Consider the following 144,179-nt stretch of genomic DNA (forward strand, 5'->3'; position numbering starts at 1 on the left):
GGTGATGACGGCGTAGGAAAGCTTGTTGGATAGCCGCCTCCAGGAGGGCAAGGTTATCGAAGGTGGAACGAAACCTCCTGAAACCACACTGATAGCGACTAAGTAGTTGCCGGGATTCTAACATCCAGACAAGGCGGCGGTTGACCATCCGCTCCAAGGTCTTCCCTATGCAACTAGTGAGGGCAATACTACGGTAGCTACTTGGGCTCGAGCGGTCTTTCCCAGGTTTTAAAAAAGGGATTAAAACTGCCTCACGCCACGCGTCAGGAAAGTGACCCGACGCCCAAATGGCATTAAAAAGTGCGAGGAGGATTTCTTTGTTGCGCATTGTGAGGTGCCATAGCATACTGTAAAGGATCCTGTCGTGACCAGGGGAAGTGTCACGAGCTCCAGACAATGCAGAATCCAGCTCCCACATAGAAAAAGGGCAGTTGTAAACTTCATGAGAGGTGGGCTGGAAGTTCAGACTACACCTCTCAGCAACCGCTCTATGGCGCTGGAAACCTGGATCCTGACTGGTTGTGGCAGTAACTGTCGCAAAATATGCTGCCATAGTCTGGGCAATGTCTCGCGGACCTGTGTGGAGAGTGCCGTTATTCATTACAGCAGCTATGGGGCACCTCCCTCCTCTGCCAGAAATTCTCCTAATGGTCTCCCACACAATGGAACTTTTGGTGGAACGATTAATGGTGTTCAGGAACTTTTGCCACGACCTCTTCTTGCTCTCACGAATAATGCGGCGACATCTCGCCCTCGCCACCCGAAAGGCTGCAAGATTCTCAGCAGTCGGCCGACACTTGAACCGCCGCAGAGCCGCACGCCTGGTCCTGATTGCAGAGCGGCATTCGTCACTCCACCAAGGCACAGGTGGCCTTTTCCGGTGGCCTGTGGACTGTGGAATGGATGCCGCAGCGGCATGGTGGACCGTTTTGGTAATATGATCCACCCACACCTCAACATTCGCACAGTGTTCGAATTGGGCCAACTGGATATAAAGTGTCCAGTCAGCTCCACTGAGTACCCATCGTGGTGGTCTCCTTTCGGGGCCCACGCCATCTGGCAGGTGAATCCAGATTGGGAAATGATCACTGCCGTGCAAGTCAGCGACCACTTCCCAGTGAGCACTAGCGGCAAGAGCTGGAGAGCAAAGCGAGAGATCAATGGCAGAGAACGACCCAGTCGCCGTGCAGAAATGAGTACTCTGTCCTCCATTGAGCAAGTAGGCACAGGATGACAGGAGAAGCCTCTCAATTGCTCTACCCCTGGGACAGGTAATTGCAGAGCCCCAAAGCACATTGTGGGCATTAAAATCACCACAAATAATGAATGGCTGGGGGAGCTGTGTAAGAAGGTCGGTGAGGGCCGCTTCATCAAGAGCATCATGTGGGGGCAAGTAAAGTGAACATACAGTCAATGGATGACGCACGTGCACGGACACAGCGACGGCCTGTAGAGTCGTCGTAAGTGAGAGAGGCGAGGAATGGTAGTCCGTCCTGACGAAAATACCTACGCCTCCTCTAGCTCTCTCTCCACGCAGGTCGTCCTTTTTGTGGAGTGTATAGCCTCGTATCTCAGGGGAGTATGATGGATGGAAATACGTCTCCTGGAGACAGAGACACAGTGGTCTACCCTGAGAAAGTAGACGAAGTTCCTCCACATGCGTCCTGAACCCTTGCAAGTTCCACTGGAGTATGGGAGCCATCTATGTTGGGGGTAGCACCTTCATCCTGTCTCTCCGACGGGGTGGGGAGACCGCAGCAGGTGGAGGGGCAGGCGTGGGACGAGATGATTGCCCCACACATACATCGTACTCCATCAACTCTGGGGAAGAGTCAGATGAAGCCTCGCGTAAAACAACATCCGCATGGTCAGATGGTTTACCACGGGATTTGACCCGCTGTTGCTGCTGCACAGTAGCTTTCTGTGGCTTGGTGGACTTTGGGGGAGCGGATGTGGGAGTGGTAAGTGGCGCACTGGGCTTGGGGACAACCTCAGCTGTTGGAGGTGCGAGGGGATGGACCAAATCCGCCACTGTACTTTTGTCTGCCGTTCGAGTAGGGGCTACTGGCTCTGGAACACTGGCTGCGTTGCAAGTGCACTGACAGCTACAGGTGTTAGTGCCAACACTCACCACCTCAGTCTGCGTTGAGGCAGCGACTTTTGGAGTAGGCTTCTGTACCAGGGATGCAAAAGATGTAGCAAATGTGGGAGGTTGCATCGACTTATAAATCTTCTTGGCCTCACCATAGGGGATACGCTTGGTTGTTTTTATTTCCTGGACCTTGCGTTCCTCTAAAAATATGCGGCAGTCCCTACTCCAAACAGGGTGGTTCCCAGAGCAATTAAGACATTTAGCCGGAGACGAGCAACCAACTCCTTCATGAGCAGCCTGACCACAGTTTCCACAAGTCGCATCGCCTTTACAGCCTAAGGTGGTATGCCCAAAACGCTGGCATTTGAAACAGCGCATTGGGGCCGGGAAATAAGGCCTCACACTAAGGCGAAGGAAGCCAGCTTTAACATGTTCAGGAAGTGTTGTGCTACTGAAGGTCAGAATAAAGGAGTCGGATTTGACAAGAGTGCCATCAACCCTCTTCATGATGTGTTGGACATCAACGATACCTTCCGGAGCCCACTCACGTTGCAGTTCTTCCTTGGGAATATCAGCTAGATCCCGGCATGTCACAACACCTTTGCTATAGTTCAAGGTGCTGTGCAGTTCGGTGTCTATGGCATACTCTCCAAGGCATTTAGCAGATTGGAGGTTAGTTGCTTGCTGGGAAGTGGAAGTTTCCACTAGCAAGGTCCCATTACGTAAGCGCTTCACCGATTTTAAGGAGCCACAGATTCCCTCCAATCCCTTTTGTATATAGAAGGGCGAAACCTTCTCGAAACTACCCTCCTTCCGTTTCACAATGAGAAACACATTCAGATTACCAGAATGCATTCTGTTACCTAAGACAGGACTTTTCAAAGAAGCGCCGGAGTCAGGGGGACTGACTGCACGGGCCCTCTTAAGAGACTGGGTGTTAGAACCTTCCAGCGGCCCACCCTTTCCGCTGGGAGGAAGAAAAGAGAATTTCGAAGGATCCATCTCGGTCCCACGAGCAGCTAGGGAACTAGAAGTCCACCTAGACAGAGCCCCGCGTGCCTAGGTAAGCCTTATACAACTGAGGTGCGGCAGGTTCCCCAGAGGTTGCCCGCTATCGACTGTTCCACCTCAACAGCCATGCATCTCATCAGCGCGCAGCACACCTTGAGATTGAGGGTTTTTTTATAGAGGTTTATTCCATCCTCGCGATCCGGGCGGTCAAGCCAAGATCCCCATTCCCTGAGACACACAACATTCCACCGCCGCGACGCACGGTGGTCGTTGAAGTATGCTTAGAGGTTACGGTGACAGGGGACTGGCGGCGCTTACCAGTCCCCAGCTCAGGAACCCCGGGATCGCCAAGCCCGTACCCAGCAAACGAATGCTAAGCCCCTGGGGGCGACAGATGTAGTAGTGACTTTAGATGTGCCTCAGGGAAATGTGCTGGACCCTTGCAGTTCATGTTATTTATTAATGGTCTTGCAGTTAATAGTGGTGGTAACCTCAGACTTTTTGCGTTCTTAATGAAGTACTGTCAAAAAGAAGCTGCATAAATATTCAGTCAGATCTTGACAATATTTCAAAGTGATGCAAAAATTGGGAACTTACTTTAAATGTGCTATCACAAAACTGTGATATTAATGAGTCACAGTTGGAATCGTTTAACTCATACAACTACCTGGCTGTAACACTTTGTAGGGATATGAACGGAAATGAGCACATAGGCTCAACCATGGGTAAAGCATGTGGTAGACTTCAGTTTAGTGATAGAATACTGGAGAGATGCAATAAATCTTCAAAGGAGATTGCTTACAAATCATTTGAAAGACCCATCCTAGAATACTGCTCAGATTTATGGTACCTCTACCAAGTGGGACTAACAGAGGATATTGAACATATACAGAAAAGGGTAGCATGAAATGGTTAGGGGTTTATTTGATCTGTGGCAGAGAGTCACAGAAATGCTGAAGAAACTGAACTGACACACCCTTGAGGTGGCGTAAACTATCTTGGGAAAACCTACTAACAAAGTCTCATGAACCAGAGTTAAATGTTGACTACTAGTATAGGAATATACTTCAGTCACTTACATATCGTCTTTATACGGATTGTGAGGACAGGATTAGATTAATTACAGCACGCACGGAGGTATTTAAACAATTACGTGAATATCACGGGAAGAAAACACGAATATCGGTTTCTCTGGGACATACTCTCTGCGACGTACTTCACAGTGGTTTGCAGAATATAGCTGCAGATGTAGACGTAAAAGGTGCTGTAGAAGGACTTCACACATTAAGTGGACATATGGAGTACTGGTCAAAGAGGTACTAAAAAGAAAGTGGGACGAAAGAAGTCCATGATAAATCATTTTCATATGAAGTGGAAAATAGTTAAGGCACCTGCAGAGGCGTTTTAACATGGCACTGGAGAGAGAAAAAGTAGTAGTACCTTATTATTGGCCACGAGACACCATCTGGGGCAGTGCAGGTGTAGTAGACAAATATTATTTGGGAAAGTGGCTGGAGTAGATATTGTATTGTAGGCCTATTACAGATCAAAGAAAAGAGTGCACAATATGAAAATCTGAGGGACTGTGTCAAATACGTCGAAAAATGAAAAATTATTTAGCAGTTACTCATCACTTTAATCGCCAAATGATAGTCAAAAAACTTTTAGAGTCACCGGATTACTCAGTGCAGTCCATGGTGATACTCTCCGTGTGTGTTCGTTACAGAGCATATTTGGCCCAATGCGCCATAGTTTCAAGCTGGAGGCAGCCGATGGCAGGATGGTGTCGGGTAGCCGATTACAAACTACATCGGAACACGTCAATATGATGGAAAATAGAAACTGCTCGTATTGTGTGGAGGGCCCTTCATTTTCTTCTGCATTTGCTTCAGATCGTCTTGGTTGTTAGTGATATGTAGTACCTGTAGTACTTTTGCACCATTCTTATGTACTAAAAAGTATCAATGATTTCGCCTGAACTACTGAATGTTGGTTGTGTTAAGAAACTGATTTGTTCGTATCTGAGGACTACGATACATAGATGTTCACAGTTTTATCTGCCCCCAGTGATATTAACAGATCTATACCCAATATAGATGGCTAGAATTACAACGGCTAAAGTTAACTAATGGCCGTCAAAGCGCTGTATTAACTAATTGCATGTATGTCAATTTGCCCCAGCAGGTGAGATTTATCCGCACTAACACAATTTATTTGAATTCTGAATGTTAACATTTCAGGTTTGTCGTCACACTAGAATTTAATAATTACTTTAATTGCTATTGAAAGAAAGTATATCATCATTCCGTCATTAATCACTCCATCTTCATAATTCTCTCAATCGCTCGCTACAGACTTGACCAGCATTTACTTCAATGTAAGTTTGCAGTCTCTTACCCACTTAAGGAGCGTATCACATTACCGTTAGGCCGCCTACTGGTATTAGTGTTCGCCTAGAATATTGTTTTGGCATAATGTTCGGTAATTTTTTGGAAATTTGTGTTAGTTCCTATGGGGCCAAACTGTTGAGGTCATCGGCCCCTAGGCTTACACACTACTTAATGTAACTTAAACTAACTTACGCTAAGGACAGCACACACACCTTTCCTATGCCACTGTAGCAGTATGTGGAGGTCGTGGTAAACACCGAGTTTCTTAATTATGCAAACACGAAACGCTGTGGTTGATCACTGGTCCTGCGTTGAAATTTTGGAGTTCTGACTGACTTTTCACAACTTATTTTTATGCTGACTTACCTTACCGCGTGGCGAAATTTCCACTTGTACTGCCGTACTGCACCAGCAGAACACAAGTCTGTATGAATGGACGTAGTTTAGAAAAACATTTTCTTACTGCACAGCAGCATTTGGATTGGAAAGGCCTACTAATAAGCTTTCCATATACGACAAACCACCCACTGTAAATGAAGATTGTGTATCCAGCTGTGTGTCTTCCTGTAGTACAAGCAATTTGCCATGGCATTTTACTTGATCGACGTCACTGAGTGCAGATTGGAAGATAATCTGAACACACTCTTGGCAGTATTGTACAGCTATAGCTCCTGGTGGTCTTTCATTTGCAACTATGTGTATATACTTTATGATATCTGTTGAGGTCAGTACGAGTAACAACATAACCGAGATTTCATTCAGCATTCGCAGCGTCTGTCATATATGCAGTTCTCTCAATTCCGATTGCTACCCCAATGATATTTTGAACCTTATGATGGTCTCAGAAACACAGATGAAATAGTCTGATATTCGGAAAACACGGGGAATATCATTATGGCAACAAGATTAACCGAAATTCAAACTAAATTATTACAGCATGAAAACTCTTCGAATTTTATAATTATCATATTAGATTAAATTTTTTCTGCTTTGCAAATGATGACTCCAATGATCTCATTTCGAATGATGATTTCTTTCCACATATCTTTCCTTGTGCAAGCTGGTAGATCTACGTTGCTTGGAAAAGTTTTTCAGGTTTGAAATAAACGAAATCAACTTTATGAAACTTAGCGCACTCATATGGCAACTTTAAAACACTTAAAATACGTGTTTGTGATACTTTTTATTAGAATTATTTACAAAACAGAATCCACACACTTTAATTATTTTAGTTACATTATTTTATAGTTTATAGACAAATGTGAACACTTTCTCTTAATTTTATTTTCAGTAAGTCCTTATTAGAAGCATATTTTTAATGAGTGAGGGTATTATTGTTGTAAATTATATTTGATCATTACATTAGAAAATTTGGTTATATAATAAAATGACGTAACGAAGTTGATGGGGTATTGAAACAGGTGGATTGTATTGTTCGTGTTTTTCGAATAAAAACAGATGTTCACGAAATTGAATTACGATGCGTGTTTGAACTATGGTTCACTAAAAGGAGTGAGATGTTCTTTCACAAATGTTGAGTAATTAACGAACAACTAAGTTTGTTGTGATAGTGATCACTGTTAGCTTTATTTGTTGTGTGTTAAAAACTCACTTTTGTTCAAATGCTCATAACAGTTCAAGCAGTTATTGCTTTACTATAAAACAGTATGATCATAACAACGGAATCTCCAACAAAACCTAGTATTCTTTTTAAAATATTCTCTTAAAATCTTAATATATGCATGTATATATATATATATATATATATATATAGTTATCATACAATACATCTTCGAGGTATATGGGAGGACTTTTACCCATATGTACTGGGGATCTAGGTTTTATTTAATAACGCTGTCTCTTGAGCAAACGGGATTCAAACAAGAGCGCCCTTGTTTCGCAAAGAATCGAAACGGAGCACTAACTGAAATGTTTCAATGAACACTTTATGACATCAGGACGACAGTTCTGGAGTAGAATTTAAGAAATGGACAGCCAGGAGACAAATGATGAAATAAACACAATGTTCCACAAAGTAACTTCAACACACAACTTGAAGAAATACTTTCTGATACATCTCATTAGGCATCATCTGCAATACAAATACATAAACCAATATTACAATGAGAAACATGAACAACATATCTGCACCAGTTGAAAGTACGTATAATATCATAATCAGCAATGTGTAACAAGACACTTTAATCATTTTGCTAGAATCAACAAGAATAGTACAACCAAATAAACCGTTTATTAACTTTGAATGTTATAATCGTCATTGCATATGGTTTTACAGTACATGGGAATATAGTTGTGGCTTTGTTACGGTTCCACACAATCTCTTATACACTTATTATGGAATCACTTCATAATATCGCAGTACTAATTCTATAACTATCTTAACTCGTACCAACACAGTTTTTTACAACCTATACATTTTTTACTGTTCATACGTATAGTCATCATAACTTCGACCATCACATACGATTTAATCACTAATCAAATATTTCTTTGTTATATTGTTTCTGTGTATTGTTACAGTCAGTGTATAGAAGGGGTTTTACAAGGACGCGTCTTTTATTGCTGTCGCGTTAATATCAATTTACGCTGTAGTCGAAATTTTTAAAATGTTTTTGGAAATGAAGATATATTTTCAGTTAAATGAGTCTCGCTATTTATTATGCATTTTATTTGTAAACATTGCAATCTGACTTTTTAAAGTGATTATGTATCCTTGTTTCTGATTATAAACAGCTTTGCGTTAGAATTCTAACTTACAACGAGCTAATGAATTTGCATGTAAAGAATATTGTTTTCTATTTCTGAAATACAAAAATAACAGGACTAACATGTTTTCTGGTTCTTAACGTAAATGCTTCTGTGAGAACTGAATTTCTAAGAGAAATACTAAGAACCTTATTTATAACTTCGTAGACATCTTTTAGCAGGTTTAAGGAAACTCTCAATTGCGGAAACAGAAAGAATGTTGTGAGGTATTTTCGAAAAAATGATCATAGTTTGATTTACACAGAATTTCTCTTGTGTGTCTGCAGAAAAAAGCTGATGTCTTTGTTTTGCTGAACTGTGTTACGATCTCGATACTCATTGTCTTCGACAGTGACTCCTATGAGAAAAAGCGTTTTATACCCGTGACAGACTTCAGGAAGTACTAAAACTTAATGCTGGCAACAGGTCGGGAGAGTATTAACATCCCATTCTCAGTTTTGAATAGTTTCTCTAGTGAATTAACGAAACTTGAGGGAAGGAAAGAATCAAAATGTAAGAAGTGAATTCCGCATTTTGATTGGCTGTAACGCAAATGGTGATCTCACAGCCAGAAAATAAAGGACCGATGCCGAAGAAAGAAAGCTGCCTGCTTCCTAAAGTAAACGTATGTCGTTAGGTGTGAATTTCCGTCTGTCGTAGAGAGAGAAGGAGAAGAAGACAATGACATCTGTACTTAACTAGTTTTTGGGTTTTCGTATCAAGGCCATCCTGTGCTAATATAGCATCTGAAGGAAATATAAATATAACAAAAGTACATCAGTAAATTTTTAGATGTGTAATCGCTCCAAGCTAAACATAAATTAGCAACCAATGTTTTTACTGTTGTCGCAGGCAGCTTTCGCCGTATGTTTAGCTACGTGCAATTGTAGCCATATATATGCCACTGAGTTCCCCATCCATCCAGCTGTCACGTGGCATCACGTATAGGCCGTTCGTGTGATGACTGAATGATAAGAATCAGGAGAAGCAAAGTACTGTTCTTTTTAAGTACTACATGACAGGTTTCAGCTTAGTGACAAACGCGGGCTGTTCTACGAAACAAACGCGTAGCAGAGCACAGACTTTGCTTATAGCCCTGTAAAACTGACAAATCAGCTTTATTAGAACACCCAGATGAAAGCTGCAGGCCCACACATTCTAGAGAGACTAGTTTCACGCTAAGGAGCGACTTATCACAACGAGAAAGCTTAGAGAGGGTGCTGTATACGCCAAGCGGGCTCCCAGTAAAAACCTCGAGAACGGCTATAGCATCGCTGACCAGGTTGCCAGCGACCGCAAATCGAACGTCGCTGTGAACGGAAAAATACTGCCCGATTCCAAACGACACTAGGAAACGATTACGAAAGCGATTCGTCATTGCAGAAGCTTTCATATGATTTGCTATTGAAAACCGATTTAATTGCGAAAACAAGTACCCCAGCAGTAAAATATTTGCTCTCCGGCTTTCCATTTGTATAATCTGATTTTTTAGACTGATCGATATTGTTATTTGACTATTGGTGGAGAAGCTGTCCAGTTGTAAATATACAACTATCACTGCATTTTATGCCATGACACTGTTACGCGCCAAAAGTACTTCACCGACTCGGACTCTAGGTCGCAAAAGCTTACCCTGTATGACAAGTGTTTTGTTGCAGATATTGCAGACTACTTACAACGCTTGTAATCCGCATATCCGAGAGTTAAAATGTGTCGTGTGTAAATGTGACGTCGTTCTCCGAGTGTACATTTTGTGTAATACGCAACGACACTAGTTGCAGTTTGGTCCTCAGATCTACCTAGGAATGTTTCCTGCTCACGTAAAGTTGAGAGAAGCGAATTTGTCAAGGCTGAGGTTTAGCGTCTCGACCGCTAGTCCCTCTACTCTGCAGGCAAAGAGCAATGTTCGCCGGTGGCTACACGGGGGTAGTCCTACGCAGAGTGTCGAACCCGAAGTCCCCTCTAGGCCGCAGCGCCGACACGGTAGTTTGCTGCTGCTCGTCGACCATGACTCGCTGCGGCGCCGGCTGCAGTTGCGGCTGCGTGTCGTCCAAGTCGAACGTGACGAATTCGTGTTGCAGCGACGGCGAGTACTCGTCATCGTCGTCGTCGTCGGTGGAGACGCCATTGGGCCCGGCGGCAGTGCACACCACCCCGGGTGTCCCACTGCCTTCTGCGTCGTCTTCGTCGCCGGCGCAGGAGTTGATGTCCGCAGTCGTCGACACCGTGTTCGTAGTCGCGTCACGCGGGAAGAAGGACGACGAACGGCTACAAAGAGACAGATAGGAAGTTTTATTTCCTGCAGTGGCACTTGGTTCAACATCAATACCACACCAACGCTTATTAACGAAAGAACGATCATATATGATATCAAACGAAACTGGTGATTGGCTTAAGAATTTCTTGACTGAGAGAATGCAGCATGTTATATTATGTGGAGAGTCATCGACAGATGTAGAAGTAACTTCAGGCGTGCCCCAGAGAAATGTGTTAGGACCCTTGCTGTTTATGTTATACACGGGTTGGAACTTTAATAATGGCAACTATTTATTTACAGCTCGTACAAAACAGATACGTGTTTCGAAGTTTTACTGACCTTCAGAGTAGTCGCCAGCATTCTGTATAACCCGTTGCCAGCGATGTGGAAGTCCTAGGATTCTCTTAGCAGTGCCAGTTGTGTTGACAGTTCGAACGGCGCGGTCTCTTGCCCGACGAATTTGTAGCAATTCTGAAGTGAATGCCGTGAAGTGTTTCCTCCAGTTTAGAAATCGAGTTGAACTTACGAGGGCTTAAGTCAGGGGAGTGCAGTAGGTGGTATAGCATTTAGCAGCCCCATCAGTCAAACAAATCAGTAACAGCTTGTACTGTACGTGCTTGAGCATTGTCCGGCACAATGATGGTCAGGTCCTGCGGAAAGTGTCATCACTTCTGTCTCTATGCTGTTCATTTTTGGAACACAGCCTACGACCAGCTGAGAGACAGAAGTGATGACACTTTCTGCAGGACCTGACCATCATTTTGCAGGACAATGCTCAAGCACGTAGAGTGCAAGCTGTTACCGATTTGTTTGAATGATGGGGCTGCTAAGTGCTATACCACCCACTGCACTGCCCTGACATAAACCCTCGTGAGTTCAACACGATTTCTAAACTGAGGGAAACACTTCACGGCATTTTCTTCAGAACTGCTATAAATTCGTCGGGCACCAGGCCGCGCCGCTCGAACTGTCAACACAACTGGCATTGCTAAGAGTATCCTACGACTTCCACATCACTGGCAACGGGTTACACAGAATGCTGGTGACTATTTTGAAGATCAGTAAAACTGTGAAACACGTATATATTTTGTACGAGCTGTAATTAAATAGTTGCCACTATTAAAGTTTCAACCCTCGTACATTTATGACCTGACAGACAATATTAACACATAGTAGCCTTTAGTAAGCTCAGTCTTCTCACAGATGATACAGTTAAAGTACTATCGAAAAAAGTGACATATTCATTCAGATCTTGACAGCATTTCAAAGAGGTGCAAATATTGGCAACTTTCTTTAAGGGCGCAGAAATGTAGAATTATGCACCCCATAAAACTAATGCAAGTATCTGGATGTAACAGTCTGTAGGGATGTGAAATGGAATTATCAAACACACACAGCTCTAGATAAATGAGGTGGCAGACTTCGGCTCATATCACATAAATTGAAGGTGGAGGGGGAAGAAAGGAAGGGAAAGGGAAGAAGCTAATGAAATCAGCTGCTTTGGGATTTTATGTCGAGTCAGCAGCAACGAGTGAAAATGTCTGCTGGACGTGACTGGAAGCCAAGCTCTCCTTCTTGTTAGGCAGCTGCGTTAACCACTGCATATCCCAGAGACAGTGTTTATCGCAGCTGGGCAGACTGTCTCGGCAGCTCCTCAGCCGACTCACATTCCCACCTAACGCCACCTACCCGCAGTCCCCGTGCATGTCCTTCATGCTCGTTAATTTTAGATTCCCTCTGGAGATCGAACGTAAATGCGCATCCACACTGAAGGTTGTGGAATTCAATGCCCATTGAGGTGAAGTTATATGAATGCGAGATGCCTGTTCATTCAGACAAATCGTTCGACCTCCAGCGGGAATCTAAAATCGACAAGAGTGGAGGACATGGACGGCGACTGCGGATATGTGGCACTAGATGGAAATGTGAGTCGGCCGGGGCGCGTGCCGAGATAGTCTGTGCAATGGCATAAGCACTGTGTCCGGGTGGCTCAGTCGTTAATGCAATTGCCTAGTAAGCAGCAGACCTCGGGTTGGAGCCCCAGTCCGGCAAACATTTTCACTCGACGCCACTGACTTTGTACAAAGCCCCGATGCAACTTATACCATTAGCTCCTTCAACTCCCTTTCCTTTATCCCCCTCCCCCCTCCCCCCCCCCCCAACACCACTTACAATTTATATAATACACTACTGGCCATTAAAATTGCTACACCAAGAATAAATGCAGATGATAAACGGGTATTCATTGGACAAATATATTATACTAGAACTGACATGTGATTACATTTTCACGCAATTAGGGTGCATAGATCCTGAGAAATCAGTACCCAGCACAACCACCTCTGGCCGTAATAACGGCCTTGATACGCCTGGGCATTGAGTCAAACAGGGCTTTGATGGCCTGTACAGGTACCGCTGCCCACGTAGCTTCAACACGATACAGCAGTTCATCAAGAGTAGCGACTGGTGTATTGTGACGAGCCAGACGTTTTCAATTCGTGAGAGATCTGGAGAATGTGCTGGCCAGGGCAGCAGACGAACATTTTCTGTATCCAGAAAGGCCCGTGCAGGACCTGCAAGTGTGGTCGTGCATTATCTTGCTGAATGTAGGGTTTCGCAGGGATCGAATGAAGGGTAGAGCCACGGGTCGGAACACATCTAAATATAACGTCCACTGTTCAAAGTGCCGTCAATGCGAACAAGAGGTGACCGAGACGTGTAACCAATGGAACCCCATACCATCACACTGGGTGATACGCTAGTATGGCGATGACGAATACACGCTTCCAACGTACGTTCACTGCGATATCGCCAAACACGGATGCGACCATCATGACGCTGTAAACAGAACCTGGATTCATCCGAAAAAAGACGTTTTGCGATTCGTACACCCAGGTTCGTCGTCGAGTACACCATCGCAGGCGCTCCTGTCTGTGATGCAGCGTCAAGGGTAACCGCAGCCATGGTCTCCGAGCTGATAGTCCATGCTGCTGCAAACGTCGTCGAACTGTTCGTGCAGATGATTGTTGTCTTGCAAACGTCCCCGTCTGTTGACTCAGGGATCGAGACGCGGCTGCACGATCCGTTACAGCCATGCGGATAAGATGCCTGTCATCTCGACCGCTAGTTATACGAGGCCCTTGGGATCCACAACGGCGTTCCGTATTACCCTCCTGAAACCACCGATTCCATATTCTGTTAACAGTCACTGGATTTCGACCAACGTGAGCAGCAATGTCACGACACGATAAACCGCAATCGCGATAGGCTATAATCCGACCTTTATCAAAGTCGGAAACGTGATGGTATGCATTTCTCCTCCTTACACGAGGCATCACAACAACGTTTCACCAGGCAACGCCGGTCAGCTGCTGCTTGTGTTTGAGAAATCGGTTGGAAACTTTACTCATGTCAGCACGTTGTAGGTGTCGCCACCGGCGCCAACCTTGTGTGAATGGTCTGAAAAGCTAATCATTTGCATATCACAGCGTCTTCTTCCAGTCGGTTAAATTTCGCGTCTGTAGAACGTCATCTTTGTAGTGCAGCAATTTTAATAGCCAGTAGTGTATGTCACACAGTTGTGGATTCCACATGGTATCTATTCTTTCGGACATGTCCAAAAGAACAGACACAAGACATTCACGTAAGACTTCAGTTCATTGGAAGAATGCCGGGAAAACGCTGTCACTCTACAAAAGAGATTGCTAGTAAAATACCCGTGCCAACCACCTTGAATGCTGTTCTGGTGCATGGCACCTATATCAGTGGGTCGAATGGGAAATACTGAATTACAAAAAGAAGAGCAGCGCAAATGATCGCAGATTTGTTTGACTCACGGTAGAGTGTCACAGACATACGAGACATCTGAATCGGCAGACGCCAGTTATCCTGCGAAAGTCTTTTTACAAAGATGCAATAACCAGTATTAACTGAAGAATCTAGAGGTATACTTCAGCCCCCTACGTATCGCTCCCATAGGGACTTCGAAGACAGGATTAGACTAATTACAGTGTGCAACGCGGCACTGTACCAATCATTCTACTTGCGCTCAATATGCCGACAGAATGGGAGTAAATGGTAAAATGAGAAGTATGCAGTGCCAAGCATTTCACAGGTACAGGTGTTGATGTAGAAAACTACAGAGGCTGCATCACACCATTTGTACCAGCAAAACACCTCTGAAAAAGTTTACAGTAAACAGTAAAATAGGTGTCCTTCACAACAGGGAGTATAGTACTCAGTGCCCTTACAGTAGTTACACAGCTTCATGAAACAGGATACACCAGGCCAGACGGAATCATTACACACAGAAGGCGACGTCTATCATCGGCCACTCGAAGAATACTAGTAGGGAGATAAACATACAGGGCCAAAAGACGTTACTTTTCACGCGATGGCATATTGTTAGAGATTTCAATAAGGATCCAATTCGGAGGATTTCGCTGTCTGTCAATATAAGTTATTGCCCTGGAACTTTTCTCATGCCGAGCAGTGAATATAAGCCCACTGGGTGCAATCATTTTAATCATCATCTTGGATGACATGGTTTGATATTCTACCTTCCTGCTTTAAGATTGCAACATAGGAGTGATACACGGCCGGTGTGGCCGTGCGCTTCTAGGTGCTTCAGTCTGGAACCGCGTGACCACTACGGTCGCAGGTTCGAATCCTGCCTCGGGCATGGATGTGTGTGATGTCCTTAGGTTAGTTAGGGGACTGATGACCACAGATGTTAAGTCCCATAGTGCTCAGAGCCATTATTTTTAAGAGTGATACCTAGTTATTCAATTCGATCCAGCAGTCCAGAGATGAGGATGCTTCTGTACAGTAACCATTTGATGCAGAAGTAAAACATCACAGAATCTTCAATGGTTTTCTCAAAAATGGTTCAAATGGCTGTGAGCACTATGGGACTTAACTTATGAGGTCATCAGTCCCCTAGAACTTAGAACTACTTAAACCTAGGACATGACACACATCCATGCCCGGGGCAGGATTCGAACCTGCGAACGTAGCGGTCGCGCGGTTCCAGACTGTAGCGCCTGAAACCGCTCGGTCACCCCGGCCGGCTGTGATTTTCTCCACCACTTGTACAGTCATTAGGAAGACTTGTTGGTGTCCAGTGGGCATAATGCGGCACCTAATTCACATATAGAGAGGAAAGTGATCCATCAGACTACGCACGTATGCAGTCCTCCACAGTTCACTAGGGATGGGATCTCTTGAAAAAATGGTTCAAATGGCTCTGAGCACTATGGGACTTAACAGCTATGGTCATCAGTCCCCTAGAACTTAGAACTACTTAAACCTAACTAACCTAAGGACATCACACACATCCATGCCCGAGCTAGGATTCGAACCTGCGACCGTAGCAGTCACGCGGTTCCGGACTGCGCGCCTAGAACCGCTAGACCACCGCTGCCGGCAAGGACTCATTTAAGATCATGATCATAGATACTAGTACCCCGAATTTTCCGCTGCCTGTTTCCTTCAGAGAAGGGAGATACAACACGAAAATGAATACAACTCTGAGAGCAAATGTCCTGAGCTTTATTAACAGAGCAGCTTTTCCATGTACCTGATGTCGATACTTAATTACTCAATACCTTGTGTAATTTAAAGCACCATTACTTTTTTCTTTTGACTTATTTTAGTTTTCTTAGCTTTCTGAAGCCTATTAAAGCAAGTAACGAAAATTTTTTTAGCTTTGTGAAGCTTATTAAAGGAAGTAACGTAACGAGCATCATCTCTGTCCTCCATAAAATTATATCAATTCGTATTTTCCTGCCTCTAAATTCTCTAGTGCAACTAGAATTACTAATTTAAACTGTATTAAAGAACTTTTATTATGCTCATTAACAGATTTAAAAAATAAGGATAAGTTAAGAAGAGTCATTTTAGAATAAATCGAAAGTATTCCCAACTACTAAAATCCGTGATTGCGACGTGTATAATCTAGCGAAAAACTCATTCAGTTCATAACAACCAGATACAAAGCTTTTGCATTCCTATCAGCGTAGTGACGTGTTCATTTTAGGTGACTGTCACGTTTCCAAATAAAGGACGCCCATAAAAGAATGTACCAGTCGTAAATTGTAGTGGTATCAACTGTAAGCGTTGTAGAATCTTGGTTCAAAGGGTTTTGCATAAGCACAACTGAGAGTAATGCCTTGTTATTTTCACACTCGCAGTAGCACACACTCAAAATGGCGACACCTGAGTGTAAAGCGTTTTGTGTTCTGCAGTTTCCCAAGAGTGAACCTTTAATTTCAGCTCAACGTGCATTTGATTTAAAGTTTAATTGTGCCTCTCCCCTCGTGGCAAAGATATTTGTCGATGGTGTAGTCAGTTCGAAACGACCACATGTGTGTGTGTGTGTGTGTGTGTGTGTGTGTGTGTGTGTGTGTGTGTGAAGGGATGAACATGGGACGACCAAAAAGTGTCTGAAGAGGATGTCGGGGAACGACCAAAAAGTGTCTGAAGAGAATGTCGGCCGTATTCGTAGCACTGAAGAGTGTATTCTGAAAGAAAGTTTTCAACTTTAATTGCCAAAGATAACAGTGTGGAAAGTTTTAAGGTAACATTTATGTATGTGTCTATACCAGCTACAGTTGGTACATGATTTAAAGCCAGGTGCCTACGGTGTACTTTATAACTTTGCAAGAGAATTTTTGCCGCGGGGAGATGACTTTCTTGGTCGTGTGATGTTCAGTGATGAGATACCCACAATGTTCGTAAGTAGAGATCAGAACATTCTAATGAACTTGTAATTTGTCAAAGAGATTCCCCAAAAAACATTTTCTGCACTATGCCCTGACATCAAGAGTACGGAGCATTATTATTATTATTATTATTTATTTTTTTTCGTTTAAGCTATCGTCGTAGGAATGGCTATATCTCCAGTTAGGAAAACAAGGAAATTTTATTTGGCTACAAGATGGAGACCCTCCTCATTAGCATCTCTTTGTACGAGGGTGTTGAGCGTCGAAGTCCCTGACCAGTGGATTGGTCGTAATGGTCAATTTCCCGGTTTCTACCTCACGCCATGTGATTTTTCCACTGGGACTTTGCAAAAGACCGTGTCTGCATGTTCGCTGCTACATAATGATTTGCCAGAGTTGAGACACGCAATTGAATTGCTTCCATTACGCTGAACTTGTTAACCAAACTGTGGGAGGAATTGGATTTAAGGTTGGATGTGTGCCACATAACTACAGATGCTATTGAACATTTGTAAGGAAAACTAAGTAAGTTTACCTTTAATTTGATGTACGATTTCTTGCAAATATTCTAACTTAAAATGCTGTAATACGCCATTGGAACTGGGACATTCTTTTATGGTCACCCTGTAATATTAACGCTGCTCGAGCGCATTTCCTGTTCAGCTCATCCAACCTTACACTCTAGAGAAGTTACGGGAGTGCGATTCGTCTTCCCATTTCTGTGGTTCATTGCTGGTTACTAATTGCCGATCGTTAACTTCGTTGGCAAGAGTAATTAAGAACCCCTTGAACATGGTTCTGCTTCTGATGTTCATGCAACGACGTTCTGGAGAATTCTTGCCTTGCTGTTACAAGGCACGTAATACACCAGCTGTCGCATTCAGTTATTACCAGCTTTCGATCACATATAAGTTGTTAGTTCTCTGTAGACCAGAGTTTCATTTATAAATCTTAATATGGTAACTAGTGTCGACTTACAAATTCTGTGACTATCTTAGATGATTATCATTGGAGCACCAGAATGCAATAACAGCATTTATGCCTTTACCTTGTATCCTCTTTGTACCCCATATTACATACTGCGAACGAGACAGGCGCCTCCATAGCCACACTGGAACATAACAAGCCTCCAGTCTCTATTCAACACTTCCCACATGACTTACAGGTACCTGAAATTATTATTATCTCTGTGACTTTTTATTTTAATTTCACGAGATTATCACAATAAAGAGAAAGAGACAGGGACGTCATTGGAACGCGAAGCACACTAGTCGTACGCTGGTTCTCGCTCGGTCTAAGGGCACACAAAATCGTGGTCGTTAGTGTCCAAATAGACTATGTAATATATTACCGAACTAAATTAAAATTCATTAAAAAAGAGACATAGGAAATGATAAATGAGCGAAAATAGTACACACAAAGGTCCACAAAATGTTCTAATCAACTATGAAGATCCTCAAATGTTGGGTGGGCGAAAATACCTTTATCAAGCTGAGTTTTGCTTCCCAATAAATTGCTATGATATATTACTTAGGTTGTTGTCACGTAAATCAGATGGTTCGTCCGTAGCTCCCGAATTCACATAACCTGTGAAATATTTCAGCAATTGTTATTTAGGAAGATCATAGATGTAAACCATTGAACAGCCATGTTTATCCTTTCCATCAAAATCTGGAATACTAGTTCTGCGAGGTATGGAAGAGAGTTTCCGTGAACTTTCGAAAATAGAAGTGCTGACAAAATTGAAGCTATGAAGATCGATCGTGATTAGTGCTGCGATAGCTTAGATGTTTTTAATCAGCCACAAGGGCAAAACATACTTGTGCGCTGTACATTCGTATTCGTTTTAAGTCAATAGTTGGCAGAAGCTGTAATTTTCCAGCAGAAATATTTTTCACACTAACAGTTCGATTAAATGTTTTAAGTGCGACTTAACAATCTCTCTGAAATGTCAAAGAGCTTGAAACACGTATGTATTCAGTATATTCATTAACAGCGATGGCGAGGCATGACAGAATCTCTGACCAGAGAGTTATTTATCGTTGCTAGTCTGCGCTTGACCGCGCGAGTTGTAGTTGAGTTGGACTCAGAGCAGTTGCGTGTAGCGAGTCGGCAGGAACAGTAGTTGTGTGTGAGGAGTCGGCGGGCGTCGACATGGGTCTCTGGTCACAGTTCTGGACGAGGTATATTGTTATCGAAGGTAATGAAGCAGCATTGCGCTCAGCTAATAACATATGTTAATTGTAATTAATTTGTTCAAGAATTGCCCCAATAATAATTTTTCTACAAAGTAACCTTTTTAAAGAAACAGATTTATTTCAAGTTAAATAATATTTCCTATGCATTCCCTCCGAGAATTAAAATTAAATACGTGCCAGCATTGCACGGAGCTGTGTCGAAAAATAAGAGCAGATATAGATGCAGTTTACTGAGGTAAGAATTTTGGTTTTTTGTGTTCAGGTTTAATTATTGCACACTGTCGAAGGTCAGCGCAGCTGCCCTTATAAACTTTGTCAGGTTCATCTTAACTTTAATTTTGTGGGGACTTAACATTTTTGCACATTTTTATTATCATTGAGTTTTATTACTGTGGGAAGCTAACATTTGGCACTATTTGCATTATCATTCAATTCTTTTCATTTTTTAAAATTATTACGGGGAGGTTACACTTGGCGACATCCAGTCCAGGATCGTATTTCTTTGAGAATCTTCTGATAAGTAGTCAGATATTTGCTCTTATTTACGAAAATATAATTAGCATTTGGCGCAATGCTTTTACTAATTTTTGTGACTTTCTCCTACAGGTCATCGGCAATTTGTTGCTCTTTGTTGTATTTTTGTTTGTTGCATTTTGTATTGTCTTTTTTTCATTGTCGAATAATTGTGACTTGTGTAAAAATGCCACGAAAAACTATTGATAGTACATCGCAAAGTATAATGAGTGAAATAACGGAATTAAACAACTTGACCGATAGTAATTGTGACACGCAATGTAATGATGACAACCCTCCATTTAGTGACAATCAGTACATACCGACCACTAACGTTGATTTTGATCTTAGTGATGAACATACAAATTCAATGGTGTCGTCTGTTAACTTAACGACAATTGATGACGCGGGGCGTTCTGTTGCAATGAGCGCTGCCCAGCTCAACACAACCGGTTTGCAAAATTCACGTGACGAACAGACGAATTTTCCCAATGAAAATGAACATGATACTCAAAGTAGGACAGATTTATTTAATTCCGATTTAGTGACCAACAGTGTACATCCGATTAGCAAACATCTTCAGGAATCACAGAATGTCCAAATGGATACACAAAACGTGACAATTGAAGACACACCATCACACAGTACAGAGAATAGAGATGTTCATTTTAGATTTGATCAAATTATGGCAATATTGCTAGAACAGAAAGGAGAATCCAAACAACTTAGGGAAGATTTCAAACAATAGAGTGAAAAACAAGACAACAATCACAAACAACTTATTCATGAAATTAATGAAAAATTAGACAACAATTCCAGACAGTTAAATGAAAAATTAGACAACAATTCCAGACAGCTTAGTGAACAGATTAGAGCCGTTGCTGCGCAGTGTCATGACACTAAGGAACAATTACGTGTGGAAATTGAGGCTTGTGCTAGGAAAAGTAGCGAAGAAATTAGATCTGTTGCGCAGGAATTAAGCAATATGCAAAAAACAGCCACAACAGAAACACTTAGAGACGAAATTAGTACAGTCCGTAAACAATGCTCTGAAAAAGCTACACAATTACGCGACGAGTTTAAACTAATGACAGCAGAACTTTCGCGCACAATGGATGCAAAGATAGACGCGAAATTCGAACAACAGAACCCTCAAATTGACGAACGTTTTAATCTTCACCTACAAAACAGTGATACGCGTTTCCGCAAATTTATACAGAATCAAAATAAAGTAAAACGTCAAGTCATGGAAACAATCACTGCACAGAGACAAGAAGATAAACGTAAGATGTTTGCGAAGGCAAAAACATACTTAGACAACAATATTGCTACAGTATCGGACAAAATTAATACCATCGAACAGTTGAACACCGAATTACGTGATGAAGTTTCTGATCTTAAATCAAAAACAGATACACACACAGTAGATATTCAAACAGTGACCGACAGACTCGAACAATTAGAACTAACACAGGATTCCGATGACATCAAAGCTGACGTTAAAAAACTGAACGAAACCACACGTAAAATGCAAAAACAGATTAATGCCTCTGACACCAAAACCGATGATCAGGTGAAAATACTGACTGAAAAATGTGATGAATTGGCCAGTCGTATTGATATTATTGAAAGTAATAATAACAGCAAATCAGACGATACTGCACCGATTTTGTTTAACCAAACTCCTGAATTCCAAAATTTTCAGCAGACAATCAATGAGATCGATTCGTCTAATAACACATTGCGTAGAAAATTGTCAAGTTTACAGCAAGAGGTAACAGAGATAAAAAATATTTCAGTTAATAACACATCACAGCAGACGCCACTTTGCGAACATTTGTCAGACTCACGCAGCGTGTATAATTTAGGTAATCTACAGAGAGTACGTGAGTTAGATTCAGAACAGTTACAATCAAACAGACTCACATACAATGCTGAACCTGTTCCGACATACAGAGACGACAATTTTGATTACAAACATTTTCTGTCAGTGAGAAAATTTAAAGTATTTAAAAATGACAGAACACAGATTCATCCACTGGATTGGATACAACAATTCAGCTTTGCTTTTCCACCGACTTGGCCCGTAACACATAAACTTGAATTTATTTGCAGTTTTTTGGAAGGCGAACCGGCAACTCGTATGAGACCGATCGCGTGACAATGTTATTCAGTAGAAGAATTTCAGAATGCTTTTCTGTCAGCGTATTGGTCGAAGACGACACAGCGTGGAATTAAAGATCAACTAATTAGTTTACCAAATTATGAGAACACAAATTTTCCCAGTGTCACGCAATTTTTGAGCATATGGTCCAACAAAACCAGTACTTAAGTGAACCATATAGTGAATCTGCACTCATTCAATTATGTATTTCTAAATTGCCACAATCATTAAGAGTGTCACTTTTAACGGTCCAGCAAAAGAAAATATTTCGGCATTCAGGGATCTGTTGCAGCTTTTAGAAGTGCAGCAATCAGATTATTCCTTCATAAACAAAAATTTTTCATGTAACAACCAAGGCCAACAAACTTACAGTAATTACGATCAACCACGCAATTTCAATAGCAAAGCTAATAGACGCTTTAGGAACGACAACCACCAGAACTTTAATAACAGACACAGTTTTAATAATCAATATCGACAAAATTATCAGCAACAGGAACCACATTTTGGTAACAATAGACGTTTTTCACCACAATAGCATGAAAGTCAGTCGGTTAGCATGCCTAGCCAACAATGCAGTCTACAAGGTCAACCAAACTTTAATGTTTCGTCACGTGCACATATAGTCCCAGCTACAACAAATAGTAACGCACGCCAGCAAGGAAATAACTACGTGCAGAAAACACAGTACTTCAATTCCTATCGCAATGCACCGTATAAAAATGACTATTACGACAGACGTAAAAAAACGAGCACAATTTTCAGCGTATATCTAATAACAGTCGGTCTTACCAACAGCAAAATCATCCGCAAGAACATATACTCGTGAATGAACCAAACAGTAGGTATCATCCAGAGCGTAATACGTCTGGAAGAAATAGCAGAACAGTTCAAATAGTCGAAATACCACAACATCCTGCAGAAAATAATAACACATCAGATAGAATCTGACTAGATACTGTACAGGTCGCATCTTCCAGTAACACAAGCTCTACCTTTGACACGCAGAATGTTGTTCACGAAAATGTTATTACTTTTGACGACATCAGAGACACTCTTTTGCAGGTAAGACCAGTTGTTCAGAAAACCATTTCACATCCTGTCATCGAAATTAAAATTGGTTCATCGAAATTTTCAGCAGTAATCGATTCCGGATCACCTATGTCAGTAATAAATGAAGAAACTTTCAACGAGTGTAACATTACCATTAGGCAAAACAAAAGTGAAAGGAGCAGTATCGAGTAAAGGAGTAGATGTAAAATTACAGACGCATTTATCATTTTGTATTGCAGGTCATACTTTTCACTCAGATTTTTGGATTGTTCCTTTATTGACAACAGACGTTATTTTAGGTACTAATTTTCTGGTACAACACGACGCAGTTATTGATTTTCAAAATTCCTATTTAATGCTAAAGGATGAAAATGTACAATTGGCTTTAGAATTTCAGCACTCTTTATCTGCGGAAGAACAAACAATTAATTGTACAGAGGTCATTTCCGTATCACGTGGCATAGACTGTAATTCCACATTGTTCACGGATACGTACGTACATAACTATAATACTCCAGACGAAGCTGACTACGACGTAATGCAGATGATTTCTGATAAAGTTAAACAAAGCAGTGCAAATACAGACGACGAACGCACGCAGCTACACAAAATTCTTTTACAGCAAGCTCCAGTTTTCGACAACATTCCTGGTACTATGTCCGGTTTTATGTATGAATTTCAAGTCAAACAGCATGATACATTTAAAGCCAAGCATTATCCCATTCCATATATCCACTGAGAACAAGTTAAGAAAGAATTGCAGGATATGCTTGACCAAGGAATTATTGAACCGGCAGTTAGTCCGTACATAAACCCGCTACATATTGTTAAGAAAAAAGATGGTTCACTTCGCCTCATACCTGATTCACGTCACATCAATGACATAATTATTAATGAAACAGATTGACCACAGACACTAGAAGAACTTCTACAGAAATTTCATGGTACTGCTATTTATTCCACGTTAGATTTGAAATCGGGATTTTGGCAAATTCAGCTCCATCCGAACTGCAGAAAGTACACAGCATTTCTCTGTTTTGGCGACTGTTATCAATTTTGCAACTTACCATTCGGTTTAACTATTTCTTCTGCATCTTTTATTCGCGGTTTGAATACAATACTTCCGACAGAACTTAAAGACAGAATCACGACGTACGTAGACGAAATTCTTATCGCAGAAGCTAACTGGTCTGAACACAATCTGATTCTTGAACAACTGTTGCAAACTTTTCGTGCACAAGGAGTCACAGTTTATCTCAGTAAATCGCATTTTGGTAAAACTTCTGTAAAATTTCTTGGACACGTAATTTCAGCAGAAGGCATTGCGCCTGATCCGGAAAAACTTCAAGCTTTACGTGACATTACTGTTCCTACGACAAAAAAACCATTACGCAGCTTTTTGGGATTAATTAACTTTTTTCGTAAATTTATTCATCACTATGCTTTAGACACACCTAGATTATGCCAATTGACAGGTAAAAACACTATTTGGTCCTGGGATAAGTAAGCACATTCTGAATTTATGAACCTGAAACATGCTTTGTTGAATGCTCCACTTTTATCGCACCCATATCTTACCAAAAATTTTTCCATTGCCACCTACAGTTCCAACACCGCTTTACGCGTACATATTTTTCAGGAAATTGAAGAAGATGGCTCTACAATAATTAAAAACATCGCATTTGCAAGTCGCAATCTGACACCTGCTGAACGAAATTATTCCGTTACTGAACTTGAAACGTTCTGTGTTGTATGGGCTTTTACGAGATTTAGGCACTTTCTTTATGGCAGACATACCACCGTATACACAGACCACAGAGCGATACAATTTTTAATTTCAGCTAAATTTTCACACGACAGATTAAGCAGATAGAAGCTTTATTTACAGGAATTTAATTTCACAATTGTTCACATTCCCGGCACACAAAATGTTATAGCAGACGCACTATCTCGTTCTCTCAGCAACAATCAGCAAGACATCGCAACCGACTTCTGCAAAGCAAATTTCAGCGTCATGTATATTCAACAAGTGGCATTTGAAAATTTCATTTCGTCGTCATTACAAGACATATCACAAGAGCAAAATAAAGACAACGTGTGGAAAGAGATTAAACACCTCTGACAAGATAGGAATAATGTTACGATTAGAAACCATTACACTGTACGCAAAGACATTCTATTTCGCCGTTCTCATCCTGACAGCAACAACTGGTTATTATGCATTCCTGACGAGCTTGTTAACAAATTAATCTGGTATACTCATTTAAGTTACGCATATTACGGAGCCAGAAAATGTTTTCTTATACTGAGACAGAACTGTTATTTTGCCAACATGGAGAAACGTATACGACGAGTTTTAGCGTCATGTAAAATTTGCCAAAAAGCCAAGTCAGACACAACTTCACACATTCCTCCATTATATCCCATTGTACCTGTTAAATTGAGACATATGGCCGCTGTAGACATTTTTGGTCCGATTCCCAGAACTAATAGAGGTTTTTGCTACATCTTTGTCGCTGTTGAACTCACTTCAAAATTTGTTACCTTCACTCCGTTAAGCAAAGCTACAGCTAAAACTGTTTCGAAAGCATTTGTAAAACATTTTCTATTTCATGTAGGGCATGTGATGAAAGTAATTTCCGACAATGGATCGCAATTTCGTTCTGCTATATGGACACGTATGTTACGAGCTAGAAACATTTCTCCGATCTATATATCTAGGTACCATGCTTCTTCGAACCCTTGTGAACGCTTAATGAAAAAAATTGGTAAACTGTGTAGAATATACTGCCCTAAAAAAAAAATTGATTGGGACACACACATACTCTCATTCCAGGATGTAATTAATTCCATACCAAATGAATCTACTATGCTATCTCCGTTTGTTATATTGAAAAATGTTGAACCACCTAACAAAATTAGAGAATTAGTAACATTTCATACATCTCGTCGACTACGACACCATGAAATAATTGACATTGCGCCGAAGAACATCAAACGTGCCGCAGAGTACCGGAGAAGACAGCAAAAACGGGTTTGTATACGCCGTGACTTTCACATTGGACAGAAGATATTAGTACGTATACACCATTTATCTAATAAAGGAAAAGGTAGGTGCAGTAAATTTGAACTTCTGTACGCAGGACCATATCGGATTCGCAGCATTCCTCACCCCAATGTTGTACACGTCGTAACTTTGAGAACCAGAAAATCGAAGGGAAACCACCACTGGTCAAACATCAAAGCTTTTATTGAATGAGGATACTTTATGATTTAACATGCTATAATGCCATTTGCTAATTTTATGATCACTTATGCAATTATATTCACATGACTACTTACTGATGATTGTCGTATTTTTTCTTGGCAAGTGCCCGGCAAGGTAAGGTTAGCAGGTCGCTTTTCTTGTCGTTACACATCAGACCGTGTATATTTTTCCTGATGAATTTACACACTTTATGACCATTTATGCAATTATATTTGTGTGATTACTTACTGATGACTGTCGTATTTTTTTCTTGGCAAGTGCCCGGCAAGGTAAGGTTAGCAGGTCGCTCTTCTTGTCGTTACATATCAGACTGTGCACGTTTTTCCAGATAAAATTACGTATGCTATGAATAATTATGCAATTTTATCTAGTGACATTTTCATTTTACACATTTCTTGTCGTCATTTTTTTATGTATGTACGATTGTTTTCATATTTTGTTTGTATGCACTGAGAAATAATTAAGATATAGCAAACACCAGTTGACTTTGACATTTTGCCTTATGATATCTCAACATCATGACTATTTTGCTGCTGCATTGTGATATTCTGTGTACATTTTTGCATTTGAACACTGTCTATTTTTTTGACATATTACGTTTTCTGTCATGTTATGCTGTATGCTTAATTATGTTACCATATAACCAATCATTATTTAGTGAGTATATGATGTAAATGCAAGACATTAATCTTTGTTCATCAATTTCAGAAAGAAATGATGCGCAAAAAAAATAAATTAAACAGAAATGGGAATTTCACCTTCGGAATGGTCGAAAGAAGATGCAAACCTTGTGAGGAAGAGTAAATGGATCATAATTAACAAGCATTAACAAGAATATACTATACACATCGTAGAATAGCAGTTTTAACTAATTTTTTCTTTCAGGAGACGAGGCGATTGATGCAGGCTGTCTGACAGAACTACACATCTTAGTTTTAGTGATGAAATATGGTAGAAATAAGGAATAGTTGTATAATGAATAATGAAGTGATTTTTTGCAGATGATAATGAATACTGATGAATGATGATGAAGAATATGCTACTATGGATAATGAAGTTTTTCTTTACAGGTGATGATAATAATGGAGTTATGATAATATGGATAATGAAGTGATGGATACTGAAGTTTTTTTCTTTACAGATGAGGATAATGTTGAAGTTATGTATTTATGCTATGTAGTTATTTAAGTATTTGTTGCAGTTCGTTTTGACAGTATGTGTTATATTGCATAGTAGGATGACTGAAGGTTTTTGAAGGGACAGCTATGGAACACATTTTTATATACATTTCACTGCCTGTTAATTCGAGGTCACTACTTTTCACCATAAAATGCGTTTCTTCCTTCAGATTAATAATCCATTTTTTCTATATTTTTGCAGGAGAAATTATTTATGAAATTAATATGCTATAAGCAGTTGTTAATTAAGTCTATGTCATTTATGAATGTGATCACATATACTCTACTTGTTTCATAACCTTGCTACAGCTGACTCATGACAAATGACGTTACACATCTTCATTTGCAGCAATAAGTCAAATGCAAATATTATTATCCCCCAGCAATTACTTATCGATCTCAACGCAATGCATTGCTAGCAAATAATAAAAAATATAATAATACTTTGTAATTAGGAAATGAGTACCAATGTTCTCTGTAAAACACCACATGAATATAATGACTTCAGATGATTTGTAATTAGGAAATGAGTACCAATGTTCTCTGTAAAACACCACATGTATATAACGACTTCTGATGATTTACAATTAGGCAATGAGTGCCAATGTTCTGTGTAAAACGCCAATTTATGAACATTATTCTAGGAAATGAGTGCCAATGTTCTCTGTAAATCATTATATGAATATTATGACTTCTGATGATTTGTAATTAGGAATGAGTACCAGTGTTCTCTGTAAAACACCATATGAATATTATGACTTCTGATGTTTTGTAATTAGGAAATGACTACCAATGTTCTCTGTAAAGCACCACATGAATATAATGACTTCTGATGATTTGTAATTAGGAAATGAGTACCAATGTTCTCTGTAAAACACCATATGAATATTTTGACTTCTGATGATTTATAATTAGGCAATGAGTGCCAATGTTCTGTGTAAAACGCCAATTTATGAACATTATTCTGTAATACTACATACATGGTACAGAAATGTTCAATAACTGGGCAATGAATGCCGCAAACTACTAATGTAATTCTCAGTGAAGACTAGTATGTGACTTAATGTCCTTCACCTTCTGGTCTGACTACCCTGAATTACTCCAATATCCGTTTATCCTGTATATCCTCTTGATCATGGAGCACTATATTTGGTTTTTGCACTAATTCTACGTTGGTGTACCTTACAAGAACGTGGTGTTGACACGACATGCTGTCCACCACCTTGAGCGATGGAGATGTTATTATGGTCCCACTGTTTGGTGTACCTAATGTACTGCTAAAAGGATAACATGGAATATTACTACGACATTTCAGTGTCTTGGCTACGCTGATAAATACTTCTGGGAAAAGAACTTCAGATTGTTCCACTAGGTGTTGTGCTACAGTAGAAAGATATGGACTTTCAGTGCAGCTGCGTGCAACCTAAAGTGCTACAACCATGATGCAATCCTTCCCTTTCCTATCCTAATTCTTGTAACATAGTGAAAATCATTTTTTGCTAATATCATTTATATTAATGACCAATAGATTTTTTTTTGATTTGCTGATATATTCTGAATTACAGTGTGTGTGCACTTTTGTCATTTTTCTAACATGATTTCTACTCATTGTATGTACATTTTTTTCATTTGCTGATATGTTCTGAACTACAGTGCATGTGCACTTATGTCATTTGTTAATATGTTTTGTGCTGAACGTCAGTAAGTGTGCACTTTTGTCATTTATCAACATGATTTGTATATACATTTTTCTGATTTGCTGATATGTTCTGTACTCATTGTATATATCTTTTTTTCATTGTCTGATATGTTTTGTACTCGGTGCATGTGCACCATATTTACTTCATGTTCTACATCTGTTCGTAAAGTTAATCAGTTAAGAAAAAATTTGTTGCTCATGGCAAGTCCAAATGACTCACCATCGCTGCCAAATTTTTGCACCCCAGTGGAGGGTTATGAAACACGTATGTATTCAGTATATTCATTAACAGCGATGGCGAGGCATGACAGAATCTCTGACCAGAGAGTTATTTATCGTTGCTAGTCTGCGCTTGACCGCGCGAGTTGTAGTTGTGAGTTGGACTCAGAGCAGTTGCGTGTAGCGAGTCGGCAGGAACAGTAGTTGTGTGTGAGGAGTCGGCGGGCGTCGACATGGGTCTCTGGTCACAGTTCTGGACGAGGTATATTGTTATCGAAGGTAATGAAGCAGCATTGCGCTCAGCTAATAACATATGTTAATTGTAATTAATTTGTTCAAGAATTGCCCCAATAGTAATTTTTCTACAAAGTAACCTTTTTAAAGAAACAGATTCATTTCAAGTTAAATAATATTTCCTATGCATTCCCTCCGAGAATTAAAATTAAATACGGGCCAGCATTGCACGGAGCTGTGTCGAAAAATAAGAGCAGATATAGATGCAGTTTACTGAGGTAAGAATTTTGGTTTTTTGTGTTCAGGTTTAATTATTGCACACTGCCGAAGGTCAGCGCAGCTGCCCTTATAAAATTTGTCAGGTTCATCTTAACGTTAATTTTGTGGGGACTTAACATTTTTGCACATTTTTATTATCATTGAGTTTTATTACTGTGGGAAGCTAACATTTGGCACTATTTACATTATCATTCAATTATTGTCATCATATTCTTGCTGGGAGGTTACGAATTCACTAATATTGACTTTTAAAATTATTACGGGGGGGTTACAAGCTCGACCCCGTTAATCGGAAATTGTTTATGAATTTTTTCCGCAGTCTAGTTGGAACTAGAAGTTCTTGGATACCTTAAGCGCTAATTGATTCTCGATGGGTCCATAAGCACACTTATTGTTAGCATTTTATTTTTAGGCTGTCGGGACGAGTGAGAAGAAACGTCAGTGTGGACTCTAGCCTTCATTTATCTTCGTTGGACTTACACATTTTAACCCTTAACTAACAAGGTGACTTTTCTGCAACGTTTAGTACGAGGTGGTATCTGTGGGACCCCCACGTTTAACGGAGATTTGGGGCGCAAATCATTCGAAATTTAATTTAAATTACATGAAATTTATTTTTGTAATTGTGTGTGTGTTGTTTAAATACTTATTGTTGATTCTATTTACTAAATAGAGCGTAGAGTACATACTTTTGTGCCTTTTTCAGATAGTAGACATAAAAAACTGTTACAGACCTAAATTTTAAATTCTGGACAATTATGTAGCAAGTAACTGTTCATGTAAAACTAAATCCCCGGGTTGAAACTTGCGCATAAAAAGTTCTCTCCATCAGCACAAGAAGAAAGTCTAAGAAACTAACAATAAATGCTAGGACCTACATTTTTTTACTATCACTCAGAATATATTTGACTTTAATTAACAGTTTACATATTTTACTGGAGAAACAAAGGTCCTCATCACAACTAGCCTGAAGTTCTTCCTTTGAATGATCCTTCGCTAGAAGAGCTGTGATCATTGGCTATTGTAAAAGCGTCGTCTTTTCGTGTATTTCTTGATCTGTATTGCTGCCATTTTACTCCATTCACGGACCAACAATTTCATGAAATTTAGGGCAGTAAACACTGACACAATCCTGCGAACACATTTTGTGCTATAGTGGAGAAAACAGGTTCGTAGTTCACGATTCGCGGTCTAGGAGACCCAAAAAGTGTCAACACGTGTCAGCAACAAAAAAGAAGGCGATAATGCTTCCGACAGTAAGACATTGCAGGATGGGCGGAGGAGTTACTGAAGCTTTCTGCCAGAAGTGACATTGGAGAGTGAGTTCGAAAATTTTTGCTCGGTCTGAGACACACCTCGCGAGTTAAGGGTTAAACCGGAATTCTTTATCATAACTCGTAGTTCAGAATTACCCTTGTCTCACGAAAACCTTGGCACTTAATTATTTACACAAGCCCTCGAACGAGCAACTAAATGTGTATGTTTGAATCTTCAGGACAGCATTTTTTTAGAGTAGTATTTGACAAATGATGAAGTAGTTGCTGTTCACTTTCATAACATATGTGTGTTCAGCAGAGTAACTATACAGGGTGAAAAGTATTTAAACCGACAAACTCTGGGAGGTTGTAGGGGACATAAAAGCAACTATTTTTCCCTAATGTCATTTTTTCCTATGAGGAGTATTTAAACCAGTAGAGGAAGATTTCTACGGCGGCAAATTAATTAAACCAACAAACACTTTTCCATTTTATGACCAAGAGACAACACATTAACACAACCCAATTTCAGTTACAGTAGATTTTCAAAAATGCCTCCATTGACACGTAAACAAAGGTTACACCATCGAATCATGTTCCGTCTGACATGGGCAAAAACCCCAAGAGTGTCCTGATTTGTTCCTGCTGCTGCTGCTAGTATCCGGGCAACCAGATCCTCTTCTGATGCAACAGGAGTTGTGTAAATAGGGTTGCGCATCTCTTCTCACACAAAAGGTCCAGAGGGGACATATCTGGGGTTCGAGCAGGCAATGGTACAGGACAACCTCTGCCAATCCACATTCCTGGGAACCGTCGGTCCAGGAATCGCCGCACACGACGACTGAAATGTGCCGGCGCCCCGTCATGTTAAAACCATATGCGTTGTCTTGTAGGGAGCGGGACGTCTTCCAGCAGTTCTGGGAATGCTCTGGCGAGAAAATTGTAATATTGCCTGCCATTTAATGGCCTAGGTAGCCGATACGGCCCAATTAAACAGTCCCCAACAACGCCGACCCACACATTAACGAAGAAGCGCACTTGATGAGCGCTAGTAACATTGGCATGTGGGTTACCCTCACTCCAAACATGCGAGTTGTGCATTTTGAAGACTCCATCACGCCCGAAAGTTACTTCATCGGTAAACAACACAGAGGATGGAAATGTAGGATGCATTTCACACTGTTCCAGGTACCACTGCGAAAACTGTGCTCTGGCTGAATAATCAACTGGGCCCAGGTTGTGGACACGCTGTAAGTGCAATGGACGTAACAATTGCTCTCGAAGGACTGTTCTTACATTCGTCTGATTTGTCCCCACGTTACGTGCAATTGCACGAGTGCTGATTGAAGGATCCCGCTCCACATGCTGCCAGACAGCTTCCTCAAATTGCAGCGTTCTTACCGTGCGACGGCGTCCCTGTCCAGGTAATCCGCTAAATGACCTGGTCTCACCCAGACGTTGGCACACAGCAGCAAAGGTTGTATGATGCGGGATACGGCGATTAGGATATTGTTGTTGATAAACCATCCGTGCAGCTCGTCCGTTGTAGTGTGCTACATAGTACGCACCAACCATATGAGTGTACTCACTCCAGGTGTATCGCTCCATTAGTAAACAGAGACAATGCACTACTACACTGGTGGACAGCAGTTGCCTGCAAGTGAAGAGCGTAATACGCCCTCTAAGAACTGAAGATCGTACTACGGCCTCTAATAACTGAAGAGCGTAATACGGCCTCCACCGGTTTAAATAATCCTCATAGGAAAAAATGACATTTGGGAAAAATATTTGTTTTGATGTCCCCTACAACCTCCCAGAGTTTGTCGGTTTAAACACTTTTCACCCTGTAGAACGTCCTCCGTAGGCTTTTGTTATGAGAATGTGATACTTGTGGAATATAAACCTTGAAGTTGAAAGCTCTCGCTGGTGATGATGGTGGTGATGGTGGTGGTGGTGGCCGTGGTGGTGCAACGTCGGAGGCGGAGGGGGCGTGGGACCGCAGTCGTCGTCTACGTGCGCGTGGTAGCGGTGGTAGTGCGGCGGCGGCGGAGGCAGCGTGTGGTGGTGGTAGAGGTGGCGGTGGTAGGGCGGCGCGGGGGCGGGCACGGGCGCGTGGAAGCAGCCGCCCGCGGAGCGCAGGTCCTGGTGCGACCGGCTCAGGCACGGCGGCGGCGGCGGCGGCGACCGGCAGTGATCTTCCGGGGGCGGCAGCCGCGACGTGCTGCCCCCGCCGAGCCCGCGGCCGGACTCCAGCATGTAGCGCCGGTGCGGGATAACCTGCACACGTCACGCTGATGTCAGTGTCAAGCCTTAATACGCTCGTAGAAAATTCTTACCCAGGAGCAGATTAACGGATCAAAGGAGGCGTGGGGGTGAGATATCATGACTCAGCCCTCCAAAAACTTTTTAATAAAAGCTTTTGTATTTGAGTATATATAAATTACCAAATTTCTCAGCCATCTTTCGAATAATTCCTTAAAATAAAATAATTTTTTAATGCAACACGTTTTTATATCGACCATAAAATATAAAATAATTTCTCCTATCCCATACAGATCACCAACACCGTACGGACAGTTCAGAAAATTTATAAGAAGAATTTTTAATATCTATCAAAATACTTGTAAGATTTATAACGAAAGGCATGGGGCACACGAAACAGATAATTTATTCATGAATCTCTTGCATGTGCCCCATGTTTTTCGTTATAAATATTTTATATACTTTCACTGCTATTAAAAATTCACTATCACAAATGTTCAGAACCGTCTGTAAGGCGTAAGGTATATGTGTGGGGATAGGAAACATCACTTTATTCGTTTTAGTCCAACTTAAAAACGTGTTAAATTAAAAATTTATTTTACTTCAAATCATTATTTTACGCTTTATAGTCATGTGTGTGTGAAATTTTTGTATTGTTGCAGTTTATTGTGACCAGAATCTGACAAGGACCTGAAACAGCTCAAAAATCAGCAGAGACCGGCCGACTGGCCAGGGGTGAAAAGGACAACAACGAGGAGAAAATGTATGACACGGACAACATAGCAGAGTAACGAAGTTCAAAGAGCGGAATCATAAGGTGTACCGAAATTTCAGATTAAACCAACGGAATATAATGAGAACAATATGAAAGGGCAGCGAATACACACTGAAGGGAGAGCCATGGGGCGAATAGTTTCATAGTGCAGCTTGCGGCGCCGTGAGGCCAGCACTATAGAGATGATACTAGCATAGCAAATGTGGCAATGACGCCCAGCAGCCGTCATCGAGTTCGACGTATGCTGCATGGAACGCATTATGACACTACACACACAATACGCAATCCCTGCAGGGCAGCCGAGACGTCGAGTATTACAACAGCCGGCCGCGCGGAGTAGCCTCGTGGTCTATGGCGCCTTGCCACGGTTCGCGATCCCCCCTCCCTCGGAGGCTCGAGTCCTCCCTGGGGGATGAGTGTGTGTGTGTGTTTTGTCCTTACCGTAAGATAGATTAAGTTGGATTAAGTAGTGTGTAAGCCTCGGCACTGATGACCTCAGCAGTTTGGTCCCATAGGAACGTACCAGAAATTTCCAAAATCATTACCAACCCTTTTTACCCTACCCCCACCCTGGATCATACAGCCAAGAAAGTGAGTTAATATTGCATTGTCACTCAGTTCTGAGTTATGTTTAGAATTTCAAGTCACTAGCTCATGGGGAAGTTAGTTTGAAACCAACTGCAATATTTGTAATGGTCAGAAAGACAATAAAGAAAGCGACCTAATAGAAAACGGCTAAAATGCAGTAGACTGATGACTGAGAGTCTCAAAAATGCAAGGAATTCTTGAAATTTGCAGCTACGTTTATCATAGAATGGTTTTCAATTGCTTGCGAGAGGGTCTGCCCACATGAGAGGGCCTGCAGTCCAGACAATGAAAGGCATATATTCAAAGGTATCAGCTATCAACGACAAATTCGAAAAAGTTCATGAGTCAACAGGTAGAACTGGCAAATCATCGGAAGCTGAGTAAGGCAAGTCAGGAAGAAAAACATCATTCACTACCCAAAAAATCACCGAAAGGATGACTTGCCCAATGGTAGGCGAAAAAGAATGAAGGAAACAGCTTTCATACTATTCACACACTCGCGCAGCTTGGATACCTGCGTTCGCAATCGTACTACTAAAGGACGTAGTGATAATGGTGAATGCGCACGATTATTTTACAGTGTGTAAATTACGACATTGTCGAAATTATGCAAATCCGTTTCTCTTATAATTCTTAAAGTAATTGCATAGCAAACGTATTTCGGAAGACTGCTTTTCAAATGTTGTATTTCTCTGAATTTCAGTGTCTTGGAAGTTACGATGTACTAAGAACTGATGAAAAGAAATATTATTCTTACACATTTTGTAGTAATTAAACAATTTATCATTGTTATATAAAAAGTTTTTACCATTATTACTAAAATCGTAGGCATCTGTGGCACAAGTAGGGCTGGTGGCAAGTTCTACACTACTTGCCATTAAAATTGCCACACCACGAAGATGACGTGCTACAGACGCGAAATTTAACCGACTGGAAGAAGATGCTGTGATATGCAAATGATTAGCTTTTCAGACCATTCACACGAGGTTGGCGCCGGTGGCGACACCTACAACGTGCTGACATGAGGAAAGTTTCCAACCGATTTCTCATACACAAACAGCAGCTGACCGGCGTTGCCTGGTGAAACATTGTTGTGATGCCTCGTGTAAGGAGGAGAAATGCGTACCATCACGTTTCCGACTTTGATAAAGGTCGGGTTGTAGCCTATCGCGTTTGCGGTTTATCGTATCGTGACAATGTTGCTCGCGTTGGTCGACATCCAATGACTGTTAGCAGAATATGGAATCGATGGGTTCAGGAGGGTAATACGGAACGCCGTGCTGGATCCCAACGGCCTCGTGTCACTAACAGTCGAGATGAAAGGCATCTTATCCGCATGGCTGTAACGGATCGTGCAGCCACGTCTCGATTCCTGAGTCAACAGATGGGGAAGTTTGCAAGACAACAACCATCTGCACGAACAGTTCGACGACGTTTGCAGCAGCATGGACTATCAGCTCGGAGACCATACCTGCGGTTACCCTTCACGCTGCATCAGAGACAGGAGCGCCTGCGATGGTGTACTCGACGACGAACCTGGGTGCAGGGGTGGCAAAACGTCATTTTTTCGGATGAATCCAGGTTCTGTTTACAGCATCATGATGGTCGCATCCGTGTTTGGCGGCATCGCGGTGAACGCACATTGGAAGCGTGTATTCGTCATCGCCATACTGGCGTATCACCCAGTGTGATGGTATGGGGTGCCATTGGTTACACGTCTCGGTCACCTCTTGTTCGCATTGACAGCACTTTGAACAGTGGACGTTACATTTCTGATGTGTTACGACCCGTGGCTCTACCCTTCATTCGATCCCTGCGAAACCCTACATTTCAGCAGAATAGTGCACGACCGCATGTTGCAGGTCCGGTACAGGCCTTTCTGGATACAGAAAATGTTCGACTGCTGCCCTGGCCAGCACATTCTCCAGATCTCTCACCAATTGAAAACGTCTGGTCTATGGTGGCCGAGCAACTGGCTCGTCACAATACGCCAGTCACAACTCTTGATGAACTGTGGTATCGTGTTGAACCTGCATGGGCAGCTGTACCTGTACACGCTGTCCAAGCTCTGTTTGACTCAATCCCCAGGCGGACCAAGGCCGTTATTACGGCCAGAAGTGGTTGTTCTGGGTACTGATTTCTCAGGATATATGCACCCAAATTGCGTCAAAATGTAATCACATGTCAGCTCTAATATAATATATTTGTCCAATGAACACCCGTTTATCATCTGCATTTCTTCTTGGTGTAGCAATTTTAATGGCCAGTAGTGTATTTGTGTTTCGGGGAGGGGGGGGGGGGAGTGGAGGGAGAGGGAGAGAGAGAGAGAGCACAAGAAACTGAGGTCCTCTGACCAGAACGCTGGACTCGTGTGTGCTATGTGCTCTTACATCGTAAGCCTAAACATAAATAAATAAATGTAATGTAATGCGATGGAACAAATTAGATGAAAAGATGCAATTTCTTTTCATAACACAATCTGGCGATCAGTCATTGGGATAATTCACAATCATCGATTACCTCGAAGTACCGGTACGTGTATGGAGCGGTTGAATGTGAAATAGTTGCAAAAATCTGTCTGCAGTGGTGATGCACATGTCACTATGATATTAGACAAAGAATATTAAGAAAGAGTTACTCACCGACGACAGAGGTCATTTATGGAACCGCCTTTTGATAAGTCCTTGAGTATTGTTTATCCGTCTGAAAGTCTTACCAAGCTGGATTAGCGGAAGAGATAGCTAAGTTTCAAAGAACAATTGCCCGATTCGGGTTGGAAACCAGAACGAGAGGGAGAATGAGAGCCCAGTTATCTGTCGTGGCAGACGCTCTATCGAGTCAAGAGACACATAACTTTCTCTAGTGTCGTTGAGGCGATAAAAGTAAAAGGATTCGAGCTTCTACAGACAGTTCCTGATAACTATTCTTCTTACATACCACACGCGAACGTAACAAGAAGCGAGGAAAATAATCTTGGAATACAGCGTGTCCTCTATCACAGATTGTACAGTGAAGATAGATAAAGAGGACCAAAGTTGTTCGCTTCAAATACTTTCGGAAGATTTTGAGGTGTCGTAAAGACAGTTCCCAGTAAATGACATATAGTTTCGTGTCATAGCGAAGTTAATATAGAAGTATTAATATCAACATTTTTTCAGTGGAGCTTTAGAAATTCAGCGCCTTAGCTATGAAAGTGATAAATTCAACGGAGTATAATTATCCAAGATTAAGGTACAACGTGCAGAGACAGAGTATAACCTCGAAATGGAAGCAGGCTGGGGAAGGCCTATGTCATTTTCAAAGGAACCATCCCGGTATTAGTTTAGCCACTTTAAGGAAAACTTGAAACCGGGTGGTCTGACGGTAGTTTGAAACTCCGCCTCTGAATTGCAGATCTATTAAGCCAAACACTGCGCCACATCGATAGGTTCATTTTTCTAAATTCAGTAAGTAATGTCAGAGAAAGTATCGTTTTTACCACTAGCTATTAGAATTTCTCTGTTTAAACATGAACTGGTCGTTGTTTTTTGCGCAAGTTCGTGGCTAAGCACCGACTCTAAATGGCGGATTAACAATTGATTAAAAACTGATACTTATTATACTTGGCTACATCAGATTGGGCCTATAATTCGCTGAAAGATAAATGACATGGTTAGAAATTAGGGATGGTTCACCAAGTTACTAGGGTAATAGTTCTACTTTTTTTTTCCAGAGCCTTGAAAGAAAGATGGTCACATATTGAATGGATATGGAGAACAATAAATTTAGCTATTAAGATGTCTCATTCATTTAACGCACGTGGAGTAGCAGCACAGAGAAAATACTAAGTTTTAATTTTTTACCGTTTTCATTTTTTGCACTAATGTACAAATCCGAGCACTTTAGATCCGATCCATTATACAAATAGATTATTTTCAGTCACATTCCAACAAGCTGGGAGTAGAGCAGAGGGACGCCTGAATCAGAATGTATTGAAGCAGGTTTGACGTTCCAAAATTTGTATTACAGTCAAGGGCGACCACCCAGTACCTTGATCGGGACAGGAGGATTGGAGCTATTTTTATTTGTTTCTGGGAGAATACGTCTGTGTCAAAAATAAGGAAGTCTAATGTTTATATATATATATGTGTGTGTGTGTGTGTGTGTGTAAGAATGAAAAGACGATACACAGAGCAGTGTAGGCCTGTGTGTGTTTGTTTGTGTGTGTGTGTGTGTGTGTGTGTGTGTGTGTGTGTGTGTGTGTATGTTTGTGTGTAAGAATGCAAAGACGATACACAGAGCAGTGTAGGCCTGCTTGTGCTGTTGTACTGCTGAAGCTGTATGTATGCTGGCGTCGTTCCAATGGAGCAATTCGTTTCCATCTTATCCGACGCGGCGTATTTCTTTTCTTTACGTATGAAATCACATACTTACGAACAAGACATAGTTTGATATTGAAAACATATAAATTCTGAATACGGTTAATCTCTGCGAAATTACAAGTGGAGAATGAAACATCAGTGAATTCATCTCTTTCACTACCAAATTTCGAAGGCCATATGGAATGCTTTGAAGTTACGTAGAATACTTAATAAAAACTTGGAGATTTCGAGTCAGTCCATGAGACGTCTATAGTGGCTTAATATGAAGTTAAAAGTTCATGAAAGACAGGTTTACGGGGTGGAATTTTAGTTCGACAGTTTTAAGCTGTTTCCTTTATTGGGCGAAAAATTACTTATACAAGGTAATTCCGTGATGATGGTACAAATTTTCGGTCATGAGAGAAAAGGGTAAATTAATGAATTTGAGGTAAGGGGCCCTGGTCCGGAAATAGCCGAGTTGAAAGCCATGAGTTAAAGTTGTTCTGATACCTCTGACAGTGAAATACATGTATCGGTACTGTTGCTGCAAAAATTGTAGGGTAGGCAATTTTCTGAGTTGTAGTGTGGGCCAAAACAAAAAAAAGTCTTGTATACATGAGCTCTATAACTCCTTCGTTAGGGTGAAACATATCTACTACAAGGTCTTTGGTGTCAGTATTTTTCGAGGAAGTAATATGGAGCGAGACAAGAAGAAATGACTAGTAAATTTGAGTTCTAAAATGCATACCTTAAGAGTTATGGACATTTTTTCAGTAGAAAAGATGTGTTTCACTGTAGCGAAGATGAAAAAGTGCTCATAGCTCTTAAGGAATGCGTTTTACAGCCTATATTTACTGGACACTGTTTTCTTGTTTTTGTCCATACCATCTCCTGGAAAAACATGGAAACCCAACAGGTGTGATTCACAGTATCGAAGATGAATAAGTGCTCATAACTCTTAAGGTATGCGTTTTAAAGCTTATATTTACTGGACACTGTTTTCTTGTTTTTGTGCATACCATCTCCTCGAAAAACATGGAAACCAATGTGATGTGTTTCACAGTATCGAAAATGAACAAGTGCTCATATCTCTTAAGATACGAATTTTGGCCCTTATTTATCTTCTCTGTCTATTCTACCACCTATGAAAGTTGCCTACTCTACAGTCGTAGCAACAACATTGACGATACATGTATTCCACTGTTAGCGGTATCAGAACGACATTCGCTTATGGCTTTCGACTTGGACGTTTCCGGACCACGGCCCCTCAAACTGATATATTTACCGTTCTCCATTATCTCTAAAATTTTGTAACATCGTGACGGTATCACCTCGTATGTAGAGATACGGGCTTAGGATCTGTCGTTGTAGAGTGAACATTCAGAGAAACTGTTACGTTATATATTTATTGTGTTTATAAAGAAAATACGCCTACCACGTACGAAGAGGAGAACGTAACGGCAAAGAATTCTTGCGATCACTCGCATAGCTAGAACAATTGCATTGCAGAATCGCGTGGGATGGAATAGTCATTAAGCCCCTCGACCCGCACTAGAGAGGAACAGGATCTAAATTGTCGTCGAGCCATCCAAATTTAGGTTGCCCTCGTTTCGCTAATAGAAGCTTTGGGACTGGAGATATTTGGACGCAATGCCGAATATCAAAACCCGAACATTGCTCGGTTCTTGGACAGCTGAAGCTAAGAACGGAACTCATTTAAAGTGAAAGTTCCTCTTAAATCAGAAACAAACTGCACTTGATTAAACTGTCACTCATAGATATTTGTGCATCTCAAGCACCACATTCCACTGTTACTGTTATGATTAAAAGCAATGCAGTCAACGACAGTGACCTGCGGTCGCTTTTATCGCAACATCGTAACCTAATACAGGATCATGTAATAAGTAATTTCTTTATTCGTGTGTACTATCATTTAGTCAGTTATTACGACTGTAAGTTGTATCAGTGTGTGTTTTTCGTGCATATTTTCCGAAACAATATTCTTTGAGATATTCCATTTTGCTTACAAGACAGGGATGCTTGGAGCTAGCGATACGGAATCAACAATTTCTTTGTGAATATGACTCTGGCGTGGAATCGTATGCATATTTAGCCTCCACAGAGACGACCAGCTATCATCAGTCGGCCAGTTCGCTAGTGACGTTACGTGAAATAGTGATACTGTGATCATCATAACAGGATAAAGCACAAATGAGATAAGCACAAGAACTCATTTGATGCAGTAAAACAAAAGTAGTTACGAGGGAGGGCAAGGAAACAAATTACTAGATTGGAGGCTTAGTCAGGAAAGCCCTAACTCCGCAGCTCTTCTGAGAAGAAGGCCATCCTGTTAATTTACTGCTGCGAGTAGCAGGCAGACCCCACGTGTATATGCGCTCACCAAAAGATACAGCAAAAAAAAAAAAAAAAAAAAAAAAAAAAATCAAATGCGTATGAAATCTTATGGGACTCAACTGCCAAGGTCATCAGTCCCTAAGCTTACACACTACTGAACCTAAATTATACTAAGGACAGACACACACCGATGCCCGAGGGAAGACTCGAACCCCCGCCGGGACCAGCCGCACAGTCCATGACTACAGCGCCCTAGACCGCTTTTTTTTCTTTTCTTTTTTTTAATCTCATTTTGTTCGTTTTTGTTCGTTGCATCGGCTCGGGGCGGACGTCGTAAGGCATCCGTTTATGTTCGTTGTTGATCGATTAACTAAGTTTTTTTTTTTATTACAGAGGGCTGCTAACCCTCTGACCGAACACGCTGCGCTACCGTGCCGGCATGAGATGGAGCCAACAGCACCCGGTGTTCCCAGGCAGTCACCCATCTAAGCACTAACCGGGCCCGATGTTGCTTAACTTCGGTGATCGGACGAGAACCGGTGTGTTCAACATGGTATGGCCGTTGGCTCGATTTTATATATTGAATCAAACCGCTCGGCTAATCCCGCGCGGCAAAAGATACAGCAGCTTGCAAGCGTCCTAGCTAACGCCGACGCTACAATCTGAACTACTGACGTAATAAGTGGAGAGGTGATGATTGTCCATAGCTCTTCCCTATTCGTGTTGCGTATGCGCACAGCTCACTGTCCCACCGAGTCTCTAGCGCCTCTGACTGTGGACATCTCACGCTGCAACCATAGTACTCGACCTGTTATTATCATCCCGGCATCTTTCCTGGATTTTACTTACAAGGGGAGGCCGCCAATTGTGAAATTCAGATTCGATTCATACTGCGCATAATAAAAGCTCATGGCCAGAGGTGTAATGTGGCAAAGCACCAAGATGCACTTCTCAGCCGTGGTCGAGAAAATCGACAGTTAAAAGAAACCGTTGCGGTGAAATACTCTCTACGATTAATGGTTTTCTACAGCGTCGTGGCGCAGCGGTAAGCGCTCAGGTTTCTAATCCGAAAGTCGCCGGATCGAATCTCGCGTTTTGCAATATTTTTTATTATTAGTTTTTTGTACTTCATATATATGAATTGCTTATGCTTGTTGGTGAAGGCGGATCGCTCTCCAATTGTACCGCTTCCATTTTTCCGTTTGTTTAACAGGCTGTACCAAAGCTCCCACGTCCGCACTGATTTTTAACGATGTTATAAGTTGCGCTAGGGACCGCATCTACCTTCTTTCGAAGTTAGCACGTTACTACGCTGTTATGCGGCAGCTCGTTTCGGCCCATTCAACATCTGTCCTTCAAGTGTAACGAGCGAATAACGGAGTTTATATTTCATACCTGCCACAGCAAATTTGTGTTCGTGGGGTCTCTATTCCAATTCGAACGTTTGACTTACGCTATACGTATTCGTTTCGGAATATCGTTTCTACGTCTTCCGTTAACTATACGTGGTTAACATTGTGAAGAAAATTAGTAACATTTGTGAAATACAACTTTGTTTGCGGAAAACATAATGATGTTCGAAGTCGCCAGTTTTTCCACGACAAACGACTTTCAACTATTTATTATATGCATAATTGTTGAAACTGATTGCCGGGAATTATATATATATATATATATATATATATATATATATATATATATATATATATCTGTGTGTTTGTGTGTGTGTGTATATACACATTTGAATTACAAAAAACAAACACTAAAAAAAGAAAGTTGCATTGCGCGAGATTCGATCCGGCGACCTTCGGATTACGAACCCGAGCGCTTACCGCTGCGCCACGACGCTGTAGAAAAACCATTAATCGTAGAGAGTATTTCACCGAAACGGTTTCTTTTAACTGTCGATTTTCTCAACAACGGCTGAGAAGTGCATCTTGGTGCTTTGCCACATTACACCTCTGGCCATGAGCTCCTACACTCCTGGAAATTGAAATAAGAACACCGTGAATTCATTGTCCCAGGAAGGGGAAACTTTATTGACACATTCCTGGGGTCAGATACATCACATGATCACACTGACAGAACCACAGGCACATAGACACAGGCAACAGAGCATGCACAATGTCGGCACTAGTACAGTGTATACCCACCTTTCGCAGCAATGCAGGCTGCTATTCTCCCATGGAGACGATCGTAGAGATGCTGGATGTAGTCCTGTGGAACGGCTCGCCATGCCATTTCCACCTGGCGCCTCAGTTGGACCAGCGTTCGTGCTGGACGTGCAGACCGCGTGAGACGACGCTTCATCCAGTCTCAAACATGCTCAATGGGGGACAGATCCGGAGATCTTGCTGGCCAGGGTAGTTGACTTACACCTTCTAGAGCACGTTGGGTGGCACGGGATACATGCGGACGTGCATTGTCCTGCTGGAACAGCAAGTTCCCTTGCCGGTCTAGGAATGGTAGAACGATGGGTTCGATGACGGTTTGGATGTACCGTGCACTATTCAGTGTCCCCTCGACGATCACCAGTGGTTGGTGTACGGCCAGTGTAGGAGATCGCTCCCCACACCATGATGCCGGGTGTTGGCCCTGTGTGCCTCGGTCGTATGCAGTCCTGATTGTGGCGCTCACCTGCACGGCGCCAAACACGCATACGACCATCATTGGCACCAAGGCAGAAGCGACTCTCATCGCTGAAGACGACACGTCTCCATTCGTCCCTCCATTCACGCCTGTCGCGACACCACTGGAGGCGGGCTGCACGATGTTGGGGCGTGAGCGGAAGACGGCCTAACGGTGTGCGGGACCGTAGCCCAGCTTCATGGAGACGGTTGCGAATGGTCCTCGCCGATACCCCAGGAGCAACAGTGTCCCTAATTTGCTGGGAAGTGGCGGTGCGGTCCCCTACGGCACTGCGTAGGATCCTACGGTCTTGGCGTGCATCCGTGCGTCGCTGCGGTCCGGTCCCAGGTCGACGGGCACGTGCACCTTCCGCCGACCACTGGCGACAACATCGATGTACTGTGGAGACCTCACGCCCCACGTGTTGAGCAATTCGGCGGTACGTCCACCCGGCCTCCCGCATGCCCACTATACGCCCTCGCTCAAAGTCCGTCAACTGCACATACGGTTCACGTCCACGCTGTCGCGGCATGCTACCAGTGTTAAAGACTGCGATGGAGCTCCGTATGCCACGGCAAACTGGCTGACACTGACGGCGGCGGTGCACAAATGCTGCGCAGCTAGCGCCATTCGACGACCAACACCGCGGTTCCTGGTGTGTCCGCTGTGCCGTGCGTGTGATCATTGCTTGTACAGCCCTCTCGCAGTGTCCGGAGCAAGTATGGTGGGTCTGACACACCGGTGTCAATGTGTTCTTTTTTCCATTTCCAGGAGTGTATTATGCGCAGTATGAATCGAATCTGAATTTCACAATTGGCGGCCTCCCCTTGTTAGACTCTTCCCGCTTGCATAGTTGATGGTAAATGGTCACGGACTCAGAATCTCAGTGGCTTTTTTCTAATTTTTTTGGTCAATTTAATCACGGCGTCGGAATAAGACCAGGGTATTCTTTTTTCCCATCTGTCTATATTCGTGTTTTGCAATTAGCTTTCGTCGAGGATCTGCCTAAACAAAGGTGGAGAACAGGAAAAATCTGATTCGATTGGCTGAAGAGGATCGCCGGTATGGTTCGAAGACTACCTGAGAATGGAGGAAGATTGAGGTGAATGAGTTGCAGTGAAAACTTGGGACAAAGTAGCGTCACGACATTTAGGGTTGAGCACCACGATTGATCGCCGTCGTACATCTCGTTTAGCCTGATAGTTGCACTGAAGTCCCAGAGTACTCACCGGGGGCGGCGGAGGCAAGTGGTGTCTGCGGCAGGCGGGCGGTGGCGGCGACAGCAGCGCCGAGGAGGCGGACAGCTTCCGGTGCAGGTCGTGGCGCTTGCGGCCCCACTCCAGCTGGTGCCAGAAGATGTAGAGGAAGACGGCGCACGTGCCCGCCGTCTCAGACGCCATGAAGCCCGACACCACCAGCAGGAAGCTGAAGCCGTAGCGGTACGTGAACAGCGGCGGCTGCAGCTGCGACCGCGGCCGCAGCTTGCTGCCGATCTCCGCCTTGAAGATCGAGATGTACATCACCAGCCCGATCAGCATCAGCAGACCTGCGGGCACGGGAAGCCGACGCTCGTCACCGGTTACCAAATTTTCCACCTGCCTCTAACACGTCTTGCTGTTCAGGTGAGTAATAGATGTCTGCGCCTTTATATAATCACTGAAGATTGTAAGCTCACCGCACAAAATATAGGGTGCGGCGCTTAAGCCTAGAGAAATAAAACTTTTTAAAGCAAATTTATTGAAACAAAATAGACATGAAGATGAAAATCATTTTTCACATAAGTAGCAGTATCATTTAAGAGTAACACTACTCGATGTAACCTCTTCACCCGTAATGACCGCCTCGAATCTTGTCCTGCAACGATCGCAAGCACTCTTTAAAACAGCGCTGTCCGTATTCGTGAATCCTGCTTCGGGTAGCGGTGCACAGAGGTACGACATTACGGTGCTTCGTCTTATTGGTAAGTTTTTCGACTACGCTCCTAAGATAGTAGTCGAGAGGTTCAAATCCCGGTTATTCAGGGACCAGAACTCCTTTGACCAGAACACGTCAACGTTATCCGAGGGCCAATTTGGACTAATGGGCTAGTATGAGGTCCTCCTTTGGCATCTGACGCATTTTTTGCTTGCTGACATTCAATACTGACTACAATTTCTCAGTGACTGCCCCGGGTCGTCCGAAATCAGCGCCCGAGCCTTTTGGATGAGTGCCGCAATTTTTTACCTGCTTTTCCTCGAATGAAGTCTCCTCGACAGGTTAGTGGAACCTCCTCCAGACTTTTCCGAAGCATTATACTTGGCCATGATATCGCAGACAGTTGATCTCGGGTACTTCAAAGGATCTAACTATTTCAGTGGCCGAACGCCCAGCTCGAAGACTTTCGATAATCGCGGCTCTTCGGTTGTACTTCGCACTTGTCCGTAACATCTCGGCTATTTTGAGATTCTGACTGTTAACGAAATAGCTATGGTTTTCAAGAACACCATTCGCAACCTCCAGTGGAACTACAATGTGGCGAGAAATTCAAATTGAAATTTATACGGATTTAGGCGCCGCACCCTGTATAGACACCCAGTTAAAAAGCACACTCACCACTTGGAGCAATGTAACTGATAAACACTCAGGCTCATAAATTAAGGATATGCCGATACATGGTGAAGCAACGCTCGGGTGGGCGGTTTGCGTGTTTACACCACCTCAGTATATGACCATGCGGTGCATTTGACGTGCGGTCGTCGCACGGTGGCGCTGGCAGCAGTCCACACACGCAGAGGTGTATTGGTGCAGGTCAGAGTGCGATGCAGCGAGTAAGTATGCAGACGTTTTAAGTCGTACTAATGGTGACTGTGTGTTGAAAATGGCTCAAAGAACACATATTGATGACGTTACGAGGGGTAGAATACTAGGGTGACTGGAGGCTGGTCAAACACAGCAGGTCGTAGCACGGGCCCTCCGTGTACCACAAAGTGTGATCTCAAGATTATGGCAACGATTCTAGTAGACAGGAAACGTGATGATGATGATGATTAGTGTTTTAGGGCGCACAACAGACAGGAAACGTGTCCAGGTGCTACAGTACGGGAGGTCCACAGTGTACAACACCACAAGAAGGCCGATATCTCACCACCAGTGCCCGCAAACGGCCACGGAGTACTGCAGGTAGCCTTGCTCGTGACCTTACTGCAGCCAGTGGAAGTTGTCTCCAGACACACAGTCTACAGACGACTGAACATACATGGTTTATTCGCCCGGAGACCCGCAAGGTGCTTTCCACTGACCCCTGGTCACAGGAGAGCCCGTAAAGCCTGGTGTCAAGAACACAGTACATGGTCACTGGAACAGTGGTCCCAGGTTATGTTCACGGACGAGTCCATGTATAGTCGGGTTTTCATCTGGCGTGAACCAGGAATCAGATACCAACCCCTTAATGTCCTTGAAAGGGACCTGTATGGAGGTCGTGGTTTGATGGTGTGGGTTGGGATAATGATTGGTGCACGTACACTGCAGCATGTCTTTGACAGAGGAACTGTAACAGGTCAGGTGTATCGGGACGTCATTTTGCACCAGTATGTTCGCCTTTTCAGAGGTGCAGTGGGTCCCACTTTCCTCCTGATGGACGATAACGCACGGCCCCACCGAGCTGCCATCGTGGAGGAGTACCTTGAAACAGAAGATATCAGGCAAATTGAGTGGCCTGCCTGTTCTCCAGACCTAAACCCCATCGAGCACGTCTGGGATGCTCTCGGTCGGGCTTGGCGGCATTCTTAGTACTCTTTCAGAGGAGATCAGTACGTGCCACCAACTGGATCCAGCCGCTTCTCACATCTTCATTAGTATTTACGTCATAGATACGACACTACACTCTCTTCAACACTTACATCAGTCATGTACATCAACAGTTACTCGTAGGATGCAAAACTCACGTTCTGAGAACGAAACGTGTCCTATACGTGGGATAAAAGAAACTCCAAAATTCTGCTATATAACGTGTTACCTATATAGATGATGTAATTATTTATTTCTTCAGGATAAAGTTTCTGAGCATTAATTGTGATAAGTGACTGAATAGTTTGTACTTAATTAGAATGAAAACGACCTGTTCTCTGGTTTGGATTCATAACAATTTAGAAGGAGACTGCTGGGATTATGAGACTTGATGCTGTTCTCTTCATCTCTGCATAACTGTTGCAACCAGCATCCACTCGAACTGCTTAGAGTAGTGAAAATTCTGTTTCTCTCCAAAATTTTTACCCTCCCACATGTTCCTCCAATGCAAATAGACTATTTCTTGATTTCTCAGGATGTGTCCTGTCAACTGATGCCTTCTTGTAAGACATATATGACTATTTCGATCATGTTATGGTGATAACATGATCTGACAAAAATCTTGGATTTTTTAAAAATTCCCTGCAGTAGCACCTTTAAACTGAACAAGCGTAAAGCCGCGTTTAGAATGAGTGTGAAACACGTTTTGCAACAATGTTTGCAACATTGTTTGCAACTAGTGTTGACTATCGATGTTTGCAACATGTTGCAAACACGAAAACAGCTACTCGGATAAAAGGAAACATTATCTTTAGCCTGCTTCCGCTGTCACCGCATGGCGCTAGTGTTTGTTAACGTTACGATATGCTTCATGAATTCGTATAGCAGCGTGTAGTAATTGTGTTGCCTTAATAGAATGTGATGACTTCAAATATCTGTTTTCACGTCAAGATAACAGGTATTTCGTTTTATTGTACTCTACCTATGGAACGCGTGAAGTGTAAACTATAAAATTTCCAAGTTGAAACAGGACTCCATTCAGAAAATCGCTGTTGTGTTTAACACGAGTAGCAGTGGTGTAGAAGAGAAGTTGACACTTCTTTTGACAGAAGATCAGATGAATTGCGTTAGGTAGGTATACTTTGAGATGGGATTAAATTTTGTATAACAGAACGCAGGAATTGCCAGCGAGGGTGAACAAAGAAGGGGAACCGACAACAATTTCAAAATCCATTTCCACGTTCGCCATTACCGATTGTGACATTACTGTAGAGGAGGTTCATAATGGAGAGGATTTGATTGCTTGTACCAACATATTACACAAAGTCTGGCAGTGAAATGACGAGACTGCCTAACTTCTATCGCGCAGCCGTGTGAGGGTAGTTTGTTATTGGAATTTAGATGACGAACCTTCAAGAGCAGCCACCTTCGATTTCGTCTTCGTCTGCTTTAGTTTGCTTTTGAGCCTTGCTGGATAGGACGTTATTTGGTAGTAATGCTGCGATAATGGTGGGCTTAAAAACTGAGCAGCGTAGTAGCCTAAAATTCCTTGTGAAATTAAGATAAAAGTCACCAACGGAATTTTTTATACGTTAAACTCAGTGTTTGGTTGTAATGGTATGTCACGTTAGCTAGTTTTTGAACGAGAAGGGATTGAAGATGATGAACGTCTCGGTTGATATGTGAATTCAAGAAGTGAACAAACATTGAGAAAATTAATGAAACTTAACGGAACGACCGACTTGAGAGCAGTTGGATAGTCGTAGACACGGTGAACACAAATAAATAGACAGTAAGAAAAACTTTTGTATGATGAACTGAACATGACAAATGTTTGTGCAAATCTGGCTCGGAAAAATCTCCCAGGAACAAAAACGCTATCGGAGAACATCTGCTCCGATGTCATGGAACGAGTCAACGAAGAACCAGATTTGCTCACACCTGTCGTCACTTACGATGAAAACTGGATCTTCCAGCACGACTGGGAAACAAGGCGTCACTCGATGTTCTGGAAGAGTCCCACATCGCCAACAATGAAAATGAAGCACAGATGAGCGACTCAGAATTGAAGTTAATGCTGATCTTTTTTTTTATGTCAGGTGTGGTACCATGAGTGAATGGCTGCCTGAGGATCAAACTATTAATCAGAAATACCACAAAGAAGTCAAGTTGAGGGAAAGAGTAAAGAAGATAAGATCGGATTTATGGAAGAACTACGCATGGATTCTGCTTCAAGACAACGTGCTAGTCTGCACTGCCGTATCTGTGAAACAGTTTGTAGCAGAGAACCGCATTCATGTGCTTGAACATTCTCCGTATTCGCCAGATCTGGCTCCTTGTGACTTTTATCTGTTTCCAAAAGTGAAAAATGTATTGAAGGAAACACATTTTCCGACTGTTGAAGAGCTAAAAGCAACAGTAGCAGAACTGTTGAAGATGATGTGTAGATATGGGAAGTATACATGTTGAAGGGGATGAAAGTTAATTGTAACTCTGTTTGCGATAGATCAGGTTTCTGACGCCAGTCTCGTTATTTAATTTCCACGCCTCGTAAGTATTCAATAAGCAAAGAACATATACGTCAGGGTCATATACGTAGTAGGATTTTCTTTGTATAATCCCTCAACCAAAGCTTCACAAACTATGAACTTTTTTTAGATGCAGCGGGCTTCGAAATCCATACATATTGCAAAAAACGGATGTACACATATTATGTATGTATTATGAATGTTCCACATCTCCTTCTAAACCACTGGAGCAGTTTTAACCAAAAATTGGTACACATATCACTTATTGTCTGGAAATCGTTGCTGTGGGAGTGAGAATCACCCACTTATCAGAGAGGTGGAGTTGAGTGTGAAGAAGCAGTGTAGTCCACAACGTACGAACAGCCATACTTCAGTCATACAGTGTTTTGGAATGAGAGCACCCAGTGCCTTGGAACAAATTTTACACATAATTTCAAACGTTTATGAAACTTTTTCTCGCTGACATCTCCAACAAAATGATGAAAGGAAAAAATGTTTATCGCTTACTACATTTTCGCTGTTCATGCGTTGAAACTGCCGCATGAAGCATGACGTTTTAATTTATTACTCCTTTACTAGTAACTCTATTCGCAACACATTTATCAGACAGTATTCACATATATCACTGAATGTCCTTGGATGTATGACGCTATAAACACCGAATGCGCGAAAAACTGCCGCCTCATGCGTGACGTTTTAATTTACTACTTCGTCACTACTAACTCTATTCACAACATATTTTGCAGACAGTTGCCATTATATCACAGAATGTACCTGCGAGATTATATCATTGTATAGCGCATAGGTCAGGGGATACAACATCAGCAAGAAGTACCGACATCCTAGTAGGTTAAGCGTCACAACATGGAAAGAGAATAGGAGGAGGAAGAGATGGGCAGAAAGAGAGGGAAGAGGGATGGACAGAGGGAAGGGAGAGGAGGAGATGGAGAGAGAAAGGAAACAGGAAGAAATACATAGAGACAGAGGGAGGCAGAGATAGGCAGAGCGAGACTAGAGGACGAGACGAGCAGAGAGAGGGGTAGGAGGAAATGGACAAAGAAAAACATAAGGAGACGATGGACAGAGAGTGGGGAGAGGAGAAGATGGACAGAGAAAGGAAAGAAGAGAAGAAGAACAGGGAGGGGGAAGAGGAGGTGGTGGACAGAAGAGGGAAGGAGGAGGACACAGAGGTGAAGGAACAGATAGACAGAGAGAGATGAAGGATGAGATGGACAGAGAGAGAACGAAGGAGGAGCTGGGCAAGTAGAAGATTGGAATAAATACATACCCGCCCAACGCCGGGTACTCAGCTAGTATGAAATAAAAGTGCGTGCCTTAGAAAGGAATCTCTTATTGCCAAAAACTTAAAGACCAACAGCAAGTCTCTGATTCAAATGAATTGCTTTTCTGAAATTTGTGACTTTCTTTGAAACAAATGGTTCTATCAAAGTCGTTACAATTTTAAAATCGTACGGCGATGTCTTTGCGAAGTTACGAAAAGCAGCACCTTCTTCCATATTCATCTCGCGCAGCAGTCCTTCCAGTAAGGTTTGCTACCGTATGTTTTCGCCCAACAAGATGACTACGATAACAATTTGTCCATTTTATTTGGATCGTTGAGCTCCGTGGCCGTGGATAATGATATTTTACTATAAAAATACAGCGACCAGCCACTTTTTTAATGAGTTTTATTTATGCCAATATGCATTTCAGGTTTGCACCCATCTTCAGCTGGCAAATTAGTTACCAAACCGAATATTTCTGAAAAACTTCCACACTCTACTTATCAAACCACTTACTAAGCACAATCAAGAAATAACATAATCTAATATAAACCCAACAAATGCATGTAGTAATATACAACATAAAAACCTTAATTATATCTTTGTCGTATTGTAAATGTATGAATTACTGCTTTATATAAATGTGTTATGTTAGTTTATTATCTTCAATACTGTCTAAGTAACCAAAGCAAAATACTTAATATACATCTTACTTAGAATACTTCTATCACCCAAGCCAATGTTTAGTAAACAGTAGCTTAGCTAGAACCTCAAAACTTTCCTAAAATATAACTCTGTCCATAGATAAACTGCTTCTATGTAAACAAAACTCTCAGTCGACAACATGGCGGATAACGCAGTGCGCTTGTGTAAAATACGTGGCAAAAAGTGTTTGTGGTGTTACAAAAAAGAAGAAAAGCCAAGAAAAAAACAAGGAGAGGAGAATGCAAGTAAAATGAACAACTGATAGTGCGTAACTTTAAACTCGCGAAATTGAAGTAAATGATTGGAATCGTTGCTTTTGCACAGGCCAGCTGCAGCATCCAAACTGCTGTCGATATTGTACCACTGTAGAAACTGAAGATACATGTAATTTGACAGCTGAAGATAGGTGCAAACCCGAAATGCATATTGGAATAAATAAATCGCATTAAAAAGTGGCTGTGCGCTGTATTTTTATAGTAAAATAAGATGACTAAGCCTTTGCGACAGCTTTGCACGCAATGAGAATACACAATTACAGCTTCAATACTGCAAACTATACGAGCACACGTAGAGAAATGTTTGCTGCTTTTGTGGATGGGGGTGCGAACAACAAGAAACATAGTTGCAAACATGTTTGGAGATTTTGTCAGGCTCGGCATTGGGAACAGATGAAGCTTTAGTTTATGATGCACGATACGCTTCGAGCCCTGGGGCCTCTCTTCAGGTGCCTAACAAGTGTACCTCATTTTTCAACTCGTCTGTTTCCAGAAGTGGTTACAAGGTTTTAAAGGACAGTATGAACATATGACTACTACTGGAAACAGACAAGTATGAACCCAGATTTGAAAAATGATTTAGACTTGTCAAGCACATCAAGATAGCCAGGGTTCGAAATGCATCGATAGTGCATTGAAATAAAATCACGATTTGTGGCTGAAGGCGTTTTGTTTTTTAGTTTACTAAAGTAATGCATTCATGGAAGAAACACTGTCAGCAGTGGATAACATTCAGAAACATGTTTTCTATCACATTCTAAACGCGACTTTAGATGACGTTCGGAGTGCTCCAGTGTAGGAAATAGTGAGACTGTGCGTGAGGGACTAATTAACTGCAAACGTGAAGTCCGTACCAGCGACGATGCAGATGACGCCCGAGACGAAGGTGCAGAGGCGGCGGTGGCGTGCGCAGTGCCCCGCGAGGACGCACACCTCGGCCAGCAGCAGAAGCGCCGCCGCCGCCAGGAAGAACGCCGCGGACCGCGTCACCGCGTCTGCAACACACGCGCCACCACTCACCTCACTCGCCAGTAACAGCCGTAGCCACTGAAAACACTACCGTGCAGCACAGACTCAAATGTATCTGCTTACAGTCTGTAGGTGAGTAGGCGTAAGTTGATCCCTGACACCTGGTAACGCTGTTGCCAGCTTTCAAATACGAAGTTGTAAATGGTTACAGGCGACAACATTAGTCGTCTACAGAACTACGGCAACAATGAGGTGCTGCTATAGAGACGTTTACAAAATCGGGCACGGAGCTGCTGCGCCAGCCCACTGCAACTGTCAGGGATCGTCTTACAGCGACTCGACTATGGGGTAGATAGAGCCTGCAAACTCGCAGAATATCAAGTGGACCAAGCTGGGGCCCACTGGGAATAGGGCTGGTAACATAAATCGATGACGCTGTCAACAGGTAGTTAATCTTCTTATAAACCCACCTAACTGTGCGAATTATGACTAACAGTGGAGACAATGATCTATAAAATTATAGGAATTCAGCTATAATCAAACTTTGCCGTCTGCTAATATTTTGGCTGTGAACCACTAAACTGTCTTCGGATCGAGATCTAAAGACTGACGGTAAAGTACTTCCGTTCATCTTATATACCGATGTATGAGGAAGACCGGAGCACTTATCCTCCTGTCATTAGCCATTCGATAGTTCGGGTTGGTGCAGAAGTTCGTAACATTTTTCCATAAGTCTAACAAAAACAACAGATATACACAACAGAGACCTTAGTCATTAACAATATATTCTGCTTCACTATTTAAATCAGATTCCAGCGCTGCGGTAATATTTCGATTCCGCGTCTGCAGAAATCACATGGTTTTCAGGCGAAGAACTCGTCGAGCCATGTTCGGAGCGCATTTTTATCCGGAGAGGAAGTTCCTTGAAGGTTGTTGGATAGAGAGCAGAAAAGATGATAATCTGAGGACACAAAATCAAGTGAAGGAAGTGGGTACGGAATGATTTCGCAACCCGTTTCCTGTATAGAGTTTATTGTTAGTCTAGCAGAATGCGGACGGCGTTATCGTGGAGTAGCGTCACTTCACGCAGTCTTCCTGGTCGTTGTTCTTGCATTGCGTCTACAAGACGTCTCAGTTGTAGACAACAAATGTCAGCAGTGATTGTTGCACTCTGGGGAAGCAATTCGTAGTACCCCCCACTGTCGCTGTTTCAGCAGATGCACAGCGTTTTCCTCTGTGGATGCGCGCAGGTGTTTGTACGGAGATTTGTTTCATTGTTTGGATTCAACCATTAATTACTTCCCCTTATATTAGCATAAAGACACCACCCGCTGGGGTAGACGAGAGCGCTCACGCGCTGCTTCCTGGACACAGGTAGGCGCGCCGGCCCCGGATCGAATCCGCCCCGCGGATTAAAGAGGGCCGGTGTGCCGGTCAGCCTGGATGTGGTTTTTAGGCGGTTTTCCACATCCCACTAGGTGAATACCGGGCTGGTCCCCAAGTTCCGCCTCAGTTACATGCGTCGCAGACATTTGAAACACGTCCGGACTATTTCACGATTTACACTAGACGCAGACAGTTGGGGTACACTGATTCCGTCCTGGGGGTACGGGGTGCCGGCGGGATGGGCATCCGCCCATCCCTACAACTAACGTTGCCAAATCCATTGTAACCACGGCGACCCTGTGATCGCTGCGGGACTATGGCGTCAGCGAAAGAAAGAAAGAAAGAAAGAAATATTAGCACGAAGACACCGTTTGTCGTCACCAGTAACGATAGGAATGGTCGGTGTTGTTAATGAGTCCACTGATGAGGAGCAAGCAGAGATGCACCGGTGACCACTCGTTAATTTTATTTTTATTTTGACTTAGAGCATGCGGTACACATACACCCGATTTTTGGACCTTCCTCATTGCGTGCAAATATCGCACGATGGTGGAATGAGCACATTTCACCACATTGCCTGCTCTAGACCAGGCCCCTGGGGCGCTAGCGCCCGCGATCGCCCGCGGCCAGCGCCCCGGGCGAATTCGTTATGTTGCTGCAGTGGCCGAGCCGTGCCGCTTAGCTGTCCGTGCGGAGCTCCCGAACGCCAGCGGATAGATATAATTGTTTGCCCGTTTTCCCTTCGGGCAGAGGACGTCTCACAAGTGCTTCAACTAGAGCTGATTGACCTACAGTGCCATATCCGCCTGAAGGACCGCTTACTTATGTGTAAAACTTTGGATGACTTTTACAGCTGTCTTCCACGAGAGAAATATCCTCTTTTGCAAAAGCACGCGGCCAAAGTTGTCTCAATGTTTGGTTCCACGTATATTTGTGAGCGCTTTTTCTCTCTTTTAAAACTTGCTAAAACTAAGAACCTTTCATTCCTTGGCGATAAAAGTCTGACCAATTCTTTGGGGTTAGCAGTCTCACGGAATATTGTACCAAGCCTAGACAAAATCGTTTCCTCGAAAAAGAAAAACGTGTAAAATGTTAATTGTCTTCTTTAACAATGTTGACTGTAAGAATTAAAGAGCTTTATAACCTTAATCCTATTTTAATAAGTTTTCAAACTTGGTCGGTTAGAATCATTACGTACTGTACAGGTGCTGACAGATTGAGTACGGGAATCCTTTATTTTCAATAAAAGAAAATGGAAATTTTTCCTAAATGCGTGAGCTATGGATGGCAATGGATCTTCACAAAGCCGTGCACGGGCCCTGGGTTAGCGACACATCAGATTTTTCCAGTATGTGCCGCTATCCCACGGTTTGTTCACGTGCTCGACGAACAAACAACCTTTCTGCTGACGGGGTGACGCTTAGGGAAGCGTCACTTGCCTAGGCAGAGCTCCTACAGCAGCCAATCAGAAAGGTCCAGGAGATCACGTGTGAGCGTCCACCGCGCCGAGCTCCGCGAACGAGGCGTGTGGATCGCCCTTTTTTTCTGACAGGCCCCCGACGAGATCAGACGCATTGGCCGGTTGCCTCCGTGCACTTTTCGAGCCCTGGCTCAATCTGTTTGCGCCTTAGGGCCGCTAAACTCACATAATGTACCCCGGCTAGGTCATCAGTAAATGTTTTCTCAACAAACGGGAGGCAGTTTGCCGACCGGAGTTGAAAAATTAACACTTGTTCTTTTTCAGATCCGACTTCCACCTCAGCCACATCCTGACATGTACAGTACAAAACAGCAAACTAAGGATCCGATTTCTAAAAATTGTAGCACGAAGTATAACAAAAAATACTTACTTGTAACTACTAACAGTAAGAATGAGACTCTATATCCCTTACATAAAATTAATTCTAAAATAGAATATTTTGTTTACGTTAGATCTGACCGCGGGACAGTCCAGCGCAGAGCAGTGCTGTGCGGTCTCACTCGCTCTGGAGCTCTGTCTCTCTCTCTCTCTCGCTCCTATGGCGTCACTAGCGACATACGGTCGCGGACGGGGCGCTGAACTACACTGTCTTGCGCCCGCGGGGCACGGGCGCTCCCGCCGGGCGCAATTCTTGGATGATCCTGCTCTAGAGTACACTGCAGTGGATCGTTGTTGATTAATGGTTTAAGCGGTCTTCATCAACCCTGAAGGCTTTGCTGAACGTAGAGAGTCACTAATATTAAAACGATCCTCCTTAAAACGAGAAAACCATTTTCTTGCCATCGTGACAAAAAATAAAAACACCTACAGCCGTCCTTATGTTTTATTTTATTTTGTCGCTAGCAGTTACAACGCTTCATTGCGTCATCTTCAGGCCTGTATGCATAAAACATTAAAGATAGCAGTATCAACTTATCAGTCAAGTTACATAGAAACATACTAAAACAGAATGAGAACAATGGCAAGACTCTACAAATGAATTTACACCGAACATTTGAGAGAAAGAAGAGATACATCCATTGTCACTTATTTAAAATGTACCATCACGAATTTCCACTCAATACATTTTACAATTACACTATCTATTAAAACTTCTTTAAATGCTGTTCATGATTTTTACTTGACAGCGGGACATGCATTATCTGCACAACCTTGAAATAACTTACTGTAAGACAAAATAACTGTAAAAGGTGATGAATGGAAGGAAACAATATCTCACAAAGAAGTAAAAAGAAGGAACATGACCTATGTGTCGTGTCAAAGTATAAAATGCTTATTTCTACACAGATGAGGGGCATACACTATGTCATATCTATAAAATGAACATCCAAGACGTTTCTTGTAATGCTGTGTCCAGTGACATACATGGCACAAATGTTTCTGGCTACCTCCACTGCTGTCACCCGTCTATTGAACTCAGACAGAAGAATACATCGGAAGCGTTCCGAGTTCCCCACGTCGCACTCCGTTTCTTAGCGTCCACAGCTCCGCTCACTGTCTCAAATTACAAAACAACAATAAGTAAACTCAGGTGGTAACAGTGAACTACAAATAAATGTGACAATCGATAAGTGAGGTACCCATTAGGAAATGGCAGCATGGGTTCGGAAGGACCACATGGTCCACAATGTGTCTGTGTGGCTGGTGACCTTATTCATCATGCTGAAGAGGCTGTGCTGAGACCAAGGTCCAGCCATCAGCAGTCTGTGGTTCACATTGTTAGAAACAGTGCCTGTCGACTGGGGTCCGATCATTCAGACGACTGACAGCGAAGGCTGGGAAAAGCTACATAGCTCACAAATTTCAACAAAGCTCACAATCTGCCACCATACCCTCACCGTCCATGTTCACTTGTAACACCGAAAATGCGGATAAAAAACCTTCTGCACCATCCAAAGTTTTCGCCTTTTAATATCAGTTGATAACGTGTACTGTTCTTGTGGTTCTGAATCCGTAAGCTTTATTTAAAAAACTATATTTAACAGGTAAGCGATGTAATAGTGTATTTATTTCTGCCTGTATATAACTGATTGTAATTATAATAGAAATATCATAAATTGCTGGGTAATAGCCAAGGGAACTTTATTTCAGTGTGTCGATGGCATAGACGAAATGGCAGCAGCTGTGCCGTTGTTTATCTTTGCGTATGGAATGTCTGTCGCGTTGCGAGCAGAGAGGAAGTAGAGCATTTTGACTGATGAAAGAGTGCGGAAGTGTTCATTGGGCGCTCCCGCAGACGCGATATGCAACTATGCCCGCGCGACTATAGACTCGGCTGATTCGTTAACACGCGAGTATTGAAAGCACGGAAGGAGTGGGCAGACGGAGGAAGCTGTCCCATAATTTTCCGTGGCTCTGTAGACGACTGCGGCAGCTCAGCATTGTCGTCGGCTACATTCTTCGTGATCCGCACAGCTACAACATCGTAAGACCGTTTTAAGTGAGAAATTATAAACTTACTTAGGCATTATCCAGCGACATTTCTTTTACAACGTATGAGTAACTTGAATAATAAACTGCAATAGTTAAAGCTTGTAGGGCAACTGTGTTGTCACTGTCCTCAGACATTATTACCAAGGAGGGTCCCTTTCCTTTCCATGCAACCACCGAGTGTCGTAAGAATATGAAAATTGTTTAACTATTTCCTGCCAGTTTTGTGCGTTTGCTAATGACTTGTTTCAATATAAATTTTCTGCCTCAGTATTGCATAACAAAGGCTTAAATAATTTGCAATTTTAAGTACTAACTTCATTCACTTAATGTGATGTAAAATTTCACTGGCAAAACTAATAACTAAAGATACAGCACAAATTAAGACTGCACATTTCATTTACCCTATATTTAGCTTAGCGAGTGACTTCTGCTGGCTTGGTATGTATCTTATTGTTGTTATTTTAAAAATAAAATCAGTTGCTCATTTGCTTAAAGAGAATTCAATTCAGTCTTTCAATAATCAGAAGTAAGTTACTTGCCTTTTTTTAAATTTTGCATTATGTTACCCTGAGATTGCTGAAAGTAATTTTTTTACGTAACATAGTTTTAGTTACATTTATTTAACCAGTAACTCCATTTAATTTTACTTTCAAGAATAAGTAACTGGAAACTCAGTGCTTTATGATTCATTTATTTTCTCGTGAACAGTTGTGCTGTGGAAAAGCGTGACAACCTTCTGTTGCCACGCCAGTGATTATTGCATTAATTCCTTTGCCATTATCTTTCTTAAGGATCTGGAGATTCTTTGCCATAGCAGGCTGGCGACGGTTTGATTATCCCCTTTAGAATTAGTCATTGTTTTCTTTGTATTAACAGTAATTTTTGTAGTAATTACTACCTGGTGCCCTTTTCCCCCCTCTGTGGTTCGTGAGCGATTGCACTATATTCCACCCATTTCAAAATTATCGTCAGTATCTAGCTGAAGTTTAGAATAGATTCTTCCTTCAGAAGAGTTTGTTGCACATTTTTCTCCAACTAACCGGCGTTATTTTCCTTCCGTGACGATAGCCTTACTCACTGTAAAATTTCATTAGGCATATGCGATCACGGTCAGTATATGGCTACCCAGTAGGCGGATTGGGAAGAGAGAGGTTACACGTGGCGACGCTGGTGACGGACGAGTGTCCATTTGGTATGTTTATTGGCACGAATTTTGCATTGTGCAGATTCGTAGCGAATTAACACTAGAACTGCTGATATTTGGACATACCTAGAACCGCAGCTGGGTCACTAATGACCAGCTATCTTTTCCTTTATTTCCCCTATGTCAATGGGTTATTGTTACTGCCAGTGAATCTATTGTTAGAAGCACTAGGAAATTTAGAATGAAATTAACAAAAATAAACAAGGTTTACACAAATTACAATTTTATGTTTTAAAATTTACATGTATTTGCTGAGTGTTTTTACTGGCTACCGTTATATAATGAACACAAATAATAGTCTTTTGATGTACATTTGTTGCACACAGTTTTCTTGCAGATGTGACACTTTACAAATGATTTGTTTCCTTCACAGACTTTACAAAGCAATGTGTTCGCTTTTTTTGTCTGTCAGGTCTGACAGGGACGCTAGTCTTTCTAGTCGCTGTGTACTACTCAGCAAGCTCCTCCCCCAGCTGCAGGATGAAATCCCTGCGTTTTAATGTTTTATCATTTAGAGAATTGAACAATATCTGCGCATTTATCCCAGCCAAATCCAGCAAGTTGTAAAATGTGTGAACAAGCCAACGTCTCGATGGTGCTTTGACAGAGTATTTGCCAGACATTTGGTCGACCACGTCCACTCCATATTTAGAGCAGCTATAAAACGTAACTGTATCTGGCTTCTTTTTTATACCATCCTCAGTCGTCACGTAAGGATGCATAGTGCTCAGAATCAGGACATTCTTGTTGCTCTTACCCTGATAAACAGTCAGTGTGGTATCATCGTTTTTCAACAATACTGTGCTGTATAACTGTTCTCTTACCTTCTTGATACAGACTGGTATTTCCCAGCGAGATCGATTTATTGTGCCCACAAGACTCGTAGAATTAGCTGTCAGTGTCTCAGAGAGCGCTAAGGAGGTGAAAAATTGTCACATGTGACATTTATTCCTTTGTTGAGGTAAGGTTGCATCAATTTTTGTACAACAAAGTCACCAAGACGCTTATCACTCCGCCTAGTGTCATCCTTTCCTAGATAAGAGATGGCATTCACAATATATTTTGAGTCTTTATCTACCGCCATGCAGTACTCTTGTCCGTATTTGTCCGGTTTTGAGGCCATAAACTGCGTGAATCTGCAACGGCCCTTTGAAGGAAAAAGCTGTTCGTCGATTGTTATATATGGACCCGGTATGTAGCTAGACTGTGCATTCGCAATGAACTCGTTCCAGATTTCTGATACCGAAGCAAACTTGTCTTCTCTTAGTCGTTCTGATCTTGTGGATCTAATTTCAAATCTGAGATAACGCATTATCTCTCTGAGTCCGTCACGAGCCATTGCTGATTTCACAAAATTATTTCCCCACTTGACTGACCACAATGTGTCTAGTTCTAAGCTCTTAGCTCCAATAGCACCACGGACGTACAATATAGCTATAAAAGCTTCCAGTTCTTCAATTTTTATAGTCCACTCATCTGAGCTCAGTACACGACGTGCTTCAGTTTCTGTACATTTTACAATATGTTTCAAAATTTTGTCCGTTATCATTAGGTGCCACGCACTGTAACAGGTCTCATTCGCGTTTCGTTTTGCATGCGGAGATGGTCCTGTCCTATCTTTGAAACCATTCTGTTGTCCATATCTTCCAGCTGAACAGTCACCTATTACTCCAACTTTCCAGGTAGTTCCATCGGGTGCTACAATTTCGCTACCTAAAGGAAACTGAAGTAGTCCAGAACCGTGGGCATTTTGTTGTCCACGCCGACCTTGAGGACGTCCACTTCCTCGAGTTGACTTAGTCTTTGTGGCAGCTGTTCCTGCAATAGTAGTTATGCGTATTAGAACGCGATTTAATATTGAATATTTTGTGTAATATTAGAAAAAAAAAACACCTTTATAAATGTAATATATAACTTGTAAAAATTCAACATGAAACAAAGTATAAACATAAGTGATGCAATTGAAATTAGTGTCTACGCAACATATACATAAACAAAAATTATTCTAAAACAAACACATAAGAAGCATACCTTTCTCATCAGCTTTCATTAGAACCTTCTCAGGAGTAACAGCGTCTTCTGATGAAGAATCCGGAACTATTGGCGATGGAAATTCTTCCTCAGGTAAAGACTCCAGCGGTTCGCCCTCAGATTCATTATCTAAAATCTCATTTAGAGCATTTATAATCTCCTCTTCTGTGCGTAGAAATTTGTCCATAATATATTCGTAAGTTACAAGCACTATCTACACAGACAGAATGCACCACTAAACCCGTTTTCGTGGTAGAAAACTCTGGGTGCACAATATCTGCATACAAGGTCAGACTTGTTTGAACCTCTCTCCCTCTCGTCCCCTGCTGAAAACTGGAACGTCAGCCGGAAGTGAAGTAAAAACGAGTTTTGCGATTGTTGACCGAACACACACTAACAATAGGCATGAAGCTACATGAAAAATGCGATTGTTATAGCGACTGCGCCGGGCGGGTCAGAACTGACTCTTCCGCAGTTCTAGGTGAATCTTCATATTTCTCTTTTATGTTTCCGCCATAAAATGTGAAATGAAGTATAATCACTAATTACCTTATTTCATAAAAAGTCACAGAAATGTAACACTCCAGACAATAATACAAAAGAGTGACAAACAAAAGAATTTTCAAGTGGGTCACGAGTGACCCAGCCGCGGTTCTAGTGTTAAACTCTTTCGCTACGAATAAAGTCACTCATGTACCGCAGTAGTAAGTGGCGGAAATAAGCCACAAAATTTCTAAATTTGCACTAATCAGTAAAACAGACAACATGATGGACACAAATGAAACTGATAATTTGAGTGTGCGTAACGGGGAGCAATCGGTAAAACAAAGGGGAACGCTGGCAGCGGAACCCATTGTTGAGGAAGCCGCGGCTAACATCAGAGACGCTACCGCTGAAACACAGGAACTGACAAAAATGGAATTCCTGGCATTGACAGACGCTACGGAATTCGGAATAAAATTAAAAACCGAATCTAGTGACGGTGGATACGAGGAAACCATTAAGAAAGAACCAGAGCCAGAGTCAAAACCAGTAACAGTTGGAAATATAAGCGATTTGTTCAGCATGTTGATCAGTACAATTAATGCTCAGTCCCAATCAGTTAGTTAAAAAAAAAAAAAAAGGCTCTGAGCACTACGGGACTTAACATCTATGGTCATCAGTCCTCTAGAACTTAGAACTACTTAAACCTAACTAACCTAAGGACATCACACAACACCCAGTCATCACGAGGCAGAGAAAATCCCTGACCGCGCCGGGAATCGAACCCGGGCGCGGGAAGCGAGACGCTACCGCACGACCACGAGCTGCGGACCCAATCAGTTAGTGCCAAAATTAATGCTCAGTCCGAATCAATTAATTCTCAGTCCAAACCAATCAAGATTGTGAACAATAATATTGGAGTTGTTATCACAAAAGTAGGTGAAATCAAGAAAAAAGTAATTGTAATGAATACCGAAATCGGTGGTCTTAAGCACGAGATGACAGAGGTACAGTCAAAAATAGGAAGCAAAAATAGACGTTTTGAGACGAAATTAGAGAGACAGACTGTTGATCCTGTTATTGAAAATAAAGTAACTGAAAAGGTAGAATTAGCGCGAAAAGACGATAGGGATAAGGTTACGAATTTGCAAACTTTAGTATCAGGCATAGATACTAGAGTGAAGAAACAGCTGACCGCGTGTGATGAGGAAAAGAAGGAAGTGGAAACGTTACTGACGTCCATTTGCCAAGTAGTTACAAAAGTATCCGAACTAGAAAAGAAATTGGACGAAAAGCTGAGCTATGTGTCATGCCACGCACATAACACTGGATTCTTAGCGAAGGAGGAGCGTTTCGATCCTCTCAAGAAACAGGGAGGATTGCACGCTACCGACTTATTAAATATTGGGAAGGAGTATTTCCCGCCCGCCTCTTCTCCACCCACCCCCGCCGCCTCCCTCTTCCCCCACCCTCAACGGTGCCAGAACATCCAAACTGTCATGCACTCGCGCCCATCGCAACTTCATGGACTCTTCGGTTCACGAACAGAACAAGAGGGACCATGAGATCCGGAATTTGATCTCTTTACCAACTCACGTTTTCTCCCTTACTAGCTGGACTGTTTACTGATAAGATACATAGTAAATTCCTCGTCCTACATGCAAATAAATACAAATAAAGAACATAGATGCCCTAAGATATCGACTCACGTGGATGACTTGGCACTTTTCATTGTTTAGGGTCAATTGCCACTTTTCGCACCATACAGGTATCTTGTCTAATTCAATTTTCAATTGCTTTTGGTTTTAAGATGACATCACTACACGGTAAACGACCGTATAATCTGCAAACGGTATAAGAGGGCTGTTCAAACTGTCACCTAAATCGTTTATGTTGGTCATGAACAGTAGAGAGCCAAAAACACTTCCATGGGAAATGTCAGATATTATATTTGCTTTACTCGATGACTTTCCTTCAGTTACTAACAACTGTCTCCATTCTGACAGGAAATTACGAATCCAGTTGTACAACTGAGACGATACTCCATGGGCACGCAATTTGATTAGAAGCCGTTTGAGACGAGCGGTATCAAAAGCCTTCTCGAAATCTGATGATATGGAATCAATTTGATATCTCCTGTCGACCCCGCAAGAATAAAGAATTAGTTGCGTTTCACAAGATCGATGTGTTCTGAATGCATGATGGCTGTTTGAAAATAAATGCCGGCCGGTGTGGCCGTGCGGTTCTAGGCGCTACAGTCTGGAACCGCGTGACCGCTACGGTCGCAGGTTCGAATCCTGCCTCGGGCATGGATGTGTATGATGTCCTTAGGTTAGTTAGGTTTAAGTAGTTCTAAGTTCTAGGGGACTGATGACCACAGATGTTAAGTCCCATAGTGCTCAGAGCCATTTGAACCATTTTTGTAAATAAATCGTTTTCTTCGAGGTAATTCATAATGTTCGAACACAGCATATGTTCCAAAATCCTAGTGCAAATCGACGTTTGTGATATGGGTCTGTAATTCAGCGGATTACTCGTATTTTGTTTCTTGGGTAAAGGTGGAAGTTGTGCAACTTTCCAGGTTTTAGGTATGGATGTATCGACTAGCGAGCTGTTGTACATGATTGCTAGGTATGGTGCTATTGTATTAGCGTACTGAGAAAGAAACTTGACTGGTATACAACCTGGACTTGAGGCCTTGCCTTTATTAAGTGCTTTAACCTACTTCGCTCCACCGAGGATACCTACTTCTAAGTTACCCATGTTGGCAGTTGTTGTTGATTCGAATTCTAGAGTATTTACTTGTCTTTGGTGAAGGAAATTTGGAAAACCGTATCTAGTACTCTGCTTTAGTGGCACTGTCATCGGTAACATCGCCCTTGTTATCGCGCAGTGAATTTATTAACTGCGCCTTGCCGCTGGTGTACTTTACGGACGACCGGAATATCTTTGCGTTTTCTGTCAGATTTAGAGTTTCGTTGTGGAAACTATTAAAAGCATCTCTCATTGAAGTTCGCGCTAAATTTCGAGCTTCTGTAAAACTTTGCCAATCTTGGGAGTTTTGTATTCCTTTATATTTGGCATACTGTTTCCATCGCTGCTGCAACAGTGTTCCGGCCTTTTTTTTTTTTTTTTTTTGACCCACGGGGTATCAGTACCATCTCTTATTGATTTATTTGGTATATGGCTCTCAATGGACGCCGATACTTTGTCTGAACTTAAACCACGTCTCGTCTACGCTTACACAGCCAGACTGCATAGAGTGGAGACAGTCTCTTAGGAAACTGTTAAGCGAATTTTTATCGGCTTTTTGAAATAGATGTATTTTGTATTATTTTTGGCGGCTTTGGATGTTACGGTATTCAGTCATGCTAAACGACCTTGTGGTCATTAATCTCTGTATCTGTCATGACACTCCCTATTGGTTCAGGATCATTTGTCGCTAAAAGTTAAAGTATGTTTTCGCAACCATTTCCACTTCAAGTGGGCTCCTGAACTAATTATTAAAAATAATTTTCACAGAAAGCATTTAGCACGAATTCGGACGACGCTTTATGCCTAGCATCGACTTTAAACATGTATTTTCGCCAACATATTTTACGCCTTCGGACACTAAAAATTAGTCCAAGTTCTACACTGGCAGCTCACAGAAGCCTAACCGCATGTTTCAATGACCAGCAGACTGCCAGCTAGTAGGAAATGTTGAGGAATTGCGACAAAAACAGAAGCTATCGCAGCTCGGGGAACCAACCGAGTACCCAAGACTGCAAGCGGAGCATAATGGTATCATGGAAACCGAGGGATATTGTCACACCAGCAACAAAGCAGAGGGAGCTGGATGCTGCCGGAGATCGCGGGTCGACAGTCGCCCCGTAACGAAACGGCTGCCACACGATGCTTCGCTGTGCTGACGGTACTGCGACTCAATCGTACTATATTATAGCTCAAAAGAAGAAATTAATGTTTTTAAGCTGGTAATATTAAACTCGTTGTTATTGAACTAGTATGTGTAGTGTCTCTGTTTGTATGTATGTGAAGAACAGTATCAATTTCCAGAGCGGCGTTGGCTACTCCCACAGCGTACGTAATTTCGTTCACGTAGACGAGTTACTCTCGTGGTGTAGAAGCAGCTGCCGACTCCGACGGTCGCCTGTAAAATTCTTGAAATGTAAGAGGAAGAAAACTTCTATATTACCTTCTCGAACTGGGATACTGTCATTTGCATTTGGTTATTCGATGATTGCGAGTGAAAGGAGTCCGTTTTAGGGGAGAAAACTTTCTCTATGCTTTTGACCGTGTTATTGAAGCAGCAAACATCAATCGCCAAATGTTCGAAGTCCTATACAAGCTTGTCGTAGATTACAGTTCATCACAGAATATTTTGATCAAAAATAAAGACGAGAATTTACCTTAGAAATGCACCAGACTGTATTACTCAACTCCACGTTAACGTTACATATCGCTTGCTAATCTCAAATAAACACAAATTATACAATACGGTGGCTAACAATCACTGTTTCATTGTACACACTTCATACACGTCCTCTGGTTATCCTGTCTCGCAACGAAGTCCGGTCACATACCCATTTTCTTACATTTCTTCGCTCGCCATGGAGCCACGCTTACGTAAGTCAAGGAATAAATATATCGCTCTCACAGACGAAACATGCCTCCCCGCGATATATATTAAATTTGAACTTTGGAAAATATTTGTTATATATCTAGCGCTCTCGAGCGCTTCTAGGAGCCCTCCACGACATCCTGCCCGACAGTTTTCTGATGATTATAAAAGTCTGGGATCGGGCAACTATATATTGAAGTTCGAATGAAGTCACCACCAAGTATGAGTGGGACACCTGTTTCATATGAGATCCCAGTTTTCTTTGAAATGTTCAACAATTGTACCATCTGAGTTCGGGGGGTGGGGTGGGGGCATGTTCGGTAAAAGGCACCAACTGTTAATTTTTTCAGGTTGGTTGGTTGGTTTGTAGATTAAAGGGACTAAACTGCGTCGTTATCACTCTATTCCGGTTGTCAAATGTAAATGCCCACACAGTAGATACTTTCTATCTACTTCAATTTCCCAACACGATAAACTACTTCTGACAGAAGTAAACAGTCCAGCTGTATTTAATCTGTCCCTTCTGAACACGGTTAGGTCCTTTATAAAAATTTCAGATTACTTAGCCTTTAGCCAGCTTTCCGCACCTATAACTGGTTGAGATTCATCGACTTCTATTAGCGCTTGAAACTCCGGTTCTTTGAAAATGTTCAGATGTGTTTGAAATGTTATGGGACTTAACTGCTAAAGTCGTCAGTCCCTAAGCTTACACACTACTGAACCTAAATAATCCTAAGGACAAACACACACACCCATGTCCGAGGGAGGACTCGAACCTCCGCCGGGACCAGCCGCACAGTCCATGACTGCAGCGCCTTCACCGCTCGGCTAGTCCCGCGCGGCATCCTGTTCTTTCCCAACACAATTACGCCTACATTACCGGCTGCTGCTATGTCTACCTCCTTGTGCTTACCCTGCACCCTTTTAGAGATTGTCTCCTGCTAAGACACCGCTTGTGTGACCTGGGAAAAAAGTTCTTCCCATTTTCGTGACTCTCGGTTTCATCCTACCTTATTCCCCGAAAGCTTGCTGAAAAGTTTGGAAACTGAAACATGAAAAAATAGTACATGCTGAGCTATAATTCTGATAACATACCAACGTTGAGCGCTTAGGCTATTGTGAGAATGCGAGGTTTCCCAAATAGCGCCTGTTTACTGGATATGAAAGGAGATGAAATCGTCGCGCATACTGTCAGAAATATGCCGAGAGCGACAGTGTGGCGGCGGGACGAAATTAGCAAAGTTCTCGCGCAGTGGCGGCCGCTGCCGCTGGCGGGCGTGGCTTTTGCTCAGGTAGCAGGGGGGCGGCCCCGGCCGCAGCCGGCACGCCTCATTACCTGCCCTGCTTTGTAGGCAGCGCCAGTCAAAGCTGGCCCCGCGCGCGCTCGCTGGCCTGCACTGCTGAGCTGCAAATATGCTGGCGTGGCCAGGAACGCGCCGGCTACACGCGTCGCCGCCGCGCGCCTGCGTCCAAAGGCGGCCGCGTATTTCCGTACCGCTAAGAGTTGCGTCCTACTTCCGCCGAAAAACGATTCCCGGAAAATGGAACACAAAATCTCTTCACCTACTTCAGTTGCTATGACTTCTTGTTAGACCGGTGCAGTCTACAGTAACAACTAGGTAAGAACAGCAGAGAAATATGTTAGCTACAACCCACCCTCCCCCCAGGAGACATCACTTTAACACCAAGTAACGCCTTGATAAAGGCCTCAGTCCGCGAGAAAAAGTCCAAAAATTTCTTCAGATATACCAGACGTAACTGAAGCCACTCATTTTTGATTAGATATGCCAGAACGCCGGCCGGGGTGGCTACAGTCTGGAACCGCGCGGCCGCTACGGTCGCACGTTCGAATCCTGCCTCGGGCATGGGTGTTTGTGATGTCCTTAGGTTAGTTAGCTTTAAGTAGTTCTAAGTTCTAGGGGACTGATGACCTCAGACTTTAAGTCCCAAAGTGCTCAGAGCCATTTGAACCATTTGATCTGATGACCTCAGAAGTTAAGTCCCATAGTGCGCAGAGCCATTTGAACCATATGCCAGAACAGTGCTTCCCAACCTGAAAGTAATTACCCCCTGAGGGGTAAAATGAGATTTTCTGAGAGGCAAAAAGAAGAGGGTTATATTGTGTTCTGATCACAAAACTAAGCTATTTTTGAAAGATAGTTAATGTTGTGTATGACCTATCATAGCAAAGCAGGACAGGAACAGAAATGGTTAGTGAACAAGTAACACATCAAAGAGAAGATACACTTTTCTTGAATTTTTCTAAACGAAGAGTTATAACAAATGATGCAACAAGAAATAGAGGCCAGCTATTGAGATTTCAACAAGGATGAAGCACGAATGGGGTCACAGTGAAGAGGCTCCAAGTGCAAGTGACTGAATGGCTGCCACCGGCCGTCCTATATTGCGGTGGCAGAGGGCGCTTGGAGTGGAGAATTGCTGGAGATGTGGCATAGCGGACGCACGTGACTGGGACCATGTGATACTGTGCAGTTCCTATCGATATCGAATGGAAACTTGCAATTCCAGTACCAACATAACAAAGCCTGTGAGGTGGTATCGATATGGGATACCGCAGTTGCTACTGTCACTATTTCATAAGACCGTAATAGTGATTGCTGAAATACCCACAGTTGCGTGCTTTTTCAAATACTAGTATTAACTTGCAACACTATATGAAGGAGTCTACACCTTGTGAAACGAATATTGTTCCTCTCGTAGTCCACCACCTACACACATACTTTGAACTTCATACCATGCATGTATGATAGTGCAACTGAAATATATACATCACATACACTTAAATGTCTCATGAAAATGCCTTCTCCGAGTTGCAGGTAGCTCCTGAAATAAGCTAGGCATTGTATTGTATTGTATTGAACTGGGGACCTGGAAACGACGGAGAGGCTCCGTCCCCGCCGTAGCCCTCAGTGGTTCACATCCCCACAACAGAATACAGCAGTTCATTCACCCCTCCGCCACCCCACACCGAACCCAGGGTTATTGTGCGGTTCGGATCTCAGTGCCCTCCCCGCCCCCCCCCCCCCCCCCCCCCGCCCCCCGGGAACATCTCACACGAGACGAGTGTAACCTCGAATGTTTGCGTGGTAGAGTAATTATAGTGTACGCGTAAGTGGAGACAGTGTTTGCGCAGCAATTGCCGACATAGTATAACTGAGGCAGAATAAGGGGAACCAGCCAACATTCGCCGTGGCAGATGGAAAACCGCCTTAAAAACCATCGACAGGCTGGCCAGCACACCGGACCTCGACACTAATCCGCCCGGCTGATTCGTGCCGATGACTGCCATGCCTTTCCGCCCGGAAAGCAGTGCGTTAGACTGCACGGCCAACAGGGTGGACTAAGCTAGACATTGGAAAGCAACTTTAGTGAGTCCCAGTGATTAATGAAAACCACGTCGGCTGTATTATCAGACATTTATAATGCTGCAAGGGACGACCAGCACGTTAAGCGTGTAATAACACAGTTGGGATCGTTTTAATTCATTATTAGAATTACAGGCATCTGTGATGCTCTCAGTATTGAGTGGGGTACTCAAAGGTGTGTTCCTGCTGGGTTTCTCACTGCCTAACAGGGACATCCATCTGTTTGGCCCAAAGAAAGGATGCACTCTGCGGAAAGCAGTACGTGGTGATGGTGAGGTTATTGATGCAACAAGACATTGTCTCCAACATCGATTAGTGTATCATGAGGACACACAGTTCCTCCAATAAGTTGGCAGAAGTCTGTCACATTGATCGCAGATTATGTTGAAAAACAGAGTTCTGTAGCCAAAAGAGTGGGGAATAATAAGGTGTATTGCAATCTAGAATAAAACCAATCTCCTTGCAGAAGAAAACTTGTTGCATTTCTTATTGAAGACACGCTGTAGAAGGAATCGTGTACCACTCACAGAAGTGTAACATGGAGTGAGATGAATGGACGTAAAAACATAATAACCGATAGCGACTGGAGACAAGTGACACTCCTTGTCAATTGACAATAGATTTCAAACAAGACAGAGATTTCTGTTGTCGGTGAAAGCAGGTCCCTCATCAATCAGTTCCTGACCTACTGTTCCGCAGGGAACTAGCTGCAAATAACCTTTGAAGGCGGTTATTCCGTATAAATCCGTTGCCCACTGTGGCACATAGAGCTCCACATCATCAAATGGGCTGACTGGAGCCATGCAGTGTGGTCCGCGGAGTTGGGTCACTGTGTACCTTGAAATGATACGAGGTGTCAGTGCACTTACGATCCAGTGAGGCATTCACTCTGCACTGTGTGGTGGTGTTGTTCAGCATAGAGATGGTTATGACATGTTTTGGAGATGTTCTCTTTACTATGACTGTGGGTTACTCATTCAGGTTACTGTGAACATGTGAACTTGAACCAGGATTTTAATTTCACTACTCTCGGCAGCCAAAAGTAAAAGTTTCTTCTACAAGACAGGTATGCTGTGGACACGTCCCTGTTACGAGAAGACAAAAGTATTTTTCACATGGCTTCACCGTAAATTTCTTGATTCGACGAACGTTCAGTTATACCGCAGTTGACTGTTCAATCGATCTTAATCCCATAGAAACTGGAAAAGCAGGTGAAACCATGCGCACACTGTGTTAGCCTTAGAACAGTGGTTCGCCGGCCGCTACAACCGAGCGGTTATAGGCGCTTCAGTCTGGAACCGCGCGACCGCTACGGAAACAGAATTTTCTGTGAATGGTTTTACTTTTAAATTTATTTTTCGATTTGGAGGTGGTTCATTAGACCTCGAACTGATGGGTGAATGAGATAACTGGTACTGCTTATTTCTAACATCCTTTTTTGATTGAATGACTAAGCAATTCTCAGTGCATCGCGAATGTTACCTACAACTCCTTCTCAGAAAAGAGATGTAACTATCCGCATAGAAGGCAGACACTTCGTACAAAACGCGCTTACTTTGCGCCTAGTGCATTTGCTTCACCCACACCCCGCAGTTTCTATTTAAAATCACCTGATTTCAAATATCTGCACTATACTTGCTGTTTGTGAACGTCTCACTTCCGAAATGACAGAAATTAGTAAACTTCAAGCTGCCAATACTTTGTGTAACTGTGGTCAGCTGTCTAAATAATTCAGACTCGAATTTCTTCTTGCCAGAAACTATCAAAGCTGCTCCGCATACAGTACCAAGATCAGTAATATAAATAAGAAGGATAGTTTTTAAATAGCTTGATAACGTTAAATCGGATTCAGGGATAATGAAAAATTGTAAGTAGGTATTGATATAACATTGATGAATTATCGAAGCAGTTTAGAATCCAATTACTTCTTTCTAGAAACAATGAATCCATACATACACATCAGTCTGAAATCATTTGCTGGAACACATTCCGTAACGTGAAGAGAGATACAAGCGTAGATATCTGAATTTTAAAACCGTTCTATGTAACATGCTAGTAAAAAATAAAGGGTATACGAATGAATATTTTTATAAGCTTAGGAAGTATTTGTACAAGGCACCTGCGACAAAGTAGATTTTTCTTTCTTGACGTAGCAGTGTTCCCTTGAGACAGAAATTTCCTATTTACAGTTTCCTTTAGGGTTGCGCATCCCGCTCGTGTTTGCATTTCAGCTTATTTCGCAAGCTATCAGAAGAAAAATTGTCACCAATATATCTTGTCAGCAATAAGACTTCCGCTCATGGTACATTTCGATCAGAATCGCTTTCAGAAGAGATAAATGAACAAAACAAACTCTCCGCTTCCCTCTCAGCCTGCGATGGAAAGACGGCCGCTATAAAAGCCGCCGAGCTGAGAAATAAAATCAAACCATAAATTGAATCTGTCATGTAACGAATGTTTCTGTTTATTTCACGCCGTGATTTACGTCGGCCGGCAGCACAAATCCCGGCACACGCGGACACGCGCTGGATGGGCGATGCCCGAAACATTCGTCGACCTGGTTACGTTCAGCCAGAGGTTCATGTCCCTTCCGATAGCGGCGAGGAAAAGCCATTACGTATAGTCCAGTCCGACGAGGAACCAACGCAGCTGAATGAATCGTTTGACGTTTCATTTGTAGCAAACTTAGCGTGAAATGTTTAAATATATACAGGTTTGTGTTTAGGAGTTTAAAGTAGAGAATTACAACGAAGGCGTCGGGCGGTGAGGGGCGGAAGGGGGAGCAGGGGGTGGGGAAGGTGGGGTGTAATATACCTTTTATTACGGTATGTTTCACTTACGCATGCAAATCAAATATATTTATTCGTAGTATCCCAATTTATTGACCAGAGTAACACTGTTTTTACGGTAGCAGTCTGTTGCACTCCGTAAGTTTGATACCCATGCTACGTTTTATTGTTTCTATTATTTATAAAGGAGAAACACGTAATGTCATTACTTTTTGGTCTGGAGCTCTGCCGGAGACGTAAGTGTAATTGGATTTTGCGTTATCGATGACATTGCTCATTGTATAAGTTACTGACTTTCATTACGGAAGGTTGATTAATAAAAATCTCTCAAAAGACATGATGAGGCTCAACTAGAATTTTTGCGCCTCTTTATTATATGTAATCACTTTGTTTAAGATTTCAGAAATTTATCCTGGTTTGGACAAATCTGGAGATCGATAGGACTTCGAACGAGTCTTCAGAGGTCATTAATTAATTTCACAAACCTCGCACAAAAGCTGTCGGTCTCTACAGTCCGGCGAGCATTGCACTGAGCGCAGACTATTTCCGCCACCACTTCCTTTACAGAATTTTCACTACTTCAGTTTTATTGGAAGTTACGATTTCAGAACTAATTTCAGTTGAAAAGTCCAATGACAGAACTTAATTAAATATTTTATTTAAAATTAATCAGCCTTTAAACATAGGTGATCATTGAGGGAGGGTGGTGATAGAGTAACGCCCTGCCGATTTCAACGTGATTAGGGATGAAACTCCAGCTCAGTCTGTCAAGGAGAGAGGACGTGATCTCATTAGAGGCAACAACATGAAAAACATGAGTTTGGGCGATCCTTACCAACATAAGACTGATGTCCTGACTACAGTACCACCTCGTTTAATAGGAACTAGCTCCTCTTACATGCCACGCAAGCCGAAGGGATGTCGACCGGTCGCCGTGTCATCCTCTGCCTCGTCGCGTCATGTGGGTGCGATATTCACGGGCATGTGATCAGCACACCGCCCTCCCGGCCGTTTCGCCTACTTTCCAGACCGCGGAGCCGGTACTACTTGTCAAGTAACAGCTCAATTGGGATCACGAAGTTGAGTGCACCTCCTAACAGTCCTCCCATCACGCAAAAATACTAGGAATCGAACCCGGGTTTTCCGCATTTTAGCAATCTACGCTAACCACCCAGTTACGGGGACTGACTCGTTCAATAACAAGCACTACATAACTGTGCACAAGTTAAAACTGTGTGTCGGGATTGACGTCTAACTTGAACAACTTCACGCTGCTGCCGGGAATCTTCCATTTACGTAGTACTAGGGCAGCAGAGCACAGACTTCGATATACAAATATGCAGGGTCCAACCCCGAAACGCAACACGTACACTACTGGCCATTAAAATTGCTACACCACGAAGATGACGAGGTACAGACGCGAAATTTAACCGACAGGAAGAAGATGCTGTGACATGAAAATGATTAGGTTTTCAGAGCATTCACATAAGGTTGGCGCCGGTGGCGATACCTACAACGTGCTGACATGAGGAAATTTTCCAACCGATTTCTCATACAAAAATTGCAGTTGACCGGCGTTGCCTGGTGAAACGTTATTGTGATGCCTCGTGTAAGGAGGAGAAATGCGTACCATCACGTTTCCGACTTTGATAAAGGTCGGATTGTAGCCTATCGCGATAGCGGTTTATCGTATCGCGACATTGCTGCTCGCTTTGGTCGAGATCCAATGACTGTTAGCGGAATATGGAATCGGTGGGTTCAGGAGGGTAATACGGAACGCTGTGCTGGACCCCAAAGGCCTTGTATCACTAGCAGTCGAGAAGACAGGCATCTTATCCGCATGGCTGCAACGGATCGTGTAGCCACGTCTCGATCCCTGAGTCAACAGATGGGGTCGTTTGCAAGACGAAAACCATCTGGACGAACAGTTCGACGACGTTTGCAGCAGCATGGACTATCAGCTCGGAGACAGTGGCTGCGGTTACCCTTGACGCTGCATCAGAGACAGGAGCGCCTGCGATGATGTACTCGACGGCGAACCTGGGTGCACGAATGGCAAAACGTCATATTTTCGGATGAATCCAGGTTCTGTTTACAGCATCGTGATGGTCGCATCCGTGTTTGGCGACATCGCGGTGAACACACATTGGAAGCGTGTATTCGTCATCGCCATACTGACGTATCACCGGGCGTGATGGTATTGGGTGCAATTGGTTACACGTCTCGGTCACCTCTTGTTCGCATTGACGGAACTTTGAGCAGGCGACGTTACATTTCAGATGTGCTACGACCCGTGGCTCTACCCTTCATTCGATCCCTGCGAAACCCTACATTTCAGCAGGATAATGCACGACCGCATGCTGCAGGTCCTGTACGGGTCTTTCTGGATACAGAAAATGTTCGACTGCTGCCATGGCCAGCACATTGTCGAGATCTCTCACCAACTTTCTCTGCCTCGTGATGACTGAGTGTTGTGTGCTGTCTTTAAGTTAGTTAGGTTTAAGTAGTTCTAAGTTCTAGGGGACTGATGACCATAGATGTTAAGTCCCATAGTGCTCAGAGCCATTTGAACCATGACCGAGGCAGGATTCGAACCTGCGACCGTAGCAGTCGCGCAGTTCCAGACTGTAGCGCCTAGAACTCTGGCCGGCCTGGACAGTTCAGTCGCAACTAAAATAGAGAGAAGATACATTGTAAAAGGCCACAAATAACATATGTTGTGAAATTCTTTTTTCCACTGAGCAGCGAGAGCTTAAATAATGAAACCTTTAAGCTTAGCTCTAGATAGTAAAAATCTCTAAAAGGAGGAACATGAAAAAAAAAACAAAAAATATAACACGTAGGATTTAAGACTTGTGATCTTATTCGTAGGTAATGAACTCTTTAAGAACATTTAAATAACTTCAACTTCATGAATTTAAGTAAGCTAAACTTCGATATAAAAGTTTTTGGGTATGGTACAGCGTCATATTGTATAAAACTGCTGCTGCAGAAGAACCAACGTTTCGGCCACGGTTGCAGCAGCCTTCTTCTGGTAGACCCAAAAGAGCTAAACTTAACAGCAAACTCAGTAATTCTTTCGCTGCAACACAGCAAACAAATGATTTATAGCAAACAGGTTACATACTAATGACGGACACTTACGAAGTCCTGATAGTGCACAGCAGTTCTCTAAGAGGTAAACATGAAATCTGAGCCGCAGAACTTACAGTTCGTGGTAAGACTGATTTTCAGTGACTTAGAAATTAAGCACAGAGCTAAATTACTATCAGAAACCGATAATCAAAACAACAATAAAATATAAAAATGGTGGTCAAGGTAATACTTTGAACAACAACACGTAGAGATAATGGCCCAGGCAAACAGCTCGTTTTGAGGTTGTAACCTCCCCGCAGAAATGTATGAAAATACAATAATTAAATGTTAATGGGAATAGAGCCAAATGTTTGGTCCCCACAAAAATTATAGAATAATAATGACCCAAATTTAAACTCGACACAAAAATTAAGAAATCAAGATTAATCATTAAACCCACAATAATAGGGCAGCATAGCTGACCTTAGGCCCTGTGCAATAATTAACCTGATAAATTGATTCTGGGAGGAAAAACATAGGAAATATTGTTTCAATTGTAATGATTCTTTTCTTAAAAACGATTGCTTTGAAAACAAAATTATAATTGGGGCATTTCTTGAACAAATTAATTACAATTAACATACATTACATTATCAGATGTGCACAATGCTGCTTCATTACCTTATTTAACAATATACCTCGTCCCGAACCTTGACCAGAGACCCATGTCGACGCCCGCCGACTCCTCACACACAACTCCGACTCGCAACTGCTAACTCGCAACTGAGTCCAACTCGCAACGATAAACAACTCTCTGGTCAGAGATTCTGTCATGCCTCGCCATAGCTGCTACTGAATACATACGTGTTTCAAGGTAAACAGCTCGTGCGTTGAGTTCAGGTGATGCTCACCTTTTGAAAACAGCACTATGCCAAACGATACTCCGAGATATTTGGATCAACAGTTTCGAGAAACGACCCCTTATCTGTGGTCAGCATACTGCAGAATGTACCAACCTCGTCCCAAAATGACCAAGTATGTTCAACGTCCAACAAATGATTCAGCTCTACCAAAAAGTCACGTAAATCATGACTGATGCCGGGAATGAGGATACACAGGCTGCCCATAGCTGAGTGAAAATCAGGTTTGCTCCTTTCACGTAGCAGACTCGGACATTAGCGTTACCATGGCTGCACCTTCACTCTTCACGAATTCTGTGCACATCTCTAGAGATAAACATTGACTGATGGCGACAAGAAGTCACAATCATGGGGCTCAACTCCACTGTTTCGCTTCGCGGGCCGACTCTTCGTGAGTGGCAAAGCCCACGACGGGGCCCCAGAGCGGCCGCTGCCAACTTTAGGCGAATGGTACCACACGTCAAATCAAACTGAGCTAACGAGATCGAGATCGAGCCAGTGCCAAACTGGCTCAGAAAGTACGTCTGGTTTACCTTGGCGTGCGCAGTCTGTGGCTTACCATAAGTCAGCACTCTCATCTTCCTGAAAAAAATCAAACTACTTCGCATAATGGGCGCGCCGTTTTTGAGGTGAGATTTCCAATTGGCAGACATTGAGACAATTACTTAGATTGGCATGCCAGTAGTTTCGGTGGCAAAAGCGGAGTGCGCAAGTTTACTATATAGAGGTATTAGGGATGACATCGTCTTCAGAAGCAGAAGAGACGAAACCGTCTTCGGAGACAGTTGATGAGGAGACAGCAGAGCAGTAGCTGACGTGACGCGTTCTTAGCAGACCATCACCCGCTACCAAATGGTCTCACCGCTACATTGTTTAACTTGTGTAAGCTACGGAGCAATGGAGCGAGTGAGCAACCCTCGCGTTTTTATCTCGCTTGATATTAATCGGCCACACGTTGTCCTTGATCTCTTAGCCATGACTTTTTTGTCGGCTCAACTGTTTCCACAAACGATCCCGCCACCTGTGGACACCATACTGTAGAATGCACAAGGTCACACCAAATCGAAGCAACCATCACGATCAGAACGACCACACGATTAGAGTTAGGTTCAGTGAGAATCTTCCTTTCCAGAGTAATCACCGTTCTTTTATGAGCCATCATCAGTAATTTTGCTTCCCAAACAGCAAAACTCATTTGCTACTTTTAGTGCCTCAGTTTCTAACCTAATTCTCTTAGCATTCTCTGGTTTGATTAAATTAAATTCCATTAACGTTGCTTTGCGTTTATCGATGTTCGTCTTGTATTCTCCTTTAAAGACTCTGTCCAATCCGCCCAACTGCTCTTCTAAGTCCTTTGCTGGGTCTTACAGAATACAATCTCATCGGCGAACCTCGCCAAATTTTGGTTTCTTCTCCCTAACTTTTTATTCCTACTCCAAACTTTTCTTTGGTTTCCTTTACTGCTTGCTCAATGTACAAACTGAATAACATCTCACTCGCTCTCACCCACTACTTCCCAGATGAGAACAATATCTGGAGCATATAGAATTTTCAACAAATTGTGAACGTTTCATGAAAGTTTACATGCACCATCAAACCACAATACACTGATGAGCCAAAACTTTGTGACCACCTCCTTAATAGCTTGTTTGCTCGTCTTTGGGTCGGAGTACATGATTGATTGTGTTTGTCAGGGATAAGACAGTTTGTCGGTACGTTTGTGGAGATACGTGGCATTAGATGTCTACGCACAGGTCATGTAATTCGCGTAAATAACGGACAGCTGATTTGCGTACGCGGTGATGGCGCCCGATATCGACCCAGGGGGATTCCATAAGATTTACATCAGGCAAATTTGGTCGCCGAGATATCAATGTGAGTGCGCTATAACAGTCCTAAAACCACTTTCGCACGGTTGTGGTTATGAGACCGGACAATTATACTGCTGAAAAATAACATTGCCTTCGGGGGAGACATCAAGCATTAATGTATGCAGGTGCATATCTTCGATTACACCAAAGGTACCATGCAAGCGCAGGAGACTTTCTCCCATAGCATAATTGTACTGCATCTACCATCCTGCGTCCGTGACGCGCTGCACGTTTGGAGCCGTCGTCCACCCCGATGACGGCGTTTGTGGAGACGACCATCGACTTGTGTAGCAAACAATTGATTCACCCGAAGAGCCGACAGGTTTCTATTGATCGACGGTCGAATCCCGATGGTCCCACGCCCACTGCAATCGTAGCTGAAGATGTCGTTCGATCAACATGTGAACACGTAGAGATGGTCTGTTGTGGTGTTCCATGTTCAACGATGCCGTGTGCTCCGTGACACTTGTGAGTGCACCAGCATTGTGCTCTTTCGACAGAAATGCCACAGACCACCATCTATCCTACTTTACAGATCAGGCAAGCCTCCGAACACCACGGTCATTTAAGAGTCGTGGACGTCCAACATTTAGCATCTAGTGATAGTTTCACTGTCGTTGTTCCTCTTTCCGTAGATGTTCACGACAGTAGCACGTGAATATTCGAGCAGCTTCGCGGTTTTCGAGATACTCGTCCACAGACTTTGTGTCATAATAAGTTACCCGTTGTTAAAGTCGCTTGTCTCAACGGCTTTCCCCATTTGAAGCCCATATCTTCGCTAGGACGATCCCCCGACGGCGTGTGCTCCGCCTACGTACTTTCGTTACCTCGTCATGTGCCCGCAACGCCACTTGGCTGCATCCAACTTCGCGGTGGGCATGACTCATGACGTTTTGGCTGTTGAGTGTATATTCAAATCAAAACACTATTTATTACCCAATTTAACATAAAATTAAAATAAATTGTACTCATACTGAACTAGAGGCAAATGATGATGACTGAAGAGCAATTTGTCTGTCTTAACAAGTAACAAACGATTCCATGCACCTTCGTAAACAAGCCAGCTGAAAAAAGTCTATCTCTATGTAAGCTGCTGCAAAGCACTGAAAGATAAATTTTGGCAAACTTTGTCAAATTCTGGTAGTGTGTCGCAATAGCTGACCACCAAATACATGGTGCACGATTGGGATCAATTCGAACTCTCTTCTAATAATATTCATTATCGCTTGCAATCGTTTGTTTGTTGTCCATCACCATGACTATTGCTATTTTCATTTAGTGTCACGTTAAGGAGAACCGAAAACATGTTATGAGCTTCGCGTGTAACAGTTGGTTCAGTCTCGTCTCTTCTACTTCTTCCAGCAGACATTGGAGATGAACTGCTATCGGCGGAAGATTCTTCGCAGAATTCTAATACGATCTTCTGTCCAGCTCTTTCAATTTCAACAGCTCCTAAACAGTCTGCCGTAAACTTTTGATCTAGAAAGGTTGCAGTCAAATAATTTGGATCTTCGGATAAGGAACTAAAACGACTTTCTATTTCGTCAACGAGTCACTCAAGCCAGGATTTCTTGTACTGCCTCATTTAATGCTGCAACATGTGGTATTACATCGGGTGTGCAGGAGCGGCGGGAACGTATTTTTATTATTTCTTCAAAGAGCTTCAAAACCTTAACGCACTGCTCCATCGAGCACTACTGATGAGACGTTAAATTAGTAAGAGTATCGTGATCAGCGTCATAGCGTCAGAACTTCTTTTTGTTTTAACTGGTACTCTACTATCTAAAAGGTGGAATTCCATTTCGTGATGATACCTAACATCAACAGATGTTCCGGTACCTTTAGCTCATTTTGAATCGCCAACAGTTGAGCTAATCTCGAATGACTGAAGAGTGTTACGAGCCGTCTACCGGTAGCGATCACTCCTGCTGCTTCAGGCTGGACCTTCATTGACTCAATCCTCTGAAGCGAATGGACGAAACTTCCAGGAGAACCATACTCAGCCACTCGAACACTTGTCACCATGTTGGCGCCACTGTCATGAATGAGTAAATGCATTTAGCTTAGAACACCACAGCGGTCTGCGATAGTGTTAAGCTCTGTTGCCATATTTTCTGCAGCGGGAGAACTTTAAAAAGACTTCATAGCAAAAACTCGGTGATCCAGCTGGAATTCAGGAGACAACTAATGAGCTGTTTATCTCAGGAAGCTGGCATGTTATGCAAACCAGTCCACGTATCAGAAGTTACAGAACGCGTGAGAGCACTTGAGATGTTACTTAAACTGTGTCGTAGATATCAGGAAAAAGTTTTTGGAAAATGTGTCTAATACTTGCAATTTTATAGCAGGGTAAATTGTAGGGGTCTTCTAAATGCGGTCTTCCTACGACAGATAATGGTTAGTTTCTGTTGCTTAGTATTTTTTTTTTTTTTTGCATCATTAACATACCAAAGCAAGTTCGTCACGATTCTGGCATCAATTGCTTTTCTGTCAATATTAAAAAAGAACTTGTACCAAATGTGGGTAAAGGCAGTGCAGGCAAGGGCAGCGGCTGTATCTTTATTAATTGCTCGGAATTTATCTGAATGATTCGTTTTCAATATGATTTTCCATAACTGAAGTACCTGTTGGTAAGAAAAGAAATGCATTGGATTTAAGGTAGGTTAGGTATTTTCTGCTGGTTTAAATCGGTTTTTTTATAAATACCTTTACAAAAACTTAAGCGATTCTCAAATAAAAGTAATTACACTGTGTGTGATACATAGATAGCTGCTTAACGATGTTAGCCGGTGCAGGTATCGCCAGCAGGAGGAACAGTGACCGTTAGAACTGAAAATTGTAGAGCAGACACAAGCCGCAAGTTACATGCGACTTCAGCCGCTCTGCAATTTTAATTAAATATTAACCATCACGTCTGCGGACAAACATGTTGTTGATTAGTGTAATAAAATAATTTAAAACAAAGGAGTAGAGGATAAGCTAAGGGTTTCATAAGTACTTAATTTTTATCCTTCTCCGCCACGAGAAATTAGAAGTCGACACAACAAACAAACGGCAGCTTATTATTGTTACTGTTTTAGACCCCCAGATGAAACAAAAAAACTATTTTCAGTATTAACATCAAATATCAACAAGCGAACGTCATCGCAACACATCAAATAGTCAAGTCGCTCAATTAATACATCATTAGCTGTCTTTACTCGTGAACGACGATAACCAAGTTTACCCGAATTCGACCGATCGTCCGCGATAGACCTATGCGGGCGCGCTCAGACCTAATGTTCCGACATGCTCCGTGGCATTGTCTAGCCGCCGGTGATCCCGATTTCCGGTTTATACACTGACGGAAAAATAAAATCGCAGCACCAAAAAATAACTACTGGAGAGTAATGAAATTTTGTGAATACTTTTGTCTAGGTAACATATTTTGTCATTAACATTTCGAGATCAGAGTTTAATGTAAGCGCGAGAAAAGCCATTGCAAATGTGAGATACTGGAACATTAATAACCGATGTAACCACCATAGTGTTGAATGTAAGCATACAAACATGCATGCATTGTGATGCGCAGGTGCAGGATGTCATTTGCAATGTTGAGTTCCATGCCTGTTGCACTTGGTCATCAATACAGGTGCGTTTAATGCTGTTTGTGAATGATGCTGGTGTTGTCGTACGATATGTCTCATACGTGCTCGATTGGAGACAGATCCGGCGATCGTGCAGGCCAAAGCAACGTGTCGGCGTTCTGCAGTTCATGTCACCTTACAACAGTTGAAAAAACTCCCTGGACTGCTGTTCATGAATGGCAGAACAATAGGTCGACTGATTAGACCGACGCACAAATTTACTCTCGGGTTGCGTGGGATTCCCCCGAGAGAGCTTCTGCTGTCATACGATATCGCAACCCAGACCATAATTCCAGATATAGGTCCACTGCGTCTAGCACGCTGATAGGTTGGTTGCAGGCCTATCTGGGAGCCCGGTCTTCTTGCAACCGTACCTACTCGTGACGACTACTGCTGCCAACAATTGTCTATAGTGGCTACATTCCTGCCAAGTCTTTCTGCAGTATCGGAGAAGGGACGTCATGCTTCTTGTATCCCTATTACATGACCTCGTTCAAATTTAGTGCAGTGTTGATAACGGCGTCTTTGTCGCTTTCTAGGCGATTTTGACTAACATCAGCTCACCTCGTCGAATCTCAAAGGTAACTAAGGCTCACGACCGTTACAGCGTGCTTTTAAAGGAAATCTGATTTGCGCCACTGTTATGCGACTGGTGCGAAATTTGAATACACTACTGGCCAGCAGGGCTCCAGACCAAAAGGTAATGACATTACGAGCTCCTCCTTGATAGAGAATAGAAACAATACAACTTAGCATCATGATCAAACTAACGGAGTGCAACAGAGTGCTACCGTAAAAACAATGTTACTCTGGTCAATAAATTGGGATACTACCAATATATATCAATATATATATTTGATTTGCATGCCTAAGTGAAACATACCAGGTTCACTACTGGCCATGAAAATTGGAACACCAAGAAGAAATGCAGATGATAAACGGATATTCATTGGACAAATATGTTATACTAGAACTGACATGTAATTACATTTTCACGCAATTTGGGTACACAGATCCTGAGAAATCAGTACCCAGAACAACCACCTCTGGCCGTAATAACGGCCTTGATACGCCTGGGCATTGAGTCAAACAGAGCTTAGATGGCGTGTACAGGTACAGCTGCCCATGCAGCTTCAACACGATACCACAGTTCATCAAGAGCAGCGACTGGCGTATTGTGACGAGCCAGTTGCTCGGCCACCATTGACCAGACGTTTTCAATGGGTGAGAGATATGGAGAATGTGCTGGCCAGGGCAGCAGTCGAACATTTTCTGTATCCAGAAAGGCCCGTACAGGACCTGCAACATGCGGTCGTGCATTATCCAGCTGAAATGTAGAGTTTCGCAGGGATCGAATGAAGGGTAGAGCCACGGGTCGTAACACATATGAAACGTAACGTCCACTGTTCAAATTGCCGTCAATGCGAACAAGAGGTGACCGAGACGTGTAACCAATGGCACCCCATACCATCACGCCGGGTGAGACGCCAGTATGTCGATGACGAATACACGCTTCCAATGTGCGTTCACCGCGATGTCGCCAAACACGGATGCGACCATCATGATGCTGTAAACAGAATCTAGATTCATCCGAAAAAATGACGTTTCGCCATTCGTGTACCCAGGTTCGTCGTTGAGTACACCATCACAGGCGCTCCTGTCTGTGATGCAGCGTGAAGAGTAACCGCAGCCATGGTCTCCGAACTGACAGTTAATGCTGCTACAAACGTCGTCGAACTGTTCGTGCAGATGGTTGTTGTCTTGCAAACGTCCCCATCTGTTGACTCAGGGATCGAGACGTAGCTGCACGATCCGCTACAGCCATGTGGATAAGATGCCTGTCATCTCGACTGCTAGTGATACGAGGTCGTTGGGACCCAGCACGGCGTTCCGTATTACCCTCCTCAACCCACCGATTTCACATTCTGCTAACAGACATTGGATCTCGACCAACGCGAGCAGCAATGTCCCGATACGATAAACCGCAATTGCGATAGGCTACGGTCCGACCTTTATCAAAGTGGGAAACGTGATGGTAAGCATTTCTCCTCCTTACACGAGGCATCACAATAACGTTTTACCAGGCAACGCCGGTCAACTGCAATTTTTGTATGAGAAATCGGTTGGAAACTTTCCTCATGTCAGCACGTTGTAGGTGTCGCCATCGGCGCCAGCCTTGTGTGAATGATCTGAGAAGCTAATCGTTTGCATATCACAGCATCTTCTTTCTTTCGGTGAAATTTCGCGTCTGTAGCACGTCATCTTCGTAGTGTAGCAATTTTTATGGCCAGTAGTTTAGATATCATCTTTTAGGCGTAGAAACACGCCTATCAACTTTCGTCTTGGTGTTGCGGTTTTTTTTCTGTCAGTGTATGATTGCCGGACAACTGGTGTCCGGTATCCGTCATCCAGATTCCGTTTCATCTCGTTCTTATCAGCTGCTCTTGCTCGCGGCTGAAACCGTTACCGCACCTGCTACAGTCGCATCCTGCCTGCGAGGTTAATGGTGCACGCGCAACGCCGAAGACAGCGTTTCTGATATAGTGAAACAACCTGTATATTCAAGCTGCTAAACCTATTCGCACGATCGATGTTATAACGAATTGTCGGTAATATGATGTGTGGAGAAATTACCGTCAGGTCTGTTTTTACATTAAATGTGGAAAGAATTAAAGTGAGACAAACGTTTGTTGCAAAAACGTACATGTCCCCGAATAAGAGGACACTTTACATTCTGTAAGGAACATCAATGCGTGTGTTCTACGTAGACAGTGCCGGCACCTACAATTTCCTGCGACCCTTTTCAGTCGGATGCTAATTTTGTTGCAGAACAGCGCAGTGAATAAAGTTTATTGGAGTGTAAAACGGATTTTATGTGTTCGTGAATCGCACTGAACGAAACGAGAAAAAACAAAGTGGAGAAGGAACCAGCAACATAGTAAGTGTTCCAGCGAGCGTTGGATCATCTTAAAATAAAATCTGGCGTGACTATCCAGCTGCTCGATTTACTCCGCCTCTTTTCTAAATTGTAAATTTTGATGATGATATTCTGAGCATTCTAGGAAGTGTTCGAGAAAGGCGCATGCGGGTGTGTGTGTGTGTGTGTGTGTGTGTGTGTGTGTGAGAGAGAGAGAGAGAGAGAGAGAGAGAGAGAGAGAGAGAGAGAGACAGTTTATTCTGCTATTGTAAAGCTGTATGTGGTCATTATTTGACAGGTGCTGCATCATTTCAATCAATTTTTTCTTCTTTTCTTCTTTTCTTCGCAAGTGCGGCTTGTAACATCCAGGGCAGATAGCTGCGTTTTCTTGATGCCCTCTACTCATACACATTTTCTCAAAATAGGGACACCTTACCAGATTTTAATTTCATTTAAGCATCTTGTGGTCTTAACTACATGAGCCTTATGTTTGTCCAACCATAGCCATTGTACTTGGATGTGTTTAGATTTGCTGTGTTTATAATAAAATCTGCAGCTTTCTTAAATCTAAGAAGGCAGATTCATTCACGTTACTGACGATAAAAGGCTTTGTTTGCCTTGATTGCTTTGCCATTTCCTTTACATTTCCTGGAAAAATTCTCAAGAATAAACGTTCTGTACAGTTATGGTGTAGGTTGTCGATGATAAGTGAGACTTACTTCCTGTGCTAGAAAAGCTTTTGCGTAAATACATTTATTACTTTAACTTATGTAATCATTTTCAACTTTTTCCTCATTGGTGCCACAGAACCTTCTCCTTTGATTTGTCTTTCCCTTTCACTCAAAATGTTACATACATCTGCTGCCTCCGTCATTTTGTCTAACCGTAAGAAGTAAGCGCGCGGAACATAAGAGCCTTTCATATGTTAAGAGCAGTGGGTGTTAAACAGCATACCGTCTGTTGATTGCGTTTGGTACTACATTTTGATACGAGACAGTTTCAGCCTTTTATACGTTATTGCACTTGGCGTATAGCTCACATTTCACACAAAACCTCAAAATGTCTTGTTATGACGCTTACAGACTTTTTTATTTCAAGTCTTCAGTTGGTGATCACGAAGTAGACCAAGTTAAGGAATTCTGTTACCTCGGAAGCAGAGTAATCCATGACGGACAAAGCAAGGACGACATAAAAAGCACACTAGCACAGGAAATGAGGGTATTCTGGGCCAAGAGAAGTATGCTGGTATCAAATATCGGCCTTAATTTGAAGAAGAAATCTCTTAAATGTATGTTGAAAGCACAGCATTGTATGGCAGCGAATAATGCTAGACGTCATACATAAAGCACCCTAAGATGATGAGAAACCTGGTGATGAACCGGCCGGCCGCATTGGTAAGAACCAGGAAACCAATCCGAACGAGAAGAACACAGTAAAAACTGACCGAGTATTAGATTATTATTCGGTGTATTCAGCTGGTGTAATACTAATTCTGAAGAGCTAAAATGAAAATGGTGATAATTGATGGAAAAAGCAAGCAAATATTATACAAAGTCGTCAGTAGAATAGGTCACACATGCGAGATATATCGGCGGAAGCCTGAAGGAGGTCAGCAAAAAAAAAAAAAAAAAAAAAAAAAAAGAAAAAAAAAAAAAAAAAAAAAAAAGCTGTTAGAGGCTGTTTTTTATTCTAAAATCAATATCTTTATCGCATTGTTCATTATGCCAGGCACACAATTTAATATTATTGCATCTCAGCCGGAAAGAAGCTCACTACATCCGTAGCGATAGCCAGAAGCATAATAATGGATAGCTAAACTCTTACTTGCACGACAAAGAAGAATGCACTACCATCTGACCTCCGGCAGTGGTTCTCAGAAACTGGGAGTATATGTTCGTTACACAAGACTCAGAGGTGTATTTACAGTTTACATGCAAGCCGTGTTCTGACACGTCAGAGGACTTTGCAGGTAGCTGCTGAAGTATGGCACAAACAGAATGAGAAACCTGCCAGACAGTATTTAATTTCTGGAGAAAAAGACCAATACATCAGTGATTACTAGAGAAAGACCTATGACGAATGTGTTGGGATCGAACAGAACTGCCAACTGTACATCAAAGAACAGTGCTGACATTGTGCTCCTAGATAATTTTAGCCACAAAGCTGCTTTGTTGATATAATTTCACTAACAGTACTTAAAGAAAATAAGTAAACTTGCAGAAATGATGAAACTGTTATACAGTGGAAAGTTACACGTTTCTGTAGGAGACCAACAATCATTTAAAGCGCAGGGATAGTATACTTCATGCAGGTTGATATATAAAGCTGTGATACTTGGACGACAAGAGCAGTTAAACGCTCCATTGTAGGAGAAGATAAAAAGTGAAATTATTGTTCAGTTGCTGTCAGTAAGTATTTCGATTTTTTCATTGCAAACTATGGAATTTTACTGGGTGGTTGGAATTAAAGTATAGCTTACTTACAAACTTCCAGAGGACTTTGCAGGTAGCTGCTTAAGTATGGCACAAACAGAATGAAAAACCTGTCAGACAGCATTTAATTTCTGAAGAAAAAGACGAATACATTGCAACTAAGAGCATCAGTGACTACAAACTTCAGAGGACTTTGCAGGTAGCTGCTTAAGTACAGAGCTGTACTTATTGTATGGTGGCGGAATTTGGTAGAAATTCTAATGCGGAACCTATTTACAGTAGAAAAAAATTAGTTCCAATTTCGGCCGTCAGGTGCAAATCTGGCGCTGTGAGTGCAAGAATGACATATAGAAATTTTTCCATGTAATAGATTAGGAATGGGATGCTCGCAGAAAAGGTCAAAAAAGTGAGAAAAACATACTTTGAATTTATCATCAACCGCTGCTCACACAGTTTTTCCAGTATGAGTAACAAAGAGGTCAACGGCATGCTTTACAGCGTCAGATTTGAACCTTGTGGCCAAAATTGTAACTAATTTTTTTCCAGCGTAAATCGCTTCCGCTGGACCTCCGTGAGTAGCTGCACTTTAATTATAACCATCTGGCACGCGAAATTATACAAAACACCGTACAAAAAGCAATACGAATATTTCTCTCAACTCATTATATACTCGAAGAACAAAAACAGTTCAGTAGAAGAATGTATCTTTTGTACTCCAAAGGAAATCGACTGATAAGGTGATCACTAGCTGAATTCAGCAGATGCAGAAATAATAATACATATGCTTCTCAAAGATTCCATGCACTGTGACAGAACTCTCTTATCCAGAAGCGTTGCTGTACGACTGCGCGAGGAGACCGCTGCCAGCAGTTGCCTGGAAATACTGAGTTCCCCATGAATGCGGCAGCCTACCGGAGCCTGACGTTCAGCAGACACCCTTATTGTGCGCTCGTTCTGGTTTTGGCAGCGCTTGGCGGCATACGATGATTTATGGCTGGCCTTTGTTGCAGCATTAGCACCAGGTCGATTTCAGCAGTTGACATCGTAACTACCCTTCAACTTCGTAATAAAACCGTTCCTGACCCACTTTCAATGCCCCTGCAAGTCGAAACGTACAGAAAATAGTAAGCAATGGCCAATGCATTAAAAAGTAGGATCTACCAATGTTCTCCAGGTTTATGGCTGTCTTTATCGAGAGGTACCAGTGAATCGTGAGTCTGTGTGCAGGTTCGGAGATTTTCACTTAGGGATTTCAGAGATTCGATTTAGGGAAGCTCTTCAATTATGACAACGCTTACGAAGGTGCATGGTATATACTCACTAGAAAAAAAGTCTGCATCTCCAGTTATACATCAATAACTTTAAGATATCAAGGGTGATTAAGCTACACCTACCAATGGGTTTTATGCAACCCCATCACCTTCGAAAATCACGTGGGTAATTATCATATTTTCTTGCTCGCTATGTGCAAATTATTAGTCCTACAGAAAGAACGAACAGGACTTCGTTGTAGTAAATATAATGTAATTAAATTTTGTGCTGGGATACGTTTTCGGTGGTAACCGCAGTTTTCAAGTTATTAAAAAAATGCGTTTGAAGGTCACTGTTGCACATATCTCTTGAATAATTCGCAAACTACGGCCTCTAGGGACAAGCACCTAGTACAAAATTTAGCTACATTAAATTTCCCACAGAAAAGTACTGTTTATAATTTCTGTAGGACTAACTGTTTGTGTGTAGTGAGTGAGAGAATATGAAAATCTTGTGCGTGCTATCTCCTCATAGCCCATGCTAGCGGTTGGGAATCCGAAATCGATCAGATGACTGCCTGAATGAATAGGTCGCCTGGATGCATAAATCACGTTGACCTGCACTAGCAATTAGGAGCTGTGGATCGACTAGCTGCGATTTAAAATTCAAAATGTTGTTGGTTCAAGGTTAATTTATATCATGAGGCGCCGCGTTTCGCCTGCGCAAGCGAAATATTTATTCCTTGGCGTAGCGTTGCTCGTTGGCGAGCAAAGAAATGTAAGAAAATCGATATGTGACTGGACTTTGTTGCGAGACAGGATAAAGCGAGGACGTGTATGAAGTGTGTGCAGTGGAACAGTCATTGTTAGCCACCATAGTGTATAATTTGTGTTTTTTGAGAGTCACAAGCGAAATCTAATGTTAATGTGGAGTTTAGTGACACCCATAATACAGTATGGTGCATTTCAAAGGTAATTTCGTGTAATTATTTTTGATCAAAATATTCTGTGATGAACTGTAATCTACGACAAGCTTGTATAGGACTTCCAACATTTGGTGGTCGGTGTTTGCTTTAGAATCTGCTTCAATAATACGGTGAAAAGCATAGAGAAAGTTTTCTCTGCTAAAACGAACTCATTCCACTCGCAGACAATCATCGAATGACCAAATACGAAGACATTATCCCAATTCGAGAACATCCTATATAAGTTTTCTTTCTCTTACATTTCAAGAATTTTACATGTGACCGTCGGAGTCGGCAGCTGCTTCTACACCAAGAGAGTAACTTGTTTACATGTACGAAATCACGTACGCTGTGAGAGTAGTTGACGCTGCTCTGGAAATTGAAATCGCCCTTCATAGACGTACAAAGAGAGACACTACACACACTAGTTGAATAACAACGAGTTTAATAGTACCAGCTGAAAAATATTAATTTCTTCTTTTGAGCCAATATCTTATAGTATGTCGATGATCGCGTCCTGATAAGCTATCATCCACGGGAGCAGATGAACGAAACATGCCGTACCATGGATGCAGACGAATGGTGGGATTATTACTCTATGGGAAAGATTCGCCTTGGCCTCCATGGGATCTGTGGTAGTAATAGAAAGCGCCATGACAGGTGTGCACAACATAAACATTACTGTGGATATCTTCATCCCCTCACGTCGATATATTCCCCAATGCCGATGGCGACTTATAGCAGGATAACTTTCCGTGTCACAAATCTAGGATCGTGGTCTGAGAAGCAGGACAATGAACTCCATGTTATATTGTAGCCACCATTTTCGCCTGATCTGAACTCTGTGGAGCATATCTGGGATGTTACTGAGCGTCAGCTTCAGCTCCTCGGTCACAAACCACCGGCCTGTAATTTGTAGGATTGCTTGACATGTGCGTAGAAATATAGTGCCACACATCCCCTGAAACCTAGCACGGACTTGTTTGATTCATGCCACTCAAATCACTATCCTACTGCGGACAAACGGTGAACGAACACGCTATAAATATGTGGACATAAAGTTTTGCGTTTGTGTATTTCCGTTGAAGGCAGCGATGTTCGATCGACGACCATAGAAGTAGCAACTGACAGTGCAAGAATCTATACAAGCAATATTAGTAGATATTGCTGATATTTATACACAGGAGCGCCAAAGAAACTGGTATAGGCATGAATATACAAATACAGAGGTATGTAAGCAAGCAGTATATGGCGCTGCGGTCGGCAATGCCTAGACAAGACAAGTGCCTGGCACAGTTTTTAGATCGGTTACTGCTAGTACGATGGTAGGTTATCAAGATTTAGGTGAGTCTGAACGTGGTGTTATATTCGGCGCACGAGCGATGGGACCTAGCATCTCCAAGACTGCGATGAAGTGGGGATTTCCTCGTACGACCATTTCACGAGTGTACTGTCAATGTCAGGAATCGGGTATAGGCCTAACATCAGATCCCCGACATCTCTGCAGCCAGAAGAAGATCCTGCAAGAACGGTACCAACGACGACTGAAGAGAATCGTTCAACGTGACAGAAGTGCAGCCCTTCCGCAAACTGATGCAGATTTCAGTGCTGGGTCATCAATAAGTGTCAGCTTGCGAACCATTCAACGAAACATTATCGACTTGGTCTTTTGGACCCGAAGGCCCACTCGTGTACCCTTGGTGAGTGCGGTGTCGCCTTGTCCTGCTGCAGTTGCCCAAGTCCGTCGGGATGCACAATGGACAGGAGTAGATGCAGGCGATCTGACAGGATGCTTACATACATGTCGCCTGTCAGAGTCGTATCTAAACGTATCTGAGGTCCCATATTACTCCAACTGCACACGCCCCACACCATTACAGAGTCTCCACCAGCTTGAATAGTCCCATGCTGACATGCAGGGTCCATGGATTCACGAGTTTATCTCCACACCCGTACACGTCCATCCGCTCTACAGAATTGAGAGCCGTTGTCTGGAAACATGTCACCTGGTTGAATGGGTCCAACATCCAGAATCGCTACAGAGTGGCTCCAGGAACACTCTTCTGAGTTTAAACACTTCCGCTGCCACCAAACTCCCCAGACGTGAACATCATTGAGCATAGCTGGGATGCCTTGCAATGTGCTGTTCAGAAGAGATCTCCACCCCATCGTACTCTTAGGGATTTATGGGCAGCTCTCCAGAATTCATGGTGTCAGTTTCCTCCAGCTCTATTTCAGACATTAGTCGCGTCTGAGCCACGTCGTGTTGCGACTCTTCTGCGTGCTCGCGGAGGCCTTACACGATATTATGCACGTGTACCAGTGTCTTTGGCTCTTCAGTTTATTACCGACATTATGCCGTGGTCAGAGGCATAATTCTCTGCATAGCGTTTCGTCTTCCAATACTGGGAACCCCATCGGAGGCTTTAACGACTCAGAAAGAAGATACAGGGTCAAACAAGCTCAGGGGTTCGAGCTGTTTATATGAATCCACGCTACGGTCGCTTCGTGACGTTATCACGTTGCATGGATACAAGTCGCTTGCTTAACTAATTAGCAACGGCTTTCTAAGTCGTTAAAGTCTCTGATGACTGACGGTGCTTCCAGTATTGCTAGAAGAAACGTCAGGCAGAGAATTATGCCTTGCACCACAGCCTAATCCAAATAATACAAATGGTCTGAGGTGACAAAAGTCATGGGATACCTCCTAATAACAAAAGTCGTGGGACATGTCCTAATAACGTGTCGGACCTCGTTTATCCCGGCATAGCGCAGCAAATCGACGTGGCATGGATTCAGCAAGTCTTTGGAAGAACGCTGTAGGAATACTGAGCCATGTTGCGTCCATATACGTCCATAACTGCGAAAGAGTATTACCAGCGTAGGATTTTGTGCCCGAACAGACTTCTCGATTATGTTCCATACATGTTCTATGGGATTAATATCGAGCGAACTGTGTGGCCAGATCATTCGCACAAGTTATCCAGAATGTTCTTCAGACCAGTCGCGAACAACTGTGGCCTGATGACATGGCACAGCGTCATCCGTAAAAACTCCATCGTTGTTTGGGAACATGAAGTCCATGAAACGATGCAAACGGTCTCCAAGTAGTCGAACAGTCAATGATCGGTTCAGCTGGACCAGAAGGCCTAGTGCATTCCATATAAACACAGCTTACACTATTATGAAGACATCTCCAGCTTGCACAGTGCCTTATTGAGAACTTGGGTGCATGGTTTCTTGGAGTCTGCGCCACAATCGAAACCTCGTATCTGCTCCTACCAACTGAAGTAGGGCCTCATCACACTAGGCCACGGTTTTGCAGTTATCTAGGGTCCAATCGATATGATGACGGACCCAGGAGAGGCGCTGAGGGCGATGTCGTTCTGTTCGCAAAGGCACTCGCGTCGTTCGTCTGTTGCCGTAGCCCATTAACACCAATTTACGTCGTAGTGTCCTAACGGATGCGCTAGTCGTGCGTCCCACATTGATTTCCGTAGTTATTTCACGCACAGTTACTTGCCTGTTAGCACTGACAACTTTAAGCAACAACCGCTGCTCTCTGTTGTTAAGTGAAGGCCGTCAGCCACTGCGTTGTCCGTGGTGAGAGGTAATGCCTGAAATTTGGTATTCTCGGCACACTGTTGACACTGTGGATCTTGGACTATTTGATTCCGTACTAGTTTCTGAAATGGAATGTCCTACGAGTCCAGCTTCAACTACCATTTCACGTTCAAAGTCTGTTAATTCCCGTCGCTCGGCCATAATCGCGTCGGAAACCTTTTCACACCTTTTTCACCTGAGTAAAAATGACAGCTCCTACGATGCATTGCCCTTCATGTCACGAATGTTACTGTTTGTGTTTCTGTATGTGCTGTATTACTTGTGGGGTTCTTTGGTGTTGATGTTTTCTGCTTGTTTTAATTTTTCTCTCGTTGTGTTTTGAATTTTTAGTTGCGTCTTTTTACTATAGGGGTGTTGTAACCATTGCTTGTGGCTATGAGTTGTTTTGCTTGTAACTCTATTTCATAGTTTCTTTGCTGAGTGAGGTATTATTTCGGTAACATGTGTCATAGGGCCACTAATTTCTAATTTCGTAGCCGGTTGGATGAAGCATTAATAATAATTGTATCTGTGGCTGTTGGCTTTCTGAAGATCTAGAAGTTTATTTATTTTCTGGTTTGGTTTATGTACCATACAGATTATGTAATCCACAATCTGTACCAGTCAACAATTTTGTATCCTTTCTTTGAATGACACTATCGAAGATTTGTTTTCTGTGTTGTTGATGAATATGTTTGTTAGTGTTCCTAAGATTAGGGATCCCATTGGACACCCGTCTTTCTGTAAGTAGAAATCCTTTCCAAATTGGAAGTAATTTTGGAGTGTGATTGTTTCAGTGTTTTGGTTATCTCATTAACATTGTCTGCAGGTAGTTTTTTGTACGTCAGTAAATTTTCTTCAATTAGTTTTATTGTGCCTGCAGTGGATATCGAGGTGTACATGTTCTCCATGTCGAAAGAGAAGAGTGATACTGTATCAGGAATGTGTAAGTATTTTATTTGTGTTATGAGTTCATTTGTATTTTTCACTATTCAGCTGTTTTTCATATCATAATGTTGCATTGTGATTTTGTTCTCGTGTTTCGCCGCATGGTATGTTGGTGCACCCATGTAATTAATAACAGACCTCAACGGAATAAGGGGTCTGTGAACATTGGGTGGGTGTCTAAGTATTGGTGTTTTTGTGGTCTTGTGTGTCGATGTGCTGTTTCTTTTTATCTGTGGGTGTGTGTTTGCTGTCTCTGAGGTTGTTTTATGTATGTGTGGAAACAAGCTGCTGGATCAGATTTCAGTTTTGAGATATTGTTAGAGAACATCAAATGTTTGGTTTTTTTCTACATATTGCTCTTTATTGATCAGTACTGTGCTCTTCCCTTTATCAGCTCTTGTAACTATGATGTGGTTAGATTGTTGTGGTTTCTTTTAATTTTTTAATGGTGTCGTATTGAGGATGAAATTCCCTGTTTTGCTTTATCTTTGAACTGGTGATTATATTGTTTATTTACTTCTTCATTAGTTCTTGTGTTAGCTCAATATTTGCAGTATTATTTTCTAGTTACGCTTCGTCTATCAGGATGCTTTCACGATGAAATGGTTGTCTATATTGTACTGATATTGTATTTGAGCTCTTTCTCTAATAGCGGTGTTCTTTCTCAGTCAATTCTGTATCTGTGTGATTTATTTGTTCTGAATGAAATTTGTAGTGGTGGCTGCGTCGTGCTTCGTCTTTTGTATTTTGCCGTCTTTCTTTCGTTATTTTTCGTTTGTGTTTGTTCTGTGTACATTGCAGTGTTCTTTCTATGATGTGTTCAATTTTATGTATTATGTTGATGTCACTGTTGGGTTGTTGGTAAATGTAGATAACTCGAGATGCACATCATATAGTATTCTATTAAGCATGAATTTCTTTGCACAAAGCGATCTGATTTTATTTTTTAATCAAGTCTTTTCTGCAAATAATTTCGCTCTTTGTACTACCAAAGAGTTGTTCAAACCTTTACTTTTAATGTAAAGTGGATTTATAGTATGCATTTTGCACGTTTGATTGAATATGATATGTTGGATCGTCTTGTGGAATCTGAGATGGATTTCCTTGAAACTGTTGTATAACTTGACACGAAAGGCCTGACATGGCTGTATTTTCGTCATTTTCTTTTCCGTCGTTCAATAGTTTTTTTTCATGGAGGTATGTTCCGTCTGTGCAACTAAATGAAAGGCAGTCGGTTTTTTGCCATACACGTTTCGTTTCTTTCATCTATAAAAGATCTGCAGTGGCCTATAATAGTAGTTACAGTATGTACTGTGTTACATTTTCTCATGTTTCTCACTTGTTTTTCAGATTAGAAACAACTTTTGTAGCAAAAATGATCTTTTCGTTTTACTTACGATTTTCAATGTGGTTATTCCACATGTGTGGTCCTGGTGAAGTGTTCATTCGGTCCCCATACTCCAGATGGCCGATTTCCGGAGTTTTTTTCACCCACAACACATCACTTGCACTTTTCATTGTGTGATCAACAAATGTGTGTTGATTACAGAGTGTAGTGTTGTCAACTACTGGTCTGTCTCTATCTTCTGTCTTTTGTCTGTGTTATGTGTGTCGTTCGATATTTTTCATTTGTTTTTCATGTGCGTGTATTTTTTTACGTGCGAATGTGTCGATGTATCGTTCGTTGTGAGAGCGTTTCTTTTCTTTAATTTTTTATGAGTGGATTTTCTGTGTATGTATGTGTGTGTGTGTGTGTGTGTGTGTGTGTGTGTGTGTGTGTGTGTGTGAAAGGGAAGAGAGAAGGAGAGAAAAAGAGCGAGAGAGAAAGGAACAAGAGAGAGAGAGAGACAGTGAGAGAGAGAGAGAGAAAGAAGGGAGGAAGAGGAAGAATAATTAATTATTTGTTCTGGTTATGTTTCAAATGTTTGTTTGTTATTGTTTTAGTGGCTAACTTGATCAGTGAGTTATTGCTTACATTGATTTTGTCATAATTACTTTCTTTATCATTGCAAGGGCTCGTTGTATATGAAAGTTTTCCTGTAATGTCAGAAATTTTTGTTGTGATCGTTCACTCTAATAATTTTCACTTTGTGTGATTCATGTCCATGTTAATCAAGTGTTTAGTAATGGCTATTTTCATACTTTCAGCTTCTTGTATGTTTTTATACCTAGTTTTGAAATTCCTGCCTGTTATCCCCAGGTATATTGATTCACATTCCTGGCATTTTACCTAGCGTATATCTGCTACATGATATCTCTTGCTCTGTAAGCAGTGTGTAATCCCTGTTTGTTTAGTACATTTGCTATCCTGTGTGTTAATTTGTTTATGTGTTAGAGTGTACCATTTCTTCCTGTTAGTCTTTTCATGAGTGATGCTGTTTCTTGTTTCTGCGTGTACTTTAGTATTTGTGGGATTCTTTGGTGTTTGTATGCTCTGCTTCTTTTCATTTTTCTTTAGTTGTATTTTGATTTTTTGTTGAGTCTCTGTACTATATGAGTGTTGTAACCATTGTTTGTGGCTATTAATTGTATTGTTTGTAACTCCTTTTCATGGTTTTCGATGCCGAGTGGGATTTTATTTAGTCTGTATAACATTTGTCATCGGTTCGTTGATTTTTCATTTTACAGAAGCATGTATAATTGTATTTGTGGCTGTTCGCTTTCTGAAACTGTCAAATGTGTGCACATTGCTGTCTCTCTCTATTGTTAAATTCAACACACACCAGCCACATTTGCAGACGATAAGGGAGCAGGTACAAACCACTTACAATGCCAAGAATGTGAATCAGTATGTCTGAGGATACATGTAATACAAAAAGTCGTTGCAATGAGAAAGAAAGTAGTTAATACTCTGATCACTATAAGCAGTGACTCACTGATCACGTTAACCACTGAACCAATAACAAATAGAAACCTGAAACAAAACCAGAATAAGCAGTTAATGAATCTCCTGCTCCCCGTTCTTTCTTTCTCTCTGTCCCTGTTTCTCTCTATCAGACAAACACCTACACCCACACACACACACACACACACACACACACACACACACATACACACACGCGCGCGTGCGCGCACACACACATACAGAAACACACACACACACACACACACACACACACACGCACACACACAATATTCGCTCCCAAAAACATTAAAGGAAAAAAAGAAAAGAAAACGCTCTAACATGGAACGACAGTTTCCACACGTAACAAAATACCCACACAGACGCACACACATGCTAAACCAATCAAAAATGTAGAGCCACACACAAAACACAAACAATAGACGAAAGATAAACACACGGCAACATTTGACAACCTACACTATTTTGTAAACCCTCTATGCCATTTTCTGTAAAGGCCTCGTCGCTAGTGCTATGGGGGTCGAGTTGCCACTGCTGTTACGGTAGGCCAAATTTGTGAGTTCTTGAAACGGCTTCTTCCGCAGTACACCGCTAAGACAATTTTTCCCCGCCACTATTACACAGCTATGCCCCAGAGTCAGGTAATAGGATAGGAGGTTCAAATGGCTCTGAGCACTATGGGACTTAACATCTGTGCTCATCAGTCCCCTAGAACTGAAAACTACTTAAACCTAACTAACCTAAGGACATCGCACACATCCATGCCCGAGGCAGTATTCGAACCTGCGACCGTAGCGGCCACGCGGTTCCAGACTGTAGAGTCTAGAACCGCACGACCGCACCTCCCGGCTAGGATAGGAAGTCGACGCTCTACAACACTCCAACGAATTAGTAACGAAGTCACACAAATGAGCTAAAAAGGTTCACTTATCTTTGTGACTTGTTTAATGATTAAGTCTGCAACACTTCATCTAATATAACACAAAAGAGGCCCTCAATGGCTAAGTACAAATAATCGTAGATAAACTTCACAGCAAAAAGCAAATGTAATTTACAACTATCTGTTCAGTTCTAAGAGTTCACGAAACGACTTTTCTTGTCTAAGTCAGCCCTGGACGACGATCTATAATCAAGTGGATGAGAGCTACTCTTCTGTCTTCCGAGCAGGCTCCTGTCCGTTGCCGTCCGGTCATTGGCGGATTGTACTCGGCCGGCAATTGGCCGAGGCGAAGTCGATATCTTCATCCTCAGCGCCGCTCGTGGCGTTGGTGGAAATAGGCAACTGGTGAGTCCCTATGATATTGGCACCAGCTCGCATCTTTGCGCCTATGGTTCGGACGACACAGCACACTTTGCAAACACACACATGTTGACACACAATGAAAAGTGAAAGTCATGTGTCGTAGTAAATGTGGGTGAAAAAGCGCCGGAACTCGGCCAGCTGGAGTATGGGATCCGAATGAACACACCTCCAGGACCATATGTACCGGTATGGACTAACAACATTGCAAATAGTAAGTAACACGAAACGATAATTTAACCACATGAAATTTGTCCTATAAAAGTACTTTCTAATCTGATATACAAGAGAAAGCATGAGAAATTGTAACATAGTACATACTGTAACGACTACTTAATACATTTGTTACGTGTACAAAAAGAAACATGTATTACAGAGCACTGAAGATTCTTCACAAATAAAAGAAACGAAAAGCCGGAACATACCTCCATGAAAAGCAACCAAGGAACGACGAAAACCGGAGAAAACGACGATACATTTATTTGTTGTCATATGTTGTTACATCGGTCTAGTAGTGTAGGAATATTGTTACTTAATTTCCTTTCCACCTTAGTAATTATCTGAATCTATTACGTCGATGTACACAACCGAATCAAAGCCCTGGAAACGCGATCTAGCTACTACGTGATCTTTACATCCCAGGAGAACGATCTTTGATTTTCTGTGTCGTTGCGTTTCATCCTTGCATGATGGAACTCCGGCATGTTGGTGGTGATGCCTTACTTTCCGCCTACGTAACGAGACTGTGCAGTCAAAATATAAGGCTGTTCAGTCTTAATTTTGCTGCTGCTGCGACGCATGTGATCAATACGATGGCACCAAATGGACACATAATGTTGTTGTTGTTGTGGTCTTCAGTCCTGAGACTGGTTTGATGCAGCTCTCCATGCTACTCTATCCTGTGCAAGCTTTTTCATCTCCCAGTACCTACTGCAACCTACATCCTTCTGTATCTGCTTAGTGTATTCATCTCTTGGTCTCCCTCTACGATTTTTACCCTCCACGCTGCCCTCCAATACTAAATTGGTGATCCCTTGATGCCTCAGAACATGTCCTACCAACCGATCCCTTCTTCTGGTCAAGTTGTGCCACAAACTTCTCTTCTCCCCAATCCTATTCAATACTTCCTCATTAGTTATGTGATCTACCCATCTAATCTTCAGCATTCTTCTGTAGCACCACATTTCGAAAGCTTCTATTCTCTTCTTGTCCAAATTATTTATCGTCCATGTTTCACTTCCATACATGGCTACACTCCATACGAATACTTTCAGAAATGACTTCCTGTCACTTAAATCAATACTGGATGTTAACAAATTTCTCTTCTTCAGAAACGCTTTCCTTGCCATTGCCAGCCTACATTTTATATCCTCTCTACTTCGACCATCATCAGTTATTTTGCTCCCCAAATAGCAAAACTCCTTTACTACTTTAAGTGCTTCATTTCCTAATCTAATTCCCTCAGCATCACCCGACTTAATTAGACTACATTCCATTATCCTTGTTTTGCTTTTGTTGATGTTCATCTTATATCCTCCTTTCAAGACACTGTCCATTCCATTCAACAGCTCTTCCAAGTCCTTTGCTGTCTCTGACAGAATTACAATGTCATCGGCGAACCTCAAAGTTTTTATTTCTTCTCCATGAATTTTAATACCTACTCCGAATTTTTCTTTTGTTTCCTTTACTGCTTGCTCAATATACAGATTGAACAACATCGGGGAGAGGCTACAACCCTGTCTTACTCCCTTCCCAACCACTGCTTCCCTTTCATGTCCCTCGACTTTTATAACTGCCATCTGGTTTCTGTACAAATTGTAAATAGCCTTTCGCTCCCTGTATTTTACCCCTGCCACCTTTAGAATTTGAAAGAGAGTATTCCAGTCAACATCGTCAAAAGCTTTCTCTAAGTCTACAAATGCTAGAAACGTAGGTTTGCCTTTCCTTAATCTTTCTTCTAAGATAAGACGTAAGGTCAGTATTGCCTCACGTGTTACAGTGTTTCTACGGAATCCAAACTGATCTTCCCCGAGGTTGGCTTCTACTAGTTTTTCCATTCGTCTGTAAAGAATTCGTGTTAGTATTTTGCAGCTGTGACTTATTAAGCTGATAGTTCGGTAATTTTCGCATCTCTCAACACCTGCTTTCTTTGGGATTGGAATTATTATATTCTTCTTGAAGTCTGAGGGTATTTCGCCTGTCTCATACATCTTCCTCACCAGATGGTAGAGTTTTGTCAGGACTGGCTCTCCCACGGCCGTCAGTAGTTCCAATGGAATATTGTCTACTCCGGGGGCTTTGTTTCGACTCAGGTCTTTCAGTGCTCTGTCAAACTCTTCACGCAGTATCATATCTCCCATTTCATCTTCATCTACATCCTCTTCCATTTCCATAATATTGTCCTCAAGTACATCGCCCTTGTATAGACCCTCTATATACTCCTTCCACCTTTCTGCTTTCCCTTCTTTGCTTAGAACTGGGTTTCCATCTGAGCTCTTGATATTCATACAAGTCGTTCTCTTATCTCCAAAGGTCTCTTTAATTTTCCTGTAGGCGGTATCTATCTTACCCCTAGTGAGATAGGCCTCTATACTCTAGCAAATCACGTAGTTTGATTATTGTTTTGTATTTCTATCTACTTGCACAGAATTCATTGTAGGTAAATGTAGGAGAAACTTCGTACTTTGTTAGTGTCAGAACCAAATTTGATTAACAAAAATGCAAACTGTTAACGAATTTAATCCATACATCATCTGACAAATATGGCTGTCATTTCATCGTTACTGTGGGATACTATTCCTATAGATCTTTCTACAACGACGGAAACACTTTGTTCTTCAGTAATGAACTACTAACACTTTATTGTAATAATCTATATGTTGTGGACAGTATGATGCAGAATAAGCACGAAATGCTAATGTAATACCGTCTAAAATAGTCTTATTTCATTTTAGAACTTTCGCATTAACAAGGATCATAGATAATGTTTCGTCGATAATGTCTCAGAAAATAGGTTTCCGGCATAAACCATTATTTAGTTTTGCTTCCGCAACTTGACTTTCCTTCAAATTTAGTAGTCAGACAATTTAAGTAATTCATTTTGCATGTTATGGTATCGCTGCTTAATGCAAATGTGTATTTCATATTACATCAGAAAACGAAATGCTCAGATGTCTGTAGTATTCTGATATTTTGTTAGCTAAAGTTTTTCATAGTAGTGAGATAGTGTATTAACGCCTGATTCTTTGTGGCAAGGAATTTAAAAAAAACTTGTTAGATAACATATGGGAAAATATAAAGTATAATGTTGTGTGCATCGTTTACATAGTTACTCTACACCAAATTATTATTTAATTCCTCAAATAAGAGCACTCAGGGTTACAGTAAAAGAAGAAGGTGTTGCTTACGTCAAAATTGTTGTTACGTGTTATTGCAAAAATATGGTGAAACAGCACTTATGCAAAGCTAATTTCTCATGTTTGTCATGTTTAATAGGAAGTTTCCGTTATTTATTAAATTTTTCAGAAGCATTTACCGACGTCAACCTGCTTCATAATTCCAATCACGTATATAATGTGTTATTATGCTGATCTCCCGAGACTGAGATAATTACTTACTGCTTATTACACGTATCGTAAAACAGTGTCTGTATTACTGACTGCTACCAACGTAGTGGGTCAATTTCATACTGTTTACATTCAAAATATAGTTAGCATTTTACAACCTCTGAAACGCCAGAAGTTTGAAAAGAATTGAATCGGCATGATACGAACACGACGAACAGCATTCTCTGTGGGACGTGCGCGAGCTATCGGTTTCACGCCCCCGTGGTCATCTTTTCATTGTACAGATGGTAAATTATCACCACATACCGTCTCGGTCGCTTTTCGGAACGTGTGTTGTTGATATACGACTTATCGTGATTTGTTGCGAGGATATATGGTCTCGTAAAGAACTTTTTCAAACCTAACGATCTATTACAATAATTCACTTTTCTCCCTTGGAGTGGCGACAGGCTTCCCACATGTCTCGAAAAGCTAGTTTCGCTTGCGCTCTTCGCGTGTAAGCAACAAAACTCTTAAGAAAAGGTTTCGACAATAATCTAATTAGGAAAAAAAATAGTGTCAAGAATCTCGACACGTAAATCCCACATTCAGGTATATCAGATGCGTCACACATGTTATCAAATAGACGTTCTACTGTAATTCTCATTGGTATTGAAAAAGAGACGGAGTATTTTTAGAATTGGAATATATTGACTTACATCGTCTTTACTACCTGTTGGTGACTCGAAATATGGGAAAACAGATTTAAGATTTAACTTAAGCGGCTATAATTTCGGGGGGGGGGGGGGGGATTACCGTATTTCGAATCGGAAGGTGAAGCTGCTTTAGCCATTATTATTAATTACTATCTCCATGATTAAAGGATATTTCGGGTAAAAACGTTATTTTCCGTTCTACGACGTCTCCAAGTGAAACCCACCTTCCTTCAGTTTGATAAACCCTGTATCTTCTGGAGAACAAGAAGTTATTGTGTTTTGGTCTCTAACTGTGGTCAGTTACTTTGACCATTCAGCGTGGTCTTGCTTTCCGTATCACTGTACTTGAGCAGCTTTCTGCTCTCTAGTGGACGGCACGTGATTGATAGGTACCTACCGTTTCTGACTAGTTTGAAAGAGGGTCCACAATCATGAGATTTGGGCATTTGTTAACACGTGGTGTGGCTGGCCACTTTCTGTCCTACAATTGGTTTACCATTAGAAAAATTCCAAAGAGTCATAATACTGAAACATTACACCACTCCTATCTGCATAGAAATCAATACTGTCGGGACACCGAATACTGAAATAGGGCCTCAGTCAAAAGTCATGAGAGTGACTGACATGTTCATATCGTCAGAACAATCTCCTTCCTGAAACTTCCTGGCAGGTTAAACCTGTGTGCCGGACCGAGACTCGAACTCGGGATCTTTGCCTTTCGCGTGCAAGTGCTCTACCAGCTGAGCTACCCAAGCACGATTCTCCCCGGGTCCTCACAGCTTTACTTCTGCCAGTACCTCGTCTCCTACCTTTCAAACTTTACAGAAGCTCTCCTGCGAACCTTGCAGACCTAGCACTCCTAAAAGAAAGGATATTGCGAAGACATGGCTTAGCCACAGCCTGGGGGATGTTTCCAGAATGAGATTTTCACTCTGCAGCAGAGTGTGCGCTGATATGAAAGGACGCGGCGTGAGTCCCGCTTGGGTAGCTCGGTTGGTAGAGCCCCTGCTCGCGAAAGGCAACGGTCCCGAGTTCGAGTCTCGGTCCGGCACACAGTTTTAATCTGCCAGGAAGTTTAATCTGCCTATCAGCGCACACTCCGCTGCAGAGTGAAAATCTCATTCTGGAATGTCCTTCCTATTCCCGTAATGATACTTCTTGCGCTCATGGCTTCCCATACAGACCATTTTCCTCTGGATATATCAGGATATCTTGGGTAATCTTCCAGTTACATACTTGTCTTTACAAGCGCGCGAGTATGTGTGTGTGTGTGTGTGTGTGTGTGTGTGTGTGTGTGTGTGTGTATGACGAGAGGGGACGGGGGGCTACTGTTGCAACATTGTTTATATTACATTGAAACGCCAAAGAAACTGAAATAGGCATTCGAATTCAAATAAAAAGATACGTAAACAGGCAGAATACGGCGCTGCGGTCGGCAACGCCTATATAAGACAGTAAGTGTCTGGCGGAGGTATTAGATCGGTTACAAATCTCCGACATCGCTGGGGCCGGAAAAAGATCCTGCAAGAACGGGACCAACGACGACCTAAGAGAATCGTTCAACGTCAGAGAAGTGCAACGCTTATGCAATTTGCTGCGGATTTCAATGCTGGGCCACCAACAAGTGTCAGCTTTCAACGAAACATCATCGATATGGTCTTTCGGTGCCGAAGGCTCACTCGTGTACGCTTGATGACTGCACGAGATGAAGCCTTACGCCTCGCCTGGGCCCGTCAACATCGTCTTGGACTATTGATGGCTGGAAACGTGTTGCCTGGTCGGACGAGTCTCGTTTCAAATTGTTTCGAGCGGGTGGACGTGTACGGGGTATGGGTCAACCTCATGAAACCATGGGTCCTGCATGCCACCAGGAAACTGTTCCAGCTGGTGGAGACTCTGTAATGGTGTGGGGTGTGTGCAGTTTGAGTGATACGTCTAGATATGACTCTGACAGGTGACACATAAGTAAGCATCCTGTCGGATTACCTGCATCCATTCCTTTCCATTGTGCATTCCGACGGACTTGGGCAATTCCAGCAGGACAACGTTACACCCCACACGTCCAGAACTGCTACAGAGCGGCTCCAGGAACACTCTTCTGAATTTGAACACTTTCGCTGGCCACCAAACTCCCCATATATGAACATTATTGAGCACGTCTAGGATACCTTGCAATCTGCTTTACAGAAGATATCTCCATCCCCTCGTACTCTTACGGATTTAAGGACAGCCCTACAGAATTCACGGTGACAGTTCACTCCAACACTACTTCAGACATCAGTCCAGTCCATGCCACGTCGTGCTGGGGCGCTTCTGCGTGCTCACGGGGGTCCTACACGATATTATGCAAGTGTACCAGTTTCTTTGGCTCTTCAGTGTGTATCTTGTAGAGGCTTTTATTCTAGCACTAATTCGAAGGTACTTCAGTTCAGGTGAAGGAAAAAATCCATATACACGGACTTAGTATGATGAAAGTGATATTTAATCTGCGTTGTAGTGTTTCTGTGCAGAGTAGTATAGCTTATATAAAGACAGAAATTGAAATTTCAATGTGGCAGATGTTCATGTCATTGCCTACGGTCAGTGTCAAGTTGTAGAAACTGTTAAAACAGTCCAAGGTATTAGACACATATTAACCAAGTTGGTCTGGGGAATAGTTAAGAGCAATGAGGAAGTAGGCTGCGAAAACATATTGTGAAGCTGCTAACGAAGAAGACCATGGGATGTTTGAAAACAGAAACACATTCCTTGCTAAACACATTCAAGGTTTTTGTTGTGATGCACAAAAAGGAGAGGGAAGGCTACAGTATTTCTAGAGAAAACGAAGTGCAACTTATTTTCACATTAATTACAAATTGCATAACAGTCACAAAGACACAAAGACACTATTGCCACTGGGCTATGTATGAAAATGTTGTGGACTGACGTTAATATTAATAATAGCTCAAAATATTAATTAAAATTTCATAATATTCAAATCTATAGGGCTGGTAGTTTGCGTACAAATTCGATTTTCACAAATATTTATTTTTCTCAAAACTGAGAACCTCAAAACTGAGAACCTTATGGTTCTATGGTTCTCAGTGTCTGAACTGGAGACTTGCACTTTCAGGTTAACATCTCACGGACATCAAAAGTGGTGATGCAAACTTTAAATTATCCGTTGCAAACATAATGAAACTTAGTTTAGTGAAGTCTGCTTATTTTACCAAAATCTCTCCACACTGATTGTACTCTTGTATTTATTTCTTTAGATACTGATATATGTGCTCGAAATATAATAAACATGTCAAACATTTGTGTATTAGTATGTAATTTCCTGAAGTGCCAGTTGCACAATATTTCAGTGTTACTTTAAATGATTATAGATTTTACTATCAAACTTTCTCTAATTTTTAATATCACTAGTTGCTGAATATCGCATTGAATAGTGAAAAAGAGTAGAATGCCATCATAACTTCCGTTAGGGCATATAAGAATAGATTTGGTAATACTGAATCCCCTTACCTGTACCCCGTTCAGTCTGGTATTCTCACTACGTTCGTGAGTTTAGGTCGAATGGAAACGAAAGTATAACATTGACACAAACGATCTTTAATATATTAACATTGAACGAATCAAAACCGTGCCACCGAAGGGTTGTCAGCTTCAGTTGAAACACCAAATGAATGAACCCTGGATAAAATGACAGTTTATACACAGGCGAAAAAAAAAAAAAAATCGCAAGTTGTGCGATGTAAACGAAAGTTCATAGGTGTGTTTGTACATCTAAAAGTTGATGTCTGTTCATAAAAGTGGCGCTATTAGCTCCACTATGAGGATTTAAATACACGCTGTAACGGTCGTGAGCCTTAGTTACGTTTGAGATTTGACGTGGTGAGTTGATGTTAGTCAAGAATGCCTTTAAGGCGACAAAGGCGCCGTTATAAATATCTCACTGAGTTTGAACGAGGTCGTGTAATAGGGCTACGTGAAGCTGCATGTCCCTTCTGCGATATTGAAGAAAGATACATGATTGCTGGCAGCGTTGTTCACGAGAACGTACGGGTCACAAGAAGACCAGGCTCTGATCGGCGCGTGGCAATATGGAGAGGGAAGACCATCGTATTCGGCATATGGCTACGGCGCATCTTCCTGCATTTGCGGCAGCAATTTGAGCAGTAGCTGGCACCACAGTGACACAACGAACTGATACAAATCGGTTACTTCACGGGCAGCTCCGAGTCAGACGTCCGGTAGCGTGCATTCCACCGACCGCAACTAACCGCCATTTGCGACTTCTGTGCTATCAAGCTCAGTGAAGGGAAGGGTGGAGATATGCTGCGTCTTTTGATGAAAGCTGGTTTTGCCTCGATGCCAGTGATGGCCGTGTGCTGGTTAAAAAGAGACCGGTTGAGGGTCTGCAACCAACTTACCTGCCTGCTAGACACACTAGACCTGCACCAGGAATTACCGCCTGGGGTGCGATTTAGTATGACAACAAGGAAAACTTTCGTGGTTATCCGACTCTCCTTGACAGCAAGACTATATGTCAATCTGGTGATTCGACCTGTGAGCTGCCATTCACGAACAGCAGTTCAGGAGGTTTTCCAACAGTATAACTCTCATCCACATGTCGCTGTTGTAACCCAACATGTTGTATTTACTGTTGACGTGTTGCCTTGGCCTGATCGATCATCAGGTCTGTCTGGAATACATGGGACATCATTAGACAAGTCCAGTGTCTTTCACGAATATAATTTAGCGTCCATGTATTGACCGACCAGGTGCAACAGGCGTGAAACTCCATCACACAAACTGACGCCCGGCACGTGTACAACACAATGCATGCACTTTTGCATCCAACAGTCCTGGGATATTAATGTACAAGTATTTAACATTTTCAATGGTTTATCTCACTCTTACCTTAACCTGTGATCTTGCAATGTTAATCACTGAAATATGTTACTCTGACGAACGTATTCCCAGAAATTCATCATTCTACATTGATTACTTTTGGTGTTGCGATTGTTTTTCTACGAGTGTGTTCATTATTCCGATCAATAATTTCGTTTATAACTTGTAAGTGGTTGGTTGGTTGGTTTGGGGGATGAAAGGGACCAGACTGCCATGGTCAGTGGTCTTTTGGGTTATACGCACTTCTTAATCAGTTCGTTCCTTTGCTTAATTCCCCTGAGTATCGTAATACTGAAGTGAATGATCCGTACATTACGAAGAGGAGGCTGACAAGTTTACGATTAATAATACCTTCTCCGTACCAATCCGTGTGATTTAAAAAAAACTCCAACAATGTTCCAGTTTTGGAGAAATGTCATTTTGAGACATTCTGTAAATAATTTCATAAGCTCCTTTTGTATTTCTACTCCTCAAGATTTAACTGTTTCTGCTGAAACAGTCTTATCTGTAGGCCACTTTCTTTTCTCTGTGTCTCAAATATCACTCTACACTTCCAGTTAATTTACTTATGGAAGCTCATTATTTCATTTACGGACTGTGTTTCTGGTTAATTTTTTAAGCTGCATAAAGATTTAAAGAAATCTTTGAATACTTGTTCAGTTTTCCCTCTGCTCTTACTCAATGTTCCGTTTACCATCGTAACTGATAAAATGTAGTGTTTAGCCAATAGCGTATTATGTTTTATTTTCTTTAAGTACCTGCTATTTTTATCAAATCTTCTTTGTACCTTTTCACGTCTTATCACAGAAACTCCCAAGCAGTATATTCTGTAAAGTTCTTATTAAAATTTTCCAGAAACTCTTGCCCTCTTTCATATACTTTTCTTTCGGTTTCATCGTACCTATTTGGTTTGCTGCTGGTAGTGATACGTTTGTTCTCTTATTGTCGTTTTCATTCACGTCTGTGTAGCTCTAACTTTACAAGGTGATTAACTTCTCGCTTGGTGAAAGGTGATATTCCACCTTATATCTCCTTGTCCTAAGAAGGTTATCATCACGTACATTTCCGATTCCTTGCTTGATGAGTCTTTTCATTTCTAACTTTGAATTTTTTTCTCAGCATCGTACCAGTCTATCAACGCGCAGTTATAAAATTGTTTTTGACTGTCGCATCCTCCTCAATTTCTTCGGTATTTGATAAAATATGTAATTATAAAACATATTTTATACAGATAGATTTTCTGCTTAACTGGTAGATAACTGTCACAGATTCTGCTTATCATTTGTTTGCTTACGTTTGGTATAATAGAGCACACGTCTGCGGAACCTCTTCTCCTGATGGCGGGATCATACTCTGCAACACTCTTATCTTGTTACTGTATGATCAAGTTCCACACTTACAATGTCTATGAAGGTCTGATTGAAAGATCTTTCCAATTTTACAGGAAAAAGTGCATAGTTCGATTAAAAAGTCGGTGTCATAATTCGGCGGGTGTAAAAGTTAAAAGTTACTTACGTGCATCATAAAATTTGCCACAATGTTCGCTATAGCTTATCGATATTTACACTCGATACACTGACTCGTTCCGTACATATATATTTTAACTACCACATGCTGTAGATAACCAAAGAGGATGACAAATGAAAGCCGCCACTCCGGCTATAGGATTAGATTAACTCTATATTGCAACTACGAGAATGGGGTCAGTTGCTATCTGAAAGTCAGAGTGGAATTGCAAAATCTTTTTAAATATGAGACGCAATCTGTAGTTTAGTACAGCAGAACGATTTCGAAATTGCATTAAAGACTTAATGCCTTTAACGGAAACAGCCATCTTAGTTTCAGAAACATTCGTCATTGGCAATGAGACTCAGTTTTCATTACTGCGCCACAGCCCCCCCCCCCCCCCCCCCAAAAAAGTCTGACAACCTAGCATCGTTTAGAGTGGTACAGTTAACACTATTAGCGATCTGTAGAACGATGGAAGATTATTTTATGGATTAACAAAGCACCAGCTTACGGGGTGTGACGTGCCATTATAATAGGAATGTATGAATCTGATAGGAGCCTGGTACGTGGTGTTTAGCATGTTGACGATGAAATTCTATGGTGGTGCGCCTGAAGATCAGAGGAAGTGTTTCCTTGCCCATGCTCGGATGATGTGTTCGATGAAGAAATCTGATCCATTTAAGTTTATGACAGGCACAGGTATAAGACAGAGTCAACGATTACCACATCGGCTATAGATAACACCTGATTCCATGTGAGTATGCTTATAAGTACACGTTTCCTGTAATTTTGTTTACTGTAATGATAACATATCTGTTCCACGTTCAATGTCATAATATTGGTTAATAGGACAATTCCTTCCGAAGAAGACAGTTTTAAAACTGTCGAAACCATGGTCAAGTTTTAATAAGCCTGTATTTTTCAACTGGTTGGCTGTTATTTCCAACCCTTTGAAGCTCTTACACTCGTAAGAATGAGGAGAACTACAGCAGCACATTTTCCCTCTTCAACAAGGGATTCAATGACAGCGCGCTGTCGAAACAGAACACTAATGCCGACCCTTTGGAAGTACTGCCTGTGTTCACATACAGGCGCTAATGACATCACAATATAGCAACGTGTGATGTAAAGTCCTTAGATTCCGGTCCTGCAGCCGTTTATGTTATATTGTTGAAATGGGATTTTAACAATGGGTTGCACACAACTTTCAGTATAGATCTCGTAATCCCCGAGTTGCTGTGTCCTGAAAATAATGCTGTATCTTCCAAAGCGCAGAAAACGTAAAGGAATTTGCACTTGTATGACTATGACCATGTTGATCATTCAGGTTCTGAACTGTTGACTGGCGAATATTTGGAAATCCCACCGATTTCCTTATATATGTCATATGCTATGTTTTCTGTTCGATTTGGTGCTTAATTACATTGACTGGATGCAAATCACGCCTCTGCAAACAGCGGAAAATAAGGGAGTAAATGTGCCGCTGGCACACACTTCCAAATTGGACTGCTTTTAGAGCAACATGTTGCGGGCTGGAAACAATTACCAGGGGAACGTGACAAAAGCCATGTCGCTGAATGCTTTGTTACACTGGCCAGCGTAATCGTTTTGATATTGCCAACAGGAGCGAACGCGTGTCGAAACTCTTGGCGGACATGCACGTGCGAACGCTAGCTGCATAGAGGCAATATGTATAACGCATTACATGCGTAAAAGATGAGTCACGCAGTTACTTATTACACTTGCTATAGTGCAACACACTCTTTATTACACAAAAAAACATGAATGCACTGTAATGACTTAATAGTTCACAATTCCAGTCCATGCTGGTTCATCGTAGTATGGTTCAAATGGTTCAAGTGGCTCTGAGCACTATGGGACTTAACTTCTGAGGTCATCAGACCCCTAGAACTTAGAACTACTTCAACCTAACCAACCTAAGGACATCACACACATCCATGCCCGAGGCAGGATTCGAACCTGCAACCGAAGGGGTCACGCGGCTCCAGACTGCAGCGCCTACAACCGCTCGGCCATTCCAGCCGGCGGTTCATCGTAAAAGATTGCACCAAGAGAATAATCCAGATAGTCCAAGCTTCAGCGAATCTCTCAATAATCCGTAGAAGAGAAATCCAAAACGTAGTTCAGCTTTAATCCAGTAAATAGCCAGGTCACGAAAGTACTGTGTAAGCCAGGTAGAGACTTAAGCACAGCACTAGTCGTAGTGCCATGCAGCGGCCATGTGGCCAGGTTGTATCTCCAGCATAAGGGAATCGGCCAGGCTCATGTTAATGGTCGCTGACTCCTCTTACAAGCTGCTTGAGGAGTCGCTGATAGCGGACATGTGTACAAAATGTACATTTAACCACACTAACAGAGTAGGCGAATGAAATTTAGCACTGTAATAACTGAAATAACTGCACTAGTATATTTAGAAAGATGAAACTTACATCTCTCTGTACCTTTGTTATGCCTACGGTAGAAAACAATCTTATGGTCCAGCATTTCTGAAGGTAGTGTTAAATTTGAAGATGTGTACCACGAAGTGATGTGGACACAACGGGCAACTGAGTCCTATTTGGACGTAACTATAACGAAAGTTATGCAAGTGTTCTAATGCTTCTCTAAGTTGCAATGTTTCTGTACATAAGACAGTGTTCTAGGCACGGAAAAATTTCCCTACAGTTGAGTCAGCAACTTCGGAAGTTTAAGGCCTTCTAGTATTAACACCAGAAAAAAGAGAAGCTCTTATATAATTAACGTAACTGATGACAGCAACCGGCGTTGAAGAATGTACTTTCACTGCAACTTCTCTCTGTCTATGAAAGTGTCACAAAAGAACGACTGCGGCATCCTATAAAACATTTTCTTTTGGATGAGGAATATAATTTGGCTCTTTCACAAGAAAACGGCTTTTTTCTTGGGTCACAGATCACTATGAAACTGATTTCTTTCTTCGTCTATGAGCATCAGGTGCTACAAATTTGTTTCCACTTTTTGCGACGTGCCATATCGTCTAAGGTCGTGAAGCTTAAGTAATACATTCTTTGCACGCCACTGTGTGATGCATTACCTTACAGTATAATAACATGGATAATGCTATGGACTGACTACCCATTTGATACTGGATGTCACAGATACGTAACCCATGATCAATTTCTTGCCAGACTGATGTAGTTTGTCAGCTAGGAAAGAACTGATCTCATTGCCAGCAAATATTTCGGTGTCTCTGAGTCTTTCATTATGCAGAGCACTAATCTAATGTTCCATAACTGCTTGTACAAATTGTACAATAGGCAGCAATTTGTCTTTTGTAACAAATATAATCTGTCCTTTCACTACATTTTATTGAACTTAAGATTTTCTATTTGTCTTTGTAACACAGATTGCGTATATCGCATTGTTGCCATAGAGGGAAAGCAGTCATATGTGCTTCCGTTTCAATATGGGTGTCTGTCTTGTAGGTATACTGTAATGACAGGGGTGAAATCGAAGGTTTTGGCAGAGGTCGGTAAAGTTATTCCAGGGATGGGTGAATGGAAGATGGAAGAGAAATTAGGGTTTAACCTCCCGTCGGGGCGAATAGTGGAAATTGATGTGCATACTTCACGTAACTTTGGCTAAGGAACAGGATTTATGCCTGTTGACATACTGCCGAGAGTTTTTAACACTGTCTCATATGTGCTGTATTGGCAACTATTGCAGAACTCACCATATCAAATACGTGGTTGTATACGTCATAAATTAAATACGATTTAGGAAATAACCTTCTGTTGTGTTTATAACGGGTGAGAGTATACCTCAAAAATAAATATTTTAGGTCTACTGCTATCGGAGTTCTGTTTCGTCAAAACATTTGTCCTTCTCATTACTATCCCGAGAGCAGATATATCATTTTCCGAAATAAGCTAGTTACACCGATCGTTTGTTGTACTACTTTTAAAATAATAAACTCTATTGGAAATGGTTAGTACAACTGCTTCTCCGTGTTTCATATTTGTGGTAACACATGCAGTAACAGAAAGAAAACCTTGTCAATATTAGTTAATACTGAATACACTTATTAACAACTTATCTCCAAGTCATCATATTTAACAACAAAAAAATGTTTAATGAAATGCGCTGTAACCTGTAATGTATAATTCTTGGTTATACTGTAGGAAAAATAAGTGAAGTAACGCACAGAATAAATTGAATCACATGAATTAGTGAAATTTTCAGACAGCTTTTCCAGTCTGCAAATAGTACTTTTAGTTTAAAGAAATAATTGCCCTCTGAAATCGTTGCAATGTATATTACAACAAATCAATTGTGCTGCGTAAAATGTTTAGCCCACTGTGTCCCAGTTCTATTTACCGGTCAGCTGTCAGGTTTTTGAAAAGCGAGGTGTCGAGTATTGTTTAGAGTTTCTGATATTTTTATTAATCATCCTAGGGGAAAATAGGATATTCGTTCACATGATGTCGAGCCTGATTATTTAAAAACGCTTGGTTGCTTTTGACAGCCGACTGTAATTCACAGACAAACTCCTCGGAGCATATAGAATGCTTGAAAAACAACTGCATTCCAAAAAATAGATTTTCCCTGAACGAATGATTATTACATCTAATCTATGACAAGAAAGGTAAGGAAACCACCGACACCGTCACTTGAGACACTTCTAAGCGCGTATCTCAAGGGGACATTATGTTAGTGACAGCTATCTGAAGAATACATACCTCATGGCTGTGGCATTCGAGAAGTGTACATGTCCGTGGAACACTTGTCAGCTGCTTTAACCTCCTTGTAAACTTGTTCATCCCGTATGAAATCATAACACGTCATTGCAACAATTTATTTTTTTCAGTTATTGACTATTCGCCGATGCCTTCATTAGGGTTAAGTGAGGTAGAGACGTGTCACAAATTCGAAAGTATATTAACAGAAATTTACATAAAACACCTAGGAACGTATGACGGTCATTACATCTAAGACCATTGGCAATAGTATGTTACAGAGTACGGAATTTCAGAGCAGTGTAGTTCTATATGAAGTCTGTAATGTCCAATTCCGCACAGATACTCAGAATTTCAAACTCCCCATCCAATTTCGGTAACATGTCAATTCAATTGGACCTATGAATATAGCATGACGATGGAGAAAATGTAATATAGTCGCATTTTTCAGTAGACAGGTGCTAATAAATCTGCATCTATTGTTTACGCCAATGTTGTGATAACAGCTGGATGTAAACACTTCAGGAAATTCTGTACTTTTAAAATAATGTATCGTCTGTTCATCTCGGAAATGTTTATATGAAGAAATAATATTACAATATCTGAGGCTTCTTCATCTATTGCCCTTTTAGTGATAAAATTAATTAGTTCTTCGAACGAAAAAGTAACAGTAATTTTTAAGAATGTTTTTCATGGAGAAACAGCAATCTGGCTAAAAGTATTTTGAAAATGGATTAACAAAGAATATTTTCGGTGGTAACCGGTTTCTGTCAGTGCCTTTCCATGCTTAGATCCTCATAATATGATAGCAGATGGCGGCAGTGTACGGAGCAGGTGTTGTAATTCCACGTACGTCAACTGCTCGTTCATGGAGTTACAACACCCACTCCGTTCACCGCCAACTCCTACCTTCATGGTATGAGGATTTGAGAATGGTCAAACACTGAACGAAACCGGTTACCACCCAAATAAATACACTCCTGGAAATTGAAATAAGAACACCGTGAATTCATTGTCCCAGGAAGGGGAAACTTTATTGGCACATTCCTGGGGTCAGATACATCACATGATCACACTGACAGAACCACAGGCACATAGACACAGGCAACAGAGCATGCACAATGTCGGCACTAGTACAGTGTATATCCACCTTTCGCAGCAATGCAGGCTGCTATTCTCCCATGGAGACGATCGTAGAGATGCTGGATGTAGTCCTGTGGAACGGCTTGCCATGCCATTTCCACCTGGCGCCTCAGTTGGACCAGCGTTCGTGCTGGACGTGCAGACCGCGTGAGACGACGCTTCATCCAGTCCCAAACATGCTCAATGGGGGACAGATCCGGAGATCTTGCTGGCCAGGGTAGTTGACTTACACCTTCTAGAGCACGTTGGGTGGCACGGGATACATGCGGACGTGCATTGTCCTGTTGGAACAGCAAGTTCCCTTGCCGGTCTAGGAATGGTAGAACGATGGGTTCGATGACGGTTTGGATGTACCGTGCACTATTCAGTGTCCCCTCGACGATCACCAGTGGTGTACGGCCAGTGTAGGAGATCGCTCCCCACACCATGATGCCGGGTGTTGGCCCTGTGTGCCTCGGTCGTATGCAGTCCTGATTGTGGCGCTCACCTGCACGGCGCCAAACACGCATACGACCATCATTGGCACCAAGGCAGAAGCGACTCTCATCGCTGAAGACGACACGTCTCCATTCGTCCCTCCATTCACGCCTGTCGCGACACCACTGGAGGCGGGCTGCACGATGTTGGGGCGTGAGCGGAAGACGGCCTAACGGTGTGCGGGACCGTAGCCCAGCTTCATGGAGACGGTTGCGAATGGTCCTCGCCGATACCCCAGGAGCAACAGTGTCCCTAATTTGCTGGGAAGTGGCGGTGCGGTCCCCTACGGCACTGCGTAGGATCCTACGGTCTTGGCGTGCATCCGTGCGTCGCTGCGGTCCGGTCCCAGGTCGACGGGCACGTGCACCTTCCGCCGACCACTGGCGACAACATCGATGTACTGTGGAGACCTCACGCCCCACGTGTTGAGCAATTCGGCGGTACGTCCACCCGGCCTCCCGCATGCCCACTATACGCCCTCGCTCAAAGTCCGTCAACTGCACATACGGTTCACGTCCACACTGTCGCGGCATGCTACCAGTGTTAAAGACTGCGATGGAGCTCCGTATGCCACGGCAAACTGGCTGACACTGACGGCGGCGGTGCACAAATGCTGCGCAGCTAGCGCCATTCGACGGCCAACACCGCGGTTCCTGGTGTGTCCGCTGTGCCGTGCGTGTGATCATTGCTTGTACAGCCCTCTCGCAGTGTCCGGAGCAAGTATGGTGGGTCTGACACACCGGTGTCAATGTGTTCTTTTTTCCATTTCCAGGAGTGTATTTTTGCGGTCAAGACGGTTTTTAATCTATTTGGGAACAGTAACAGTCTTTGATTATCTCCATCAACATTTGTCTTATTTTCTGAAACTGTACAGGTCTTTTCCTCCTGCAGCATCTGAAGAAATCTAAGATTCTGGTAGTAATAGGAGTTAGAAGTACTATTCCTCAACTGTTTCACATTGTATTCTCTATTCACAAGTTTCGTAATAGTCGTGGATTGAAACAGTGATTATTTTATATCTAGAAAAAACTTGTTGACAAAACCGTTTATGCTAATAAATTCAGAAGAGTCATCTGTACCTCTGTTCTATCCTAGATTTGTGATCGTTATAGCAAAAAAAAAAAAAAAAAATTAATGATAAACAGTAACATTGTAAGAGATACCCTGGAAGTCACAAAAAATTAACATCATTACCCTTTTGATGTAATTGTTGACAGCCAAATTTAATGCCAAGAGCAAATATATTCCTGTGTTGTACGAAGAATAAGAAAAGTCATTCGGAACCCTGAGATTAACTATTTTCGTCCAAAATATGGTTACAGTCAAACTGAAATGACTAATACCATGAAGTGAAGTAATAATACCACGAAGTGTAGGAATAATACAAATTTATTTCACAGGAAAATTTTATTCTATAATAAGTATGGAAAGGCCATAAACTGACTAATGAGCGTATTAGAACAGGAACAATGTGAAATTTACGTCTTCCTGACTTGTGTAATTTGTTTAAACCTACAGTGTTGCATGATGATACATGTTTGTACTCCAACGCACTGAGTAAGTACGTATATCGCAGAAGTAGGTCACTTGTGTTTCTCGGAAAGCAATAAGGTAAATTAATAACGCTGGGGTAGAAGCAGTTACAATAAAAATTATGGGCAACTACGCAGAAGGAATGTGAACGCGTGTCAGGTTCGCATATCACCTGTAGCAAATTAACCCTGGCAGGGAAGGCCAGTCTAATAGAGTCGCATGTCCTGACATGCCAGACTGCCTCCCGCCTACGCTGCGTCTAATGAGCGTCGAGACCGTAACACTAGACAGGCCGCAACACCCTCCCCCCCCCCCTCTCTTCTTCCCACTGCCAGCCCGACGCTCATGCCGCGCCGGTACCAAGAGACACATAACCAGCTGCTATGTCCGCAGGCGCTTTCCGCTACGCTGCGAAACACGAGCCGGCTGCTAGTATTGCCTGGTTGCTACCAACTGACCCATGTAGTTCCAGCCTTCCATGTCGTCACTACCTTTCTGATGCATCATTTACTCATACGACATTGACGTCTGATTGCATAGCACGCCCAGGAAGGTAGATTAATATTACAAGAGATTAGAGAATTGTCATTTCAAGTAATATAATTCATACAGACATTTGCGCTACTACAAAATGATTCGCGTGAGAAGCAGTTGTAAATGTTTACTATCACTACCAAACGGTTTTATTTTGTTATTTATTTCTACACTGACGGAAAAAAATCACAACACCAAAAAATATGAAATTTTGGGAACACATTTATGTAGGTGACATATCTATGTGATTACCATGGTAAGAACACAAGTTAATAAAAGTGGGAAATAAGCCACTGTAAATGAGAATTAATAACCTCTGTAACCGTCGTAATTTTGACTGTAAGCAAGAAAACGTGCATGAATTCTGTTGTACAGGTTCCAGATGTCAGTTTCTGGGATGGAGCTCATTACCTATCGCACTTGGTCGGTCAATATAGGGACGGTTAATGCTGATTGTGGATGACACTGCAGTCGTTGTCCGATGATGTTCCGTATGAGCTTGACTGGAGACGGATCTGGTGATCGAGCAGTAGAAGGCAACATGTCGACACTCTGTTGAGCATGTTGGGTTACAACAGGAGTAGGTGGCCGAGGGTTATCCTGTTGGAAAACACCCCCTAGAATGCTGTTCATAAATGGCAGCACAACAGATCGAATACGCAGACTGAGGCACGTATTTGTAATCACGGTGTGAGGGATAACCACGAGTGTGCTTCTACTGCCATACAAAATCGCACCCCAGACCATAACTCCTGGAGTAGATCCAGTGTGTTTCTAGCACCCAGATAGATTGGTTGCAGGTCCTCAACTGGTGTCCTTTTTACCGACACTCGGCCATCACTTGCACCCAGAAAGAACCATCTTTTTTCAGAAAACACATCTCCACCGCGTCTTCCAATGAGCTCTTGCTTGTACCACTGAGGCCGGAAGTGCTAGTGGTTTGGGGTTAGTCGAATGCATGCTACAGGGCGTCTGGCCAGAAGCTGTCCTAGAAATAACCGATTTGTAACAGTTCTTCATGTCACTGTGTCGCCAACTACTGCTCAAATTGCTGCTGCAAATGCAGTACGGTGCTCCAGAGCCATACGCTGAACACAATGGTCCTCCCACTCGGTGGTGCCACGTGTCCGCCTGGAGCTGGGACTTCTTGCAGCCGTACATACCCGTGACCACCGCTGCCGGCAATCAGGTCTACATTCTCGCCAAGTCTTCCTGCAGCTTCGCAGAAGGAACATCCAGCTTCTTGTAGCCCTATTACAAGACCTTGTTCAAGCTCAATGAAGTGTTGATACTGGCTCTTTGTCGCCTCTTGACTACCATAAAGTCACCACGTCAGATCTCAAAGTTAGTTAACGCTCACGACCGTTGATTTGCATCCCCATAGTGGAGCTACTAGGGTCACTCTAGATGTATAAACAGGTCTACCAACTATCGCTTGTGTCACACAACTTCGTCTTGTGTTGCAATTGTTTTCCGTCCGTGTATATACCAGTTATTATTTTTTCAGTAGTTAACAAATTATCATATTTTTTTAATACATTTTCACCTGTTATCAAAACATTATTGTGAGTTACGAGCATTTTTTAAAAATCGCAGTAAATTTTTAAGAAAGTCGTCCGTTATTTTCAGTGCACTCTTATGCTCTCAAGAGAACACGCTGTTTTGTAAAGGCAGCAGGCTCATGATGATTACCCTCGTGGACGCTTTATTTCTATTACTTCAGTCTCCATCCAACCTCATAAACAAGGCGGTGTCGGGATTGACGATCATGTACTAACACGGACCAGTCCTCGCATTAGGGCAAGTTCGCTTCAAATGTTGCCTCAAACGTACATATCTTCATCTCACATTTTGTTGCTGTGTTGTTGAATAATACGATGCACCCCTCCACGTTAGTCATACAATAGAACTGGATGTCCTCTGTAAATGAAACGGCTGCATTTTCAGCTTGCTTTCGGACGTCAGCGGTACTAAACAAAGCAAGGTTATGTTGCCTAAAAGTACAAGGCCAGATCAGTCAATCTTCCATACTGTTGCCCATGCAGCAACTGAGAATGCTGTATCCCCCCTTCTGGAACCGTAACCTAGTCTAGCACCTCCATAGATATTTATTGTGCTTGCACCTAGGTACGCCTACCTCTACTCTTGAGGCATACGAGCCAACAGACTGCGGGAAGATATGTAGTTCTCACGAAATGAGAACGACGATAACATCTGAAAAATTCCAGCCTTTGTGGAGGCTTTTTTGACAGTTGTTCTTCCCACGAGACTTTTGCGACTGGAACGCAAAAGGACGAGCTATGATAGTAACACCAGAAGTATTTTCCGCCACATAGCGTAAGATCGAGGATAACATTGCTAACGGAACTACGGCTCATGGACAACGCGTTCGTCGTGTTACGTTATTCTGGATGATTGTTCAGCCTTATTGTGCAGCACTCTGATCGTGCCATTCGCCTTTGGAGACCAGTTAGAGGCAGTAAGACGTACGTGATGGACAGAGTCTGGACGATCATCACAAACCTTTGGAAAAGAAGACGAACAAATTTTCCGACAGGCATGTGCAGCTCTAGCAGGCACGGCTGTTGTCATGCGGCAAACGTTGATGACCCTTTGTGTGCCATCATCGTTGGCAAATGGCAAATAACGCAAGACTAACTGCTGCACACCAACGGTGAAGACACTCTTCACACCTTATTTGTACCACCCAGACTCTACTGCTACGATGACTGATGACTGGGGTGTCGGCGAGCCAGCGCCGACCTAGCTGACTATGAACACTGTGTCATTCTGTATGGAAACAACTTACTACGACGCATCCCGTCATACCGCCTGATCTATTTTCTTTCGGTTATATGTACATCTTACACTACAAATGAAACAATTTCTGTTATCAGTTCAGGGTGCGCGTAAGAGCAAACAGTAGTTATGAAGTAAGCTAGTTTTATCTTATGGAAAAACGGCGATTGCTATGATGGTCAAAATAATTTTCATTTTACGAAACAATCATAAATACGGTTTCGATGGCCACCGTCTCAAACGACCATCCTCAGATCCATGTGTTTCCCGGCACCTGAAGATGTGTGGTGCATGGATCTGAAGGCAGCCGTCTGAGACAGTCCAAACAGGTTGTCCGAAACATAATCACAATTGTGTCGAAAAATAAATCATTTTATCAACAGGGTTTAGCTGGTTGGATGGCATGTCAATTTGGGGGTGATAGGTGTGCGAAAATTATGGAACCTTTGCGTTTCACGTGTGCAGAATTAACTTACAATAAATAATTAACCATCAGCAAAAGAAAAGGACACAGATTATCACCGGGTAGCCTTGTTTATGGCACAAAAATATTAATTAAAGTATCAAGATAATTGAAAATAAAAAAGTAAAAGGAGAAACGTTATTCTAGCGTGACAGAAGATTCTCCAACATTGAAATACGTGTGTATGTAACAGCACAATGCGAGGAATCGAGGTTCGCTTGAATCATATGAGTCACACTAATAGTCATCGCCACGAATAGTTTAGTTGCAATACGGTATACAATAACCACAAATCGTCTAAATGATAAGATTCTGCGACACTGGCTTTAATTGGGAGGACTGAAGTATCCGTTTGTTTCTCATTCATTATAGCATAGTCTTGGCTCTGAAGCCGTTAAAAAAAATGTCTGAAATACATACAGGATCCCCTGATGCCTCAGGACATGTCCTACCAACCGATCCCTTCTTCTAGTCAAGTTCTGCCACAAACTTCTCTTCTCCCCAATCCTATTCAATACCTCCTCATTAGTTACGTGATCTACCCACCTAATCTACAACATTTTTCTGCAGCACCACATTTCGAAAGCTTCTATTCTCTTCTTGTCCAAACTATTTATTGTCCATGTTTCACTTCCATACACGGCTACACTCCATACAAATACTATCAGAAACGACTTCCTCACATTTAAATCTATACTCGATCTTAACAAGTTTCTCTTCTTCAGAAACGCTTTCCTTGCCATTGCCAGTCTACATTTTATATCCTCTCTACTTCGACCATCATCAGTTATTTTGCTCCCCAAATAGCAAAACTCCTTTACTACTTTAAGTGTCTCACTTGCTAATCTAATTCCCTCAGCATCACCCGACTTAATTCGACTACATTCCATTATCCTCCGTAGAATGCCAGTTTTCTTTCTCCTGATAACGACGTCCTCTTGAGTGTCCCTGCCCGGAGACCCGAATGGGGGACTATTTTACCTCCGGAATATTTTACCCAAGAGGACGCCATCATCATTTAACCATACAGTAAAGCTGCATGCCCTTGGGAAAAATTACGGCATTGGAGGGCAGCGTGGAGGGTAAAAATCGTAGAGGGAGACCAAGAGATGAATACACTAAGCAGATTCAGAAGTATGTAGGTTGCAGTAGGTACTGGGAGATGAAGGAGCTTGCACAGGATAGATTAGCATGGAGAGCTGCATCAAACCAGTCTCAGGACTGAAGACCACAACAACAACAACATACAGGAAGTAAAAAATTTTAAATATAAAGTATAAAATAGCCATTGATTCCTTCCTCAAACGAAAAAAACAGTTTTACGTAGTGTAACAACATACTTGTGCTTCAGTAGAATAAAACGACATCGAAACGACGGCTGTAGATGTTTCGTTTTATTGTGTACGTGGTTTCCAGTTAAAGCATTTATCAAATCACGTTAATGAAGACCGTAGGAGGTATGAAAGAAAATGAAACACAATTAAGTACACTACTGGCCATTAAAATTGCTATACCAAGAAGAAATGCAGATGATAAACTGGTATTTATTGGACAAATATATTATACTAGAACTGACATGTGATTACATTTTCACACAATTTGGGTGCATAGATCCTGAGAAATTAGTACCCAGAACAACCACCTCTGGCCGTAATAACGGCCTTGATACGCCTGGGCATTGAGTTAAACAGAGCTTGGATGGTGTGTACAGGTACAGCTGTCCACGCAGCTTCAACACGATACCACAGTTCATCAAGAGTAGTGACTGGCGTATTGTGACGAGGCAGTTGCTCGGCCACCATTGATCAAACGTTTTCAATTGGTGAGAGATCTGGAGAATGTGCTGCAGTCGAACATTATATGTATCCAGAAAGGCCCGTACAGCATCTGCAACATGCGGTCGTGCATTATCCAGCTGAAATGTAGGGTTTCGCAGGGATCGAATGAAGGGTAGAGCCACGGGTCGTAACACATCTGAAATGTAACGTCTACTGTTCAAAATGCCGTCAATGCGAAAAAGAGGTGACCGAGACGTGTAACCAATGGCACCCCATACCATCACGCCGGGTGATACGCCAGTATGGCGATGACGAATACACGCTTCCAATGTGTGTTCACCGCGATGTCGCCAAACACGGATGCGACCATCACGATGCTGTAAACAGAACCTGGATTCATCCGAAAATATGACGTTTTGCTATTCGTGCACCCAGGTTCGCCGTGAGTACATCATCGCATGCGCTCCTGTCTGTGATGCAGCGTCAATGATAACCGCAGCCATGGTCTCCGAGCTGATAGTCCATGCTGCTGCAAACGTCGTCGAACTGTTCGTGTAGATGGTTGTTGTCTTGCAAACGTCCCCATCACGGATCGAGACGTGGCTGCACGATCCGTTACAGCCATGCGGATAAGATACCTGTCATCTCGACTGCTAGTGATACGAGGCAGTTGGGATCCAGCACGGCGTTCCGTAGTACCCTCCTGAACCCACCGATCCATATTCTGCTAACAGTCATTGGATCTCGACCAACGCGAGCATCAATGTCGCTATACGATAAACCGCAATCGCGATAGGCTACAATCCGACCTTTATCAAAGTCGGAAACGTGATGGTACGCATTTCTCCTCCTTACACGAGGCATCACAACAACGTTTCGCCAGCAACGCAATTCAGCTGCTGTTTGTGTATGAGAAATCGGTTGGAAAATTTCCTCATGTCAGCACGTTGTAGGTGTCGCCACCGTCGCCAACCTTGTGTGAATGCTCTGAAAAGCTAATCATTTGCATATTACAGCATCTTATTCCTGTCGGTTAAATTTCACGTCCGTAGCACGTCATCTTCGTGGTGTATAAATTTTAATAGCCAGTAGAGTATAATTAAAAATGGCGAATATACAGTATTTCAGCTCAATTATTAATTAACTGAAATCATACGCCCTTTTCCCTGAAAGAAGGAACTAGGTGCCATGTATACAGTGGCCGCTGAACGCAGAGGCTTTAAATAATCTTTGCTTATATGAAGCAACAGAGTGTAACACGGCGAGCGATACGCAGTTATTCAAGCGATGTATGGGGTGTAACAAAATTAAAACAAGAAACAACTGTCTACCAAGGATGGGCCATAAAGTGCATACTTTAAGCTCTATGAGCACTTGTTCAGTAGGAGAGATATGTTTCACATTAGCGAAGATGACCAAGTGTTCATAGCTCTTCAGGTATGCATGTACACTCCTGGAAATGGAAAAAAGAACACATTGACACCGGTGTGTCAGACCCACCATACTTGCTCCGGACACTGCGAGAGGGCTGTACAAGCAATGATCACACGCACGGCACAGCGGACACACCAGGAACCGCGGTGTTGGCCGTCGAATGGCGCTAGCTACGCAGCATTTGTGCACCGCCACCGTCAGTGTCAGCCAGTTTGCCGTGGCATACGGAGCTCCATCGCAGTCTTTAACACTGGTAGCATGCCGCGACAGCGTGGACGTGAACCGTATGTGCAGTTGACGGACTTTGAGCGTGGGCGTATAGTAGGCATGCGGGAGGCCGGGTGGACGTACCGCCGAATAGCTCAACACGTGGGGCGTGAGGTCTCCACAGTACATCGATGTTGTCGCCAGTGGTCGGCGGAAGGTGCACGTGCCCGTCGACCTGGGACCGGACCGCAGCGACGCACGGATGCACGCCAAGACCGTAGGATCCTACGCAGTGCCGTAGGGGACCGCACCGCCACTTACCAGCAAATTAGGGACACTGTTGCTCCTGGGGTATCGGCGAGGACCATTCGCAACCGTCTCCATGAAGCTGGGCTACGGTCCCGCACACCGTTAGGCCGTCTTCCGCTCACGCCCCAACATCGTGCAGCCCGCCTCCAGTGGTGTCGCGACAGGCGTGAATGGAGGGACGAATGGAGACGTGTCGTCTTCAGCGATGAGAGTCGCTTCTGCCTTGGTGCCAATGATGGTCGTATGCGTGTTTGGCGCCGTGCAGGTGAGCGCCACAATCAGGACTGCATACGACCGAGGCACACAGGGCCAACACCCGGCATCATGGTGTGGGGAGCGATCTCCTACACTGGCCGTACACCACTGGTGATCGTCGAGGGGACACTGAATAGTGCACGGTACATCCAAACCGTCATCGAACCCATCGTTCTACCATTCCTAGACCGGCAAGGGAACTTGCTGTTCCAACAGGACAATGCACGTCCGCATGTATCCCGTGCCACCCAACGTGCTCTAGAAGGTGTAAGTCAACTACCCTGGCCAGCAAGATCTCCGGATCTGTCCCCCATTGAGCATGTTTGGGACTGGATGAAGCGTCGTCTCACGCGGTCTGCACGTCCAGCACGAACGCTGGTCCAACTGAGGCGCCAGGTGGAAATGGCATGGCAAGCCGTTCCACAGGACTACATCCAGCATCTCTACGATCGTCTCCATGGGAGAATAGCAGCCTGCATTGCTGCGAAAGGTGGATATACACTGTACTAGTGCCGACATTGTGCATGCTCTGTTGCCTGTGTCTATGTGCCTGTGGTTCTGTCAGTGTGATCATGTGATGTATCTGACCCCAGGAATGTGTCAATAAAGTTTCCCCTTCCTGGGACAATGAATTCACGGTGTTCTTATTTCAATTTCCAGGAGTGTATGTTTATTAGACTTTTTTGCTTCTCGTATCATGTTTTTTCCACGGTACGCGTTTACGCCATTGATTATGATAATCCTGTAAATGTGAAGAGCAGAATTCCGTATTACTAAGAGTCGCTGGCACCTTAATTACCGACGTGTCACATGAGTCATTCCATAACAATTGTCGGTTGCCTCGCTAACTGACTCCCAGGGCGTGGGATATGACTTCCTATGATGCCCAATACTTCCATCAAATTTTCTTTAGCAGCACAGTTGCATGTAAATGAAGCCCCGCAATCACTGGATGTACAATTTGAAAACAAAACTGCCAGACGGGATACGCTACTTCCAGTTTCAGCTGCTGATTATCATTTCTGGTAGCTCTACAGCCGGCTTCTCCCTTTGCCCACGTTTACGGTCAAGCTGATCGGAGAAATAGAAGATGGTGGAAAACACTGCACTCGAGCTCTGTATGTTGTAGAAGCAAGTCACTTCGTGAAATCTTCTCGGGTGATCAGCCGAGTAAAGGCGTCGTCTTCTCGCAACGTTTCGAAGGGTTTCGTACCCATCATCTTCGCTTGAAGATGATGGGTACGAAACCCTTCGAAACGTTGCGAGAAGACGACGCCTTTACTCGGCTGATCACCCGAGAAGATTTCACGAATGGAATACGCCGAGAAAGTCTCAAATCACATTTAGCAAGTCACTTGTCCTTTGTAACAACGAGGGAGGGCGAGAGGGCGGGGGGGGGGGGGGGGGTGGAATTCAAGTTATTGCAGGAAAATACGTCAAGTTAATCGACATAAACTTAAAATAAGCCATTTGTGTAAAAGGGGGGGGTGGGGGTGGAATTCAAGTTATTGTAAGAAAATACGTCAAGTTAATCGACATAAACTTAAAATAAGCCGTTTGTGTGAAAGTAAAATTGTGGAAAAATTAAAAGTGGTGAAAAAGTGCACTCGTTCTATGCAAAATATACAGGGAATTACATGTAACAATAGCTGTTCTAAGCTGAATTAATGCTGCAGTCATCGAGAATGGCCTTGAAGTATTATTTGATTCTTTCAATTTGGCATCAGTTAAAGATTTTCCTACATGGGTAGTACTGGAAAGGAGCACACTGAATATAATGTTTTTATTGAGCAAGGTAAATTTAATCAGATAAAAACTTTTGCTGCTGAGAATGGTCTTTCTGATCGTGATGCACATCTAGTTACAGTATATGACATAGCTCCACACAGTACTCAAAAACAATTCTCCAAAATAGTGCGTTCAGTTAAGGATTTAGAAATTACAAATTTTTTGGAAAGCTTGCAACAGTTACATTGGGGTTAGGTGTATAGGGAACTTGAAGCCAATTTAAAATTTAACCTAATTCATGATACCTTTGTGAGTATATGTCAAGACAACGTCCCTCAGAAAACAGAGAAATATAATTGTAAGGAACCATCTAAAAAGCTGTGGTTTACTAAAGGTTTATAAATATCCTGTAAACAGAAAAGGGAAATGTATCTTTTAGTTGGAATGAGTAATGGTCAAAAAACAGTCAAACATTATAAAATCTGCTGCACTGTACTATGAAAAGTTATTAAAAAGTCCAGAAGTATGTGCATTAAGCCTGAGATAAAATTAAAACAATTTGGAATACTGTTAAAAAGGAAACAGGGAAACAAGGAGCACAGGAAGACTGAATTTCTATCAAACTCAATGAAATGTTTGTTAACAAAAAGCCAGAAGTAGAAAATATTTTTAATAATCATTTTTTGAGTGTTGTAGAGGAAATAGGATCCAGCTGTTATTAGAAATTGCAAGGTGGTGTAGGGAAGAGGCAATACATATGCAAATGTTGATGGTGTTTGGACAGCAACCAACCACAAATTTACTTTTAGTTCCTTTATTCAAAGGGTACCGTTACCAGTTTCGAATCGTTCTGATTCATCCTCATACGGTTTACACGCTTTCTTTATGACATGTGGTGTGTTTTTATAGATTAATTATCCTAAAATATAAATAATACATAATTATAAACACGCCACACACAGATGGTTGCGTTACAGATTTTCGTTGCATGTGACTTACGTGAAACGTCGGTTTGGAGTGTCTGTTTTCATAACATTCGTCCAACAGATGTGAGTACATTCCCATTGCATTCTTATTGTTGCAAACGTAAATTGTTCTCACTGAACACTTTAGATTTGTCACTGAGAAGATTTCTACCACGCACCACATGTTTTGATACATACAAAGAGCTTACAAACATATGAGTATCAAAGATGCTATGATATATCGTAACATTTAACGATGATGTCCTATATTTGGAGAATTCATTTACGCAACTGTAATGCCTTTTACACCGGTACAGAGACATTGAATTTTTTAATTGATATTGTTAAATTAATTAGAAATTTTTTTAATTTTTTGATATATATATATATATATATATATATATATATATATATATATATATATATTATTGGTGTTTTGCCCTTAAAGAGCGCATTTGGACTAAACTACATGGCCAGTTCCTTTTGCTGCCATCCTTGCTGCCCAAACTTCCCTCATTCGCTCGCTGTGTTTCTGTTTCCAGTCCTCTGTCCAAGATTCTTGTCGGCTTTGTGTCTTCGGCTACATCTTGATTGCCTTTTTGGTTGCCCATATTTCTTTCATCTTCCGGCTGTGTTCTTGCTTGCGTTCTCCGGTCCATTTTACGCCTGTTCGTTTGTCACATTGTATCTCATGTAGTTTACTTTTCTTAATGATGTTTCTGAATTTTATTCTGTCGTTTATTGTGTCTGCTGTTATGTTGAGTTGGTTCAGGTCGTTTTTTACCTCTGCCACCCATTTGTTGTTTCTAGTGGTTACCCAGTCAAAGATCTGTTTGGTCAGTCCCTGTGATGGCATTCTGTATAGGTGTCCATAGAATTGTAGTCTGCGTTTTGTAATCTTTTCTGTGATTATCTCCGTATGTTTGTATAGTTCCTCTGTAGGTTTCTTGATCCATATTCCATTGTTGTTAGTTGCGCCAAATATTTTCCTAAGTCTTTTCCGTTCTACTTTTTCTAGTTGTCTGATACGTGTATGCCCTAGGATTAGTGTGGGCTCTGCTGCATGTAGTGCCTCGTGGAGCACCACCGTGTCGTAGTGGCGTAATTTAGTGGCGTAATTTGGCTTTTTGTGAGATAGACTTCTTGTTGTAATGATTCCACACTACTTTATATGCCTTGTCCAGTTTAGTTTTTCTTTCTTCGTTTGAGTCTCTGTTATGTCCACTCATTTGTAGAGTTTCACCGAGGTATTTGAAGTTTGCCGTTTTGTAAATCGTGCCATATTTTGTGTTCAGAGATGAAAGTTTCTTTGTGCTCATAAACTGTGTCTTTTCGTAAGAGGTCTGTAGTCCAGTTTGGGAAGCGATTTCGTGTAGTTTTTCAATAGGGTCTTTTGTTTCTTTTATACCTTTCGTGACAATCGCCAAATCGTCTGCAAAAGCCAGGCATTTAATCTGTAAGTTTCCTAAGGTTATCCGCTGTTGTGATGTTTCCCATTCTTTTATTACCTTATCTAACACCAGACTGAAAAGGAGAGGTGAGAGGCCATCGCTTTGTGGGACACCTGTGCGAATTTCAAAGGGCTCTGATAGTTCCCCACAGAACTTTACTTTGGAGGTCGTGTTGGTTAAAGTTCGCTCTATGATAGCCCGTGTTTTGTTGTCTACTTTGTATTCTGATAGAATTTTGAAGAGAGTTTTCCGGTCGATAGAGTCGTACGCCTTTTTGAAGTCGACAATGGTAATGATCAGGTTCTGTTTGTGTTGTAAAATAATTTTCAGGTTCCAAATTTGTTCCGCACAAGACCGCCCTTTACGGAAGCCTGCTTGGTATTTCCCAATCAAGCGGTCGGTCTGGCATTCTAGTCTGTTTAGTAAAGCTTTAGAGAGGATCTTTTATGTGACCGGTAGTATGGATATTCCTCTGTAGTTGTTTTGGGTCAGTTTTGTCACCCTTTTGTGTAGTGGGTGTATCAGGGCAGTTTTCCAGTCGTCAGGAATTTTCATGGTCTTCCAGATATCTTCCAAGATCCTGTGGATGTCTTTGGTGAGTTCTGGGTCTTGTCATTTCCAGATTTCCGCGATGATGCCGTCTTCTCCTGGTGCTCTACGATTCTTGAGTGACTTGATTATTTCTTTAACTTCTTCTAGAGTTGGAGGTTCAGTATCTGGATTGTACGTGCTCGTTTCTCTCATCATTTCTTCCATAGGGGGGTCCGTGTTGAGCAGTTTTTCAAAGTACTTTGTCAGAATGTCAGAATTATATTTGGTATTGGTTTCTAGGGTTCCATCCGATCTTCTGAAGCGCAAGTTGGGTGGTTGATATCCAATCATATTTTCTCTGAATGTTCTGTAGAAGTTTCTTGTATTGTTCTTCATGAAGTCCGATTCGATCTCCGTCAGTCGCCGTTTATCATACTGTCGTTTTTCACTGCGAATGATTTTGCTTGATTGCTTCTGTGTTTTCAGGAAGTTCATCCAGTTCTCTAGGGATTTATGGCTACTAAATTTTTTCCATGCCCTGATTCGTTGGTCAATAGCTTGGTCACATGTGTAGTTCCACCAACGGTGTTTCCTTGTACGTGGTGCTTGTGCTAGTTTCACGGCCTCTCGGATTCTTCCTGAAAGTTGTGTCCAGTCTGTCGTTTTCTCCATTTTAATTTTGTCTAATATCTGTGTCTGGTTTAAAGTAAGGTATTCTGGATCCGGTCTAACATTTTGTTCTTCTGGACCTTTTTCTTGGGCAAAAGACGAATCCTGATCTGTAGTAGGTGGTGGTCTGAGTCGAAGTAGCCTTTACGTGTGTCTATGTTCAAAATTTCTTTTTGTGAGTCTTTCTGGACTATTACGTGGTCGATTTGTAGTTCTTGCTTTCCGCTAAGGAATTTACATGTGGTAAGTTTCCGTGTTGGTTTCTTGAATTTTGTTGACATAATGGCGAGGTCGTGGCTGTTGCAAAAGTCTATCAGGTGTTTTCCGTTTTTGTTTGTGTCCTTGTGTGGAGTATGTTTTCCTGTGGTATGTCTGTATATCTTTTCTTTTCCGAGTTTAGCGTTGAAGTCTCCCAGTATTATTTTGACTCTATGTGCAGGAATTTTCTTGATAGTTTCTTCCATTGTCGTCCAGAAGTCATCAATTTCGTCCGGGTTTTTAGTCATTAGTCGGTGCATGTGCATTGATTATTGTGTAGGATTTGTTGGCTGACTTCACTGTGATGGTGCTGATTCTTTCGTTTGGTGACGAAAAGTTGATTATGCTGTCCGTGATGGACCTGTGTACTGCCAATCCTGTGCCAAAAAGCCTTAGGTTTTCCAATTGTCTGGATGGTTTTGCTTTGTATATTCTGAAATTCTCCGTGTTGAAATAGTCTTCGTCTGTGAATCGTGTATCTTGCAGTGCACATATTTTGATTTGAAATTTTTCGAGAGTGTTTGTCAGTTGTTTCATCTTTCCTGTCTTCATCAGTTTGTTCACGTTGAGTGTGTCGATGTAGTGTTTGCGTTTGGTCTTGAGGGAGTTTGAGAACGTCCGATTCTTCTCATGATGTCCATGAGCCTCCGGAATCCGATGCTCACGACGATCCCAGTCTATTGACTAGGGCCCGAGGTAATGAGATTTTTCTCGTTGTACCATCATGATGTTTAGTAATTGGATATATGGCATGCTGCTGAGTACAACCTGACTTTCCAGATCAGGAGGTTGGTTGAGGCCGCCACTGACATGTGGAGCAGACGCCCTTTGTGGCCGCCCACTGTGGAATCAGACGCTACATGTAGTTTTGGTCCGCCCCGAGTATTTCATTTCCTCGGTACCACCTCTATCTAGGAGGCATTCCCCTATCCGCCACCTGGGGAGGCGCTCGGTTGCGGGTCTACTGTAGTACTGTATAGGTAAAAAAATATATATTATTTAATTACATTTAGCATAATTAGAATTATAGTAACATATAAATTTGCTACTTGATCTGCAGATAGGCGTACTAATATTATTTGCTTTGTAGTTTGGAAAATAATTTTTGGAAATTTTTCAGGAAAGGGGTGTTAGATAACTCTGTTTGTTCATTACGGATATAGTCTGGGGTGCTGTTTTTGTGTGTGTGTATTTCTATTTCTTCAAATATATTCATAGTGGCTCTTTTTTCTGCTAGACGTAAAATTTTTAAGTTGTCCTCAATGTTTCCCACTGAGTGGTTTTCTTCAGCAATATGGGCTGCAAATGCTGATTTGTTCAAGTTACCAAGTCTTAAAGCATCAATATGTTCTTTGTATATAATTTCAAAACTTCTGCCTGTCTGTCCAATGTAGAATTTTGTTCATGCATCGCATTTGAGTTTGTATATTCCTGATTTACGGTAGGGACTCTTGGAAGTATTTACATCATGGATTACTTCTTGTTGTAATTTGTTATTCGTGGAAAAGCTGATTGTGATATTTTTCTTTTTAAATAAATTTGCTATTTGGTATGAAAGTGGGCCTATGTATGGGAGAGTAGCATATTTAGGTTTGGCTTCTGCGGCACACTGATTTGGCTTGAAGTGACTGCTGTGAAGTGTATCTGTGGTTTTTGTTTGAATTTTGTTGTGGAGTTTTTCTATTATTGTGGGTTTATATCCATTATTATGAGCAACTGTTTTAATTATATTGATTTCATTTTGTAGGTCAGTGTCACTCATTGGTACTTTTTTAAATTCGGTGTAGCATCGTTCTGAAATATGCCATTTTTTGTTGGTGGGGGTGGCAAGATGAGTTGTCAATACTGACATCTATGGTGGTAGGTTTTCTGCAAATACTAAATTGATGTTTATTGTTATCGTTGCAAATGTTCATGTCAAGAAAGTTACTGCTTTTATTAGTTTAATGTTCAACTGTGAATTTAATATTTTTGTGCATTTTGATTAGATCTGCTGCTAATGTATCTATTTCATTGCTTGTACCATCAAAAAGCAAGATTGTATCATCAACATATCTTCTGTAGTAGATTATTTTGTTTGAGATGTGCTGGTTGGTTGAGAAGAATTTTTGTTCTATATGGTTGATGTAAATGTCAGCCAATATCCCAGCTATGCTACTTCCCGTTGCTAAACCATCACGTTGTTGGTACAGTTTGTTGTTGAAGCTACAGTAATTATGCTCTAGAATAAGTGAAAGTATTTCTATGAGTTCACAGATCTCTGCAACACTAATTTTTTTATATTGAAGCAGATAGTTTCTTATAATGCTAATAGTCTCTTTGACAGGGATGTTTGTGTACAGGTTGACTATGTCTAGTGATGCTAATTTAGCTGTTGGTGGGATGTGGATGTCTTTAATTAAGATTATGAGTTCATGTGTGTTATGTATGGTGTAGTTATTTTCAAATGTATAGTATTTGGTAATGAGGTCTTTTAGTTTATGGCTTATGAAGTATACAGGGCTGTTTCTTGAGTTAACAATTGGGCGAATGGGATAATTTTCTTTATGAACCTTAGGCTGTGCACACAGTTTTGGTGCTGTGGGATTCATTGCTATGCAGTTACGTACTTCATATTTGTTGAGTAAAAAGTTACAGTTTTGTAGTAGCTTTCGGAGTTTAGTTTGGAATTTTACTGTAGGATCTGACTTTATTTCAGTAATATTGTTGCAATGGAAAAATTGCAATGTTTTCTCCACATATTCTCTTTCATGCATTACGATTAATGAATTTCCTTTGTCAGCTTTTACTATGAGTGCTTTACTTTCAGACAGTTTGCTGTTAATATTTTCCAACTCTTTAAGTTTAGTGTTTTTGCTGGTATTATTTGTTTGAAGTTGTTTCATTATCAGTTTATTTGTCTTGTATGCAACTGCATTTTTCTCACATGTGTCTAGTTTTGCTGTGTCACAAGCAAGTTTTGTGCAGGCTTTGAGATTTTTAACACTGTGATTATTGAGGTTTGTTCCAATATTATGTTTAAGACCTTTATTTAATGAGGTGAGTTCACTGCTGCTAAATTGGGTGTCAGTTGTATTAATAACTCTATCAAAAAATTTGTGTTGGCTTAGCTGTTTGTTTTTATCACACTCTGAGTTGTTCATGGATATTAAGGCTTCAATTTTCTTTTTGTGTTTGGATAAGATAATCTTTTGTTCTTTATCTACTTTATCGTCTATGTGCTGTATGGTGTGTGAGAATTGTAAAGGTGAGAGGCTGTGTCCTAGCTGCAGATGCAAGTTGTGCATGACATTGTTTAATTTTTATTTTTTCTTGTATTGCATTTTTATCTCTGTTTTTAGCCAAAAATTTTCACATTTTTGCTTAGCAAATCTGGCAGCTTTAGTTTTGCAGTTAATTTAGAATCTGACATATTTCGGAACTAAGTGACACTCACTCTTTGTTGAATTTAATGTTAAGAGACGTTTTCATCAGGTTAATTTTATGTTTCTTGAAAGTATGTATATTTCTCATTACCTGGCAAGGTAAGCTTAATGCAATTTTGCCATATGATGACATGATAGAGACCGTGACTGTCGTTTAAAGACAAATGTTGATGGTGTTAGGACAGCAACCAGCCACAAATTTACTTTCAGCTACTTTATTCAAAGGGTACCGTTACCGGTTTCGAATCGTTGTGATTCATCCTCAGACGGTTTACACGCTTTCTTTATGACATGTGGTGTGTTTTTATAGATTAATTGTCCTAAAATATAAATAATACATAGTTATAAACACGCCACACACAGATGGTTGCGTTACAGACTTTCGTTGCATGTGACTTACGTGAAACGTCGGTTTGGAGTGTTTGTTCTCATAACATTCGTCAAACAGATGTGAATACATTCCCATTGCATTCTTATTGTTGCAAACGTAAATTGTTCTCACTGAACACTTTAGATTTGTCACTGAGAAGATTTCTACCACGCACCACATGTTTTGATACATGGAAATGTGAAATGAAGTCCCATGCTTCTTTACAGAGCGTAGGGGAACGATGCGGGAGACCCGCACCGCCTTACTAGGCAAGGTCCTAATGGAGGTGGTTTGCCGTTGCCTTCCTCCGACCGTAATGGGGATGAATGATGATGATGAAGACGACACAATAACAGCCAGTCATCTCGAGGCAGGAAAAATCCCTGACCGCGCCGGGAATCGAACCCGGGACCCCGTGCTCGGGAAGCGAGAACGCTACCGCGAGAAGCATATGAGTATCAAAGATGCTATGATATATCGTAACATTTAACGACGATGTCCTATGTTTGGAGAGGATCATGTATTCATTTACGCAACTGTAATGCCTTTTACACTATTACAGAGACATTGAATTTTTGAGTTGATTTTCTGGTTTCCCCACTATCGTCAGTGCGAAGTCCTGCACTACGTAACTTTCACTGTCAGAAACAATATGGCAGACAGCTGAACAGCTGAATATTTTCTGGGAGGGAGTTTTGAATTTCTGTGGCTCGTATTCCCATTTTTTTATTTTGCAGGAAATGCTCAAGCACGTACAGTGCAAGCTGTTACTGATTTGTTTGACTGATGGGGCTGCTAAGTGCTATACCACCTACTGCACTCCCCCGACTTAAGCCATCGTAAGATCAACTCGATTTCTAAACTGAAGGAACCACTTCACGGCATTCGCTTAAGAACTGCTACAAATACGTCGGGCAATAGACCCCGCCTCTCGAACTGTCACAACTGGCACTGCTAAAAGTATCCTACGACTTCCATGTCGCTGGCAAGGGGTTATACACAATGCTGGTGATTACTTCGAACGTCAGTAAAACTTTGAAACACGTATCTTTTTTGTACGAGCTATAAATAAATAGTTGTAACTATTAAAGTTCCAGCCCTCGTACATTCACAAGCAGTTTCACACAGACGGAAATGAGAAGGATGCAAATCTAGGATCATAAAATATATTCAATGTAAATGTAATTGAGGGCTTCCATGTGAACAGTTAGGTAATTTAAGTACTTTTATAGTGACGCAGTAGACAGAGACCTTTCAATACTTAGTGTCTAGATCGCCCTTAATCTACGTCCTAGTACTTATTTGGATGAATTTTAGACTGTTAGCGTGACCTGCGTCCAGATCTTAGGTATACACGGCTGTAATGTTTAATTCAGGTATACAAATTCAGTTACACAAATACTCTTAGACGACTAGTTGCACACTTGGAGCATTCTAGAGAGCCTGTGAATGAGAAAAATTGGCACGGTCGTGGTGGTAAACAGGGATGGGTACCTAAACTCAGTTCCAACAACAAAAAACATAATCCTCAAAATGTGTTCTGGAAAATTTTGAAATTTGTGGTAAGGCCTTATGGGACCAAACTGCTGAAGTCATCGGTCCCTAAGCTAACGCACTACTTCATCTAACTTGAACTAACTTACGCTACGGACAACACGCACACCCGTGCCTGAGGAAGGACTCGAACCTCCGACGGGAGGAGCCGCGCGGACGTTGACAAGGCCCCCTTAGACCGCGTGGCTGAGTGTGTTCTCCCTTGCACGTTTGTAGCACTGTGCTTCACAGAAAATTTTCAATTTTCACTATTTGAAGCTGTTACCACTGACGCAGTTTCCTGCATAACTTAGATACAAAATTCTGCAGGACTTGCTTACACGCACTGACTCTTCTTGCAGTACAACCTTTGAAGAACTACCTGCCTGTCAATCAAAATTCACTTTATATGGATTCGACAGTGCGATGTGGATCTTCTGGTGTCAATACTAGGTTTGTAGACAATTTTTGCAGAGTCATGTGTAACGCTGGTCTTGATTCTTGATTTCTCCCTGTGAATTGAGACTGCAATGAAAACGAAATGTAGATGGACAGGCCATAGAGCCAGGCGGCTAGATGGTGACTCGACCAAGCAAGTTCTTTGCTGGAAGACACAACAACTCAATGGACACGCATCAGTGAAAAAGAGGGTAATAGATGGAAAAGTGTAGCAGAAGCCTGTATTCAGCAACGACGACAAAAGGCTGATGATTATGATGTTACCACCTGACGGTTTTTCATCAGAATTAATGTTTTACCTTTAACAATGCAGCGAGAAATGACATGATGCCCCTTTCCACTAGGAGAAAATTTGCTCTTTGATACTTATGGAGTATAACTAAGCAATTAAAGCTCCATTAGGGCAAATTTCTAACTACTTAAAAGCAACTAGAGGAGCAAAGTGTGAACGTCCAACTTGACTAACCATTTGTAATAGAATCCGTTTCAATGTAATTCAGAATTTTCTCAGATCTTGCTCTATATTAATACTCTTCTCAACATGTAATAATTTAAGTGTTATTGTACCACGTAATTACCTCTTGCAACCAAACGTAAAGTACTTGGACGAAACCAAGTCTGAAAATGGCACGTTATACTCTGCGCACGAATTAAAAATTCACGGCACTCATCTTTCGGCTACACAGCCGCCAGGAAAGCAGTTTCCAGAGTGTGCTTACTCCAGATTTAATTATGGCTTAGTCTCTGCGCCCGCAAACCCAGTGTGTACTTGGCAGTCGAGAGAACTAATTTGTTGGGACAGAGAGCTCCAGAGATAATTTATTTAATAATGTGTAATTAAGTGAGAAGGGCCACAGAAGGCAAATACAGGAAAGAGTGGAGTGGATGCCACAGTTAATTGGGTCGATGGTTTGCACGACTGGCAGAGTATCTACTTTTGGTGGAGAGACGGTGCTGTGAGGGTGGGTGTGGGTGGGGGTAGGAGGAGTTGGAAGTCAGCCACAGGGAGAGAGAAAAATAGGAAGGAAGCTTATGTCTAAATTCATGTCATGTTGTTAAGGCACTACGATTGAGACAGAGCATTGTTCATATACTATTTATAAATAGGTGCTCATGACGGAAGCGGAGGTGAAAATGTTTTCCTTTCTACGATAATGATTGAAGCAGAAGAAATGAATTAAAATTTGTGCTGCTGCCGGGATTCGAACCCGGGCCTTCTCGCTAACCATTACACCATCACAGCACTGTGGTTAACATTACTACACGAACTATCGAAGCTGAGGGCCCCCTGTAACACAAGTTTGTGAGTTACAGTGCTGTGGTTGTGTAATGATTAGCATTTCTCTTTAATAAGCAAGAAGACCAGGGTACGGGTCCCGGCTGCAACCCAAATTTTGATTCATTTTTTCTGCTGCAATCATTATCGTAGATAAAGGAGAGACTTAAATGTCTCAGAGAAAAATATAATTATAATATCTATGTTAATTAATAGTAGAGCGTCAGTGATATTACGCGTCCTTCTGAAATATTTCTTGTTATTCCCAGTAAATCAGTATTACAAAGATGGAGCTCATACTAATCATGTTGAGACTAATTTGACTAACTTCGTACGAGTTTCCTGTAAGTAACTGCGTAGAATTATCTCATTGTTAACGCTGTTAATCTCATACACTCAAAGCCACACCTGTCCTCAGAAGTATGTATGCTACAAGATGTAAATATTAAATACTGAAGCAATTATACATAGAGAATATTCTATAAACCACTTTCAGCATTTGCTGCACGGGAACGTGTTAAATATCTGTGATGTTATCGGTTGCTGTACACTGTTTCTTTTTTTTTTTGCTTCATTTGCCGATTCTACACTGTACGACTCTTCAATTTATTTACATGAGCACGTATCTCATCATTAACCCTCCCGCAATAATGTCCTGTTATATGCGTTGGCTTCAATAGAGTAAACCTGTTGCGTGGTGTATTTCTGATGTAACAGTTTGGTTTCTTATTAATCATTACAATGTCTGGTTTCGTATACTTACCTAATGTTCCCAGGAATCACTGCCAATGTGTTATCTTGTTCCGCTTTCAACTTTTTATATAGACTGCTTTCCTATGTGGCTCGTATTTTGGAAGCATATTTAATTAGTAGAAATCCTTACTATTACTTTGAGTACTCTTCTTAATAACGTAGCTTTGTAACAAACAATTTTTTTGTTTGCTTCTATGTTTCCTACATTTCTTAACATTCTTTACCCACGATTCGAATCATAATATTACATCCAGTTAACCTGTGGTTGCACAGCTGTTTGCCCAAAACACGACATTCACCAGCGTTAGTGTTACTCATTATGACCAGCGATTTGCGTCTTCCCGGACGCACGAGCGTAGGTTGTCCTACCCTCCTGACCTACTTCCTTGCAGAGAATGTTTGACTGTTCCTCTTGTCATTGGATGCCGAGAGTCAGGTACACCACAACTTGTCAGCTACTGAGATGCATGAATTCTCGCATAGAGTTAAAGCAACATGGGATGACACGCATCTTTCCTCGTCCAGCATATGGAGCATGTTGATGCAGCCGCGCGGGATTAGCCGAGCGGTCTAGGGCGCTGCAGTCATGGACTCTGTGGCTGGTCCCGGCGGAGGTTCGAGTGCTCCCTCGGGCATGGGTGTGTGTGTGTGTGTGTGTGTGTGTGTGTGTGTGTGTGTGTGTGTTTGTCCTTAGGATAATTTAGGTTAAGTAATGTGTAAGCTTAGGGACTGATGACCTTAGCAGTTAGGTCCCATAAGATTTCACACACATTTGAACATTTTGTTGATGCACGTTCTGCAACTGTAATACTGACTTTGAATAAAATGCCAGCATCAGTTGCAGCATGCTTTGTATTTTAAAAACCACGAGTGCTTTCGGTGCCTAAAACAATTACCCAGTAGTTTATGTCAGGCGTCTTGGGAGGACACAGAACGGCACTGAAGTTTTAAGAGAAAAAGAAAAGTGCGACTGGCTCTGGTATTTTATTCAAAACTAGCTGTACCTCGCCACGGGTTGCTGAGACTCAGTCTGGTTAAATAGAAAAGAACGAAAAGAGAAAGCACAACGGTTTTAATGGTTATGGCAATTGGATGTACGTCCTAATCCATTTCTTTCCCCCACGGCCCCACCCCACCCCCTTGCCTATCCACCTCCAGGTCGCCCTGACTTTGCACGTTCCCTCCTTCCTACTTTTTCTCCTTCTCCCCATCCCCGCCTCCCTGTCCTCCTCCTGCTACTTTCTCTGCCCATCTTTTCTTTCCCGCTCTCTATGCCAATTTGCTCTCTCTATCTGTTGTTTATACATCGTATCATGCTCCAAGCGATGTAAAAAATAACACGCTCGCAGTCGAATGGAACGTCGTGCCAAAGTTTTAAAGCACTCACTGAACAAATTTAGGAGATTTAAGATTTTGAACAAATGAACGTCAACGATTTTATTTGTACAGACGTGGGAATCGGTAAAAAACTTTCGGTGGTTGAAGATTTTGATTTTATATGTATAATAAAACTCACGAATATATATGCTACAAGATGCAAATATTAAATACTGAAGCAATAATAAACAGAGAATATTATATACAGGGTGTTACAAAAAGGTACGGCCAACCTTTCAGGAAACATTCCTCACACACAAATAAAGAAAAGATGTTATGTGGACATGTGTCCGGAAACGCTTAATTTCCATGTTAGAGCTCATTTTAGTTTATTCTTCCACCAACGCTCGATGGAGCACGTTATCATGATTTCATACGGGATACTCTACCTGTGCTGCCAGAACATGTGCCTTTACAAGTACGACACAACATGTGGTTCATGCACGATGGAGCTCCTGCACATTTCAGTCGAATTGTTCGTACGCTTCTCAACAACAGATTCGGTGACCGATGGATTGGTAGAGGCGGACCAATTCCATGGCCTCCACGCTCTCCTGACCTCAACCCTCTTGACTTTCATTTACGGGGGCATTTGAAAGCTCTTGTCTACGCAACCCCGGTACCAAATGTAGAGACTCTTCTTGCTCGTATTGTGGACGGCTGTGATACAATACGCTATTCTCCAGGGCTTCATCAGCGCATCAGGGATTCCATGCAACGGAGGGTGGATGCATGTATCCTCGCTAACGGAGGACATTTTGAACATTTCCTGTAACAAAGTGTTTGAAGTCATGCTGGTACGTTCTGTTGCTGTGTGTTTCGATTCCATGATTAATGTGATTTGAAGAGAAGTAATAAAATGAGCTCTAACATGGAAAGTAAGCGTTTCCGGACACATGCCCACATAACATATTTTCTTTCTTTGTGTGTGAGGAATGTTTCCTGAAAGTTTGGCCGTACCTTTTTGTAACACCCTGTATACAATTTTCAGCATTTACTGCACGCTGACGTGTTACGTATCTGTGATATTATCGGTTGCTGTTCTCTGCTGATACGACACTCCAGTAGATTTATAAATGCACGCTCGTATTCGAAAGCAACGCAAACGGTGAAGAACTCTCGGAGGTACACTACCTTCAGCAAACGAACATTTACACTTTTATTTATGTAGATACTTCCCATTACAATGATGTTGAAAATGTAGCACTCGGCAGGTCGCTTATAAGTTCTCTTGTAGCGAGTCGCCGCCGGCATTGTAGACAGCTGAGGTAAGTTCCATAACATCTGTCGGACGAGTGAAGCAACTCCTTAGCCCTCGCGGTGACTCAGATTTCCCGCGCGCACTCTTGTAATTGCTGCTGCTCCGCCCGCGGGCCCAGTGTTTCTGAACACCGCAGCGCTGGGGCAGGTAGCGGCCTGGCCACCCAGTACATCCGGCAATTAAATGCCACCACGCTTCCAATTAATTTACGGCGCCCCACCGCCGCCAGCAGCGTTTCGCTGGCCAACAGCCACGTCACACCGACCGGTGACGCCAGTGATACTAATTATCCAGTCTACAGAAAATGTGCTCTGACATCGAACGAACGACCTTCTTCTGACGGTTGCCCATTGGATTACTTCAGTACAGCACTTGAGTTAATTATAAGAAAAATCTCAATTAAATACTCGTATATAGAAAGGATCAGTAATGTCAGGCATAATTATCGTCTCTTGTACTACGGACTGCTGGCTTAGTAGCTATTTCCGGATTCACGGACGGTAGAAGAATATGTTGGAAAACAGCCTCCATCTCTCTCTTATTTCTTCCCTCCGTCTGCTCCCTCTCTTTCCTATCCTCCTCCAACTGTGGCAATAGCTTCCTATTTGCTACATTTTATCTTCACTAATTACTGTCAACTTACTTCTTCTCTGAGCCCCTGCTTCCTCCCCCTTTCCTATTGCTGTTCTTTCCATCCTTTCACTCCGAGACGCGTCAGGTGAATCTGTTCCGTCAATGAGCGTGTTTAGGCATTCTACCAGAGTACAGAAAGTGCGACATTCCACTCTGCTGCCTATTGGAGAGGGAAGGAGCACTTTTGTTTGCTTACATGCCTCCACACGGCCCGTTTTATTCCCGTTCTTCTTTGTAAATGTGTGTGTGTGTGTGTTTTTGTGTGTGATAGGGCCAGAATTCACAGAGAAGTGGGTTTGTATTACCAACCTAACTTAACAGGTGAAAAGCGTGGAAACCAGAAACTTTTCGATTGGTGACAGCGTGGCCGTCAGGCTAGCTTAAAAGAGAAGTGGGTTGGCATTCCTTCACTGCTAACGGTACCATTGCTCTACCACTGGTCATACGATGACCGGTCCGAGAAAGGGTGTTTTCAGGCACTTTTTCTGCTGGACCCCAGAAGTATTGGATGCTTGTATCAATGATCTGTGGTTACTTAACTTTAAATGATGGGTAATTTCATTTCTCCCAGTTGCGGTTGTTAGACAAGTATTTCGCAGTCATTTTTATTTGCACATACTCGCTCAATTTAGAGCGACTGCGTGGACTTGTTACGGTATTCTTTGGTCCGATGGTAGAACGACCAGATGTATAGGTCTGCATTATAATATTAAAGGATCCTTAACGTTTCAACTGATAACGGTATTTCATTTTCTTGGTTTTTCTTGATATGCTGCCTGTTGTTTCGTGGACCATTATTTCCTAACTTTTTGAAGCGTGTGTCTTTGTCTCTGGCTGGGTAGCATCAGACAGTTTAACTTCCCTACCCACTCGAAAGATAGTTGCTGTGATCAATTAGTGTTGCCCAGTTTGTAAATTATAAAATGTAGAATCCGGTGAATACCTACATGCAGGTTGAATTTCATAGAGTTTCTCCATTTCTGGATTAGTTGGACTTAATCCAAATCCTGCTTACAACCAATCTCGAGCTTTCTAAGAAGATACTAAGGTCAAATATTAGTGCTCAAATTTTAGATTATAAAAGATGGAACCGAACGAATACCTAAATGTGTGGTGACTTTCTTAAGATTTTCCCCATTTTTAAATTTACTGGACTTAGTGTGAAGCTTGCTCGTCAGCCCTCTCCGTGCTTCCTAAGATGCTACTGCAATTAAATGGCGTTGCTGAAACTGTTGGTCATAAAACACAGAATCTAACGAATAACTATATGCGAGCTACATTTCCTTTAGTTTTCGTATTTTTGAATTTATTAGAGAAAGTGTGAATCTGGATCGTCAGCCTATCATGTGTATCAAGTCGCGCAATCTCAGATCCATGTGCCAGTTACCTTATAAGGCACCTCTTCCTGAGTAAAATGATTGCCTATTTGTATAGAAATATACCACCAGCTGCTGATGTATATATTCTTGTCCCCTTTTCCACAGCGACTGTGCAAACAGCTCCTGAAGCCCCATGCACGTGTCTCACTCTCGGTGCTCTATAGTCGTTTGAATAATAGAGGATTATGAAGTAAACATTGCAGGGCTTCTGCATGTGCTAATACGTGATTTGGGTTTTCTACGTTTTCATTTATATGCAGTTCCCAATTGATAAACCAAAGGTGTGATAGGTTATGTATCCGCATGTGTTTTAACAATGATAGGTTATGTATCCGCATGTGTTTTATCAATTCACTTTGTCCAAATGTTTATTAAAGGACCATTTATAGAAAGTTTGACCATAAAATTCAGGTAACTGTAAACCAATATAGGTTTCAGATCTG

At 42.2% G+C, this 144,179-nt stretch overlaps 1 protein-coding gene and 1 non-coding gene across 2 annotated transcripts; both read right to left on the reverse strand.

Annotated features, from left to right (window-relative positions):
* Window positions 1–8,237: 8,237 nt before the first annotated feature.
* LOC124775437 lies at window positions 8,238–78,158 on the reverse strand. Its single transcript, XM_047250270.1, has 8 exons — window positions 78,114–78,158; window positions 68,600–68,873; window positions 62,307–62,471; window positions 53,658–53,798; window positions 45,477–45,793; window positions 33,406–33,576; window positions 33,203–33,324; window positions 8,238–10,527 (listed from the first exon to the last, which is right to left on the reverse strand). Exons 1-8 carry the CDS (start codon window positions 78,156–78,158, stop codon window positions 10,176–10,178), a joined length of 1,587 nt encoding a protein of 528 aa, XP_047106226.1. The 3' UTR covers window positions 8,238–10,175.
* LOC124778965 lies at window positions 42,068–42,186 on the reverse strand. Its single transcript, XR_007015936.1, has one exon. It is a non-coding gene; the product is annotated as a 5S ribosomal RNA (ribosomal RNA).
* Window positions 78,159–144,179: the final 66,021 nt, after the last annotated feature.

Source organism: Schistocerca piceifrons, chromosome 2, assembly GCF_021461385.2.
Source record: "Schistocerca piceifrons isolate TAMUIC-IGC-003096 chromosome 2, iqSchPice1.1, whole genome shotgun sequence".
NCBI lineage: Eukaryota > Metazoa > Arthropoda > Insecta > Orthoptera > Acrididae > Schistocerca > Schistocerca piceifrons.

Excerpts from the sequence above, each read along its gene's own strand:
- LOC124775437 (XM_047250270.1), bottom strand. The coding sequence starts at position 78,158 with ATGAGAGTGCTGACTTATGGTAAGCCACAGACTGCGCACGCCAAG. Across the intron at positions 68,874-78,113 it reads CACAGACTGCGCACGCCAAG|GCGCGCGGCGGCGACGCGTG; the intron begins GTAAACCAGACG and ends CTTTGGACGCAG. Across the intron at positions 45,794-53,657 it reads CGTCATCTGCATCGTCGCTG|GTCTGCTGATGCTGATCGGG; the intron begins GTACGGACTTCA and ends CCGTGCCCGCAG.